The sequence below is a fragment of the Pagrus major genome, chromosome 5, assembly GCF_040436345.1.
Source record: "Pagrus major chromosome 5, Pma_NU_1.0".
In the NCBI taxonomy this organism is placed as follows: domain Eukaryota; kingdom Metazoa; phylum Chordata; class Actinopteri; order Spariformes; family Sparidae; genus Pagrus; species Pagrus major.
This window is the reverse complement of record NC_133219.1, coordinates 32,165,046-32,309,224: the sequence shown is the minus strand read 5'-3', so window position 1 is coordinate 32,309,224 and position 144,179 is coordinate 32,165,046. Positions and strand designations below refer to the sequence as shown.

The following is a 144,179-nucleotide window of genomic DNA, read 5'->3' as shown; positions in this document are numbered from 1 at the left end:
CTCCTTTTAACCATGGTGAATTGAGAAATATTACTCATGCAGTGTTGTATTTGTGCCATGTGTCAGGGACCAAACAGAAAAGGCTCAAGAACCAAAGGTGTAACTGTCAAAAAAAAATTAATTTATTTGTAACTCAATTCAAAAGGAACAATTTCAAAAAGTATATTGGTACAAATACAACAAAATAGAAAAATAACTCTAAATAAGGGCCCTAATTACTTAAACTGAGGTCAACTGAAACAAACAGCAACTTAACTCAACATACCTGACCTCCTGAATGAAACAATAGGTGGGGGTTATATAGATACTGGCTAGCCAACAAATGAGACAATAGGGGGGGAACAAACAAACCATTACTTTCATAATACAGATAAACATAATGTGAACAGAGACTACAATGAAAACCTATACCTACTCAACATAAACACTCAAATCATGAAGCAAACTTAAAACTCTTAATAATCTCAAATTAAATAAATCTCAAAGAAAAGCCAGCCTCCCCTCTGGCACCTCCAAGGTGGCCTCCTCCACTTCCTGTTCCGTTTCCATAAGAGGCCATCTTGGAAGGCGCCGCCTCCTTTCCAGAGCTGGGGAGAGCTGCAAACAATAAGACACACAAGGTGAGTTTCAACTCAAACAAAAAGGAAATATTATTGAACAGCCTGCTAACCAAAATGCGTGCAGTCAAATTAATCAACAACTGTCAATAAACATGATGTATGAAAAGAAAATACTGTGTGTCATCATTTAAAATAAAAGAATAACAAAAATACTCAACTTAAAGGTGGTCACTATGTGTGGCCACCACACCATGGTCATTTCCATATCATTTCACATCCATGTTATTATGTCAGATTCTCATTATATTTATGCAACCGCAAAGCCTTACCACTGTATAAACGTAGAAAGACTTAGATAAACTTGCATACAAGATGACACACAATGCCAAGCAAACCCATTCATTCAAACATAGGAGCAAATAGACATAAACCTACAAGCACTCACATGTGCACGTTCGCACAAAGCTGGGACGTGAATAACCATCTGGCTTCTGTTTCCCTGCGCTGTGTGATTTACACGCTGAGGCAGAAGCCTGAAACTCTAGCTTGACGTTGCACAGTGTGCTGCTCCAATCAGGGCCTCCATCTTCTGTTTATGGGTCGCAGCTACCAGCTGTTAAGCACTTCCACTTGAACTGTAGTCATTTCCTGGCAAAGACGAAGGAGGCCAGCTAGTCAAAGGTTCACATTTTGACCCAAGAGGAACGAGGAATGCTCGATTCAAAGTTCAGTGGTGACAGGAGTCTCACCTAAAGCAATGATGTGAGGAAGTACAGTTAACCTTACATGAAGTATAGCATTTCAGTTTTTGGTGATCTTTCAGCAAATGTGCTGTATTAAATGTTGAACTTGCAGCTTTTTCTTCTGGTCAATGGCAAGAGGGAATCCAGTATTTCACAATGGAGAGCCAAGAGGAGGAGAAGGATAGATATATTTCCAAACTGAAATTGTTGTTTGTTCTGATGTAGTATGTGGTTGGATTATTCTCATTAAAAGTAACTATTTCTAACATCTTTTTGCCGAAATATATTTACATTTAAATGATTAATATATGGTATTCCAACGCTACTGCAAACTTAGAAATTAACAAAGTTAAATTAACTCTTCTCTGACACATTCAATTGTTTAATGTATTTACTTTTTCATCTTGGCATGATCAGTTCAACTGTTGGATAACTTATGTATATCATTTTCTGGGAAAGACTAAATTATGGTATTGAATAGGAAAGTATCACTTTCACCTGTCAATAAATGAAATAAACAGTTGTTAATTTGAACTTACTGTATGTGTATGACTCTGCTTGTGCACTTTTGCTTCATTTATTTTCTCGAAGGTAAAAACATATTGATTAAAGCTTTTCTCTATGCGTGCCAAATTAGAATCACCTTCCCCAAATTAAAAGAAACCTCTTCACGCAGCTATTTTCTTGTTTTACTCGTCACATTTACCTCTCACCGAAACCTAATTAAAGACTGGTGTGATGTTTTAAATTTTGGTCCAGAAGTAATATTGTAAATAGTGTTTTTGACAATATGAATGTTATTTTAAGGAACTTGCAGGGACGTCATTTTATAAATTACATTAACATGGTTTACTCTCCCTACCATCTGTTTCCATATGTAGGCTATTCGATGAGAGGGAAGGAAGCTTCATCTGTATGATGCAATACAGCAAAGGGAATACACAATGATAGCACAACCCTGTCTTCTATAATTAAATTTGAATAGTACTAAATTGTTTTCACAATTACGTTGTGGTGACAAAAGTAATAGCTGCCAGGATAAAGTTCAGAGGCACACCGGATTTGAAGGGAGGTGGATGGTGGGTGTACTCAGTACAGGACTTGAACTCCAGAGACCAGGTTTGCAACATGACGCCCATGTGTGGTTTTGTTTAGGCAACATAAGCACAACAATTGCACGCAACTTCAGACTTTTTTCTGAACAGCACTAAACCAGACCATGATCTGTCCCTATAATGTTTAACAAGTGTTGTCAATGCATAAACATAAGATTTTAATAATGCTGTAGTCACTAAAAATTGGACATGGTAATGCATATTTTGGCACATTGTCACTGAACATCTTATTGGTTTGTTCAATATCAAAATGTTTGCATCTTGCCAGACATTCTTTCATATTTCATAATACTTCCCCATCGGGTTAAGAGAAAACATAATTTCATAGTTTAATTCGAATCACATTTGCCATGTGCTGTGAACTAATACTAAAACAATGGTTTTTGGAGACCTGCGGATTACAAACATGCTTTTCCATGAAAACCATTAATAATTTAAGCCAATCCAACAAAACGAGCCAAACATCTTGAATGTCAAATGTTGTCTGAACACCAGCAGCTGTTCAAAAACACTGCCAAAAATAAAATACCATCCGAAGTTATGATTTAAAACATTGAATATTTAATACAAGAACAAGTCAACAAGATTAAGAATACAGACACATATTTAGGTTGGTACCAAAAATATATTTAGGTTACATTTGAATTAATTATAAGATCATTTCACAGTTTTGCTTCTCATCATGTGCACCTAAGGCTGGAATGATTTTAGCTTAGTATTTTAGTGATGAAAAACACATAAACATGCAGTATGCAACCACAGACTATCTCTCAATGTGTGTTCTGTAGGCTATCCTTCACTTTCTACACACTCCTATAAATGACATTTACACAATAGTACATATTTTAAAACGTGCTTTTCTGTGACGGCAAAAGAGTTCAGCCAATGTCTTACATTTTTAGACGCTCGGCAAGACAAACAAGATTTAGCTCCCTTTATTGTGTATGAATGTTTAAGGCAACCTGGAGCTGCAGAATGATCTCCAAAATTAGTAATATTGGTCATTGTCTTGGTGCTGTATTCTCTGCATCACATATCAATCACAGCTCTTGTTGGCTGCGTAAGAGGCGCTTCCACTTACGTCCAGCCAAAATGTGCATGATATTTCTGTTTCCCAAATAATTGCATCTGAAAAGAACCAGATACGAAGAGAGAAAGTAAAGGTGAGTGACTGATCCAGAGAAGACAGAGCGATAAAAGAAAGAGGGAAAACAGTATCTCAAAAGATCTCTGTGCATTCACATGCGGTACATGATGACGCAATGCACTGTAATGATTACTTTGTTTAGAATTCTTACATGCGCAATTCCCCTGAATGATCCTGATTGGATGGTTTTAAGATTAATAACATAAATAGGCATGATGATTAGGAATTCATTGGGTAGTGTCTGGCTCCCGGTCAGGTTTATATGCCACAGGCGATCCTCAGGAACTGAGCCAGTTGTGGATAAACCAATAACATTATGATTCTGCACGTACTGTCAAATCAATGGCAACTCCTAACCTGACCCAGCCACTCATCTTAAATTACAATTAACACTAGTCATTTATGGGGGTTCTCTGTGTTTGCTGTGAAGGAGCACTTGTGGCGTTTCAAGGTTTGTGCTGAGATATTAAAGGCATGAGGTTGACAACATAAATCTGTATAAGATTTCTAAACAGAACACAAACTAAATGGTGGCATTTTTGTCTTTCGTTCTAGACCATGCTCTAACCTGGGATGTGCACACACAAATCAGTTGCAGAGCCATCATGCTTTTGATGCTGATTAGCATGTAAATGCCCTCAAGTTGTACCAGGGCAGCTAAGCACTCTGAAATTAAAACCTTGTGTTATGCTGCAAGGATTGAAGTCTTGTGTTTCAAACAGCCATGCCATAATTGCTGTAGTCTAGCATAACAACAGGCAAACATTCAGCTGCACAAATTCTAAGCCCACACAGTAATCTTTCATTAATTCAATTCAAGATGTGTATCCTTCAGGGAGTAAAAAAAATAAGGATCCTGTGATGGATTTGTAAACTAATCAGATTGAAACATCAGCTAAACTCAAGGGGACTCATCAGGCTGTTTCTGATATTCATGTCCGTTCATGAAATGCACATGGCGGGACTTTGGTCGGCTTTTACCGGCAAACATGAAAAACGAAAACATGAGGAATATAAATGAGTTGAGCAGGAAAATGAATGGCAAGGAGGAGGCGGTCAACGCAGCACAGAAGGAGGATGCAAGCGAAGGGAAGAGAAAGAGCCAGAGAATGAGAAAGCAATGATGGTGTAAATCTCTCTGTGAGCATGTAGTCTCCTCCATAATGGAAATGGGAAAATGCATTTTCATGATTCATGGTGGGCATTTCCACTTATGGTCTGCAAATCATTAGAGCAACAGACGTCATATTTCTGTGGCCTAAATGGCAGCTGAGATGCTTGAATGCTGGAGGAGAAAAAAAAGCACAGAGACAAAAGAGTCAAATAAAGGGTGCAGGAGGAAATAGGCTGGGATGGATGGATGACGCAGAAGTGGACGCGAGCTCTGGATTTTGCCCCTTGGCTTGTCTGATTCCAGTAAATACAGCATTTTACCACAAAACCACTGGCAGCCGCAAACTGCACTGGCTTCCAAAGCCAGAGATAGGTGTATTTAAAGCTGAGGATGTGTTTGGGTTTGGTGTTGTGTGTCAGAAACAGACTTCACAACGAGAACCCTGATGAGAGCATGGATTTACTGTAGTTGGAATAATATTTGACACCAACACAGTTTTTGAGCTCTCCTTCTTTTCATGTCACAGACTGAAACTGTGCTGTGGTTACCTCCTGTGAGCCTGTCTTTCCAAGCTGCCACATCAGCACAGTATTTCATTCAGATGTCTGGCAAAATCTTAGTAACATTAGGAAACACACAAGTCATAACCACAGACATATGGATGCACACAAAAACACAGACAATCACGTACTTAATTCCAACAGATGGGCACATAGACAGACAGCGAGGGAGGGAGGAAGACGCAGGCTGAAAAAGAGGAAAAATAACATTACAGTTGGTAACATAAGGGATTCATGTGTTCAAATTCCAAATGTATCCAAATTGGTGCAAAATTAGTAGTATGTTTTTTCAACAACATGCAGAAAAAATGCTGGAAGTAAACATGGAAAAGTAAAACAAGATATTTTAAAAATCTTATAATTAAAACAATGGACAGTTTGGACAGTTTCACTTGAAGACAGATGAGCTGTTCCCATTTACCAGACTCGGGTTGAACCAAATGCTTCAACGCTCCTACTGCTGCGATGTCCAAATCCGTATTCGAATGCTTCAGGGTTTTTTTGCTGTTGTTTTTGAAGCAGAAGGAGACGTTGCATCAGCTGCACTGAAAAAAGAGGCAAAAGACTGATCTACAGTGAGAACTGGAGGTCCTCTATGGTGTTTAATTAGTTTCAAAACTTGGCACCTACGAACCAGGCAGGTGCACATGACACACGCACACAGAACAGGTGAGGAAAACCACCCATTTGTGCTCCGCATACACAAATATGACAAATGCAAGCACCCACAGGAGTGCGACAGCTCAACACTCACTCCTTTGTCAAACTGACTTTTGAGACTTTGGAGGTGGGGATGGTCTAGACGGGGGCTGATGTCTACCCTTCTGTCCTTGTCTTTCATTAGACTCAAATAAGTAAATAATGACCGTATGCTATACGCTATACCTCCCCCCCATTCCCACTGTCAAGGCTTTCTCACTAAAGTCCCAAAAATGGTATTCGGGACAGCCAGACCTTTGCTTATTTCAAAATAACGGATATATATATATATATGTTTAAATATGTAAATATTGATAAATAAATCAATGTATACATATTTACATACATTTCCAGAACAGACATCTGAACCAAAATAAACACCTCAATGTGTTTTTGACATTTTTGGACACTTTCCACTAGTCTGAAAGAAGACATGTATGACAGCAAAATATGATAAAATCTCAAAATTGACCAGTGCCTGAAAAAATGCTGTTTTCACCTGAAGTACCTACCCCTTAAAGAACCTCATAGGAAAGCATCTATCGGCCTACATGCATGAGAAGAACTCCTTTTATATATATATTTTGTAGAGTTCATTCGTGAAATGGACCATTTGTTTTGATCCCAAGGTCCTATGGGTTGAATTCAGGCCTGAGCAACTGTGAAATTGTAGTGATCAAAAACATGTCGTCATAATGGACCGTGAAGATTTAATATTTCTGCAGGATTCACAAATGCCAACAGGCTCTCTGTGCATGTTTTTTGTTATTCATTTTTTTTTTAGTATTGTGCCCTGTGCATTCAATCAAACATGGGATGTTATTGATAACCTTGTGGAAAACGATTCTTAATTTACAAGAGATCTCTGATGGGAACAAGTCAACGATCCTTTAAGGCCTGAATACCACACGCGCACACACACAGCGGGAGAAAGCAGAGTGTAACAAATGTGCTTTGTTAGCCTCTAAACATTTTGAAATATTAAGGTTAATTATAGTGCAACATCATCAGGTTTATAATAAGAATTTGCATATTTCATTAAAGCCATTTTGTTGTATACTGCAACTTACATGACACCTTCAAAAAGCTGCCTATTAAACGGACAGCCTCCATTGGTCGCCGGTTATTTGGGACAATTTGTATCTGCGTCGCTGTGGTTTAATTGAGCTGTGATTGCTCCCACAGAGAACAGAGGGGGGCGAGGTCAGAATGCTAATACGCACACTCACTGTAGCACATAAAAGGGAACATAAATCATATTTTCTTAAGACAAAACACTCACACTAGAATAACTCGCAATTAAGATGTGAATAGGGGAGTCACTTTGAGTTGACACTACCGGTTTTCATTATTTTATGAGTCACAGCCTTTCTGCCTCTACTTGTGTCTGTCTCTTGAATTGAATGAATGTCTCACATCTCTATTCACCTCCGTTGACTGTATTTTCCCATAGAGCTGACCCCTCTGCCCTCTCTCATGCCCTGACTGGTGGAGAGCTCAGCGCAGCCTGACATCACACGGTGATCCCAGCTGGTGGAAGTTTCCACTCCCTCTTCTTGAGGATGACAATTAATTGCCCTGACATCTCCTATGTGTAAAATCAAAGCCCAAGACAGCAGCAGCGAAGATAAAAGGAGCCAAGTAACAGCTGCCACGTAATTGACAAAGAAAAAAAATGCGCATTAATGTACTGAAATGCTGTCAAAGACAGAAAGTGTGACATATTTGTGCGGCACAATCATATTGTTTTTCCCTTGCTAGACCAGACGAGGGGAAGTCTTGACAAAAACGTCAGACCAAAGAATTTTAAGAGGCTTTCTCGAGCTTGCCTTTGCCAGGCGTGAACTTCTTGGACCTGCACTGTTAAGTGATGTTTAAAACCCCACTTGTGTGACAGCCTTGTCTCTGCTGTACAGCCTCAAATCTCCTCTCATCTCTCCGTCTCAACTGCTGCGTTAGAGCAGAGTGGCAACCCCGGCTCTCCTCGCTCACAGTTAAGGTCTCGCAGTTTGTCTGCCGCCAGTCCTATATATAAAAACACAGGTCTACTCCTCTTCTCTGCCTCTTGTCTCGAGAGGCCCTTCTCTCTCCGCCTCGGCTGCTTGTTCTCCGTGATTGCGATCTTCATGCCTTTGGTGGTGCCCTCCGCGTCCCGTGCTCCCCCCGTTTTTTTGGAGGGGCTCTGTCACCCACCACGCACACCGTGTCCCCGGAGGAATATTCAGGTGTCTGACTTGTTAACTGTTTCTCTCAGGGTGGTGTGTGTCAGATGGAGATAGAAACACAGGTATGGCAAAAGACACCTGCTCATGTGCAGATGTAAATTTGCTTGTTCTCAAAGTGAAGGCATTGTCGGCCGTTATCAGTCTGTCTCTGTCACACTGAAGCTGGCAGCGATGCAGACAGCCAAATCTAAACAAGTCATTCATAGCGGAATAACCACAGAGAGGAGCTTGTTTAATTCCCTCTTTAATATCTGTCTTAGCTTTCATGAGCACATCTCGAAAACATCCGCAGAGACACTGCTCCGCTGATAGCTGTATGAGGAGGCAGAGAATAGAAGCTGCAGCATCCCAGAGCAGCTTTACAACAGCACTCCTGCTAGAGGCCTGCTCAGCATGGGGTGCAGAGACGAGTACTGCAGGAACAACATCATGCTCGGAGAAGGAATCCATTCAAAAATGAGAAAGTTAATTGCTTAGAGAGAGAATAAGGCCTGCCAAAATTACACTCTGTAAGAGGCGTTTGCGAATTCTACCAGGAGTAGGTTGTGTTTAGATGTGGGTTTAAGGTTGCCTCATCATAGTTGTGTTCTGTTCTCAGGCACTGGGGTGTGTTTCATATCAAAAAATGTGGTGGGCTTCACTCACAGGTTGGCAGCGATGGTCAGCATCCTGCTAGGAGAACAGACCAATATCGAACAGCCTGGAATCAAAGCACACACAAACAGAACCAGGCAGCTGTAGACCAGCTAAGCCCCGTGCCAGCTCGTCCTCCAGAGCCCAACACAGCTAAATCTGCTCCTGCATTATGGCTTTATTCAGTATGCACTGTTAGATTCATGGCTTTTAATCTTTTTTGGAAACAAACTCCGCAAATGAGTAGACAGGGGAGCCTGGTGGGGGAAGCATCAAAATGAACCACGGGCAGTGACCGGGACCGTCCATCCAAACAGTGGTCGTCTGTTCCATTTGTTTTATTGCAATACCTACGGTTAAATTCAAATATGTCCACTTATGCAGCAATATAAGCACCAATGGACCATCTCACTCATCCTGACTCCGGTGTGAGGGAATGGGATCAACAGTGACTCCCTTTAACTTCCACTGATAGCACACAGTCATTGGTTTTATTACAGTAGATACAGTGGGAGACATTTGTAGAATTTTATCCCATTAATGGATCTGCCCCAAAAGCGTTACTGGATTTTTCCAAAAAAGATCCTTTTGGGAGTTTGACAACGGTCCAACTGAGAGATGTTTGCGGTGGTACTTGCCCGATAGCTAAATCAGTATAATCCCAGGTGTTAACTACACTACGCTACTGCTATAGCAAGGTGTCTGAAGAGCCTGCAGACATCATGATATATAAACTGCCTATTTCACAATCAGCAGTCGAAGCTGGTGTAGCAAATCACTCACTTAGGCTCATCAGAAAGTGGTATCATCTCATTTGTTGTGGTTTTTAGCCCAAATTAGTTAAGGGATTCTGGGATTAGATGAGAATGGGGATTATAAATACAACATAGGGATGCAGGAGTGTATATGTGCATGTGTGTGTGTGTGTGTGTGTGTGTGTGTGTGTGTGTGTGTGCTGTGACTCAAAGAAGTAGAGCGTTTTAATCTGTTTGTAAGCCTGTGTCTGTAATCACAGAGGAAAAAGGATGTTTCTGCGTCTGTGCATACTGTATGTTAGCGTTCGTGTGTTCGTGTACATATATACTGTATATTCGTACGTGTGTGTCTGAGTGTGTGTGATTGATCTATAACCACACAGCTCTCTCCATCACAGATGGTGCAAATATGGATGCCAGCGTGATGATTCTTCCAACCCCAGTGGGGGCCAGAATGATTGTCTGAGATCTTGGAAGAGCTGGAAGACAGAATGAGGCACAAATTAGACTTGTTAACGAAGGACAATGAGTCTGACATGCAGCTGTCTAATCTCATATCTTTGAAGCATGCAGAGAACATTCTGATGAGAGCTGCTTCTCAGATCGAGGCCAAGAACACGTTCTGTCTGAAGCAAAAGGCACTTGCCGAGCCATATCCCGTCTGAAGATCTGGCGTGACATGTCGGATATTACACAATGGGGGAAAGCACTTTATTCATTCTCCATGTACAGACCGTAAATCAGCCACTGTGTTACCGCGTCTGGTCTCAAAGGTTCCACTTATTTGACTGCGGTAGGAAGCACATACAGATCCCACTAAGAAAATCAGCGTTGATCCCCCTGGAAATGTCATTGGATTAAGAGATACCAAATTTATCGATTGCTTCCAAGCAAGAACAAAATGTGAGATTAGAGTGCTAAATCAGGATGTCTGTGATGGCAAAAAGCATCTAACAAAGAGCGTTTGTGTGTGTTTTATCTGGTCCGTTGACACATTCACATGTTGTTACTGCTGCTGCTGGATGACTTGGCCAATCTATGATAGCTGCCTGCCAAGAACTGTCCACTACCACTTAGCATTTATGGCTTGGATATAAACTCTGAGAGATAGAACCATATCTCCTACCAAAAAATAAAAAATGAAGAGGAACAACAACACACACTCAGTTTCCATTTTCCAAGCCTCTTTTTGGCTGTTTTTCTTCACTCACTGTGTAACTATGGTGCAGGACTCATATCATTGATGCAGAAATCAAATATTGTACTTAAAGAGAAACCAAAATGATGGCTGTTGATGTTACAAGATATTATACACGGTATGCAGAATCTATCATAAACATCATATAAGAGCTCATAAAGTCAGAGACTCAAGAATTGGAGTGTGGGATTTGGATTTCACTACACACTCCTTGGACTGATGTTTACTGTCTTTGGCATGAGTGGAAGCTGAACCCTGAACCTACGGTCTCCAGGGTTTTCAAGCGTTCGTGGACCAATCACAGGAGGCGTGGACGTGAGATGTTAGCGCAGTGCGCATAGCCAAAAGCACTTAATGTTATTTCTTCCCCTCATGTCAGGGATTACAAGGAGACAAGTTTAAGAGTTATAATGTTCTCTTAGATGACCTTACAAGACCAAGCCTACTGATTTTAATGTGGCTGTTCATATGAGTTATATTATTCCTCTGCTCCCTCGTAGGGGGATTCATCCCCTCTACCACTTCATAGCTGCTGTGGTTGTGGCCAGCGGTTAGACAGGCCTTGTCAACAACACTGTGGGACCGTGACTTTAATGCCTCCTCATCTGAAACAGAGCAAAAATTGCCATAAAGTATAAATTAGTGGAACTATAATAATGAATGAGGGGCATAATGAGATGCTACAAATTGCCTTTCATTGTGTTCTCCCCTTTGGATCATTAGCCGAGGTCCCACATGACACTGCAGATCAGGAAACTACATGTAACCGTCAGAGTACCAGTACCAGTCAAGCACATTTTAGGGCTCATTTGCACAGCATGTGAGGAATGTGGAGCTAAGAGCTTGCAAGTCTGGTGATTAACGCCTGGCTCTTTTTTATTCTTCACGAAAATGGATTACTTCAAAATAATCCCATTTATGGGATCATAAATATCTTGACTCTGAATTCATTCGACTTGGAGCCTTCACATGTTTGTGGCAGTCAAGTGTTATTATTTCACATCTGGAATTACTTTTTTTTTTCGAAAGAGGTGCACATGTAGGCATGCATGCACACAAACACATGTGCGCATTATTTTGATATTGCTGAAACAATAGCTATTGTTTTAGCATATGAATGGGAAACTGGGACAGTGTCTCAACCAGCCAGGTCTTTTAAAAAATGTGCAAATGGAAGCAGCAGCAGCAGCAGCGTAAGCCTCAGCCTAAACCCTTCCTTTAGACTGGGCTGAGTATCAGAGTTGACCCTATGGTCCCCAGTCACATTTAATTACCACTATGACTCAGCGAGCTGGACAGCCAGCCAGTCAGCTCGCCTGCCTGCTCGGTCCAACCTGGAGCCACAGCAGAACAGAGAGAGGACTTAGAGACCAAAGCTTTGACATTTTGAGAGATAGCAGCCGCACGGCAGTCTGGGGTTTGCACCAACTGTCTTTCTTGGCCCCGGATAGTGGGGCCTGTAATATTCAGCACATTTCCTACACGGCTAATATCTTCTGGACAGTGTCTGAGCCAGTAAAAATACTCTCATTTCCAGGCCTTGAAGCTGGTTTGCATCCAGGTCTCCTTGACAATTTATGGAAAAATAGGAGAGAAGGAAGGAGGGTAAAAGGGAATTTTCATTGCTTGCATAGACCGATGTTGTTTGACTGCCACAAAGAAAAACAGTAGCATACAGCATAAAGTGGAATAAATCATGAGACAGAGAAGAAAGAAGGGACCAAATATTTTCTTTTTACTGTTTGCACAAAATGTGCAGATTGAAAATAATGAAATGAGCAATTCACATAACAAGCAAACATATTTTCAAAATCGATTCCTTTCAAAAGAAAATGACAAACACTGGACTGAGATTAACACCATAATGGCTTAGCACTCCATTTGCCACATTCAAAATGTACTACAGGGCTAATTACAGATACCACACGTAATGTTTACACTGCACAGTCTGCATTATCGCTACAGGCTATTATCTAATTGGCCTTGCAAAGTGCAACAGTGTGAAGCAAATGCATAAATATGCACATGCACATTTAATCACACACACTCAACAATTAACACATCCCCATACCTCAATGATAGAGTAAGTTGTTTGCCAAGGAATCCTAAAACATTCACGCAAGCATGCAGGACAAACAAATAGTTAACATTGTGAAACGGTCGCAGTGTGGTTAGGTTTATGCTTGAAAATTAATTGGTTCGGTTTCGGAAAATGTCGTGTTTGGGTTAATATAAGGACGTTAGTTTCCTACATCAGTTAAGTTACGTATGTGCTTTAAAATGAGTCAACGTTGACTTTTGGTTTCAAATGAACAGTGGTCTCATAGGTTGAAAGTCCTGCGTTTGACCCAGCCATCAACCCCAACCTCCTCCCTCTGTGGACTTCGCTATTTATACACGGCACCTGACTTCCTCCTTTGCTCCCCTCATAATTACTAAAGCCACAAGAAATTGCAGCCTATCAATAAATGTAAATATGGGTAATAAGTTGCTTGCACGGATGACCTATAGGTCATTTTTTCTGGGAAGATCTGGTAGCATTCATACTGCACAGTCTGAATTATCACTATAGGCTATTGTCTGACAGGCCTTGCCAAGTGTAACAGTGCACAGATGCACAGATATGCACATTGCACATTTTTGAAACACACACACACTCAAGTACATACATGAAATGCAAACAATATGTTGGCAATACAATTTCCAATGGTTCTCATAGAAAAGATGTTTGCTATTACTAATCTACTGTACTGAACCAATGTGAACTCGTCTCAGCCTGTTTCCCAGCTTGCAGCCAAACTTGGCTCCGGTTCAACCTGCTGTGGTTTGCATTCTTGTGGAAGATTTTGGACATGATGGTGGACAGTTTGAGTTGTACCAACATTCTCTGTATATTTCCCCAAATCTCTTGGTCATCAGAAAACACTTAGGCTGAATCTGTTCAGTTGTTCTTGGACACACTTGGTCATCCCACATGAAAAGGGAAACGTATCAATGATCAATATCACGGTGTCTGCCTGTCAGCATGCGATAATCAATTATGTCTGCTGAAATATCAGTTTATGGATTCAAAGACATTCATTGGTGGTGTTCCTGTTACGCGCCTCATGATGTTTTGACATTAGAGCGCTGTTAAAGGAAACCAATCTCTTGCCTGCCTCAGGTCAAGATGGATGTGTTGAGAGCCACAGCCCAGACCAGATTCCCCATGGTCGTTGAGCAACTGGCCCGTTCTGGGCTTCGCTCCCCTCTCCCTGCCTTTTCCTTCCCCTCATCCATCCCCTCCGCTTCCCCTCCCAGGGACTATTCCACCTCGAGCTGCTGGAAATCCCCCCGTCTGTTGAAAGGCATCCTTCACTGGCACTCAGCAGCCATTTCAGACGGACATGCGATTCGGCTGAGAATGAATACGACAAGCATCTCAATCTTTCAGGCGCTGTGAAATGACTACTGACTGGTTTAGGGGAAGGAAATACTTTGACAGGGAAAATGTTTATGCCTTGACGAGTCAAGACGTGTAAGCGTGGGTCAGGGACAATATTTCAGGGGTTGAGCAGTCAAACTGTACAGGAGCGTGTTTGTCTATCTTGACAAACTGGACAAGGGTTAAACGGCATGTTTTCTATCCAAATAACTATCATGTTTGGCCACTGGACACCTATATTGTTTTAGGGACAATGAACAATGCACTGTGATGTTGTTGTGAAACTAGTGGTACAGCAGCCAAGGACCAATTACACGCTGTGAAATTATCGGCCGAATAAGTAGCATTAAGTTTTTTGCACATTTTTTTTACTATCTAATAAACTGAGCTAATGGTGTCGCAGGGTACGTTTCAAATAATTAAGACCAAATAGTGCCAAGGCATTTAATTTCTTATAAAAGAAGTTGGTTTTCTTTGTACATGATTCAGAAGTGGAACTGACTTAAGGTCTAAAAATATGACTATATTATATAATGTTATTTAAAATCCAGCCTCCCTCTTTTTTTACTAGGCTCAGTGTTATATGGCTCTAGATGCCTGTCTCCATCCTCCAGACTCAGGTTTATGATTCTAGCTTTCGTACCCCTGAGGTGTGTTTTGTCTCAGCGTCTATCCCCATTTCACTTTTTAACACTCCTTGTCAGAAAGGGGATATGTCATTTCCCTCTGTAAATCTGAGTGGAGCGTTAGCTTCCCCTGGAAACACATGTTTTACCTTTACAGACCCGATGAAGGTTATAGCCTCTCAGTCATCGTAATATCTGACATTCAAGCGCACAAGAATGCAATTTCACATGTGCAAGCTCTCACACAGACGCACACACTTACACATTTATGCGCACTCTTAGCAGCCTTGTGCCCCGGCAAGAGTGATATCAAGTGACAGTGCTACAGGCCTTAGATGGCGCCCCATAGTGAAACTGTGAAATGTTATTATTTAGTTCCTCGCCAGTGGTCTGTGACCACATGAAGGACGGCAGGGCATACAGAGGAGGGGCCTTGGGTTAAGTACAGGGTGATAAACACAGCAAAGCTCTAGCTATACAGAGTCCACCTTGCTGCAACTGGTGCACTGTATTTCAACTATGCAAAAGATTTACTTGTTTTTATTCCTCTGCTTAAAACTGCAGTAAATTACTTTACACACTCAGTCGGGTCTGATATACATCCGATGAGTTTCTTTTTCAGCTGCAAAATAATAGAATTATCAAGTTTTGTTTATTCCAACTTCACTTCCCATTATCATTTTCTCAGTGACCTCAGTGGTAATTGCTCGAATAATTTCCCATTAGCCACAAGTGTTTTGCTTGAGTTCAATGGCCTTGACTAACTGTATCTCAAGGTGGAATTTCTGTTTCGAGGACAGACTTTGGATGGATAATGTCTGTGGGAGAGCACACTGACACAATTACTTTAACCATTAAGGTTGGTATAGGCTTACACTAGACCAGTGATTAAATTAAAGCTTAGAAGAGGAGGGGCGGATGGCCCAACAGCCAATTACGCCAACTCTGAACCACTGGACCGCATTATCTAATGAGCACTTTCTCACACATTACACAACAAAGGAGGAGGTGAGATGAAGGCATGTGCTGTAAGAAACTTTGACCCCTCCCCCCCACTGCTACAATTTGTGTGAAAATATGACATTAGCTGCAACTTTCACATCCTGGCGACAACTTTTAAGCATGATTGCTTCCTGTAGTGTAGAAAACACTCCCCCCCTGCTCTCTCACACACACACCATGTGGGGGAATGTATAATTGATAGAATATGGTATTCATTAAACCTAATGGCCCCTCTTTTCAACTGCACACATGATATGGAGAGGCAAAATGGCTTCACCTGTGCCCCGCTACGCACAAGGTTCACCATAATGGAAGCAGGGCGCTAGTTACAGGAGACATTTTAAGTGCACGATTTAAACGTCTGTAACCAGATACAGTACGAGGAAACAGAGCTCTTCTAAAGAGCACAGGGAGTTGAAGTTTTAAAGGCTCAAGTAACTTTTTTACAAAAGCAAATCAACCAAACCTCTTGTTTCCTCTGTAAATCCATTTGGATAGATTTGTGGGAGAGAGATTTGATTTTCTACATGAGTATTCTTGCAAAATTACATTTAAAAATCAGTGTATACAAGCATGAGAGATGTTATTTTCTTCTAATCGGTGTTTATATTGGTATTTGTCTGTTTTCCTATAGGGTATATCAGTTTCTCTTTCTATCTGTGCAGACATATACCCATTTAAATGTGCATATGCGTTACTATATTTGAATATAAACCTCTTCAGCGTCACATTTCCACATGTGGGCTGAAGCAGAGCAGGGTGAGCGCACCACCATATCTCTTGTTATAGTTGGCAGCACAGACAATAAGTGATCATTGAGCTAATGATGTGCAAACCAGCTCATCTCCCTGTTAGTCTGCTCGCCTGACCCGGCTCAGGGCACTGCAGCTGTGAACAGAAACTGTGCCAAGACACCAGTGTTAACGTTGCTGGATGGAATAGAGGGTAGAAGCCAAAATTAACACAGCGTTCTAATATATGACACTAGTGCTCTCGAAATTAAGTAAATTATCACTGCTATAGGAGAATCGGCAGTTTTCAAGGTTGTGTTCAAAAGTAGATCAGGAAATAAAATCAGAAATGTCTCCATTTCAAAGTAATTTTCCATCATATCCAGCCATACAAGCATAATGCATGTATGCTTCTTGTACAGCTACTTGGTGTGTTAATCAATGTTAAGAGAGAGAAGTGCAATTCTACCACGGCAACTATCCACCACATACAGCGGCTGATTTCTCTCACACAGCGCCTCTATAGATGTATGATGAATGGAGTTAATTTATTCCTAATCTGTTACAGATCGAGCTGCGGAGGAATAATGAAAAGTGATCATGCGAACTAGTCCAGCCAACCACATCAGTTAACAGTGACGTCGGCAGCCTTTGTACCGCTGACAGATGTATAACACCTCGTTTGGGTTGCAGTGCACAACGCTACAAAACATGCCAGTGCACGATCAATTTTAAGATTTGGGAGAAATTCAAAGAAGGACTGATAAGAAATCATTGATCAGTCGTGTGCAACTGCAGATGATAACTGCCACGTGCTATTTGATTCATTTGGACCTGTAGAAATCAGGATGTGAAACACCATATTTGCCATGACTGAAATGTGTTAGGGTGAATGTGTCGGGGATGTGTGTGTTTTCTTATCTATTACCCTACAGCACAATTAATGATTTTCCAACCACATGACGGGGATTATACATCAGAGAGCAGACAATCTAGGATAACGCCTTATCTCATAGACACCATACAGTAAATATGTTTTCAATGAATTCTATTGGCATATTTTCATTGATCAGCTGACGACACACTATACCAATCAGAAATAGCAAATAGTCTGGGGGGAGGAATCCATACATGGGCTAAACAGACTAGAGATTCAAGATGAGGGAAAACAAGAAGTTGGGACTCATAAATGAGGACATCTACTGTTAGAGAAATAAGCAAAAAGGAACTCTTTTCCCCTGCTTGGTAGTGCTCTCATTTTGTGGTGATGTATTCAGCACAGTGATGTGATTCCAAAATCCCATCTCGTTCTTCCAGACCCTATAAAAAGCGAGTATGACGGCGGCAATACTGATGTGTGACTGTATGGCCCTGAGCGCACCGCCAGGTGAATGTCCCAGAAAAGCCAGAAAAAACGCATTTTTGCTCCGAACTGGGGATTGTGTGGCCTCTTTCCGAGAGAGAAAGAGAAAACCTACAATTTCATTCATGCCCGTGGAATTCCACACATATTTCCTTTTGGTTTAGAAAGAAAGAAAGAAAGAAAGATGAATCAGACGGCATTACGGTGCTGGAAATGAAGCGTAATGCATAATATTGACCTGTCTGGGTACTTTTTGAGAATTGAAAGTGTGCTTTACGCTATACCTTTTGTTTAGAGTGCTTCAGATTTGTTTTTAAGAAGACAAATATGCTCAAGTTGAATAGAAAGAGGCAGCATGACAATACTGGGAGTGAATCCACAACAAAAGGCTCTCTGACCTTGAGATGAGCTGCTGGCAATGTGCGTAGCGGGGCCATGAGAGAATGAGGAGGAGAGTCGTAACAATCACAGAAGCTAAAGGCATGAAATGTCCATAAGAGCGAGAGCGAGGGTTCAAATGTGAATTAATTTGTGTTTATGTGCCTGAGTGGACTGGGGGATGTAGGAGTGTTGAGGGGCTTGACTGGTATCCCTCATAAAAAAAACCAACACACCTCAATTAGTGGCACTTAGCAGGGCTCTAAAAGAACCAGCCTGAAAGCAGTTGAAGTGGTTCAAGCGAGGAGGAACTGGAAGGATAATCAAAGACATTTTGAGGCCGTGTACGCTTTAATAGCCAGGCCTAGGTTTTTTTTTTGTTAGTGGTGTGTAATGCTCGGAGTAAAGCTGGATACTGGCTCTGAAAGCTTTTTACGATGACATGGAAAGTAGACTGTAGTGTGTTCTAATAGGACACACATTACTTCTATGGCAACGGAGACACCAAATACAAAGTCGCAAAACAATACGAGAGGAATATAATTGAGATCAGGAGACGGGAAAAATGTTCCCTGAATGAAGTGTATCATCTGAAGTAAAAGACTAGTTTGTGGTCTACAGTGAGAGAGAGTTCTCCCCGAAGGAGCTTATTATCCACATATAGACACATCACTTTCCTTCAGAATGACATGGAAGATTGGGTAGATCTCACACACGCACACACACGCACACAAGAAGACTGGTTTTAAAGCAGACAAACTACTGAGAGAGTTTCCACCATGTTTGACCACCCTGCTAATCTAAGATGATGAAGTGTCGGTGGCTCTGCTGTGGGAAACACATGTGCGCGAGTATATGTGTGTATTTCTGGGTGTGTTTTGTGCGGGCTACATGTGCGTGTGTGAGTTTCTTAATCTGTTTGAATCTTTTGCTGCTTTCCTCACTGTAAATAATTGCTTGCCAAGAGAGGTTGGTTTTGGGGTGTTTTCCTTCTTTCTTTTTTGTCGGTTTAGTGACAGGGTTTAAACGGACCTCAAAGTGCTTCCGCTGGAATGTTGGATCCAGAGTTTTATTGCATCTACGGGAATGGCTGTCTGGATGTATGACCTTAAATACAACCTCTGGTGCTAGGGATCAACAGGTACTTTCCCGTTGTGTCACCAGCCACAGAAGATTTGTGTGCAGAGAAAGATCTGTTCTTGACCCAACAATTCAAGTATTTTAAAGTGGCTCAGAGTTCGTTACGGCTCGGGTCAGCATGAACTCACACCATTATTGCAAACAAAGAAAGAAATTCAAGATGCTTTGAAGACTAACTGGGTTACTGTTGCCAGCTGAGATCTCAGTCATTTCAATTTTGGTTTTGTATTTGGTGCATACTGAGACTTACACAGTTATGAGAACATTTTCATCTTAACAAATAGAATAGGAGTTCTCAAAATGAAGTCTGGGGGCCATTTTGTGTGGCCCTTGAACATGACATGAAACACATGCATTATATTTCAATACTTTCACTTTCACTTCCCAACACTACTTGGCTACTGTGTCAAACTGCAACACCCTAACAAGTTAGGAATGACAACTGTAGAAAGCTTGCTGGCATCATCAATGCTAGGGCTGTATGTCTTTGGATGATTCAGCAGTTTAAGGTGGAAGTGAGATGTAAAGCCACCACAGAAAAAGGTGCAGGAAGAGGAAGTCTTACACGTTTACACGTATCAACTCGTACTTCGTCGGACCTTGGGGGACTAATTGAACGATCTGCCTCATCTGCAAACAGGTGAATTCAGTGTTCAGGGAATTTAATGTTAAGTGGCATTATGAGACCAGTCAAAATATGACTACAAATTCATGGATTTCACTGTGCAGCCCTCAATCATTTACCCTTTTTCGACCAAGGTGGTTCAGGTGCCGGTTTGGAGGAAGTGTCTACTCTGGTTCCAGAGAGGCACCAACACTTTGCTGGTCTAGAACAAAGAACCACTTCCGTCAGGGTCTGAGGGCAGGATTATTGTGACCAAGGACCAACTAAAACCGCTTATGGATTTTTAAAAACCAGAGCTAGTGTAGCGTGTTCTGACTTATCCATGGGAGAAAAAACTAAAGATTTTCACTATGGACGCCAAATCAAAGTAACAGTGGTCTGAGGACCAGTCATGTTTGGATGCCAGTGTAGGCATGCAAAGCCAGGAACAACACTTGTCAAGAGTTAACGTAGTCCGCCATAGTTGTTTTTAGCAATGCTTGGAAATTGGAGATGTATACAGTGACTGAATAATGTGACTCTACGGTGACTCTAATGCATTTCTTCATCATCTATGGAAATAGCCTTCTGTTGATCAATGGAGGTAAGAGTTGTACCTTTTTATTCTTTGTAGCCGGTGGTTTATTCCTGTGGACGGTGATTTACTCATGCTAATTTTAGAGATCTGTAGGTTATTTAAACCTGTATATGAAACTGAACTCAGACATCACGTTAACCAGATTATGACCAACAGTTGAGTTACTCTGCACATATAAACATAACCATGCAGTCACACCTTCCTGAATTGAAATCTTCAAGTGGAGCAAGCAAGCTTCTTACGGAATTAAATCAGAGGGGAGGAATATCATTATTTTCATTAAATCAAAAGGCTTATCAAAGCGACATGCTGTAAACATAGCTTTCCCGTTGCCATTTAATCATCTAAAGTGAAGGAAATCTGATTTGTGTTTCAAATCTGATATTTCCAGCTTATTTTCCACACTGTTACGTACAAGTGAGCAGAATTAGTGTGGTGTACTGGTGCAATTCTTCTCCTGCCGCATCTACATTGGTTATTATAGGCGCTATGAAGGCGTGCATTCTTCAACAGAATAGATTTTAATCTCACTCCCTGAATCCAAACGCAGCCTGGTTTCACTTTTGTTTGACTTGTGTTTTGGGAAGAGGGCATTGGAGGGGTTGATGCTCACCTGCATTTTTTGGTATCAGATGATTAAGCTCGTATTTATTTGTTTACCACTCAAATCTTAATAACCTAGCATATTAACCAAGCAGCACAAAGACTAGAGTTTTTACCAAGGCACATTCCAACAAATGGAATTTTTATTACAACTGAAACCACATACAAAAGTGTTTCAACAGTTTAAATTGACTGGATTTGATATGCTGCTGTCTTGGCCAGGACTCCCTTGTAAAAGAGATTCTGAATCTCCATGGGAAAATTCTTGGTAAAATAAAAAAAATACAAATAAAAACTAATTGTTTACTGTGGAGAAATAAGAAAACTAGTTTAAGAGTTGCCTGTGGAATGTAAATGTTACATTTCGGCACCAAGGTGACTAAACGGTTAGCACTGTGGCCTCACAGCAAGAATGTCCTGTGTCCAAATCTCAGAGTGCAGTTTGCACGTACACCCTGTCTTCACATGGATTTCTTCCAGGTGCTGGACTGACAATCTGTTCACGATATTTCCCAGCCTTTAGCTCTATGCATGCTGGATCCGCTCCATGCCACCTGTGAACCTCAATAAGCGGGTGTAGAAAATGGATGAATGAACGATTAGTTTCTCTGCACTCCCCTGACGAAAAAGCTCCTGGAGAGAATACAGTCTGAAAATGTATTGTTTGCTTTTTTACTATTCTTAAAAGACGTCCCATTTTGTCTTTAAGTGTCTCTGGTCTGTTCGGTTTAGTGGGGCCATCAGTCTTCATCAGGAGAAGCTCTCCACTTGTTTCATTGGAAATGCTGCATACCTAATGGGCATTATTTGAAGACTAAGGGGTTACATTGCTCTAAGTGGCTGAGATAGAAATAAATGAACTGAAAACACCATTATCTGGAGGAAGAGATTAAAATGCTTATAGGCTGTTAGGCCCAAATAAAGCAGGAAAAAACACTTTATGTGACTTTATTTCTTTCTGTATGCATTTAGTAATGGTGCACATAAACTGATTATTTTCTCTGTAATCCTTACAGGATTAGAGCTCTTTTAAGACTTGACTGTTTGTGATTATACCCCACGCAGTCAGCTCTGCCTGGCTCAGCCCAGAACATGTGTTTAAACACTTCATTGAGAGTTTCCATGGTCGCCCTGGCTTCCAAGATGAGTTGCGATTCTGGCTTTTTTTTTTAATGTCCCCCAATAAAAATTCACAGTAGTCCATTTATCTCACATGCTGGTGTGTGTGATGTGTGATGTGTGGGAGGTATGTCTTTCCATTCGTCAGGCTTTGACACAATACTTTGAATCCTTCCCAGGTGAACCCAGTCAAAGTCTATGCTCAGGGGAAAGACTTGTACACCCTTTTGTAAGGGACCACACACAACATTCCCTCTGTCTCCATTTAGTTTTTTACTATCTTCTTGTGCCCACACTCCCTGAATCACCATATTCATGTTCATCGATTTGGCAATATTAACAAGACGTCTGTAATAGAAAAAAATCAAAGCCATCTAATAAAACCAGTCTAGTGATGTAAGTCTGATCAATACTGTCGAGACAGTGGGATCACAGACAGCCCTAAAACTAAACAGCTTTAATGGCGTTTGGGGAGAAATAACATCTAAGGGCACTTTGCCTTTGACATATGGGTATTATTCATGGCTATTACACAGTGTCGTCAAATCATCTTTTGAATACACTTGTAGACACACGAGAAATGAGAGCATGGAGCCTTTTCTGTTGTGCTTCAGTAGATCAGAAAGCTTTATATTCGGCATATGGATTCTCACTTACAGTCAAAGGAACAAGAAGTTAGCTTTCTGTTGTGCAATTAAAGTGACACCAAATGTATATTTATTCTTTGTCACATCTGAGATAAATAACAGGGTAAATGAGTGTGGTCGAGCGGGGGGGTGAAATAAGGAAAAATCAATAAGTCTATTATGATTCAGGGAATGAGTGTTATTTAGAGGAAGAAATGAATATAAGTCATCTACCCTCAGGGACCAACGCCAGATGAAATCATTGAGAGCCCGTTGACGCCAAGTGATATAAAAGCAGGACAAATAGCATGAACTGCCAAAGTTCATTTGTGCAGTGTATTCCTTTTTACATTATGCAAGCAAAGGAGTGGACTTGACAACATGCAACTCAGTATTCAAATCTTTACTTTTTTTTTATTTTGCCAATTTATCATTCTTATCCTGACGCCTGCTGTAGCTGAAAAAGTTGCCTGTAGAAGCACTGAGATAACCTCACTCTGCAGCCTGGTCAAGTTGACCACATGATGCTCAGTCCCTCACACAATCCACGCTACACCTATTTCAGCAGAACAGCTCATACAATGACAATAAGCTTGTTCAATTTCCCCGAACACGGAGGGTCATTCTGACTCAATTTAACTACAGTGCTACGTGGTGGCCATCTGAGGGGGCAGAAACACAGCTGAGTGGTTATGGGATTGTTTGCTATCTGTTTGCGTGGTACAAGTGAATGTGTAAAACAGGCCTTGACATTGATGCGATGATTTTGATTACCACTCTTTTCGTATATTACTATGTGATTCAGTGTAGGCCAGAGAATGATGTTAAAAAAAACGATTTTGACAAAAATGATGCGCAGTAGTCCTGCACAGCTGTTTGTCCAATCATATGAATTTTATGACAACTGCCGTAGGGCAGAAGGGACAGAGAGGAAAATTGCTGCTCACTTGTAGCATGAGCTCAATTTCTACCAGGTCACTCACTGTTCCTTCCTTCATTCATACACAAGATTATAGAAGCTGCTGGAATTTGCTTCATCGCACCGATTTGTAGCACTTTTCTTTTACAGGTCCGTCATTTCCATCGACTGTTTAAAATTTAGAAGGAGCCAATGTGAATCCCTTAAATCTGCATTCTTTCTAATCTTCCTAGACCAGAAGGGGGTGAATCCAATGGTTTTAAGTCTGATTGTATGTAAGCTTATGAGAAAATTCACCATGATTCTCACATTATTACCTCAGCAAAAACAGTTTCCTAATGAGTTTTTGGTCTTAAATGCTAGTTTCAAGTCTTCTTTAATACAGCCTATGTTTAGTTTGTAAATGATGGTCTATTAAGCGTAAATAGATGATAAAGCAGGGTATGCTCAGGGCGTAGCAAGCTTGTGATCGACATGTCGCTACTACAGCATGTCCTGGTGTTTCTCAGTCATGTCAGGCTCTGAAAAAACCCCAAGATGCTGACAGCTGTAGTGCCAAACTCGAGGCTTCAAAACAGCACTCCACAAATCAGGGGGTGACTTAACAGAGGCTTAACACTTAGTCATTTCTGAAGAATTTTCCTGGAAAGCATTATGTGATTTGGCGCTAATTATGTGTAAAAATGGAGTCAGTGTTTAATTGGTACACTTCCAATTAATTAATTCCAGATAATTGCCAGTGTAACCAAGAGAGACTCGTAGTGGGTGCACAGCAGGTCAGCTGAAAAATAAAGTTCCCACTGTTAAATCGATAATGAATGCACTTAAAAGGAGCAGTTATTCTTCTTAAAATCAACATGTGTTCATAATCTCAACACAACTCAATTCTAACTGGATCACAACTGTCGGGATTTCCCATACGATTGGTGTCAAATTACATAGATATAGTAAGTATAAGTAAATAATTAGAAAATGGAAGTATTGCCCACAGGTTTACACTGATCCACACTGGTCCTAAGGACACTATAATTACGGATAATTACAACTGTACATACTGTTGCTACCTACTGGTTTAATTTGCATAATGTTTTAATCTTTTATTATTTTGTACTTTTTTCTAAATAACACAGGAAGAAATCATTAATACATGCTCTGTATTGAAAACACAATTTGCATGTTTACTGCCGGAGTGATTTTCACAAAATGTTGACATGATAAAGGAGGATGAAAATGTTGTTGTCCATCAAGTTTGTGAGTTTCCAGGCAGTGTCTTTGGGGATTCATCTTTGAAATATCACATCTCTGTTCTCCGCATACTATACTACACCCTCAGATCCTGGCATGGGTTTGTGGTTTTAGCCTCACATTACCACAGTTCACTGTGCTTTTATCTGGAATTAGTAACTAAGCCTACCTAAGAGGTGCCCACCCGCCTACTTAAAGCACATCACACTGTACACCTTTGCTCTGTCACCATCCACCTACCCACCAAACCCACAACCATCCCAACACATTCTCAATCACTCACTCAACAGCTTAAGCACAAACAGGCTTTAAGTACACAACTGACACACACACACAAGTGTACACACGCACTTCACTCAACAGCTACATTCCAGGTGGGTGACCTAATTTAATTTTCTGCATCTAGTGGTTTGGGTCTCCTTTGTCCTTGACCCCGCTGCTGCCGGTCACCACCCCCCTGACAGGGGGCCTGCCTGCCTGGCATATTTATAACCAGGCTGGAGAGGGACAACAGCACTCACTCAAAGAGCTAAAAAAACACAGACCACGAATCTGGGCATGTGCCAGTCATTGTTCCATTTTTAATAATTACGCCAAATCAACACATACATGCAAAGATAGCCACTCTATGACGGGCTAATGGAGGAGGAGAGCAGCAGGTTAAACAGAATAAAATGCGGCAGCTGAAAAGAGAGTTTTGTGATGTTGTCGGTGCATCAAAACACATCAACCCTTCATGATTTTAGTCACATGAGTCATGCCCTCACAAGTGTCATTACATGATCAGCAAATGCATCTCTAAAAGCAAAAAATGCAAACACAATGCATCCTGACAGTGTCACTTTAATTGTTTTCGCACTGCAAACCAGGTCAGTCCAAGTTGTACAGGTTTAGGCGCTCTTGTTGATGTGATCGCATTACACCAACACTGTGAAACGCCGACATGACTAATCCTCCTACACCCCATCCCAAACTTTTGTATCTGACCATAAGGTTATAGTCATGACAGGTACTGAAGTGCACAGCATTAGCTCACACAGTGTATGCAAAATCCCTGTCATATCTGCTGCCCACACACCAAGCTGGGCCTACTGCACCTGTCAGATAACATCTGTTCATCTGTCCTCTGTCTTTCTGTGCTCTTGCTCTGTCTTTTTTTCCCTCTCAGTCGCTCTCCTTTAAGTATATCTGGATTTAATTTCCATCACTCGAACTGGAGAAAAGTCTATAACTTTCACACTGTTTTATATGCTGTCATACAAAACGCGATTCAGGCTATTAAAATATTTGCGATACACATCATGTTTGCTTTTCCCTGTTCACACGCTACTCTACACAAGTAGGGCTTTCAGTAAACTAAATAATGCAGTGTGATGTGATATGATAATTGCTCTGTTTCAACAACCTGCGTAGATGCTTGCGAAAGCGTCCAGACGTAAAATGCTGATAATTAAATCCCCACAACAGCAGGACAGGACGCCATGAAAACAACAGTTGGTTTGCAAGATTTTAAGCTGAAATGGCTCCCTTAGTCGTGACGTGCAGCGTAAAGAGCAACATAATGGCTCCTCCAAGGGACCATTTTAGAGATACTTAAAGACTTTTAACTTTGTAAAGTCTCAGTGGTACCAGAAGGATGCTAAAGCCTGGCCAGTTGCCTTTGGTTTCATCAGCCTTACCTTAGCCAGTGAAGAAAGAGATTTTCAACACTTGGGCAGAAATACATTGAAATGAAAAGAAAAACTATTGCACTATTCCATGTGTGCTTGATCTATCTTGCACAACATTCAAACAGCAGAGCCAGATATAACAAATCCATTCAGTAAGGGGAAAAAATCAGCTTTCTGAACTTTTTATACTTTTATGCTTTTACAAGTCTCCCCCATGGATATGCTGTGATACACATACAGCCCCCACTGCTGCTGAATGACTCTGCATCGCTTCAGTATTTGCACCGATGCGACATCACGCATGCCACATGTATGTATCCCACGTATGCCTGCGCCTAAAGCACGGTGACATAGTGTGACAGCACATCAGTCGGAGCCGCTCACGTACTTTGCCTTGGCCGTTAATGTACAGGCAGGCATTGAAGGCCGTCTTTGAATGTTGACCTTGTGACCCCTGACATTTAGGATTGACCCTCAGGGGGTAATACAGGAGGGAGCCAGACTAAAAAGTCAGGGGTCGGCAAAGGCGCCAGTCATGTAAGGATCTGACTTCAATGAAGACCTGCATATGTGAGTGCCTACAAAGCCAAGAGAGGCTTTTTAATATGTTTGTTTGTCTTTATTATATCTAACTGACACTGTGTAATTCCAAAGATGAACTACCCTTTAAACCTGCACCTTTTGTTAGTTTATTAGTTTTAGCATGGATACAAAAATGAGAGGCTAAAATGAGAGTATATCACCAGAAATCCATTGTGTGTGTGTCTGTGTGTGTGAAGAGAATATCCACATGCTCGCGTGTGTGTAGGTGAAAATGCGGGCGAGAGGACAGCAGGGAGGAACAGGGAGAGGCGGAAGTTAGAAGGGTCATTTGCATGATCTTTGGAAATATTGCCGTAGCCTCGGGGTTTTACTAAGAATACTGAGCTCAGAGACAACTGAGTTGTTTCCCATATTGTGTTCACTCTGCCAGGCCGAGATAAATAAATGCACTTCCATGGTGCATTAAAACAGCCATATAAGGCAGAACTCTCACAATTAGCTTCGCCTTTTCCCTTAATTAATGTTATTCAGTAACACTTCAGGATAATGACATTTAATAAGATCCACTAGTGAAGAGTCCTAATGCATAATTTGGATGGTATTAGCATAACAGATTCATTTAAATTTTTTATCATAGGGCTACATTCCTGTCTTTGGGGACTTATCTAATTGTCAGTTTTACAAATGGTGTATGAGATGATTCTATGAAAAGTAACATTTTAATATGAAATAAGTACATGTATGTTGCTGTATCATGCATTATTTGTTAATTCGTTAAACATACAGCATGCAGAACGGTTTAATAGTTCTTAGCAGTCTTCAAAAAATTATTCTGTCTGTAAATCATAATTCATTTTAATCACCAGTCTTCTCAGTTCTTACTTATTTAGAGGCACCGTGTGTAAGATTTTCACCAGCCAATAATCTTGTCCTCCAGTCAACACATACGCGCAGGGATGAATTTTTCATCCACGCTTTTGCCAATTTGCTTGTTTTTCCTTATATGCAGCTCGGTCGAGTTCATTTCTGTACAAGGGATCAGCTTGTGGTCTCCAGGTCTGGAAAGTGTAATTTTGTGCTCATTAGGTTGGTTGGATTAATGTTCTATTTCACTTGACTACTACACCGTTATTTTAACTTCCTGTCAATACTCGTTAATTATGTACAGGACATTAAAAATGTTTGGCGTCGAGGTGATACTAATGACCCTTAAAATAATAAATTAAGTTAATCATTTATGTGTTACATTCAGGATGAAAAATGGGATGAAAATGGGGCGACAGAGTTTGAATTAAATCAGTGTAAGTAACCTTGCGCACATCATCAGAACTGAAAATATTCCTACCATTTTGTCCTTTGCTACAGCGTTGATACATGGCCAGTTCAGAATCCATACATACATACATACACATGCAAGAAAGGCTTGTGAATGATTGTGATCTTTAACCGTTGCTACTTATTGAAATTTTCAGTAAATAAAGGAGAGAAAGGCTGAAAGTTTTCATATAGCTTTTGAAACTTCATTAGGATGAGTTTGTGTGTAATAGACCAAAAAATAAATAAAAACCCCTCCATTTTAATGTGTTTTTTTTCTCCATGTCTTGTTACAGACTCAACCTTCAATATTTACACCTGCGTTAATGAAAACCTGGAACACTAAATCTTGCCGTCTGCTAATCTGATCTCAGACATGCCTTCTCATTTGAAACACAATATGATGCTATCAAGAGCAGGAGTGATCATCCACCTGAAGACACATTTCCCAGTGATGATGGCTGCAAAGAAATTGTGAAACAGTGACGTGAAATATTGTCCAGAGAAGGGAAGTCTTGAATTAAGAATCAGATTAAAGTTATGGCGAGCTTCATGAATAATGCAGCCAACGTTTATTTCCCAGGAAGTCAAACTGTAAAACATAGTCCTCTCGCCAAGAGTCTCCCTGCTCTCAGTACTCTCTGCATTTCATCCATACGAGTAATGATGGATGGCATTTTAAAGTAAACTAATTAAACTTGAAAAAGAAAATGAATTGTGACAATATTTCATCCCATCAACATCATAATGGCACAAGTGTCAGACTATTTCTTGCCATCAAAAAATTAAAAGCATAAATCAAAGGTTATGGTAGGAAAAAAAGGAGATGTGGTCTGAAAGTTATTGTTTTAGCGGGATGACAAAATCATTAGAATCTAATTTATGACCCCCAGGCCAAAGACTTTTTCTATGATCTACTGTTGGCATGTCAGTGTAATATCCCTGTCATCGCGTTTGCCTCATTCATTCAATGGGCACTGTCAGGAAATACTCTCATTTCAATGGCACACTCACACTGAGTGGAATGAGCTGCTCAGGAGATGACCAAGGCCCTCTCTCTCTCCCTTCTGGCAAAGCTGGCAAATTGGTGGGCTCACATTCCACAGCAATACCCCCGAAATATAACTCATCCATTCTGTGAGGGAGGAAGCAGATAGACGTGCAGGATGTAATTCTGACTCTGATATCTGATTTCCGCATAACAAAGTCATCAGTGGTGATTAAATTCTGCCTCTGTAAAAGCGAACAAAACTCGACTCGGCTGCAGTTTTTGCGGCTCCGAACCCTTAAAGTTTACGTGACGGTGCTTTTTAATGGCAGAATTAAGTGTTATCTGCTTCATTAGTAGGAAGCACAACCCTCTGATCAACACTTTAAAGATCCCGTTTTATTGCTATTACTGTCCATTGCTGCAGCACCTCTATTCACCATCTGCCTAAACGATCCCTTTTAGAGCCTGTCTCTTTAAGATCCCCTCCCAAAAAGCCCAGTCCGCTCTGATTGGTCAGCTCTCACAGGCCTGAGCAGGCACCACCCACCGTGTTTATGCATCAGCTCTGCCAGGGATTTTCCAACCATGACCATACTGGGGCGTGGTTGAGGGCGTTGACTGTATAGTTGTGACATCACAACCTCACGGTAGTCCTGATAGGTCGTTTGAAGGCACAGTTTCTGAATACAGGCTGTGCGCATTTTTTCTGTCTGTTGATGGTTTTGATACGCTCACAGTATTTACATAGCACCTCGACCTGCTTGATAATCAAAGCAGACATGAAAACATCACTTTCTACAATATGGGACCTTTTTTAAATAGATGTTATTGAAAAATCTAATATTACAGCCGGCGAAAAAAATTGCGGCATACAAATTTTATTGCAACCCTTTGACAGAAGCTTATTTGTTTCATTATAGCCACTTTCCTTCTCTTGATTTGTTTGAAAGCAAACGAGCCTCACACTTTTTCGTGCTCTAACCAGTGTTCTGTTTGTTTCCCAGTGAAACTTTTTGGTCGCACTCATTTTGTCACATTTCCCTGTGAAATTAGCTGTCACTTCAGTTGAGGAAATCTTCGTTTCTGCATGTGTGAATACTTAATGTAACACATCAGACGTGGTGTGAAACGCTGTGTGAAAACCTGCTGTTTTCATAGCTCTTCATAGCATCCGAATGCCTGCGTACAACACTGAAAACAATCCATCCCACACATTTCACAGGCAAATAAAGACCATTGTGGGGTTTTTTTGGGTCACAGAATCAGACATACGAGCTTGGTACATGAAATGCACAGACACACAACATGTGATCCTCTGTGTAGGTCCTTATCCTCCACCACCACCTCTTCCAATCTCCCTGAAGTTGATATTTTGTAGTGGCGTCACATCTTCCCATAATCCTCCTCTGGATTGGTTGCAGCCCCTCATCTCTCAGCCCTGAAGGTCAACATGTGAGAGGCATCAGTAAAAGAAAATGACCTGCGTGGAACACACTGCAGTAACCTCCACTGGGGCTGATGGTAACCTACCTTGGATTTATAGAAGGACGTGCGGAGAGAGAAGCCTTGGTCATCACAGGCTGATAATTGATTTAAAAACACTCCTTCAAATAAAACATCTTTATAACCCGTTGCAGACCACCTTCCTTAAGATCTCTGCAACAAAGGCATTCACCTGACCGATTTAAAGATGTTGCTTTCTGGTATTCGGAGATCAAGGGTGTAGGCGGTTTATTTGCCTGCTTTTTCTTTTGTCAAAAACCACATTCTGCAGCTCATTGATTCATTCTACACGATCTGTGAGTTTCTGTTTTCTCTGAGATTCTGACTCTGCAAGTACAATGAAAGCAACCAAGACATTTTATTTTGATGGGTATTGATCGAACAAGGAGAGAGGAAAGATGCATTGCTCCCGCTTTGACAGAGACAAGGTGTTACAAATAAATATCTTTTGTGCTTTTCTGATAAATGTGCTGTAAAACAATGTGCTCATGGCTTCGTTTAAAAGATCTTTTATTCTCTGTACCCAGCATTTTCCATTATTCAATTTCACTTCCCTTCTCTGTAATTATTTCTTTTTTTTTTCTTCCTGAAGTTCTTCTTGATACGTGTCAACGCTGTCATAAATCACAAAATCCTGACCTTGAATTCAATTCCAACTTTCTAACCCATCAACGCTGTGACATTCCACAGTGTGACTGAGACTCTAAAAATGTATTCAGCTTATCAGTTATTTCTGGCACAAGCAGCCACCCCCCCTCATAACTCCCTCTCAATAAATATGGGGTTGACTAAGTTGATATGCCTCGCAGGCGTTTTAAATATTCCCCCCCAAAAATATCTATTCATAAAGCGGGGCAACATAATTGGGTGATTTATGACCTTTTCAAACCACTGGAGCGATTAACTGAAGACATCATTCAGAGCTGTCAATCAAACTGATTGTTCACATGGAAACGGAACACCATGCAGCCAATAAGGGAGCCAGCTGACTTGAGAATGATGCCTTCAAGAGCCTTTCACTGAAGTGGCCTCTTCAGTTGTTATTGTGTTGAGATAAAACTTCTTCTATCGCAGAGCTACACTTGCAGGAAGGGGAACTGCATCAAAGGCGCAGGTAAAGCTGTGCACATTCATGTTGCCGTCTCAAAGGTGTCATGGTTTTCCTTCTACCCGCTGCTGGTCACAGACCCTGGCGATGTTCAGAGCTTTAATAGTACATCTGGGAGGCTTCTTCACATAAAGCTATCATTACCTCAGATTTAATGATCAGGCGCAGTGATTTGTCTTTATTGGCCTTCATAGACATGCACACACCTGCATCTCCGGAGCCTTCCTTTGGTAATGACACCAGGAAGAACAACTTGACACTAATTGGCTCATCATGTCAAGCGTGTTCATGCATAAAGCATTTTCGTCTTCTGATGCTTAAAAAAGTGCCGGTTTTGGAAAAGGATGAGATTGGAGAGGATCGCATCCTGGATGAGACTTCATATCTTTGGCGTCGATGTGTTTTATTCGAGCCTACAAAGCGATGTCTGCTTAATCTTCACTGTGACCCACCACGGTGCTGAAAAAGCCTTTAATACCAAACATACTGGCAACACAACTATCCTCCAAGAATTCTTATTTTAATACATCAAATTCTCTTTCAACCCCAACTGTTTGTGTGTACCTCCTATTTAAAGAGTAGCCTTAAGATTCTCTTGAGTTAAATTTGACTGATTCTCATAACATCGCTCCAATTGGCTTATCAGGAGGCCTTTTCCCCCCTCCTTTGGTCCTCAGGGCTTGCTTGGCTCTCAGTCTAATTACCAGAGATAATGGAGGGTGAAGCTAAATGGCGCTGATGGGGTCCAGCAGAAGGTTATTAGGTGTCCTCATTAGTGCCCGACTGAAGTGAAAGGAGGGTTAAGGTCTTATTCTGATCCTGATGGATGGTGTTCCTCTCAATCTGTCTTTAGAGCGAAGCTAGGCGGAGGCACGGAAAGGCAGATACATAAAGAGGAGTGGTGTGTATGTGTGTGCGTGCATGGGGATGACATCCAATTTGGCACATGATGAGACACGATTCTACTTGAGTGAAGGGAGTATGTCCATTTGCAGTATGTTTAATGCAGCAAACATTCATAATGCATTGACACATTTGACAACATTTGTTTTTACATGTTCTCTATACATCCCAGTTGTACTTTTCATGAGTCATAGAGGAGGAGAAAAAAAAAAGAGTAGCACAATGATCAAAGCAATGTATTTCCGTTTTATTGTATTACTCATAGTTGCTCAGACACGTGTATATACAAATACAGATAATTTTTTGTCAAATTTTTTGTCGTTGTTTATATACTGTAAAAGAGCAGGTTGGAAATATTCCCCACTGATGGCAAAGTCGGAGCGAGGTTTAAAGGTGATGGAAAAGGGACAGCAGGTGGTGTGGTGGAGGTTACACAAGCACAAGAAGAAATGGGACAGGACAGGTGCACGAAATGAACAAGTGGCTCATCAGCAAGAGGGGGGAGCTGACGAAGAGAGGCTTTGGCCCTGCACGCACAGAACCTGGATCGATGATAGGCTTTACCCCGCTAACAATCCAGTTCAGGATTTAGGTGGAGGGGGCGCACTAATCCTTGAACTGTGCCCAGGACCAACGTCTACCGTAGGGACAAGTGATTCAGGGTTGTTAAAAAAGGGAGAGAAATTGAAGGGCCCCTGTTGTAGCCTCTTCGACGCCAGCAGCCGTTCCGTGTAAAAGCACAATGGCAGAAAGCGTCTTGTACACAGACGGGGCTGCCAGGGCAGAGGCTGTAGGGCTAAGGCATGGGAAACACTCTTCGTTGCCAAAGAGGGTTGCCGCTTCCCATTCACTGCGGCAACAGCAAATGAGACACGCACACACACAAACTCAAAGGTCTCACACATTTTTTTTTCACACTGAAAAACGTCCTCACACTGATGTATACACTCCCAAACGCCTCCTCTCAGGAGAGTAGGATGAATAGTCAGAAGAGACGGACTGCAACTACATGGGATGAATTCAGTAGATGGGTACAGAAAGAGTCATTCTTGGGAAGAAAAAAAGTTGCTTTTGAACTACAAAATGTCTGACCCTCCCCTCCCCCACTGTAACTTCACAACAATGGTTTGTGTTATGTACATTTGTCATCTGTCACTACACAGCTTAATGACATCACTCAAATGGGGATGCAAAAAACACACAACATGAAAGTGATCCGAAAATCTAACACGACTTAAAGGAAAAAAGAAAAATAAGAGCAAAAGGAAAATCTTTTTCAAACTTTTTTTGATTTTTTTTTTGTTTTCTTTTACATGTCATCAAGTTCATGCGCATGCCACATAATGAAACTGGCGAGATCCTTCCATTAAAAAGCAAACAGTCCACTCGTGGCAGATCTTGGAGCTGACCAGCATGCTTTCAAACACTGAAGGCAAAAAAGTACAAATAAGCCGTCCGTTAAAGTCCCAAGTGTTTCCTTCCAAGGCAGGATCCGTGTGTGAAGAGATGGTGAAGGTTGGTGATTGGTTTGAAAAACATGAAACCGCTGAGCCACTCGTTTTGGCTAAATGTCCAGCCTTCTGTACACTGGTGTACAGCTCCCACAGGTTTCCCCTTCATATTAGCTCAAAGTTTCATTAGGCATTGAGGATCAAAGCACACAATGCGTTGTTCGAGGACAGTACACACTCCGCAAAACCCAGAGATAATACCGTATTCATTTTTTAGAAAAGACATAAGAACCAAATTAATACTTTAATATCAAACACTATTTACATCAAGAAGTTTCCTAATAATAATAGTCATAATCATCATCATCATAACAATAATAATAATTATACAGTTTTAACAATGATGTATCTCATTTTTTTCTTTTGTCCTCCAGAAAGGTACAAAACAGATACTAACCTAACACTACATGTTTTATGGTTGACTACCTCAGGATACACAGTATCCAGTTTATAAGTTGATCCTCATTTCCCAGGTTAAGGTGTGTACAGAATAAACCATGGTAATAATAGCAATAATGACAAATAGTAGTATTGGTAACTATAAGAGAGTACAATTGAAGCTGGTTTCTGATAAAAGTCTAGTGTTAATCTGCTGACAAGCGTCCATTTTGAATCTTAGGCGGTGCTCATTCCCTGTGGTGTTCTCTTGAAAATTAGTACCTCATTAAATGGCCTCGTCTCCTATTACCCCCCATAGCTGAGCTGCTATTCCGCTGTAATAGCATTGTTACCGTAGCGCAAAAAACAAATGGCGAAAGGCAAAAGGCAGTCTTTCTGGGGGGAAAAACTGAAGAAAAAAAAAGGCAGCCATAAAAATGAAAACGGCAATAACAAAACAGTGCATGCCTTTTGAGACAGAATGATGCTGAACAATAAGTTTGTCATTGACTCCAGTGGGGGTTTTTCTTTTTCCAGTAGTGTTGCATGGATTTTTAGTTGTTTTTGTCTTGTTTTGTTAGGCACTCTAGTCACACTACCTTTCGGCTACCTCCCGTGTCTTTTTCTATCTGTTCCTGTGTGTGCGTCTCTCCCTTTAATTCTCTCCGTCTCCTTCACTCACCGGTTCTCTCAAACTGCAAGGTCATTGGTGCTTTAAAACCCCCCACGGTGGAAATCTACACCCCCCTCCCGAGACCCCCCAAGCCCTTCCACCATCTATTTTTAATACCAGAAATAACTCCCCGTGCCACAACATGGGGTCCACATGCCTGTCATTTTGAACCTCATTAAAGAGTCACTTAAACCAGTAACACTAGGAGCTGTAGGTGGAAATGCAATTGCTCCTGTGCTCCTTATCATTGCTCCATTTCTCTCTTTCTGCCAGTCTTTCCGTACCAATTGGTGCCCTATTTCTCACATTAAAAAACGACTCCGACAGGAAGTGATAATTTCTCTATCTGTCCATACTTCTCTGAAAGAAAAGACACAAGTCCCTTCGGTTTGAAAAAGAAGACACAATAGCTTTCATTATGCTAACTCACCATGCGCATCTGTGGGAGATGAAGGAAGCTGAATATCATTATAACACAGTGAATCCATTTGAATGTAAGTGCTAACATAAACCTACAGTAGCTCGACTAAATAGAGCTGCGCAATGCCTTGAATCAAATGGATAGGATCTCTGTTCACGCAGTGTGTTTTGGACTAATTGGAGCTATGCATCAGTCCCGTAAACGCTGCACTAACCGCTGCAATAAACCAGCTAACTAATATTTGATGAGCATGAATCAAAGCTGTGATTATGTTTCGAGCGACAAAGAGAAACAGTATGGCACTGTGAATGTAATTGTCTCTCCAAAGACGTCTGTTGTTCTGCGATGTGAAAGACAACATTTGGAGACACCATTGGTAAAGTAAAATAACTTAGTGTTCTAGAAAATAATAAAGCGCCCCCAATTTAGCCTTGAATCATTTCTTTTTAAACAATCAGAATGAGAGAAAGAAGCCGTAGATGTAAATGTTTAGGGGGGTGTTAATATTGACTAATGCTCAAATGGAACAGAGAGAACAATTGCTCGGTAAACATTGCTCACAATGACTGTGACTGTTGCCGTGAAATTGTGTGATCAACTTTCAAAAGATATCGATTCCTCCATCTTAATAGCAGTCCGCAAAGTGTCTGGAGAGAAAGTTTCAATTTAGTTGTTTTGTGAGTCAGAGTGAACCAAAACGCTCTGAGAGGTGTTTTATTGAGCAGACTGGGGTGCTCTACACAAAAGAGGACAAGGAAAAGTTGACTTGTGGTTCCACAGGTTTTACGCTCACTCACTCAAGCTCTGAGTAGCTTAATCCACCTATGCACACACTTTGTATTCAGGAGAGAATTGGACGCTATCTTTAAACCGGCGGGCTGAGGTACATGGCATGTACGCATTTCTCAGTGCTGTGGTTTCTAGTCTGACCTCTGCTTAAAACCATTACTCTTCTTCTCCTTCTTCATCGTTCAGCTTTAAATGCACTTCCCAGTAAAATGGATGCGCAAAAATCTACTTCTTACTACCCGGCAGAACAGAACTTGATCTATATATTTCCTGAAAGGCTTCTTGAGAGGTCTCGGGGGAACTATTTACTTGTGTATGTACAGTTCTTTCTAAGTCCTAAAATCTTCACTTTCCTACTGTGTAATGCTGCTACTGCTTCCATCTAAAAACCCTACTGCTATTGTCTGTTAGTGTATTTGACTCTCTAAGCATGTGTATGTGAATGTATGTGTGTGTGTGTGTGTGTGTGTGTGGGTAAACGTCAGTGCTGCAATGACATAAACATGATGTAAAGGGATGTCACAAAAAAGTCACGGGAAAATAAGAATCACTAAGTGTCAAAAAACGGGATTTGGCATCTTAGTTGAAGGTTTAAGAGGGGGAAACTGTCTCTCCCACTTCCAACATCAACTTTTTTTTACTCACAGACGGAGAAAGACCACTTAAATATATTTCTGAAAAAAATAGAGGGTTCCTTGAGAAGCCTGCTCTGATGCCCAATCAAGCAAACACGCTCCAACCCCAAATCCCACCCCCCACCCCCCCTTTTTCCCTGCAGCCTCGGGCAGATTCAGGCCACGCTAGGTGTAAATGCCCTCCGGGACAGAGGGAGGCGCTATAAAGTGAAGAGTGCTGGTAGGCAGACCAGCAACAAGGCCAGGAGCGGGCTTGTTTTCTGCAGGTGCGGCGCAGCATTTGTTTCGTCACTTCGGGAAGGCTCAGCCGGTTCATGGCTGGTATCGTCTGAAGGATGAGAAAGAAGAAACAAGGTGAATTGCTCTTTATGGTACAAACAGCATCAAAGGCAAAAAACAGCATTACGCAATTGATGTATTCTCATATGTTTAAGTTGCTATTGTGGTGTACAAAGCCATAAAATGGCCATATTCAGATTAATAACCATAGTGGAAATTATTGGGATGTTTGGGCTCATGTTTGATAAGTTGCAATAGTGATTTCTGAGTTGCCATATGAACTTCAGCTGCCATATCATGCTTCAAAGGTCGTCAGAAACATTTTTAATTCATCTCCCAGTTGAGCTGCCTCTTGTGTCTGTCTGGCAGTGGCATCAGTATCTGTGAGCAGCCATGTGCCCGCTGCACCATGGGAAAGTAGCTGAACCATGCACAGCAGAAGGACAGATAGACGCATTACATAACTATATATGTGTGTGTGTGTGTGTGTGTGTGTGTGTGTGTGTGTGTGTGTGTGTGTGTGTGTGTTTGTGTTTGTGTGGTAGTGGGTGGAGGGACAAGGCAACAGTAGATGACGGATGAATGTTTTAATTTCCTTCCTTTGGAGAGCACAAAGAATCATGCAAGGTGAGAGGCAGCCATTACACATGCAGGCAGGATAGCATGGTGAGGCAGATAGAAAATCAGACGGGCGGAGAGGCAGGTGGGCATCACAAATGTCTGAGGGTCTGGCCTTGATATGTCTGGTGTAGTGTTTGTTAGCCAGTTCATAATAAACTCCGAGCTCCACAGTGAGCTTATAATGCGAAATCTCTCCATTTTCATAATATAATAAATCTGTTTTCAAATAAATTTAAAATCCATTAATTTTTTATTTTTTTTTACATGACTAATGTCCTATATTTGAGTTTATTATATACATTCTCAGTGGGGCAGTCTTTGTGTTGTTTCAGAGTTTGGGTTGCGCTGATGCTAGGAATGAGACAGCAGCATGTGGGTGATGTGGAGTGTTTCAGTTCAGTGCCTGGGTTAGACTCGTGTATGAAGATATAAAAGTGCTTTACGTTGTGAGCAGAGAAAACAATCAATGCTGCGCTACAGAGCCAAACAGCAGCTCAATGAGGGGGGAAACAGAACATTAAACTTGGCCAAATGTATTGTCGATGCGCACATGTATGTCCATATATATATACACGTATCATTTAATTGATTTTCATTGCATTTTGATGTGTTATGGCAGAATGATCAACATGCAGCTGGAGGTGACGTTCTGTGTTGAATTGGTGAAAAGGTTTGTGTGATAAGCATGCACATCATATGTAATATAAACAGACACCTTCAAGAACACGATATATACAGTATATGTGATTAATTATATACACTACATGTGCAGTGTATATAACAGGGCTGTACTGAATATTTTAAAGCTTCAAAGCTTCATTAACGTTGACGTTCGAATTCTAAATCAACATTCGAATGCTGCACAAAAAGGGCGCCACACGAGTCTAGCAAGAATCTAACAGTACCATAAAGTACATTTAGTTGTATATAAAAACAGTCTAACACGGTTATAGTGAATTATTAAAGTCTTCACTAGGCTTGGGCTGATATTGGGTGTTATCAAATATCGCTATATATGACATCATATGTTACATTTTTTAAAATATCGTATATCGGAAAGCTGTTAGGGCATCTTCTGACTTTTATTTTGAAAAGAATATAAAAGATATTTGACGAGGTGGGAATAAGACCGGGCTGGCGGAGGTTAATACACGTTAATTGGCCTTAGTTTCTGAGATGAATGCAAGCTCGACAGTCTGGCAACATTTCAGGTTAAAGCAGGAGAACATGGCCGAGGGATTTGAATAAGACTACAGGTCGTCTTTGCAGTAAGAAAATAATATTGGCCCAAGACTAGTCTTTACCAAATATTATCATATTTTATATCTGCATTAGCTCTGCACTCCATCAAGATGTCATCACGTAGCACTGGCTGTAGAAATATTTCAAAGAAATTGCCAATTTGGTTGAGCTATGTTCGTTAAAGAAAATGGATTTAATAAGAAAAAAGACTAACTTATTTAATCGGGTGAATATTATGGTTAAAGGGAGGATTTTGTTCGATTGTTTTTATTACTTTTAGGGTATTTCCATCATGAAATATGGCAACAAACATTCAGAGTTTCATTTGAAAACCTTGACAGAGAACTTCAAATGTGAAAAAAAGACATTCAGTACAGCCCTAGTGCATATACAAATATATATCAACATGCAATATAGAGTATCAATACAATATGCAAGCAACAGTAACATGACAACAACACAAACAGCCTCCAGACAAACGGCATAAAAGGAAAGAGGCACAGACCAAGAGACACATGTACAGATGTATGGAGGTCATACTGAAGACAATCAAAAAAGCAGGAAGCCATACTAACCTCGTGGTTCTAATGTATTGTCTACTCTCTCGTTTACGTCAAAAACGCGGTCATGTACGCCTATAGTTTTCACACAGCTGTCTATAACAGAGAATAGGGAGAATGAGAGATCATTAGAGGTAAATGCCAAATAGGTTAGTGACATTTGAAGCCCCCCTCTCAGCCCTGCAATCAAACATCCCAAGCAACAAAGCCCATGGCAACATTCAGATGAGGTATGAAGTGACCTGGATTTCACTTGACGTGATCATCTGTCATCATCCTCATGTTTAAGAAAAAAAAAAACATTTCCTTAGCAGGTAAAGCAGTTTTGTGATAAATGAAAGTATGTTCGACAGTGGTAATTGAGTAGGAAGTGATGTAACCAGAGAAGTAGACATAAACTGTTTTGATTTTCAATCCAACTGTGTACTTCAACAAGCTTCGTTACAAAGCCTTGTGTTGCATGCAAACACTTACTTGATGGTCGGACGAAAACTTTGAGCTTCAGGCATGTTTTCCTCCCGTTCTCAGCAATGGTGGACGCTGAAAAACAGACACAAGTAAGTAGGGTTTTAATATAATGCGACATGTTGTATCACGTGTGCAGTAAACAACCCAAGAAATAGTTTCCGACTGCATTTCGCCTTCATTTTAAGGTCTTCACGATTAGATTTTTGAAATAATGAATGCAATCTCTTTTTCCTGTAGATGTCAGTTAGGTAGTTCATGTTGACTCTTAAGTGGATTTTGTAGGGTTAGTCATGGTTCTTGTGACATTATGGCCAGGAAGTATTTACAGATGTGTAAGGAAAAGTGGCGTGCTTAACTCACAGTTTAATTGTAGCATTTTAGATCTTGCAACTGGCAGCAGCTTAGTGAGGATTAAGGCATTTGCGTAATTTGTGCTTTTTGAAAACCACTCAAAAGGGGAAGAAATCGTGCTGTGCTAATACTTCACATGTATACATGCGTGTATTTCCCTGTCTGAAAGCCTTAACGCTCGTCAAGACACAAAGTTCGGATGTATGTGCTGCATGTGTGGATGGTTTGCGGTCGCTGTCAGGAAATGGATCCCTTCCTGTCAAGCCCATGGGGTGTGAATCTCTGAGCGTTAGCTACCATAGCGGTTGTATCACATGCCCTAAAAATATCTCATGCGGAGAGCGTGTGTGTCTGTGTGTGAGTGCATGCGTGTGTGTGTGTGGTTGACCACTAATGGTGTTGTGGTGAGGCACCAGGTGCTGTCTCCTGGATGGGGGTCAAACACATGTCAGATGGAGCATGGTGGGTGAATGCAGCGAGCATTCAGAAAATTGTACAGTATAGTTAAAAAATATATGCTGTTGTCTTGTGTCAGGACCTTATATCAAATGGTGAATGTTGCAAGCTTTTCCCCTGTATTGTGATATATTAATGCTATTTACTATAAACTAGTTTTCATTTCTACCCTCCCTTTCAGCTCCACAGAGACCATATTGTCTGCTGAGATGTCTTTCGGGCATCATTTTATTTCTTGTGTGGATCGTTCTGTAGCTGATGCAATGAAGCCAACCATTTCCAAAGGCTACTATTTGGGATCTGTCAACCCCTTGCTAGTGAAGCTTTACCTAACCCCTCCCCTCCCTTCCCTCTTTCCCAGCTGTGTCACCCTCTCTCCTCGTCTGTCAGCGTGGCCGTATCCATTCAATAAAACTCGACTGACTGGCATTCATTGTATTTACGGCACATGCACACAAGATACTGATTTTCAAATCCGTCGCAAAGGAGATCCATTATGCATTTTCATTTTCTTCCTTTCTTCCTGTGTTTTACATGTTTTTTTGCATGTGAAAGGTCTTGCAGTCCACACCAACAGAAGCTCCTCTCTCCCACAGAAAACACTGCTCCTGAAACGCCTCATCAGTAGTCCCGCTTTTAATTCTGTGCTTTTGTGACGTCACACTTCGTCATCATGTCACACATTTAGCTAGCTTGGCACATAAGAATCGTTTTGCACATCTGCTCTGTTGTTGTTGGCGGTGCTGGCTCAGGCATGTGTGAGCTGACCAATCAGAGAAGACTGGGTATTCGGGAGTGGGGACCTTAAAGAGACAGGAGCTAAAACAGAGCATTTCAGACAGAGGGGGAATACAGAGGTGCAGCACTGGACCATATGAAAAAAAACTGATGTGTTTTTTGAGCACTGAAGCATAAAAACCTATTCTAGTAGTAACCCAAAATAAAATTATGAACCTGAAAACGAGCACAATATGTCTCCTTTAAAGTGTTATTTTGAATAACGGTATTTCTCTGATCTCTTCCAGTCTGCAGAATGTTTTACATTCAAGAATGTCTATAAACACACTGTACACTCTGTAATCGATGTTCCAACATCTATTTTATGTTAAGGCCGAGAAAAATGCAGCAAGCTGTCTCCGCACTGTGATGCCTGATGTGTTCATTAAGAAAATCATCGACTAATAACTATGGGAAAAGGTCGGCAATGGAAATCTGTTCCTATTTCTTGCATTTTGCACGCTCTCTGCTTCTGATTAATCCAGAAATCCAGATGCCATTTTCTTTTTTTTTTATCAAATGCCTACTACACACTCTTTCCATCACTTTCATTTTGCAAAGCCTTCTCCGCAGCTCATCAAGCTCTCCCTCTGCGCCTCTCGCCTCGCGACCTTGCTGTTACCGTTTAATGCTGTCGCTTCATCAGCTGTTATCTGTTTCTTAGTCATGTGTCAGTGTGCAAGAGAGGTGGCGTGAGATCAGATGCCCTTTTTCACAGCTCAGTTCATATTCAGCAGATGCAGAGGGGGAAGAAAGTGGAAGGAACGGAGAGAGCGAGCGACAGATAGGGCCTTATTATTTCTGTGTGGAGGCAGCCGGTGACACCCTAATGAACCTTGACCACCGCCGCTCACCCACTCAGTCATATATACACACCAGTACCCACACAATTTATGCCACTCTCCTTATTGCTCCACTTCTCTTTCCCACAACTTCTTTATGCTCCCATTTCCAATGTGTGCGAACACATGCGCACGCCATCTCCAGATGTCTTATCTTCATCATTGTTGTGGGCACAAGCTGAGTCACAGCCATCGACACCAGCCACTTAGCAAAGGCAGCTGATCATGAGAGAAGTATGGCCTCGATGAAAATGGCAAAAGGCATGTGGGAGTCTCCGCCATGGTGACAGTTTGTGAAGCTGTTGCGTTGTTTATAAATTCAGCCATAACACGTTATCCCATCCTACGCGAGGAAAATCACAGACATAAGGTGCAAGAGTGAACAGGTGTCACGATTATGGTGATCAAAGTATCTCCCAGCTATTAAATATCACACAGTTACAGCGGAGTTCCTTGTTTCTGTGTTTACTTAAGCAGCTTGCAGCAATTATTAAAAAATATATATTTATGCTTTTTTATAAACACAGCTTTCACTTTGCTTCGCTAATAATGCAAAAGTCAACTAAATGAGTTCAGCTGAGCCTGGATGTGTCCGTTGTGTTGCCATGCCCGGATGAATGTGGTGTGTTGCTGTACATTCTTGACCACAAAGGAAAGATTAGGTTCTGGCTCGATATTCCTTTCTTGGTAGCAGCTCTTCGTATTCCGTGTGTTGATGAGGATCCCTCCGCCTGGGCCCAAAACCGTCCACGCCAGGGCCTGTTTATTTTGGATTAACATGCTGCTGAGGGCCAGCTTATTGTTCTTGTATGCTGTAACATCAACACCTGCTATTCTGGTTCCCATCAGGCCCACAGCCTCAACCATCAATCCATCCAGCCTGAGCGAGTGTGGCTGCTTTGAAGGACAGAGGCCCTGAAAAGATGTCCCAGAGACGAAGAGGGGGGTGCGGAAGGGGAGGACGTGGGGCGAGGTCGGGTTACTCCTCCAAGCCTTGTCCCCTGGCTGGTAATGGCTGGTCCCCTCAGTACACTGCATTATGCATCAGCATTAAGGCAAATGGAATGAAGCAGAATCCAATTACGGAAGAACAAACAGGTGGGCTCAGTGCGGCTTAGGCGCAGTATTGTTTCAATCACAGCCCAAGCCAAGCTTTATTGCAACTGTAATGTTATCTGGAAAACACATTTCCTTTGCCTTTCAATGGAAGAGTCAACGGCACATTCCAGACATGCAGACATAAAACCATGTGTCTGTGCTGATTGGAGGCTAAAAGCAAAGTTTACGCCGGCTAAATACAGTAGATAATATCACGGGGGAGATATTGATTTCTTATCCATCATTTAGCAGGCGTAATTGCTCAGCCGTAAAAAAATACTGCAGGGTGAGTCAATCATACTGCTGTAAGAGGATTTTGTTTGTTATTTCTCTTTAAACATTAAACCAGGTGTCATCTAGGGTCTTCTCATATCCTGTGAACCATCGCCAAGCTGGGCCATCTGCAGTAATGGAAAGTGCATTTACTCTACTAGTACTGTACTAAGTACTAAGTATTTCCATCTGCTTCTTTCTACTTCTACTCCACTATATTTTGGAGTTAAACTTTACTTTTGACTCCACTACATTTACTTACTTTTTAAGATTTCAGTGTTTTGAGTAAAGATGAGACTTTATTGATCCCTTGGTGAAATTCACAAGCTACCCTTCTGTACATATAGTAAAAAATAAGCCACACTTTTACCAGCTGCAACGCTTTAAACAATTTACATATAAATGAATACAAATAATAATAATTAAATAGTGTACATTATCCTGGAATGGACCCTCTGCATGCTAAGTATAATATACTTTTTATCCTTAAAGTATTGTGTCATGCCAATACTTTTTCTTCAGGGGGCAAAATGTAGGATTTTTTGTTGAAAACATTTAAAAATGTACTAAAGGTATCAACAGAATGTGAAGAAATAAGAGTTTGACATAAATAAATATGTTGGCATGCTAACCAGCTAAGCCCCATCCTCTAACAGTCCAAAACTCCTGTGCTGCTGCTCCTGTTGGTGTTTACACCACAAGCACTCCCCAAACTCCCAGTCCTGACTGTTAGCTGCATGGCTAACTGAGCTAACTAGTTAACTGCAGCTACAGCAGTTAGCAGTAATTCTGAGGATATGCTGTCCTCCTCCACCTTTAAAGTTGAAGTTTGAATTCAGGACTTTAACTTGTAACAGAGTATTTTTACACTTTGGCATTGCTACTTTCACTTTAGTAAAAGATCTGAATACTTTTTCCACCACTGGACAGTTGGCAGTACCAACACAACCACAAGGATTAATGCAATATTGCGGATTAAGAAATATGGTTGGAATGGTTTAAAATCATTGGTAGTTTCAAGTTACAAGTTCCCTCTTTTTCCGACTTGTTTGTAGTAATCAGTCAACAATCCATTGTGACTATGTGTCTCAAATGTCCGCAAATCTAAACATAATGTGACAACAAACTCAAACACTTTTTATATGAAACTATATTTTTCAGCACGGCAAAGCCTGCATGGACTCATATGCCATTGTGTGAACACGTAACATTAATAGCATCATGTTAGCATGCCTCTACTCTGCCTCAGGTCTCCAGCTGGCTTTAATAATGGTGCTCTAATCCTTTGATCCCTGCTTTTTTGTTCGGATGGGACGGGTTAAACAGAATGCCCTGTAATGTTGTGTCCAGCACTGAGCATTCCTGGCTGGCTAATTTTGCCAGTTCTCTGAAAAGAAAAGGAAAAAAACGCCACTGGCCTTGTCTTTGATTCACTGAGATTACTCATGTGGCTTAGGCTGTACAATCCCAGTCAGAGTTTAGGTCCAGGAGACCAGGAGTCTGAGTTTATATAAACGAAGAGACAGAACACATAGACACAAACTCACACTGCATTACTTTCTAGAACCTTTGTGCCATCTTCTACCCACGTCTCCATCTAGCTAATTAGACAGTTTGCAGCCAGAATACATTTCCTCTATTCTGCGTACAGAAATCACTGCTGGGATTCATTAACGTTTGTCCTTCGGTTTCAGGGTGTGGAATTGGTCAAAAGAACACAATGTTGAACTAAACAGATGGATGAAAATCCTTGAATTTAAGATGGTAGACTCACTCAAGTTTCAGACAGAGAGAGCGAGGGGAGAGAATATTTATATGACCCCTCCAGTAGGTAATATCTACTGCTGCATTGTCCAAAATAATCCCTTCAGTTCCTACAAAAACACACACATACAGTACAAACCCATATGCAATAAAAGATTGTACACGTGCGGACTCGAAATTACGAAACGTCCTTCGCAAATTGTCCTTCCCACATCGATCAATTCAAAAGCAGCATTCTTTTCTACTATAACATCTTAAAAAAGGAAAAAACATATCAAAAAATTCAATATACAGACCAGCACAAAGAAACTATCTGTATTGTGTGTGTGTTTGTATGCCTTCACAAAATGTGTCCATGGAAAGAAGATGGAAGAGGCTATCCACTGAAGGGGCCCATTAACCAGATGCTACTACAGCGAACACACAATAGGAGGGAATGGGGGAACTGCGAGCAGCAGTGAAAGAGGAGAAGGAGAGGAGGAATAGCTGCCCTTTTGCTCTTTCCTTGCATCTTTCAACCTCCGCCAAAAGTGAACCAAAGTCACTCCTCATGCCACTTGTGCCGAGGTGATGGGGTCACAAGCGACGAGGAGAAGAGTGAAAGAAAGAGGTCGTTTCCTCACACTATCTTGTAATAGTGCAATACAGTTATTTTCCTTTGCTAGTACGCCAATGTACAATGAGCGTCATAATTTCATGTGAAAGATCACATAATGATTATCTAACAAATTAGTCTGTCCTCTTAAAAATGAAAAGCGAGTGATTGAAAGTGTGAAAAACCCTCAAATTTCAATCTCATTCATGTCTTCATACTCAACTGACAATAAACATGGTGATTTATTAATCTAAGGGGGAGTTCAGCTTTTTAAAGCAGCCACACGATAATAAATCACTGTAGACAATAATGTTTCATTACTGCACTTAGTGTATCCCATACAATCACAATATTATTGTTATGGCTTTAGTATCCGCCCACTGAATAAATGAGGAAAACTGCATGAGGGGTGTTTGTGTAAATGAGTGTGTATAAAGCAGAGGGAGAATAAAAAAAGAACAAAAAGATGAACAATAACCAATTAAACATAATTACTAATGCACTGGGTTAATAATATATGTGTTAATGGCTTAATGGCCAAGGATAAAGTGTCCTTGTCTTTGTGATCGTGAATCATAATCAGCCCTTGAAGATGGCTTTTAGATGCATGAATCATACGAAGGCTGAGAGGAACCTTGTGCACTCTGAACACAGCCCTCGCCTGCCCTACTTTTCCTCTGATCTCTCTGCTTTTTGCAGCCTTTCTGTTTTCTCGTCTGTCGAAGTGATGACGACTTTATTGCCGGTCACACTCAAATAACTTGATTAGAGACTTTTCTCTCTCGCCTTGCCTTTCTCTGGGCTGTCAACAAGTGTGCCATGACTTAGCTCATGGTCTATTAATAGCCAAGTCTGGCCAATGAGCTGGCTCGCTGGTGGACTGTTTTCAGTTTATTTTTGAAAGGGGACTCCTGAAACCCCAATGAGCTTGTCACGACCAGACTTTTAACGCTTTATGTTGAAGCCAGCAGAATAAAGTGATTTGTTTCCATTTTTATGTATGTGATGCGCACTGTTGGACAAAAGAAAACATTTTAAGAAGTCACTTTGGGTTCTGGAAAACTGTGATGACCATTTTTCACATTTTTTTTGGACATTGTAGACTAAACGATTTATCAACTAGCCCTAATTTAGATGGGAGAAGAATTTAAGAAAATTCAAATAAACATGTTCATTTAAATAAATGAACATGCTGATCCACCCAACCTACCACCCCAAAGCATCAGTATTGGCGCCCTGGGAAACCCAAATTGTCTCACCAGCTGGTCCTTTTTATACGATACGTACATCAAAACAAGTCAACATAGACTAGACATAGACACAAAAACTCCTGGCTGAAAGTCCTGTGTTTGTTTGACCTATTCATCAACCCCAAATGCCACACTACTTGGATTTTCTTGCTCTCTGTACTACGGCCGATTTTATGCGTGGTGTTTTCACGGCGTGCAGTTTCATTGTTTAAAAGTTGTGTTATTTGTATGTCCCTTGTGCCCTGTATGGAAACACCTGCGTTTGTGATGCTTCATTAAGGGTTTTCATTTCACTTGTCACAAGTATATAGATGTCGTATGTCTGCTCCATGCAATCTGGAGGGCAGAAACACACAGCTGACAGGTATCTGGTGAGAGGGAGACACAGGGAGTGTTAGTTATTGTAGGTACTGTCCATGGATGGAGATGAGATTAAAAGGGGAGACAAGAAATGATGAAGTAGTAACCAGGGGAGACGGCGGTGGTGCTAGAATGTCTATCCATCTATCAGGATTAAAATAATGCATTCCAGACATCTGTGTGGCTTTCCTGTATGTCTGCTCATGCATGTGTACGCATATTGTACATGAGTGTAACCATGCAAGTGTGTATAGCTCTCTGTCACATTACTCCGTGTTGTCGGATCATTTCTGAGTGCTGATGACAGGGTCGATTTCTCATGTGAATGGATGAAAGGGGCTGAGTTATGATGGTGTCCATATGCAGGTTTCCTCCTTGTACCACAAATGGAACAGCACCGGCTCTTCATCATTATTAGCGGACTTCCCATGGCTCTAACAAAATACAGACTGCATACACTATCCCCTGTCTCTATTTCATTTGTCCATTAATGCCATTTTCCTGCTGCTGCTGCTGCTGCTCTACAATCGCTACTCTTTTCTCCTCTCAAGAGCTGCTTGAAGGAGCATGGTGCATCACAGGATTTCTGATCAATCAGAAGGTATCTTGGAGCGTCTGTTTAAGCTTTGTGTGTATGTAGCAATGAAAAGACCTTATGAGATCTTCGGTGTGAATTTCAAAAGGCGAGTTGCACGTCAGCTTGTTAGTTGTGATCAATCTTGTGTTGCATTTTGCATATTGGCCTCTGGGCATCTGCAGGGTGATTGAAGCCTCACCAGCTGGTTCTCATTTTGTAATCTAACATGGGCAGCGTCATCACCCACCCTCTGGGGCTTGTTGGTCATTTAATGTGTTCATTTGATATCAGCCACGTATTCTCATCAGGTCTTACTGTAACATCCCTCTTTTACTCGCAGCGTCAAACACAGAGATGTCTATAAATAACTCCAGCCTCAAGTGAGAAGCAGAAAGGTGTTATTGATTGAGTTTTCCAGCAGTGAGAAGCAGTACCAGTCCACTCAGATGAACAAGGCAGACAGCAAGAAAACGACATCTTCTCTGCCTTCAGTCTGGCACTGCCTGATCACACCAAGTGGTTTCCTATTTGCCACACATCTTACACGCCTAAAAACACCATAACACAACTCAGTCATCTCTCGCAGCGAGCTGCCACCGATATTGGATTTCTGCCCTTTTCCGATTAAAATCACTCAAATACAAGATCGTGGATTGTGTCCATATTAGAAAAACGTGCTCGCATCAGCATTCTGCGAGATGGGTTTCACTTAAACCGCGAATGCACCGTGAACTCCGACCCGAGAAGTGATCCAACTGTCCGCTTATCTCGTCTGTCTGTCACAGAGGCTGATACTTCCGAGCTGTAACTCACTCACTGCTAATAATATTTTGCAGAATTGCTTGCATATGTGGTATCTCCCTGAGCCTGGTAATTTTTTTTTCATTTTGAATGCATTCCTCTGTGAATTATTTCTGTCTTGTGTTGACCTGAAGAGAAAACACAGCTGCGCGTTGTCAACCAAAGGATCAGGCTCCTGACTGACTCCGGCTTTCGTCTTGTCTTCAATTACCTGAGGAGAGGCTGACACAACAGCAAAAATGAAGAATTATGACCTCCATTTGAGTAAATTCCCTCCATCCTGCTAGCGTTGATTAAGCTGTTTCTGTTGTTGAAGCAGATGACAGCAGAACCCTGTCTCCTCTCTCTAATTTTATCAGAGATGCAACAAATCAACCCTCGACCCGCATCGAACTCACAGGGCGAAAGCGCCATTAACGGGCATTTTCTCGGCAGGAATATGATTTGACAGCTTAATTTTCATCTACAAACAAGAAAGCTAATCAATCACGTCGCTGAGGGCAGATTTTTCATCCCACATTCCCTCGGGTCATTTGGCTACAGAAAGTTATTAGAGATGACGAAATGATTAATATTTTGATACTGGGTGTACGAGTTCAGGTCTCTGCTGTTCTGTATGTAGCGAAACATTCGTCTTTCTAAATGTTTACTGGAGTAAATATAATAATAATGAATATTCTTGCTTCATCAAGACAGTGCACCACTTTCTCATGAATTCCATGGATGATGTACTATTATGTCTCAAGTACCTGAGGCCATTCACAGTTAACTACTGCTAACCTGTGCCTCTTGTGTTCGTCGATAGTGACCTCTGCAGTGCAGTATAGCCAGCTTCAGCAGGTAATGATGCATACGATTTTCCGGTTTGCTACGCTACACTACGCAATCGCACAATGTACAGTAGGCAAATGGGCTACAAGGGCAAAGTCTGACCTCTGACTTTGTGCTGAACTGCAGATATCACCATATCTTCGATGTCTTTGCTATGTTGAAGCACGCTGTAGGCACTCTGCGTAGTGGATTGCCCTCACTGCCCTCCATTATTTAGACATCAGGCCTTGGGTATTTAAACATTTCGATGCACTGTAGGATGAAGATGAACATTTAATGATCCCAGTGGAGAAATTGGGTAAAATCAGGTTGTGCAACAGAGCAGGTGAGGCGGAATAGGACTTTGGGGACGTAGTTTTAAATTAAAATATTCCCATTTCAGTTAAGTCAAAAGTGATATCTTCATTTCCTTAAGCCTCACTGCACAAGTGCAAGCGCAAGTCTTAGTTCATGCGACGACTGTGGGAGATCTCATGAAGATTATGTCATATACAGCCTCTCACACTTTTGTCTATGTAGTGTATCCATGTAGTGGTACACGTAGAACAAAGTCAACTTACTCTTTGAGTCAAAAATGAACCACAAAATATTGATACAGCTGATACTGAATAGCGTTCCTAAAAATATGCAGCCCGAGCCAAGAGTTAAATTGATGTTTACTTACTCACGGCTGCACAACAGTACACACTGATAACTTCAAATTGGACAACAGTCTTTAATCTCACTGGCAACAATAATGAGACTGGATATCATCACAAGGTAGCTGGCAGTTTAACTTAAATATCTGTTTCATAGTTCAATAGGCATCCACATCTCAGAAATCAACCTGGGCACATAACATTATGATTATCATTTTAAAGAGCTAGGCAATGCCTTCACTTCATTAAGCAAGTGTAGTGTTATCAGACACCGACAAACTACAGGCTCCACACCACTGAAAATGTTCCAGCAAGACGAATTTGAGCACCGAGAGAAAATCACTGCACACCTGCCCAACACAATTGGTTGTTGCACAAACAACATGCATGTAATCCTGCGAGGCTCATCGTTCCTGGACACAGACACTGTCTTCTACTTTGGTCTGACTGTATATTGTAATTTCTGACACCAGTATCTGTAACACTGAGAGGTTATTTGTTTCAACACTGGACATTATCTCAACATTATTCAACTTTTCTGAAAATGACAGACCCCTTTGTCCTGATAATCCTAAAAGATTTCTCAAGAATAATTCAAATGCTTAACATGCATCTTTTCAGAAAAGGGGCTTCAAGTATCATATTCTTTATGTTTAAGTTGTTTTTAATATATAGTTTAGTGTGTTCTGATTGGATGTTGTGCCACCACACTTGGGCCAAAATGTGAGCAAATACTGCAGTTCAATAGGTAGTGGGGAAATTGATTTATGTTTCTACTTTATATACAGTTAAATGGTGACATCTTATTGGAAGGAGTTATTCTGAGACGACTACGGGCAAAACTTGACCAGCAGTTGGACATTGTTTGGTTTTGTTAATCAAATGAACCGTAAGCATACGGTACACGAGGGGAACAGAACTTGAAACATTTGTATCCACTGTGGCACTTAGTTTTACTCTTTTAAAAAGATTAGAGATAAAAGATTAAGATAATGGAGTCTGAGCCAGTATTTTTCACCATCATAACTTCTGAATATTTATAAAAATGGTATCTTAAGCCAAAATGTAATCCCTGAGAAAATTATAGTAATTAGGTTAGACTCTTTTGAAAGATTCCCCATTGTGATTTAATTTTGCAGCCGTTTACATATTCCTCAGTCAGAAAGTTTTTTTTTATTTATCGCTGAATTCTTAAGATTAATGGAGATTAAAAATGATGTAACCCAATGCAACCTGCAAGTTCTTGAATAATTCCACAAGGGGATGAGGAAGACTGATGCTGATGATGCTGATGATGATGATGGTAGCGATAGGAGCACCCGTTGCAGATGAATCGGCAGGTGTAGTAATGTAACCGCCCCTCTCAATCCTTCTCCTCCAGCTCAGCGTTCTGTCCACTGGATCGATTCCGTACGATCAATCAGCAGCCATCTCCCCCACTACTTACGGACATTCAGGCCGGACACAATGGTGGTGGGAAATCACATGTCAGACGACTTCATGGTAGATGACTTTAATATCCGCCACAGTAGCCAGAGAGGCTATACGCTAGAATCATTCAATAGCCAATGAAGCCGCGGGCCACTAAACCAATATGGCGTGCAACAGCAGAATGGATGTGTTCCATGGAAGCCCTGTCGGTCGCAGTGTAATTTAATCCAGCCCTTAGGACAAGCATCTCTCAAGAAATGGAAAAAAAATGTTCGAAATGGAGACTTGAGGGAGCGGATGAATTGTATAACCCTTCGCTAACCCCCATCTACGCTCCCAACTTCGGAGACTTCCATTTTTCCCTCATCTCATTTAGTATGACTGTCAATGCAAATTGGCTATAAAAGCAAGAGGAAAATCTGGTTACTCTAAAACAGACAAATGGCCAAACACCTGGTTGTTGAAAGGCCTCTGGAAAAAGATTTCAGGCTATATGTTTTGTGGACAAGCCTGAGAGAGAAAACACCTTTTCACCACGGAAACAACGGCAAGCATTAGGGAGGCGCTTTTTTTTTAAATCTCCGGTCTCTAACTCTGAAGTGTAACAAGGCAGGGAGGGAGTGAGAGCAAAAACATGTGAAGTGAATAAAGGACAAACGTCTTGGCTGGCTGTCGGGTTAACAGCTTCATAAAAAGGTGCCAATTTAGAAAACAGATCTCAGGGTGTAGAGCTCGCCTCAGCTACGCGCCTGACTCTTAAAAACGCCGTCTCTGAGAGAAGGAGAAAAACAAAAAGACACAGGGGTTTGACAGCCACCTAGAGCTGCATTAACACCGCAGGCCAAATTGTACAGATAAACAGATACAAGTATAGTATAACCAGCAGCGTTTAGCAGGAGGGGTGTTAACTGTCAAAACTGACGCCCCCTCGCTGAGAAGGAATTTATACAGGGTTTTCTCACACGTTAGCCCACGAGGTGAGCAAATCTTTCAACTTTTCCTTCAACAGCTGAAGCAATAATGCATTACGCTGCATGATATTGCACTAATACCACCCATATGAGAACATAACTGCGCTTCCTATTTTGTAATATCAGCGTATCCCTGTGACAAATGTGTTTGGAGCGAGCGCCGTAGACTGCGCCGACTGACGGTGACTCCTCCGTCTCACATGTGCGGAATAGTCGGCGGTGGGAGGACGAACTCGACTCAATTCCACTCTATCACCTTGCTTTGATAAAACCTAATTTCCCAGGGGCTTCAACTTCAGATGAACTCAGTTCCTACGCCAAGAAGCAGACAACTCAACAACTAACGGGGGCTCAATGGGAGCATAACATAATGCGGACAGGAGGGCACTCCTTTTTTGAAGCATACAGTATTGTGCAGCTGAGGTTGTGAGCTATAACTTTCAAACTGTCTCAATTTAACTCCCCCGTGAATTCCATTGCCATTTTAGGGAAGAGTTTGCAACGAGTGATGAGAGCGGCGTGAAAAGCTTGGCTGAAAGCAGAGCATGAAAGTGTCTACTCGGATCACTGTAATGCCACTCTCAAAGCTCCGTGCTGAAGTTATGAAAACATGGGTGAGGGATTTTGTGTGTGTGTGTGTGAGTATGTGTGTGTGACTCCCTCCTCCTCTCGCTCTGCTGTATTAAAAGAAAAACATTTGGTCAGGAAAGTTCCATCCAGGTCTGTAATTCACGTCAAGTTAGGTCATTTGGCTTCGTATTTTGTCTTATTCCTGTGAATGCATGTGGGGTTTTGTGCAATTGTCTCATCGGTATCACTGTTGTTCCGTGATATGTTACCGTTAGTGCACACTGCTGTGTCTAGAGATTGATGACTAATTAAAGGAAAAGCCCAAATAAATGAGACGATAAACATGACAAATGCAAATTGTTACGACCCCAGAGGTCGCATAAACGTTTCTTTTGTATGTGCTGTAATTGCCTCTGTGCTTTAATGCCCCTCTGTGTTACCTGAGTGTGTGTGTGTGTGATTGGTTGCAGGTGTGTTTGGCTAATTGAGTGAGCGTAGGTTGTCCAGGGAGCTGATTGGTTCCTGCCTCGAAAGCCAGACGTTTAAAAGGCCGGCTCTTCCCAGTTCCCGTGGGCTCTCCTCTCTCAGCCAGACTGCCAGCCTGTCTGTTTGTGTGCTAGATGTGTTTTTAAATAAAATCTTTAAAAATACTTTGCTGCTGGTGGTGCTTGGGAGATGGTCAGAGGGGAGTGTCGTTTCATTTTGTGCCAGGGTTTCCCCCAGGCCCTGTTCATAACCATTGGGGGCTCGTCCGGGATAACATTAACGAAGGAAGGGCCCTTTTCAGGAATGATTTGGGCCCAAGTGTAAACCCACCACAATGTCACCATGTATTGTTTCCTTTAAATTTGTCGCCTATGTGATTGTATGATGTGTACAAAGCAACTGGGACTCACAGATGTAGTAGTATTCTCTGCCCGGTCTGAACTCAAAGCCCAGGGAGAAGGGAGTGAAGAGCTGGAACTTCTCTGAAAACTTGAGCGGTCCGTTGGGGGAGTGCGGCCTGTTGCACTCCCAACGTTTGAAGCCCTTGGCGGTGTGGTCGCACGTGCTGTAGCCATCGTAGTTGACCATATAGAGGACGTAGCGCTCTGTCCGCTCCTCAGGCACCGTGTCTTCATAGTGAGGACAGTAGACATCCAGGTAGTCGTTTATGCACACGTCGATGTGGTAGTCCCCACGATGGAACCTGGTTGTGACACAGAGAGAAGAGAGACAGGGAAAAGATTAACTTTGTGATATTTATATCAAGTATAAGTACAGACCACCTGTTTTGTTTGATATACAAGCACTTCAAAACTTATTTTAGTATATTCTTAATAAATCTGCGTGTTGATGAATCAACATCACTTTTATTACGCTGGATGAATGTTTGTTTGAAAAGCATTCTCTGCATAAACGCTGGTTTGATCTCTTTATACTCGTTCTACGTTATGTGAAAATTTAAGAGCACTAGCGCCCTCATCTTCTGGCTTCAATAAATTTGTGTGGGCTGGTTTATCTATAAATCTGTCCTTGCTACGGATATTTACTCACACATAAGCACATCTGCTTTCCGAATGATAGCAAACTTCAGTGTTCAAGTCTGAGAAAATATGCTTAAAAGAAAACCGTTTCAGGTCTCACATTTTCTTTTACGATAAAAAAAAGAAATGAAAAAGAAGGATATACAGACGACCTCAGGCTGAGTGCAAAGTAGAAATGATCACGGGGCTACAGGATGGCCCAGACAGTAAATGTCATGATAGGAAAAATACAGAGCCGGGCTGTCTCTGAGGGCTGTGCAGCGAGGCATCTTTACAACTGCAATGATCTAGAACGAGCCACACAGGGTCAGAGGGCTTCAATACATACAGGCAGATTCATCAAAAGGCCACACAATGTCACGAGCTCGCGTCTGCACACAAACACACACACACAAACACAATTTTCTTCTCTGTTGCTTCCAAAAAACATCCCTCGACTGTGAAATTTTCACAGCTACCAAAATTAGAGAGCGGTTCCTGTGTTGTGAGTTTCTGGCTGGATCTAGGATGGTATGACCCTAACCTTGAGGGTCACAGGGGTCCTCACAGAGAAAACACTGACCACCTGTAAACTTTGCAAGGGATGCCCTCAATTTAGCGCACTTGTGCAACTTTGTGGCTCACACAGTCATTCTCAGATTGCCTCAAGTGCACACAGCAGCTGGTGCCACTGACTCATTTCGCCCATAAGCCAGGTGGCGCGGGCTTATAATTGAGAGCCAGTCTTTAATGTTGTAGGAGCACAACCTGACAAGAGTTTTGACAAAACTTTTAATTGAAAACCGCCACTGCTGTCTATAAGACAGGCTTCTCAAGCCCCAGAACGCATGAGGGGCAGAGCGTGTAACAGGCTCAAACTATTTTATCCCAAGGACTCTGGAGCCTCAGGATTAACATACTGAAGCAGTACACACGCAGCATGGTGACCCCTTTCTCTCGCCATGCAGCGCTGTGTTATTGTGCAGTCCGTGCTCTTTCCATGATGGAGAGAAGGTCGCTTGGCTCAGTTCTGTTCGGCGTCACATGGACATCTTCCAGGATCCATATTCTTCATGAATGTTGAATTTTGTAATCCTGAATGTCCATATTTTAATTTTACTGTTTTGTGTGTATGATCTTCCGAAAGAGGGATCCTCCTCTGTTGCTGCTCCTGAGGTTTCTTCTATTTTTTCACTGTTGGCAGGGGAATTTTAAGCCTTTTTCACATTTGTGACGTTGGGCTATATGAAAAAAACAATTGACTTGACTTTTCTGTTGCTCTAATGTACACAGTAGCCATTAAATCTTACAGATTTTCTACAGAAATCAACCATCCAGCAAGGGTTATTTTCCAAAAAACGATTCTTTCAGTGGGTCTAGAAATACCAGGGGATAAAACATGTTGTTTTTCTTTCATTGGCACTAAATGTCACAAACACCTTTTGATGCTGATGAAAATAATATGCTGCACAATAGTATAAAAATGTCAGCACGTCCCTCTATCTCTTTCTCATCTTCCTCCACCCACTTCTTTGCTTTCTCTGTTCAATCTATGCTCGTTATTTCAATGCAATGTCTGGGTTCTGACTCTAAAGAAAGGATTTTCTCAGATCAAATCGCTGTATATATGCACTGAAAATGCTTATCCTGCTTGGCTGCGTTTACTTCGGTCTGCAGTATGCCCAGACAAACTACACAGAATTACAATCACAATGCAAACCAGATCACTTGTTTTGAAGATCAAACCGCAAATTGAGCAGAAATCTGTTTTCTGGCGCCTTCACTCGTCACTGAATTCATGTCGGTATAATGGAATGATTAATGTAACAATCAAGCGACAAATCGAGCCACGGCCATTTCTCGTTTATGTGATCATGTGTGTCTGCTGGTTTATGCGCACGTGTGTATGTGTGTTTGTGTACATGAGCATGAGCTAGCATGAAATGTCGCTTTTTCTGTGTTTACCCATGCAGGGTAAATACCAATGTGAGGGTGTTTACAAGCAAGGCATGGAGGAGCTCATCTGTAACATCTCATTTAAAACATGTCTGTGGCGGTCCAGGAAGAGCCATGCATCTCCCTCACTGCTTTAAAATGTCACTGACTTAATGGTCACATCCTCCCATCAGCTTGTGCGTGTGTACTGTATGTGTACTGTGTGTATGTGTGAGAAGGAGAGAGAGAGACAGAGAATGAGTGTGTGGATGTTTGTGCTTGCGTGTGTGTGTGTGCGTGCGTGCGTGCGTGTGTGTGCTGTTTCAGCTGCCCTTCTCTCCCTGCCTCAGCAGTCAGAATAGTGGCTCGTGGCCCTGACTGCAAATGAAGCAGAGGATGTTTGGGTGAGCAAGCACATAAAAAGGGACAGGACAGGCATTTGTAACATGTAACACACGCACACACGCACGCACGCACACATGTGCAAGGAGCGCACGCGACCACCGCGCACCTCCACGCGCATACACGCCCACGCACATACATTAGGTATGTGTTATCAGCTCAGTGAGCTCCCTGGCACATTGGCAAAGGAACAGCAGAGAGACAGCCAGAAGCTGCTAATGGCACTGAGTGAGAAAGAGAGTGAGGGTGAGAAACAGACAGGGTGGGAGAGAGAAAGGACCTGGATCCAAAAGAGGGTGAGGTAATGCAAAAAATAAAAAAGGGGCAGGAGAGACTGAATGATGCTGATAGTACTGCCAGCCTCCCAGTGAATCTTAAGTCTTTGCGGGAGTCATTCATCCATGCATTCATCATTAAAGGAGATTCTACTAAAACTGTATGTGCATGACATGACTCTGTGTGCAGCCGGAGTTGTAAATGTTTCTCCAAGTCTATTCAGAGAGGGATTATCATCACAGAGTCCTCCGGAAAACTTCTTGTATTTTGTGGAAAGCTGTTTATTGTCCTTATAAAACCCTGTTATCAGGGGACTAATGTGGGAGTTTTAGATGCGGCCGGCGTCTTGTTTATAGCGATGGCAGCTTTAATCGGCTGCTGCTGTTCTATAAACAGTTTTCAGCAGTGAAAGGGAAGTCGTTCTTCACCACGGAACGGACACGTGTTTTTCCGCCTCTGTTGTAGGACACGCAAGTACCAAGAGGTTGCACCAATGGGATGTATATCAAGGCTGTGCTCCGGTAGAATCGCAAAGAGGGAAAATATATAGGCAGGAGAGACGCTGCGGTAATGTTAAGGTCAATAGATGAGAGTAATTGCGAAGATGCTGCGGGATCCACTAATCCAGTGGACACAAAAGAAAATGTAAATTCAAGCTGCATCAAAATTGGCTGTTTTGTGCGCGCGCGTGTCAGCGATATTATGAAGAATAATAATAGAATCTCTCAGTGTTTAATGATTACCAGTAAGTAAGATGATCGATTTTAGAATATAGTTATAGGTTTATCATAGGGTTGAGCTCATCCCTAGTATATCAGTTAAATGTACATGTAAATGCCTTTTAAACATCATTACAATATTACTAGATAAATATTATCTTTAAATGCTGAATAAATATTAATCTTAAAAATAAATAACAATACAATGACCAGTTGTTGAGCTCTGACACAATGACTCCCCCACCTGTTACACATGACAACTAGCCAATCAGAGGTGTCACTGCTGCTGCATGGGTTGGAGCACATGTAATTTTTAGATAACAAGACTGGTTATGTATTTAAATTAAAAAGACTTAAAAAGAAGTTGTTACAAAATGTATCAATTGTTTTAATTATTATAGGTTTTATTTAACAGTACTTCCAGTAATCAATCACATGTTTATCTCTATCAGTGCTCCTACGATTGGAGCTAAAAGCTGGTACAAATCACATGAGAAAATGTCCAGATGGAGTTGGCGCTGAGTCGCCCTCACTCCTCCCCAAATGCCACACGCACACGCACAGATACACACTCTCCCACCCAACCGCCACAATCACTCCATATTTTACGACACACTAATGGCAACATCTTCTCCATTCTGGTGAGAAAGGAGTAGCGGAAGAAGCGGAGAGTGGCAGCGGAGGCATGCTAGCACTAAAATAGGTAATTAAGGAGCAAAGTTGGATGGTGGGCTAATTGTCAAATGGTGATAATTGCACATCTTTGTTATGCCACAGCTGTCCCAGCGAGCGGTGGGTCAAAACACAAAGCCAGGGAAATCAGCTGGACACAGAGCGTGGGTGCATGTGTGTGTGAGTGACTGTGTGTGTGTGTGTGTGTCTGTGAGAGAGAGAGAGAGAGAGAGAGAGAGATAATCTTTATTACCAACTGATTACATTTTCACACCACCTCCTCAAGCCCTCGGGGCAGAAACTGAAGGGGCCAAGTATTGTCAGCACAAACACACACATACACACGGATACAGAGAGACACTCGCACTCGCAGACACACAGTCACAGAGGAAAGAGTGAGTTTGGGAGAGCTGGAACAGTGAAGTGAATGCAGGGTAAGGTGGCACACCACTGCAGTCGTTGATTGGCTCATTTCCATTTCAATTACACAGCCCAGTGACATTGCTGTGCATACACTCGGGCACACTCGCAGAGAGACAAACACAATACACACACAACTACACTTACGCGCACAGGCCCCCGCAAGCACGCACGCACACACACACACTGTACCCAATGAACTCCCATCAGCCACTTCTCTGAGCTGTGCACCAGTGGCTGCAGACAGAAAGCAAGAAGGACAGGGAGAGATAGCTAACCTGAGTGAAAGAGAAAGGAGGAGAGCAAGAGCTCAGCGGCAGGTAGAGGCAGAGAGCAATCCGAGTCATCTAACCAGTTGAATAAGTGAGATTCAATAGAAAGAGGAACTTTTCAATGTGCCGCTGTAGCAGCGCTTTGCTCTAAATACCACAGCTCAAAGGTGAGAGCCAGGAGGAGAGCCGGAGAGCGATTACCAACAGGATACCAGAGGATTAAAAAGATCCTGTACGAAATGTTTGGTTGTTTAGTAAGCTCTAGGAAATTCTCACTTTTCAATGCTCGTCTTCCCTTTTCTTATGTTGCTGTTTCTCCAAGACATAAAGGGCAACACATTATGAACAATACCTTGAGAGACGACGTGCACTTCTCAAGGCTAAACTTTAGGGCATCTGTGGATAAAACGGCACTGAGAGGGAGCTTGTCTTTGGTGTCACTGCAAAACTGTGATGACAACATTTTGACTTTAAGCGTGGACAATTGATGAATGCACAGTGACAAAATACCATAAAAAGGGCGAACGTTTGATGTAAAAAAAAGAGGTGCCTGAAACAATCCTGCTTCATGTTCTTTAGCTGCGCAGACTTTGACAGGAACTGTCAAGTCGGTAGCATTTACACACTGCTGACAGCTGCACGCATTATAAAGTCAAAGCTCTACCTCTGTATAAAACATCATCTTTGTTTGACTCTGCCTCTTTTTTCCTTCTGTTCTCTTTCTATTTTCCCCTTTTTCTTTTTTGCCGCACGTCTGAGTTTCTGGCTCATGACCCCAAATCATATCTATTTACATTATTTCACCTCTCCCTGTTGAAATTCATACATCTGATTTATTTTCAATTCAATATCCTCAGGCAATGTTCCGCCGTCTGATAAATCAAATCACAGTAACCTAGAAACAAAAAATGCACTGGGACCTTAAAAGGCAAACCAGTGATATCCTGTTGAGTGTGTATGTGTATGCCTATGCGGATGTGTGTGTGTGTGTGTGTGTGTGTGTGTATGTTCCTGAAGTGAGAGATCATTTGTTGATTTTGGTCCGCAGGGAAAATATGTTTAGCCAAGAGGAGATGACCTATGACTGAACCCCGACTAGAGCACACATGCAAGGGCCTCTCCGGGACCTTTCAACACATACGCCACCAATGCGCATCCCGAACACTTCTCGATATAGTTTGTGCAGTTGTCTAATTACACATGATTGGCTCGGGGTCAGAGGATGAAAGGGAGAGGAGGGCAGAAAGAAAAAACAAATTGAAAGATAAGGAGAGACAGAGGGGGGAGAGCAGAGAGACTATTGCAACTCATCAGAACTTTCATCCAGAGAGGAATTCACCTTGTTATACCGACGGCAAAGGGGTGTAATGGAGAGCGAGGAGGGGGGTGAGGAACAGGTAACTGCACCCAGTATTTCTACTCCACAATCAGCTTGACTGTAAAATTAAATTCCAGGCCACACCACCATTTCAGCAATTCTTGTTTCTGTGGGACCTTGAGGTGGAAAACATTTTTCTCTTTGTCTGAAGAGACTGGTGAGAAATGACAATGCCACCTTCTGGGGTACTAATAATACAGCTCATAATACACAACAGATTGCTTCTCTACCTGTGTACCAATCACACAAACCAGGCAGCAACAACCTTGGCTGTAACTCTCACGTCTCAAACAGATTGCATGTCAATAAAGGGGAGAGGCAGCTTTAAAGATATAATATGTAACATTTCTGACAGACTTTTGTTTGTTTTTTTTGCTTGTTTCAGTTGTGTAAACATGTAAACATATAAACATATCTGCCTCAGTCACGTTGGATGGATTTTCATCAGCAGTGGTTGGTGTTTAATAAAGAAGACAACAACTCCCATGATCTCACGCTACCTCGCGACATCATCGAACAACATCTTTTAACAGATTATTTTAACCTTCTGAAATGTTGGTAATTATATACGGTATATAACGGTAAGTATGATATGTTGCGGTTGAACCAGACGTTGAGGTCTGTAAGGACATTTTGGCATTTATTTTACAGTACGCCTTTGTTTTCTTACCAAAAAACTGACTGTGAAAAACCTGCATCATCTGCCACTTGTGTTTCCTGCCTCATCAGACTTGGTCGATTGGGGCTGCAACAAGTTATTATTTTCATTACTGGTCCAATTTGTGAGAAAGTTGATTTTTGAGTCTCATTACCAACCTGTCAAATTCTGACGCTTTGGGTTTCCCAACTCGTCAAATACTGACGCTTTGGGATCTTAGGTTAGGTCGGCCGCCTTCCCACAGCGTCAGTGTTTGACGGGTTGGGAATGCAACTCAAACACAGTAAATCTTCATGATTAATCATTTGGTCTGTAAAATGTTAAGAAATTTCCTCACAATTTCCCAGCACACAAAGTGAAGTCTTCAAATTAATTATTTTTGTTTCAAACAACAGTCCAAAACACAAAGCCTTTTCACTTACTATGACAAGACAAAGAAAAGTGGGAAAATAATTTATCAATCATCAAAATAGTTTAATTAATCATTGTAGCTCCAACTACAGTTAATAATTAGTACCGACAGGATTGGAGGAATGAAAATGAGACCCAAGTTGTAATAAATTGGAGATCTCTTTTAAGATATTGTTTCACGTCCTTGCTCTACTCTGGTTCCATTGTAGCACCTTCAATCAAATAAGACGATACTGTGAGGAAAGAAAGGCAATCCCGAAAATACAAGGTGTTGAGGTCGAAAGGCGGCTAAGGAGACAGAGAGAGAGCAGTGAAGTCAGAAGAAGAGCATGTGAGAGTGTTGCTTGTTATACGAGTTGACAGCCACATTCCAGGCTGGCTAACTGGCCGATAGGCTTACAGCACTGGGAGGGGAGATGGGGAGAGGACACGGAGACATCAGACCTATAGAGTATCACATTTTACTGGCGCTGCCTCTGGGACATGGTGGAGGGGCTGGGGTGTGTGTAATGTAGGCATATTTTAATAAATTTATGGTGTAATGGCCAAACACACACACACATGAATGTGTAGCTGCTGGTCATGGTGCATTTTATTGTGTCCATCTGCTGTAGCTTTATGGAGGGTGTACTGCAGGCTCAGAGCAGGTGGTCAGCCCAGTATAATATAGCGACTGTCAGCAGCGAGGGACACAGGGACGTACCCATGCATTCCTTCCACCTCTCTTTCTCACATCTAGTTTCATTCATCCTCCCATCTCGACCCTTTCTCCTCTACTTCCCCTGTCTGTTCCTGTCCCTCTCCCACATCTCTTCACCCTTCTGCTTTCTCACTCTTCTCACCACCGCTCCTCTCCTCACACCACCACCACGACCACCGCCGCCGTCACCGCCACCCTTGACTGTGATCTTACGATATTCATTTCTGCCATTTATGTCCATCAGCGCTCATTTTGCCCCAGGGAGACAATGAATTAAGAGCAGTGACAGACAAGTTCTTGTTCTGCTCTTGCTGCTGAGTGAAACAGCGAGATGTAGGGCTCCACTGAGTGTTTGATGTAGTCTGCATTAACATGCTGCAGCTCAAGTCCAAAACAGAGAAGAAAAAAAGAAAGACAGACAGATACTTCCTCTGAGCTCATCTACTCACTACTCTGCCAAACAACCATTTTTATGGGTGTATAACACTGATGTGTGTAGGCTATATATGTGAGTGAATGGATGAGTGTATGTGTGTGTGGGTCTGTGTATGTGTGTGTGTGTGTAAAAGGATTTCTTTATGTCTTTTCTCGTCACCAAGGGAGCTGGGGGAAAAATGACACATCCCCCAACATCCTGTCAGACCCTGGGGCCATTCTCCTGAATCATTGCTGCCCCAAACCCACTTCAATCCCTTTGTAAATACAGTACGCTCTGACATGTTTACCAGCACGCCCGTAGATGCATGTGAGCTTATGCACGGTCACACACGGGCAGTTAGTGTCAATTAATAGCCATACATCATTGAGCGTGAGACGTGTTTGCCATTAATCATAAGTCATTGTTTTATAGGGACAAGGTATTTGGCAGCTGAGACAGAACAGCAGCAATGAAACGTCTCTGAGCCGTGTAACATGTCCTCCTGATGTAAGAGAGAGAGAGGACATCCTGTACAGATAGGGACAGAGCTAAAACCTTGGTCTATTGGGAACTCTGTAACCTGCACTCAGCCCTGAATATCCAGCTAGCGGGGAATGGCTGCCACGAGGTTAGGTAAACAAAGAGAAACCCCACATGGCTGCTAAAAGTTGCCATGTGTCTGCAGCAATTAATGCTTACATAAGTGACATAACTAAACACTCTGATGGAGTGAGGTAACATGTATGCATAAACACAGGTGCAAGCAAACAAGCATGACTTGTAAACAGTACAGCATTGCATAATGTCCCTGATGCAAAATATGACTAAATAAATGAAAAGTTTCATTTGATAGCAGATGATGCAGTCGTCGGAAGAGTTGAATCAGAGCTGTTGAAATTACTCTCCAAAACAAAACAAATAATCCAGGAGAGAGAACAATAGCCTGCACACAATGTGGTGAAACTGGGACTCTGCACTTAACCCATCCTGAGGGTGCAGTGGGCAGCCGACATACAACGCCACCAAATGCACATGTTTGGATGGCGGGGGAAACCGGTGTACCCGGACTTAACCCATGCAAGCACAGGGAGAACATGCAAACTCCGCACAGAAAGGCCGTGCCCCAGCCGGAAAAGAAAACCCAGGACCTTCTTGCTGTGAGACAATAGTGCTAAACACTGCACCGCCATGCTACATTAAAAGGAGCTTCGGAACAATATACCCCTTAAACCATCTTGACGACCTCCAATCAAACGAGATGACCTCCTGATGGCTGAACTACTACCACTCACCCACAACCCTAGACTGGACTCCTCCGCTTGCACGTCCTCAGTAGTCTAAAAAAGCCAGAGAAATGGAGTGTGCATGTATTCATTAGACTCTCGTCATAGTCCCTGTATGAAGGGGCTATGAGACACATTACTCTATCCCCTACCTTCCTGCACTCAACTACTTCTACTCCACCTCCTGTGGCCCACCTGTGGGCACATTACAGAAGATTGTCAACCCACCTTTCTTCTGTTGTTTCCATGTAAGCACCCCCCTCATTCGGTCTCTCAGGACAAATGATCAGCAGATGGATGGAGGAGTGAAATGAGTAAGAAAAGCTGGCAAAAAAAAGGGCAGATATGGACGAAAAGATAAAGGAAGCATACCATGTGGGAGAGGCAGGAGAGATCCAGAGTGGGAGGAGGGAAAGAAGAAAAAAGGCGTGCACGAAGGTTTAAAAGCTGCAAAAGATGGAGGGGGGCATCAAGGGAAAGGGTGAACATGTGGGTAGAAGACATGGAAGCAAGGATGAAACGAGGAGGAAGCAATGATGAAAAGGGGACAAACATGTATGTGTCCTGTTTGTTTTCATCTCAGGGTGCCTGTGTGTTTCCTAATTGTGCTGATCATTAGGATTCGCAGCCATGTCCAGGCACATACTGATCCCCTTGCACTCTTTGTCCATACTGTGAGTGCACACGGGCAACTGCACACTGACCTTCAAGGTAGGTGCCCGTGGAGCTGTGTCAGGATGTTATAATGTCACCGCTTTCATAAAACCCTGGCCCCTTTCACAGTTCACAAACCACTGACTGTACACTACTGTACTGTACTGTACCTCTGTGTGTGTGCAGGCATAGCATAGCGTGTGTGTCATGCTTTGTGTGACGGCAGGGGATTTAGGCTGAGCCATGGGAAGCCAAATGGTAACTGTTTATATATGTGTTTATCTGCGGGATGTAATTGCTTCACCGACAGATTGTAGCTATAGTTGTGCCTGTCTATACATCACTGTTGTCATGTGGAAACCTTGTAGGTCCCCTGTTTTCTAGAGGGAGGGTTAGGGTTACACAGATTAATGTGTGCTTGCTGTCCCTTCAAGAGGGACTCTACAGAGCTTTTGGGTCTGAAAAGCAGCATATTTTCTAGTGGCCAGTGAGAACGACTCCACTGGTTCTTTTTAAATACAGCGTGATGTTCATTTTGTAAATTACGGTCCCATTTAAAGTAAACTAGAGCAGGGTTAGACAAGTCGCTGCCATTGCGTGTCCTTGGGTTCTCAGTCCGATCCAATCAGGATGTCCCATCGAGCTCGACCCTCTTATCCACATATGGACATTTTTGGCCCAAAAAAAACTAAGATGGCAATGGGCACAATGCCAAACTCAAGGCTTCAAAATGGCCCACAAAACAGGTGAAATGAATAATTGAATAGTTGTGGTAATTAATCAGCAAGTATTTTGATAATCGTTTAATTGGTTTAAGTATTTTTTTTTTAAGAAAAAGAGGAAAAAATATATCTGTTTCGAGCTTCTCACTTGTGAGTATTTTCTCGTTTCCTCCATGACAGTTTGAGCTGTAAACAAACAAGACATTTGAGGACATCATCTTGGGCTTTGGGTACATTGATGAGCATCTTTTTCCACCGCTTTTTGACATTTTATAGACCAAACAGATTAATCACCAATGAAAATGATCGTTAGTTGCAGCCCTGGTCGACAAACCAATGGGTGATGGCACAGCGGCTTCACACTTGAGTTGAATTTACCGTACTGTATTTTTTCTTCCTTACCGTACACATATTACCTTCTGTGTGGAAGTCTGGAAGTTTAATTACTGTGCAAACATATTGTAATTTGTTGTGACATTATTACAAAGATTCATTTGTGTTTGTGCACTCAGCCAGGCGTGCTGCCATTTTGTGAAACGTATCGATCTACACTATATGAAAATGTATAGCTGCTTTTAAAGAGGTGAGCAAGTGCAGCCGGGAGTCTCCCGGACGTAAACAGACTTGTTAAATGAGTTGCTCTCCATTGGTCAATACTCTGTCTCTCATATTACCAGGGTCATTCCTGGACTCCAGTCTTGATTACTCCTGGATAGCTTCACATTACTAGAGCTTGAGCGGGCCGATTTAGATAAAACCATGTTTGGAAATTCTGAGTGCTATGTCGTAGGCAAATGGACTTGCTTCAGTTTCTTGGAGACGCTTCACCTCAGTTCAGCAGAACAGGAGAAGCCTCTTGGATGAGAGGTGAGACGTCTTCAAGAAACTGAAACTGAAAAGTCCAGTTGCCTACGATATAGCCCTTAGAATTACCCTCATCAACATGTTTGGAAATGTTTAGCTTGCCATCAAACGCCCATCTCGTTGAGTTAAAACTTTATGACAAAGCTTGTTGAGATTCCTAGCACAAATGTTTTTGTCTGTTTTTGACTTTCTCACGGTTTCCACAATGATCCATATCTTCCCTCGTGTAGTTCTCCCACGCCTGTGCTCCTCGTAAAAGTTTAATATAATGGATTCAGCTTGTTCACATAATGAGATGATACGTCAACCATTCATTTTTTACACTAATTACTGTCTTAAGGCAATACAAGTGGGCTGCGCAGTGAAATGCAGTACAACATTGGCATCTTACATGAGAGGAAATCAGCCCGTGATCTTAACTCCAGCCAGCTATTTTCAGGATAGTCTAATTGACTCAGTGGAAGGCTTGAACTCTGCCAGGGTTTCTTTTTTTTGTTTTTCACTAGTATTAGAAATCTATTATTTCACTGAACTGAATGATGCTTTGAATAAACACTCGTGCCAACTGCTTTCGTTGTGTGATGACATGTTTTGTCTCATCATGTCATGTTTTGCCGTCTCTATTATCTACATCAGTCTAGACAGTTTACACCTTTCTTAGTCATAATACAGCCTTAAGAGAAAGTGTTGACACATGCATCAGATAACAGAAAAACAAGGAATATTCACTGATAGCTAACACCATGGCAGTTTTGAAACTGGGGTTTCTAAAGAGGCATATAAATACTTTAATATTAACAGTGTACAGTCGGATTACAGGCGCTGCACGGTCCTGTCTTTCCTCAAGTCAGAATACAACTTTTAAGAACAATCGAAGTGCACGACTGTCCTCCGTGTTATGACTCTGTTATTGAGCTGGAGATGTGGCAGACAGGAGATGTGGTTGGTGTGGCAGCGGAGGGGAAAATGGTGGTAATTTCCAGAGCATCTGCTGATTGTAAAAGGCAGAGTGTTTTAAGAGCAGATGGTTATGGGGAGATGATGGAAGTCCTTCATAACCAGCCTCGGCACAAGGCAACAGCAGCAATGTTTTCTAACAAGGGGCTTTTGTTTCCAGATGCACTCAGCTGCTAAACAAGCTTGTAGACATAGATGCGCATTTATGGAGGCTATTTATTAACAACTATTTTCATTATCAGTTTTTCTAAAGTGTAAAATCTCCAACATTCTCCCCCAAGGTGGTGAGAAATGCAACAAATCTTAAAAATTCAGTGAATTGTTACTTTATAATAGGAAAACACTTCTAAATATTTGTGTGCACATATTTTTCAATCTCTGTTATTGCACATGTGTGTGTATGTGTGTGTCAGAGGGAGATATATAGAGGCAGAGAGAAGAAGCGAGGCGGTCAGGAGGACAGAGCAGTAGCTTTAACTCCAGGAGGATCAACAGTGTTTTTGTCAGCGGGGGGGGCTGACACATGGGCCTCTCTGCTAATTCCTCATGCCTGTTTAAAAAGCTATATGGTCCTTTAGCTCCTACGCTGTACACGCATGTGTGTGAATGCATGTACAGAGTGTAAGTCTGTATTATTCCAGCGAGTGTGTGTGCATGAACAAAGCATTTTCCAGGACCTTCAGGGTCAGCCTCCCATGGAGAAGCTGTCAAGGTCCCAGGCAGGGGGTTAAGTGGTGTGTCGGGTAGTTGGGCTGTGTGTCTTATGGTGGGCAATGCCTGCCTTATATAGGGCGGCAAAGGTCAGTGTATAATACAGACATGACACACACACAAATGTGAATGTATACATGTACATGTCATGCATGTGCACACATAAATCCCTAAAAGTTAAACTGTATAGTTCAGGGCCAGTTTGCAGTTATCCTTGTATTGCTCTCATTATGAATGGCTTACATGACTGTAGCCTTGGTCTGGCTGTGTTGAATGTATTTATTGGGGACAGACCTTATTCAGTGTTCACGCACACATAGCCTGCATATTTGGTATATCTGGCATACAACTTGAAAAGCATAGAAAAGCCCTAATATCAACCTTGTCTAGCTACTGAAGTTGCCGTGATGGAATTTGTCGCAGTCTCACTGTACACTTGAACTCCTATTCTGTGCATTTTACAGTAGCAGGTCCAAGTCAAATTATTTTCAAAATGACAGCTGAAAATGTCACCATCGTGAATGACCTCCAAGTACAAATGTTACAGACTGAAAAAGGCTTCTTCCCCTCGCTGTGTTGTGATGCCACCTGCTTATGAATACTTTGCACGAACCGTGGAACTTTCCTTCCTCTCTCTGTTTCCTCTCTGAAGAGACTGAGTGTGTTTCTCTTTGCAAAGAGCAGCAAACAGGATCAAACCGTGCAAAGTGGGAGCAGTCAGTCCTGTCCTTGCTTTTGATCCCAACTCAGCCCCGTTTAAAAGACCCAGTTTGACGGAGCGGGAACTCTGTCAGGTTAACGGAGCTTTGTGTCACGTCAAACAAGCTAAAAGATGCTCAGTGAGCCTTTGTTCTGCTGTCCTGGAGAGCGGGCCGCGGGCGATTAATGTTACAACCACCCTGTGCGTGAGTGTGTGTGTGGGGGGGTGACCTTACTGTATGGGCATATGAATGTCTGTGCATTTGTGTTGATAGCTGTGGGTGTGTGTTAATAGTTTCTCGTGTTTGTATGTGCTTCACACCAGGCGGGGAAACACTCAAAAGTGTAAAAGATACATTCAGCAGGGCTCAGAACGTCCACGTGTCTCTCCACCAAACACATGCCCACACACACACACACACACACACAGACCCCCTTCCCAAATCATTCCTCTGATAATAGACATTTTGATTGATTCTCGCTGAACCAAAACTAGTTCTGCATTCAAACTAATTGGCCTACTTGACTTTCCCCCGTGGAGGGAAACGGGAGATGGTCTTGGCATTGAAACGAGGTCTGCAGGTCATGTCTTGGTGGGCACAAGCTACATTCTGTTCACACTTCCAACTGTGAGTGCGTGAACTTTTGAACCTGCCTCGCGGAACAGGAAATTGAAACAATAAGCTTCTGGAGAGAAAATGAAATTTCGACACAGCGACGAGATTTGTTAGACTAGCAAACGATTTGGCCCCTCTGTGCTGTTTATTTGTGCACTCTCACTGGTTTGGGCAAACAGAGAAATGTTCCCCCAGTATACCCACTGACACATACACACACTCATGCTCACAAAGGGGGTTTTATGGTAGCAAGTGGTGACACGCTGTGGACAGGTTTTGGGAGGTTTACCGACATGTGTGGTCTAAAGTTAGCGCAGTTGGAGAATGCCTTCCATCCATGCGCCCATCCATCCCTGAACATACACTCCTCCCCAGCTGTCTCCTTCATCTCATCCTCTGACCTGAGCTGGCTGTCAGGGCCTCCTGCTTCAACACAGCATACTGCACGTTCACCACATACCACGGCTGGGTACTGCAAGACCTCATAAAATAAAATTACCATCAGTCAGTATTATAAAACAGAGTCCAATTATTACTTAACGACTAAAACTAGGCCCATATGTTGCGTGGCATATGGTACATATGGTGTATTATGGCAATAATCTTTTACAGTTTTGGGCTGAATTGATTGTATATTCTTTGTTTGCAACGCTGAGATAATGTAAACTGCCTGTTCGAGTGTATTTCTCAGCCTTATCCCAGGTTTATGGCAGAGATGTTGCTCATATTTACATTTACAACAAAATAATCAGTTTGTCCGCTATTATTCCTTCCGCCTGTCCTCCATTTTGTGCCCATCTCTCTCCACCTGCTGCTCTCTCTCCACACTCTGATGCAAGTGTGTCGAAAGCCTAAACCGCCTGGTATTGATGTCCCCATCAGGACACAGCAGGGGCCCCTTCATCGCGGACACACATGCAGTTGGCTGGGTGAGATGTCCCAGTTGAGGCATTAGTCAAGTGTGTGTGTGTGTATGTGCGAGGAGATGGTCCATATCAAGTCAGCAGTGCAGGATTAGTAGGGTTGGCTGAAACCTCCCACAGGTGTTAGGGATCAATTCAAACACAAATCATTTCATACACTAATCCCCGTACACGCCCTCACCTGCGTGGTTTACAGTTTCTGACATCACACAGCTGCTAACAGATCCAGCCGTATCTCCTGCTTGTTTTTCCACCAGAAAGTCAGCCGCTTCTCAAGCAATGAGATAAAAACATGAATGCCCATAAATAACGCTGACCTTTTGTTTCTGTTTCGGGGAAACAGAAACATCAGGCAGACATTTGGGGAGTGAACGAAAAAAGGATAGATCAAGATAAGGAGAAGAAGAAAAAGATGACATGATCCAAGCCTTTTTTTTTTTTAATATATTTCTGACACGAAAAAAAAACATCATATTTCAAAGATTATCAGGGATGTGAGCAGAAGAAATATGACTATGAAAGAGCGGGAATGACACAAAAGAAGAAGAGGGGAAGGAGATTATCAAAGAATGAAAGTCATATGTCGGGATCTAATTGACCATCTCTGCAGTTCAGCACATCAGCATGGGGCGCACACAGGAGTTGGTTTAATATCAGACTCTGGTTTCCTGCTGTTTGGCTGAAATAAGCTCGTGTGAAACGCAAACTTATGGAGACGGAGAGAAAGAGAGAGAGGGAGGCAGAGAAAGGAGGCATCTGTTTAACTACAGAGAGCACTCGCATGTCTCTTTTAAGCAAATCTGACAGATGACAACGGATCAAAGTAACACCAAAAAACAATCAGTGTTCTACAAAACACTACAAAAGTAGTCGAGGCTGCGGTTAAACTCACTGGCTGATGTTACAGATGGTGTCTGAGACACACACACGCACGCACATGCAACATCACAGACACTTTCATAATTCATCAGCCCGGCTCAATATATTTCCTCATGAATGGTGAAATATTTGAAGTGGATGCATCATGAATAAACAGCGGAGGGAATGATTGGCTGGAAACGCTTTTTTATCGTGGGAAGAGAGCTGATGTTTGGGGGGGGGGGGCGACCTGGGATTTAGTGAGAGGGATTGTGGGTAATATTTCCACATGCTTCCTGGTCACAGTTGGCTGGCCTTAAATTAAACTGGCACACGGGAGGGCACGGCAACACATTCGAAACATGTATGCATGAACACAAACACACACATGAATATAACGTGCATATACTGCGCAGACAGAAATTGTGAATTTGACTTGAGCTGCTCAGATTTTCATCATCACCGTCTACACTAAACAAATACTCACATTAAAAACAAACTGATGGCCAGCCACCAAGCAGCATCCGGAGGAAAAACACGCTGAAATGCACACACTTAGGGAGCGCCGTAATATAGCAGACGTACACTCCTGAAGCCAAGCGTGCTCTTGCATAAAACATCAGCCGTTGAGCATTTTAAGTGCTTCTATTGTAATCAGGCCAAAGCCATAACAGCTCCCATAAAGGCCTGGTGAGAGTGGCTGAAGGTCCATTTAGGCGTCCAGAACAAAGAGCATCACTTGATCAATAGACAACCTCGTTAGGGCAATATGCTGTGGCGGGCACATTCTGAGGCGCAATGGGGTGGGGGGGATGATGGGAGTTGGGTGTGACAGGGGAGGGGGTGGTGTTCCGCCATTGCACTCATTGGCTTGAGCAGAAAAGCAACAGTGTGCAAAATTAATATACAGACGTGAACCAACATGCATGAGAGACTGTCCAACAATCTCTAACCAAGTGCTTTGTGCTCGTGAAAAAGTCTAATGAGGCCTGTGTGTGTGTTTTTGTGTACGCATGTGAGTGTGTGTGTGATCGAAAGCCACTAAAAGCTCTTTAGGGGCACCTTAGGGAGCTATCCTTCATGACTTATCAACGAGGCAGACAGGCAAAAGTGTGCGTACACATACTCACACAGATGCACACACTTACATGCACTTATACACACAAAGTGGATCCTTAATGAACCCCTGTCAGTTTGAAGAGAACAAAGGTTAGAGGGAAAGAAGCGAGGGAAGAGGAGTGGAGAGTGGAAAACAGAAGAATAGAGTGGAGGGGAGGGGAGGTGATGGGGAGGGAGGGGGATCCTCCCTGGGCTGTTTGGCCTTGAGATCGATCGCTTATCACTGTCACCTAATCTGTCCATCTCCCTCTCTCTCCTCTCTCTCTCTGTCTCTGTTTCTTTCTTTCCTCCTCCCTCCCTCCCTCCCTCCCTCCCTCCATCTCTCTCTGGTGCAGAAAGGTGTAGAGAAAATGAAGGGCAGACAGAGATATAGGGAGACAGAATGATGGAGTGTTCACCTCTCATGAATAGAATTAGAGAGGAGAAAGAGGGAGAGGAAGTGAGTGCGGAGATGGAGTAAAAAACAAAGGCAAATAAAGACCAGCGGAAAGTGAAGCAGAATGACAGTAAGCACCAAGTGACAGAGAAACAGAGACAGAGAGAGAAGGGATGTTGTGCAGCCTACCAATAAATCCACAGTTCATCTTTTCAGAAGCACAGCAGCACACTTCAGATACAGGAACTAAACAAAAACACGAAAGGAATTTGGTTGGAAGTATCACACAAAGCCATCCATGTCTGATCGACCCTTAGTAAGGATCACACAAGAGCGTTACCACTTATGTATTCCTAATGAGCAGCATGACCCAGAGCTGATCGGTGGTATACTGTGAATGAAATACTGATAAATATGTAACGCCAACAAGGCACAGCCAAATCAAACTGACCTAATACACAAATAATTACTTCTTTCTGAATGTCCCTACCAGCCCTGTTGTCACAGCATGAAACTGAGAAGTAAACATGGAGAAATCTAACATCGCAACAAAAAAACTAAGCATAAAGTTTCAACATATCCATGGTTTGCAGAAAACATAGATTGCTAAGATTTATTCTGGCGACTGGGTTGCCACCTCCCAGAGATGTGGACTTGAGTAATTGTGACTTGGACTAGAGTCACTTTTTTTGACGACTTGTAACTTGACTTGACAGAAAATAAATGACTTGAGACCTGGCATGGAAGTTAAAGCATCTGGACTTGACTTGAGACACGATGGCTTGAATGACTTGTCTGTGTTCATTTAAGTCTTTTGGGTCTTTTTTAGACCATCTGGCTCTCAGTATGTCACTGTTTAAAATGAGATGGGGAGGGATTTTGTTTTTGTAATTTAAGAAATTAAGAAATAAATACATTTTAAGTTTAACAAAATGATTTGTGGATTTGTCAGTTATGATACAAAAACAATTCATTCAGCCAGTTACATAAATTGGGCAATAATATGATTATAAGACAAGTTCTGACACCTTGTCTTTTCTTCTTATAAAGATTGAAAATGGCAGGTAAGACTGCAGAATCTTTGGGAGGGGAAGTGACTTGACTTGGGACTTGGGACTTGGGACTTGACTTGCCTTAACCAAGGACTCCAGTCGACTTGACTTGACACAACCTGTAACTTGACTTAACTTGCCCAGGAAAAAAAGACTTGAGACTTATTTGAGACTTGTACAAAATGACTTGCTGTCTGCCACCTTCTATGCATATATGACAATCAACCAATGTAAGGTGGTGGCAGAGGGCTGGGCTCGATCAGCAGGCGGCAGCTTAGCAGACTTGGGCAAATTCAAACCTTCCTGACAGCATTTACACGGCTGCATTTATAGGAATCTCTATATTCAGCATATATGAATGTATAAACGGCACAAAACATTTTTCCGTGTAACGACTCTCAAAATAATCTATCATGAAAGAGAACAGAAATGAAAAATGGACCTGTTGTACATGCACCTACAGTACACACAGGGGTAGCATTGGTGGCTCAGACCAAAATCTCCATCAACCCTAAAATAAAACACGGATATTCATAATATATGATGTTCTTTTTCCACCATAATCCAAAATTTAAGACCATCTAAAACTACACCTGAGCTCTCTGAACGGCCGCAGCGCAGCAGGTGAAAACCATCGCTCTGTACTTTTCTTAGCTCCCCTCCATCGCACAATTATTACACACTGCTTCCCCTTTCCTCTCTCTATCTATCTTTCCATCCTTCCTTCCTTCCTTCCTTCCTTCCTTCCTTTCCTCCCTGTTATTACCACCGCTCCTATTCCCTGCCTCCTGGCTGTCTTTTGGCAGCACACGATGGATGACAGATGAGAGGGAAGAAACAAGAGACGGAGACATCAAGGAGAGAAAGAACGGGCTGTTGTTTGGTGTTGCAGCTCGAAACATTTTACAGTAAGCTACGAGGATTTCACTGCCACTCCGCTGACATTCAAAGTACTGTAAACAGCAGTAATGACACAGCTCTGTGCGCAATTTTAAATATTCATTAGCTTTAGGAAACTTATATAATACCGTATATCACAGCAAATGTGCCAGTAACCTTGTGTGAGAGAGAGAGACACGGCGCGACAGGAAGAGGGAGGGATGTGAAGTTACCCACTGTATTTCTCAGAGGGTCGCTTTGAAACAATAGAGGACGGATGACGGTGTGAAAAAAAAGAATAAAGGACATCGAGGATGGTGTGAAAATTCCCTCTTTAGCTGCAGTGAGGCTCCACTTAGGGCTGCAATTAACCTGAACACTTAACCCCCATCAGGGAGAGACAGACAGAGGGATGGAGGGCAGAGAGAAAGAGAGAGAGAGAGAGACAGTCAAAAAAACTGAGATAAAGTTAAAATGTTCCAAATTTTCTTGAATGAATGAATGGAAACTTTTGCACACACATCATACCATTAAAGAAAGACGGCAAGAGCGGACATGAACCATCAAATGAAAAGAAGATTTCTAATGAATCGAAGGGCCAAATTACACCAACTCCGTCCACATCAAACGAGCACTTTTGTCTCGTCTCTTGAGCGCTTCTCAACACGCTGCATTAAAAAGCACCCAATGCCAAAACTGCCAAGCCCACAGCACGTCTCCACTTCAGGCACAACCGATTCCTACTCTGCGGTTGAATTTGTTATGACTCTGGCATGGTTTATTAGGATGTCTTCCTTTCACTTTTTCCGCTCTCACAGAGAGGATTTGTTACTTTTCTTTTAGTGATATCTTTTTAAATCCTCACATTGATCCAAGGCAACAAAAAAAATAAAAAATCGGAGAGTAAACTCCTCTGGCAGGGCGATAAGCAGCTGAAGTATTGCCTTAACAGCAAGAAAGGAGGCAGAGTTTCTTCCTTTTGTTTGCTTGCACTCAATTCTGTTTCTTTACGTGAAGATATAATGGTGTGACCATTAGTATTGCCAAAAATGTATGGTCGCAGAGGAGTACAGAGAGGGCTCGGACAGGAAGAAATGATAAGCAGACAGAAGACAGACACTGCATATGACACAGCCTTACACACCCTGCAAAAATGCCAGGACCACTGCTGAGAGCGAGACATTGTGATACACCTGAACAGATCGCCACATACACATTATTCTGCGTCTATTTTTCTACTCTGTTCCTCACAAGCAGACTGTCTTTCTGGCCTGAAACTCTACATATCTGTCCATATATTCCCTCTGTGGATCTCCACTTCACGCTCCGTCTTGCCACTCTATCACACTTTCTCCCTGTCATTATATCACACTTATGCATCCTCCTACTACTCTCATAATGCAAAGGCAAATGTGTATGCACGCACAGTGGGGAGCCCTCCTTGTCGTGGTTTCTAAGAGATTTGCAGGAGAAAGTGACAGAAGGCAACATTGAAGACATTTTCACACATATTATGTACAAACGCGAATGAGCTCAAAAGCATCGAGAACGTTTATTTTATTCTACTAAATTTCTGTCCTATACTGAAAGCGGCTGCTAGACGGTGCTGCGATAGGACAGACGCGCCCACGTTTAACTGCCTTCCCATGCTCCTGACCTCGTCTGGGACATCGCAATCATTAACAAACCTGCCTGACATTTTCATCCGTGGTCCTGTATATTCAGCAGTAGATTGAGCAGCATATCACCCAGCCAACATCAGGAAGGAAATTATGCCAGGCGATGTGATGTGAGTTGAAGCAACACAGCGAATACCTCGACTAAGACACTGTAATTGTAAGTTAATTACATGTAGCTACATCTAATCAAATACTGTTCCGAAGTATAATGACTTTGGGTAATTTCGTCAGATCATTAGGGAACTTTAGGTATTTTGGTTTTGTGAAACGTATACTTACCTCAGAAGGGCACGTTGCATAACTTGCTGCTTTTCATTCAAGTTATTCTGAAGTCACCAGCAAAGCGCCAAAGCATAGAGTTTAAAGGAGACCTATTATGTTTATTTTCGTTTTTTTTCCTGTCCTTTAGTGTGTTATAAAAGTTCTTGTGCATGTAAAAGATCTTGAAAGTTAAAAAAAGGGCAAAGTCTGCACCAGCAGAAGCTCCTCTCTCCCACAGAAAACACTGCTCCTGAAACGCCTCGTCTGTAGTCTCGCCTTGAATTAAGTGACTTTGTGACATCACACTACATCAGCATGTCGCACATTTGCATAATTAATGCCTAGCAGCTAGTTTGGCATGTAAGAATGTATTTAGCACAGTTGCTCTGTTGTTAAATACAGTGCTGGGTCAGGCATGTGTGAGGTCACCGATCAGAGGAGACTGAAACAGGAGGGGGAGCCCTTAAAGAGACAGGAGCTAAAACAGACCGTTTCAGACAGAGGGGGAATACAGTGATGTGTTTTGTGAGCATTAAAGCATGTAAACCTATTCCAGTATTAACCCAAAGTTAAATTATGAACCTTAAATAAGCAGAACATGTCTCCTTTAATTAATACCTGACAGTGTAGGAGAAAAAGATGTTTTCAAGTGCTCAAAACATGATCTAAAAATGATCAGTGAGCTACAAACCATCAAATATAAAGCTATAACGTATAATTATAATGCTGGAGAATCTGTAAAATTACAGCATGAATAGAAATTCAAGAGTCACTTACACTATGTGAAGGGTACTTCAAGATAATCTTGCGAGTGAAAACTGGACCATTTTCTAATCTGGGACGGATTCATGGTGTAATGAGTAAAAAGAGTAATCTGAGAGAGCTCATCGCTGTGATATATTACCAAATACCATCTGGCAGGGAGGACCACAGTTAAATGTTGACAGTAATGACAATTTAGTTCACCGGCCTTATTAAATAAAGAGCTCATTTGTGCAGACATATGGCCAATCAACTCATTGCCTGGCACTTCATCATGCACACACACACCAGCGTGCAGACACACAAAGAAAGAGACAAAAAAAGACACTAAATGCATGCACGCACAAACATGCAGATGACAAGATATCAAGATCTGCCATGACATGTTTCTCTGAAGCCACGTCCTGTTTGCCGAACATAATTCACACTTTGACACCAGAGCGGTAGGCACACTGGAAGATTGGTTAAAGATGCAGGCTGGCACATGAAGACATGCAGTTTGTGGGTTCACACACTTGTTAAAATAGCATGTATTTTCTGGTTGAGGCGTGATGTTTCTCCATCTCTTTGCTCCACCAACATATAAATCAAGCTTTTGCCCACTTTGCTACCAAGCTGAGGCAAAAGAGGGGAGTGTTATTGAAGAGAAAAAAAACATGCATATCCTGGAAGAATGCTATCACATGGGTCTAAGGCACGACAAAATAAAAAAAATATAGTAATAGGACACACACATCACTCATGCGTGCATTTTGCAATGCATTTTAGACTCTGTGGAAGCAAAAAGAGGATTATTGGTGTGGGGACTTGGAGAGAGGACAGACAGACAGACAGACAGACAGCTGGGACTATCTTTATTGGATTCCACATGGTGTCTGTCTGTCTGTCTTCCACATGCCTAGTTTGTGGGGTGTGTGCAGGTGTTGATCTGTGTAAAATGCCCATGACGCAGCTCCTGTTTTCCACACTTTCAACTGGCAGGCAGCAGAGTGAACACACACACACACACACACACACACACACACACACAGGGATGAGTGGAAGAACATGAGAGCGACAGAAGCGGGGAAGAAGGAGGGAGACAAATCTCCTTTGTGTCCTCCCAACACAACCAACTGCATCATCCATCTAATCGTTTGCCTCTTTCTGCCGTTCTATCCATCCTTAGCTTTCAGTAGCCTCCAGAAACACAATGAGATAATCTATTAGCTTGTTGTGTCTGTGACAGGAGGGGAGCAGGTTAGCACGTTCAGTGGGAAAAAAACCCACCACAAAACAAAACTCGAGTTAAGCCTTACATACTCATTTAAATCAAGCTGAAAACATCAATGATGTTGTCAGATTTCCACGCTGTACCCTCTGTTCAGGCTTACATGACTGCTTTAGCATTTCACTGAAGCCTTATCACAGCGGCTAAGAAAATCCCACATCATAGCATTGCTCAAACAAAAGGAGATGTTTCACTTAACTGGTTCAGGAAATTGGAAAGAAAGCTGGCGATGTTTTTCCTCAGCCTTCTTTGCTCATCTTAATCTAAATACTGACTCACATTCTTGTTCTCTGTTGATTCACAACAATAAAAACCTGTTCAATCCTGTTTTAACGTTCTTATGCTTGGCACCGGTGCTGGTAAACATGTTGGGGCAGAACAATAATCAATATGATAATTTATCTCAATGAAAACCGATACTATTTTTTGTGTCACTTTAAAACTCTAAGGGATCTCTTTTCTCATTCTGCTTCTTACTATGAGCAGTGGGGTCCTACATTAGGACAGAAATTCGACACACACCTGTCACCGGTTTGAACAGGTGGGGCAGTTTGGGAAAAGGTGATGTCATCTCTGTGTAATAATGAATCAGCATCTGTTGACAGGTGGACCGCAAAGTTTTTATATCAACACATACTTATTTTATCTTATGATCGTAAACGCCAACCACCATGTTACACCCTTAGACTGACAAATTGAGCAATGGACTAATCAGTGACTGTACTGGCCTTTGTATCGAAGATTAACTTTAGTGAGCGTCATCGTCAAACTAATTCGCAAATGCGTATTTGTCTGGTCCCTTCTCAAATCATTTTCAGTTTCCAAGGGATGTTACCAGCAGGTGCAGACCAAAATGTCCCTGGACATAATTAGATAATCTCACAACCAATCACCTCATGCAAGTTTGAGCATTTCTTGGTCCTTTCTCAAGCACGGAAAAAATGGCTAATGGGCACTCTTTGGTTGTAAAAAGGTGTTTTTTTTGCATTATTTCTGTAAAGACGCAGGCAACAATAGTTGATTTTAGGGATTGTGTTCCCATTGGTAGCCATTGCATTTGCAAACTGATCATGCTTAATATATATTCCTTGCTAAACATTGTCAGACAGTCAGGAAACAAATTGATATTGGATTACTTGCAGATTCTCATACCTGATAACGTACAGATAACAATTACTAAGCTTTCTTCTCCTAACACCACGACTCTATTCTTGTGTCTCCTTCTCATCGTCAAAACCGCTTATATCGCCCATCAGCATGCCATTCCACTGTTCCTTCCATCTTCCCTCTACTCATTCTTCATCTATCCAATTTTACTTCTCCCCATAACTCTTCTCTATCTGTCTCTGTTCACACCTCTTTCTCCCTTCTCCTCACCTCCCCTTTCTTCTCCCCTCTCCGTTGCTCTCAGGTGTAGTTTAGATAAGGCTAGAGGAGGGGATTAGTGAGAGCTCTCTGCCATGTTTGCCTTTGGCACAGAGGACAAAAGGACTGGGACGTTTTCACTGCTCCGCCATCTCCATTCACCTGCCTGTGCGTGGAAAACAGCCATGCAAGGACACACATACACACACACAGACTAGAACACTCACACTCACCTGTGTAATGACTGTGTCACCGTGCCCCAGTTATGAACTGAATCAGCATAATCCCTTCACACTCCATTAATCAAGAAAAGGCAGGGTGTAGTCTCACAAAAATGCACAAACACACAGAGAGAAATACAGTGCTGACACATATCCTCACCCTGTGTGGTCTGCCAATGTTAGCTGGTCCCATGGGCTGATATTACTGGTCTACTGAACCAAGTCAGACACAATAGCATGCACAGTCTACAGGTGTGTGCACGGGCGAGTGTGTGTGTGTGTGTAAGGCTATATACTTTCAAAAGAATATGATTCAAGTGACTGAGGACGCCATACCGTGCAGAGAGATTACAATATGATTGGCCTTGTTTCCACCACAGGGACTTGCAGAGCTCAGCAGGTGGTTCTCATTATTGTAATATTCGATATCTCTCAGCATTTCTCCATGATTCTCTTTTCATCTCGTTTCCTGCAGAGATGATTAGTCAGCTCGCACTTCAGCCTTTAATGAGGAAATTTGACTTTTGATCATGTGCTATAAACATCCGATAAACATAAGCACCGCCACTCGTGTCTCTATATGACTGCTGCGGGGTAGACCAGTCATGGTCACAGTGACAGTTCCCTCATAGTACCTGTCATCCATATCACTCCTCACTGTGTCTATTACAGCTCAAATGCTGCAGTTGTTCAAGCGAGTGTGTGTGCCAGCTGCTGTCTAGAGGGAACCGTGTATCTCAAAACTGTGAACTTTGTAACAGCGAAGAAAAGCAATCACGATTACAGCTTTGTGATCTTTTAAAAAATTTTCCAGCTGGCTCTCAGACACTTTATTTTATCTTGATAGATGTACTAAGTAGGTGCACACAAACAGACTACTCATGGTGGTATTATGGCAAGGTTTTATGACACCACTTCATGCAAGTAAAAGGAGGAAAAAGAGGAATCCAGAGGAAAACGACCATGGAAACTGAAGAGTTTGTCATGAGTTTTGATAACAGCTAGCGACTGAGCTTCCTGCGTCCATGAGGGTCTGCTAGGGTGAACGCATAGGCTCTGTGCAAACATTAGTCTGCTGCTTTTTTATTCCACTACATGACAACAAGCTACAGAATACATCTGCGCATGTGTGGAATGCATTCTCCAAGCGAACTCGAGAAAGTAGTCTCAACAGAACTACAACTACGCGTCTGCGGTGTCCTCAAACATCAGTGTACCTGTCTGTTTGGGAGTATAATCCAGGCCTAACATGCCCAGGATCTGCTCACATGTCTAGTTAGCAGTCAAAGTTCTCATGAGCACAGTAAGCTGTAATGTTGGCTTTGCAAGTAGGAAGTTTCAAATGTTAAGAAACTTCAGAAGCTACAACAACACTGTGGTACTGAAGAGAAAAGCTGCCAGATTATTTGTTATGATTGCTGAGTCTTCATCATTTTCAGCCCTTTTCAGTTTCCATTTCTCCTCCTACGTGTCCAAAAAAAACAACAAAACTAGTGCAGCTTGATTCTGTAGTACAAGCCAATGATGACTAATCCTTTACCAACGACAACTAGGACATCGTCTCTGTTAGCAGGTCAAGTGAATGCTGAAGCTAAATATCGATATCATGGTGAAAATGTATACTGGACTATTTCTCAAGCCAATTATGCCGTCCACATTCTTAACTATCCACTACCTGTCTATCTATCCATCGGTCCCAGCTGGGCAGAGCCTCGGGGTTGAACCGGGCGCTGGTCCAGAGCAGACTGTAATCTTGAGGCTCCCATCATCGGGGATCCGCTCGTCTGCCTGTGTGATCAGGCAGACAGAGTGCTGAGCATTTGATCAGCCTGATACCGAGCCCAGTGGGCGACGAGCCACCACGGAGACACACGACAACCAGCGAAATTTTACACACACACACACACACACACACACACGTGAACAAGAAATCGTATACATGAAAATAGACTGATCCAGTGAGTGGGCAGAAAAAATATTGAGTTAGAGAGTGAAAAACAAAGACAGAGAAAAAGAAAATAAGCAAGGGAGGAGGACGGATGTGTGTGTCTGTGTGTTTGTGTGTGTGCACCCGAGAGAAAGAGAGAGAGACCTTGTATTTCTGTTTGCTATCGGGCGAAAGTGTGTCTTGTTTTTCTAGCACCCACCTATCAGTCAGGGCCTGCAGGCAGGGAGCAGAGCAGTGTGGGTAGGAGAAGTGTCAGCTAATCTGCTGTGATTGATGTGTGAGTCCAAAACTGATGAAACTTTACTGTACACTGCAAAAGGCCTGTGCAGCATCGCACACAGAGACACGCGTGTAAACGGCGTCACACAACAGTCAGCGTCTGTTTCTGAAGGGTGCACAAAAGTGTGCATACATAATTGCACATGCACCCTGATCTACTGCACTCCCAGCTCATCTCTAAGCCTCTGTCTGCATCCTCTAAAGCCTGAGATTTCCTGCCATAGCTGAGGTTTGAGCGAGACATGCTCTCCATTTCACCTAATTGGCCGTGAAAAATGGATGACAAACATAAACAGTGACTGTCATTATCTGTGTGTGTGTGTGTTTGTGCGTTGTATGAGGAGAGGGAGGGGTTTGTGCGTGTCTGTGCATTGGCATTTATATACAGAGACTGGTAAGCATAAACAGAAGGTATTCTATTTGTTTTTAAGCCTAATTGCCGAAATAACAGTGTACTTTCAAACGGCGCCCAGATGTGGTGAGCTGGCCGGACTATTAGAACACCCACACAGAACTGAGGGAGAGGAGTGAAGTGAGGGAGAGAGAGAGAGAGAGAGAGAGAGAGAGAGGGAGAGAAATAAACAGGGGAGGAAAAAGAGAAAGCGCATTTTTTGGTCTTTTCTGTCACAAGATAGTTTTCGGGGATGAATCACCGAAAATGGGAAAAAGAAAGAAAACAAAAGATGCAGGAACATCTACCTGATCGCTCCCCTCTTTCGTCATGTCCTAAAATCTTATCCTCCATAAAATGACTCATGAGCTACAATCTCAGCCAAAACCACACACACACAACCTTTGCATGTATAAATGAGGACCACTTAAACGGTGACGTCAACTGTGTGAGAAGTGAGCAACCAGGAGTGCAAGCAAAAGTTACTTTTTTATCTTTGTTTATAATGATTCATCTGGGCAGCGCTAAAACAGTGTTTATAAAGGAAAAGATAATCACTAAAAATGCAAAAGGCTTCTACTCTGAAGCAAAGAAAAAGCAGCTTGAACAAGTGAACAATATCTTTAAATGTAACCATTTACATAATGACTCATCCCTTAAGCACTTTGCAAAATCACCAATTCGGTCGTCTGCAACACTCTGTGTTTCTTGCTAATTCGTCTCTTCCCCGGCGGATTTGAATCATAAGCAGACTTTGTGCTGGACTGTGGTCAACCGCTGTACTGCACAGATACAGTGTCCTCTGATCAAACACACACAGCCAGTGTTTATACAGTGATGCGCGGGGTGCAGGTGTTGCTATCTGAACACAATCTGTCTGGGTCAAAGAAGGATTCTGTGTTCGTGCAGTGCAAATGCAGGCAGCTTGAAGCAGGTATGTGAGAGGAGAGTGCAGTGCAAGTGGTGATTTCTTACGGTGTGAAATGAAAGAATGGTGCCGGTAGCTGTGAAACCATATTGTGAAAATTCTGAACATGGCTCTGCAAGATGCAAACTCTTAGAGCACAGCCCTGTTGTTGACAGTAGAACTGATGCTTTATGCAAAGAATGCCTTGCCTTCTAGTCTGCCATAGCACGGTGAAAGTGTGGTTGAGTTTAAGCCACAAAAACTACCATTCAAGTCAACGATTTTGGTATTGATTTTAAAAAACGTTAACTGTAAGGGTTGGGGTCGGGGTAGGGTTAGGGCTTGCGACCCTCTGGTGTTTTAAACAATGACCAACCGGTCTGAAAGATATAGGATAAGCTGCATGTTGTTTCTGTATCAGAAATGGCTAAACAAACGTATTAAGACAGCCATGCAAACTTCCTCCTACCTCCTACACCATTTACTGCCTGAAGTGTGTGTGTGTGTGTGTGTGTGTGTGTGTGTGTGTGTGTGTGTGTGTGTGTGTGTGTGTGTGTGTGTGAGAGAGAGAGAGAGAGAGAGAGAGAGAGAGCAAGAGAGAGAGAGAGAGAGAGAGAGAGAGAGAGTCTTGAGTGGTGATGCTCAGAACTGAACATTATGCAGGAATGTTTTTGTTCTCAATTAGACCAAATCCAAATTCCCACCAGTACTTACAAACACTGTCACACCACACACGGGACACACGTATATGCACACATTGAAACAGCACAGGTCCTCTCTCTTTCTTTTCCCCCCATCGCAATTAAAACTTAGAACACCAGGCAGGCACAACACAAGGAGCCAAACGCAAAGGTCCTGCAAATTTCAAAAGCCTCCCAAACAAATCTTTAGTAGCTCCCCAGAGTGAAGGGGCCTGGGTTAGGATTAGAATCCGAATCAGTAGTAAGGGACATTGACATTCTGCACAAGGTTTGCTGATGGGAAACTTTGGCAGGCTTGTTCTGTCGTGCCGGGCTGGAATTCCTGATGAGTTGATGTTTATCTTATCTGGGGGAAGATAGTAATTTCTGAAGTGTTTTACATCAATTCAACTAATTCAAACCGGTTTGGACAAACAGCAGCGCCTCATCCAATCAGACAGGGAATGCCGTCACACAAAAATCCTACGAAGCAGCCTCGCAAACTCACGCAAATACATGCCCTTAATAGCCGAAGCCTAGCAAACTGCATTCCCGCTCCGAGTTAGATGCAGAGTGAGACCGGTGGTCCTGCTGCAGGATGGGAATGAGAAGAAAGTGTCCTCCTTGTGAGTCTCTTGAGGGCCAATTAGTCAGAGGAGCCATGGTTAATGTTACACAATCCTCTTCTCTTCTTTATTTCCTTTGATGGCTCCTTTACCCACTCCTAAAAAGTTGTACAACAAAGCAGAGCAAATTGGGGAAGACAGTCATTCAGAAATTTCAGCATTTCACACACACGCGGTAATTCTTACGACGTGATCTGGATTCAGATATTGTTTTGTGGACGTCAAGCAAATGTGCATTATTTTTCTGAATGACGGTTTTGCTTGAATTAATAAACATGTATTCAGAGTATTCACACTTCCACCTCTCAAACTGTGCATATTGATACGACTGGAGAAGCTTTAATCAGAGGTCTAACACCTGATTGGTTCTCGCTGGCTTCCTTCCTGCTCTCTGCCGACATTCTTTCCTGGTGCAACAACAGTAATTACCAGAGACCTCTACCTCGCCCTAGGGACAGAGAGGAGAGCATATGCTATCACCCACACACACACACAAACACACGCACACACTCAGTTATACTGTCCAATGGGTGTTCACCATCTCTAGCTCCCTGGCCACTGAATGACAGCCTAGCTAATTAGAATCTGATTTACCCATTTAATGAAAAAAGGAATAATTAGATAGCTAGATAATAGCCAGGAGACATTTATTCTGTATGCGTTTAGAGTCATGGAGTCACCCTGTGTATGTGTGTGTGTGTGTGTGTGTGTGTGTGTGTGTGTGTGTGTGTGTGTGTGTGTGTTGTGTGTGTGTGTGTGTGTGTGTGTGTGTGAGCGAGTGACCTAGGGGGAAAGAGTTTTGAAATGGGATGCCTGATTGCACCGCCCATCTAACTGCTCTCTAAATGAAATTACTGTTCATTAGATACACATATGTAAACGCTCACACTCATAAGCGCTGCCTCCCACTCAGATACAGACACACACACACACACACACACACATAGCGTAGTACAGTGTACTCATAAAACTTGCAGAGCGCCATCTGAACGTGGAACTGTTTCCCATCATAGAGCACTTCCACTGCTGTCTCGCTGTGTAACAATGACAAGATGTCCTCTTCTATTGTCCCTTTTTTCCCACTTTATTCTCATTTCCACTTCAAATTGGTCAAATCTGTCAGATTGTGATTGAACGCAGGCTAATTTGATTTAGCCGTCGGGAATTCATTTTGTCTTCCTGTTCGAACTGCTTCCACGGAGGTTGCAGGCTGTTTGCAGCTTTATGCTTCATGAACTGAGAGTTCTCTGCCTCCGAGATACCTACTGTGTGTGAGGTTTTTGTTATTACAAGCAGAGATTGCCTAAATCCTCAGCTGGAATTGAATACCTCTCAAGGGACTGACATCTTTTTAAGCAAAAGAAGATGGGCATTATTGTACTCAAACTCAGTCGGGAATGGTGGATTGAATGAAGGCAGTGTGGATAAGAGTGGACTAGGCAACATATGAAACATAACTGTCACAGTCGATAGTTAAATTGTTAATCCTGACTGGATTTAAAATTATGTGTGTAGTCTTAAAGGATTATACTAAACTCTGTGTTTAAAGCAGTTACAAGGACAGTTAGAACCTTTAGAGGGAAGGATGTGATTAAAAAAATCTTCAAGAACTGTTTTGAAGCATCCAAGTTTTTTTTTTTTTCTCCTTCCCTTATCAAAATAACAGCTCATAAGAGTCATCCAATAAGCAAAGCACGTTGGTTATTGGATGGACTTGGTGTTTGGTGTTTGCCTGCTTGAAGCAAACTTCAACATCCAAGATTCAAGAGTCAGCTGCCAAAAAGCATTACATTCACGAGCTGTGCTGTAAAATCGATTCTGGAGAGAAAACATACATGATGTGAAAAGGATAATGAGTTTGGTGGATTTCTTGCATGGTAAAAATTCTAGTTTGGGAGTAGAATCTTAATTCTTGGATATCAGTTTCCGACTGAGGAAATCTACCTGAGAGAATTTCAAAAAAGTCTCACAAGTCTTACATTCGGGTATTGTGTTGCTCATAAGTTTAAAAAAAAAAATGTAGTCTACATTGTAAAATCTCTGGCTGTGACTTGAACTATACATGATTTGTATAATTGTCTTAAAACATGCAAACTCAACCATTGAAAGTGATAAAAAGCCATGTGCAATGTATGACATTTGCGTAGATAAGCAAATAAATGCAAAATATTTAAAAAATCTGCACACAGATGGACTGAGAGCCGCCTGCCCCTTGTCCTTGAACATGATGCTTAGCTAAATACTCTTAATGGGCAGCTTCCAGGTGTGAGTAGGCGTATGTGTCTAATCCTTTCTCCCTATGCAACCCCTCCCTGGCCTTTTGCTGTACATACTAATGTGAACCAGTGAACCCACTAGCTCAAATAAGAGGTATGATTTGAAATTAAATTTCAATGAGAAGGTCAAAAGTATTTGGGATGTAAAATGAGTTGAAACATTCTTTCACCCTTCTGGCTCCAAACGCTCCATATGGCGTAAACAAACACAAAGAAGGGCGTTTGGTAATGAGATGGCTTTGTTACAGTTTCTCAAGTTGCGGGGCATTAGAGGACTCTTTCTCTTTCAGGGCCACACACAGCTTAACATAAGAGACTATAACTAATGTGTGAACGTGTGGGGATGAGAAGCGATGTGTCACACCGGCAGCCTCAAAGAAACACGGAAGTTTGCTGTACTGTGCGCCGCTAAGTAGCTTAGGTTCATGTCTGTTGCCAGATTAGTCACCTGTTATGTTGAAATTGCGTCAAACAGAATCACTATGCCACACTGTGGCTTCTGCTTTTTTGTTTATATTCAGCCTCTGCATTGTGAAGAGAGCTCTGGACAGCGGGTTAAAAGAGCAACACAAGTCTACTAGCCTGAAGTGTAATGCCAAAAAAGCTTTGTTCCCATCCAAAACCTTCCAAAGGGCCACTTTCTATGCTGGAAGTTTGAGTAAGCTGCTCTTGTGGCAGAAATGCCCGCCCATCCTCAGAGAGTTGATGGAGCATTCACCTTATGCCTCATTGAGCTGACTCACTGTAGCATTGCAGAGGATACAGCATATGGGAGGAAATAAATAAACAAATGCCCCAAGTGTCCTCTCTCCATCTTGGCTCTGTGTCGGCTCGCAGCCGGGGGCTGTTTCCCCCTCCCTTCACTCAGCTCTGGTGAGAGCAGCCCCGAGCAGCTACTGGGCCCTGTGTTGTGTGGATCCATCATGGTTCATCATCATGCTGGATCAACCACCATCCTGATGCCTCAAGAGCCACGTGCCTCACACAGAAATCTGTCACACGCGCTTTCTACTCTCACTGTCTTCTTTTCCCTCACACCTCTATACACACCTGGTCAAACAATGCTTTCCTTCTTTGCCATGCCCTCCAGCAACTTTGGTCTGCCTGTCAGGAAACTGTCTCACACTTCCAAGACAGCACGACAACACCTTGGAAATATCCAAATACCCACAATGGAAGTGGTAAGCCAGCTGGAAGACAGGTTGATACTTTGTTACATGGCAGGACAGGTAGATAGACGGTTATGTCCTCGGGGCCACTGATTAGGTGACTTACTGCTGGCGGGGATTGCAGCATGCACGTATGAGATCATATATCTTCCCATCAGGAGTCCTTCCTCGTTCCTGCGCACCCTTCAAAAATATGTTATCATGACGCGAGTACAAGGACAATTTGTGTGGGAGTAGAAATAAAATTCTCTTCGTGGGTGTGCATGCGTGTGAGTGTACACGAGCGAGGCCTGCCTTGCGTGTATCAACAAATGTTTCTGCATGCGAGTGCAAGCACAATGTCTGAAACTCGCCCAGGGCAACATGCTGGCTCGGAGTCACAGCACTGAGAGGGAAAGAACGATAGAGTGATTGGCATGAGGGTGTTTACGGTAAACAAGAACAAGGGCTGGCAGGCCGGCTGGCTATTACACAGGAATGCACCCTCATCTCTTCTTCATTCTTCTTTTGCGTGTGTCTTTTGGCTATCCACCCTTCGACACACCAAGACAGCGGCGCAATGTCACTTTGACATATGTGAATCATCCGCTTGGTGACCACGACATTGTGTGGCAGCATGTTAAATATGCGGTATGTGTTTAATTAGTGGGAAAGGAGTGTTAGCCAAGTAAGTTGACTTTTTGCTGTATCATGTCTGTCTACAGCAAAATAGTATTTGATTAAACTGATCTGTACATTGTTTAAAGCGGTATTTCACCCCCAAAATCCAAAATACATATTTTTTTCCTGTAGTGCTATTTATCCACCAAGATTTTTGGGGCGCGAGATGCCAAGTTTTGTAGATATCGGCTTTAGAGGTGTCAGCTTTCATGTCAATATGACAGAACTAGATGGCACTAGTTATTATTATGATCCATAGATGCTCGTGACAACGCAGGATGCTAACGTTAATGCCGAGAGAAGAGAGAGTAGAAGTACTGTAATGAAGTATTTGTACTTCGTTACCTCTGCCATAAGCCAAGTGCCATCTAGTTCTGTCATATTAAAGAGAAGGCAGGCATCTCTACAGCTGATACCTGCATAACAGATTAGCAGCAGTACAGGTAAGAGAAAATATTTGTTTAGATTTGTGGGTGAATTGTCTCTTTAAGCCAAAGGACCTGGCCCTGAAGTAGAAAGCCTTGAGAAGGTATAGTACCTGGTATGTTATGTAGGTATATTCTAGGTGTGGGTGTCTCAGTGAGGTATCCATAGTTTCATGAACTCTGCCAAGCACACTGTGCATGAAGGTTTGTTAATAAATCTCTTACTGATATGTCGTGTCTTTTTCTACAGCTGACAAACAGGTTGTACCGCTGTCATCTGTAATCATTATCTCCTCCTCTCTGACAACTGGCCCTCGATCAAACAAACTCATAAACGCATTTATGTATACATTGCGTTTACACACACACACACACACACACACACACACACACACACACACACCTGGTGGCTGCCTTTCATTCGGCTCCTCAAATCCATCTGCCAAGTCACTTTTTTTCCCCCTCCATCTGTGTGCAGGTGGAGATGTTAATTATCTTAAGTCAAGGGTGGCACCACCAAGTCAATTTTGAGATACGATCTAATCTCTTCTTCTTTGATCTCCTTCCTGTCTGACTTCTGTTCAACGCCAACCGAAACTTACCATCTTTATCAACACATGACATACTGTTTTTAAGCGACTTGGGGGCGTCATTGATATAAAGTGGTATTTATAGTGAGCTGTATTTGCCATGTAATTTTTGACTGTCTGTAATTCTTCCAAAAACCGTCCTGTGTGTTTATTAACTGCTGTTTACTGTATGTTTCTGATCCTATTATCTATTGTTCCTGCAGGAAACAGTCCTCTACTTATGTACACTATCCCCTCATGCTGGATGAGATGAATACTTAAACACACAGAGCGATTACACATAAGCTTACTCATATATACAGATGGTTTTTCCTCTGATCTTGGAGTTCATCGTGTCCCAGAGGAGTTCCCTCGCCCACAGTTTGTATTACAGGAACTGCTTTTGCAACAAAAGCCAAAACTTACACGTCTGCATGTACATATTGCATATAGTGCAAATAAAAAGGCATGCGAGTTGAACAAAAATGCAGACATATGCACATGCACGCACAGCCATTTATCCTCATTTTCCTTGCTGGACACCATGCATGGAAAATCGATGGGAAGACGAACAGAACTTTATGTGGCTGATCATGGTTGTTGTGGAGTGAAGCCACAGCTGTGCGATGGCTGGTTTCACTGTCACAACCAATGTGTGTGCCTGTGTGTGGTGCATATCAGGAAAAAGCACAGACGAAGGAAGAAAATCTGAAAAGAGTAACCAGGGCAGCCTTGCATTGTTCTGTCTTTTCTGAATCTATTCCTATTTCCATTTCCTCCCTCTTCATCTCATCCCTCCAACCTCCTTTCTCTACTCTACCTCTTTGCAACTTCTTTCCCATCCAACCCCTCCACCTCTGCTGACATCACCTTGGGGGTTTCTAACTGGATTGTATCGCGCTGGATCATCAGCTGACATTTTTTGCTCTCCTTCCACCCCAATCCTCACCTCCACCCTTTTCTCATCGCCCCTTCGTCCCAAAATGTCTGTTCTGGGTTACTGTCTGGCCTACATTCCTTTGCTCTGCCTCAGCCCTCACATCATCCCAAGACAGGTCCAACTCCTTTCTCATAGCAGGGTGTGTCCTGGTTTCCATCACTTTTCTCCCCCCCCCCTTTCTATATACTATCCACTTCCAGTCCTCTGCTTCTCTTCCCCTCATCCCATCTTCTCCTATAGCCAGGCCTTCTAAGAAGTACTAAATCCCTGTTGTCTCTTTTCTGGTCCATAGAGAACCACAGTACCCGTCTCCTAATCAAAGTGTATTTTGTCCTCGTCCTCAGTCTTTTAAAGGAAATCAAACAAAGAGAGAAGAAATGCATAGCTGGTCCTGGTTGCTAGGAGACCCTGTGTCCACGCTTCAAGCAGCTATTCACAAGCTTTTATTTACTCCTCTCTCTCTGCTCCCTCTCCCTCTTTTCTTCCTCTCAGTGTCTCGCTCTGATTCACTGTACCTGTGTATTGTCCTTTTACTTAATCTCTGACTCAAACAGAGGGCCAAAACAAAGAGATGATTTTGGATAAAGGCGAGCCAGTAAAAAGGGAAGGGTTGTTTCTTCTATTGTGCAGAAAGATGGAGAGAAACTTGAAGAGGAGGAAAAGAAAGCCACACCATTGATTTTTCTCCCCTCTCTACCCATCTGCTGCTTTTTGTCACACAAGAGGGCAGTTGTAAAATCACAAGGCCCAAAAAAATCTCTTTCTTTCTTATTCTCCACTCTTACTCCCCAAAAACTTGTTCCTCTTGCATGTTTCCCTCTTTTTCTCCACTTTACGATATCAGTATCCCTTTGCTCTACCAGATTTCTATCCTCATCTGTCTCCACTCTCCTCCCCTCCAGTCACCCATCGCCCCTCCCTCCCTGTATATTTTTCTGTCTGACAGCAGCGCCGGGGGCCTGGGCCTGGGTTGAAAAGAGGAGTGGCAGCCATTAGCCAAGCACCTCTAGTTTGCTAGAGGGTGAGAGGATGAAGGAGGAAAAGAGGAAGAGGAGGAGGATGCTGTGTGGCTGATCCAAGATGATCTCAGTTGCATGCTTCCTCCTCTGGTCTGTTCAGTCTCGTTTTGTCCTTCCTCTGCACGCTCCTAATGGCTTCCTAATGACAGCTTGCAGGCACCACACACCCGGCCATTTATAACCATCTAGACAGGGAGACTGTGTGTGTGTGTGTGTGTGTGTGTGTGTGTGTGTGTGTGTGTGTGTGTGTGTGTGTGTGTGTGTGTGTGTGTGTGTGTGTGTGTGTGTGTGTGTGTGTGTGTGTGTGTGTGTGTGTGTGGAGTGTTTAGAAGACGGTGGGGGACATTAAAAAGCAGATGCACCTCATCTGCAACACACACATGCTGTTAGCCATCAGCCTGTTTAAACAACAGTAGCCTGAGGCAACTCTACGTGAACCTGGAGGTGACATAAAGAGTTGTAGTATCTTACTAGGAGTCGTTCTAGCCACATGTTGTGTGAAAACCACCATTAGCAAAGGCTAGTTCTGTCTAAATACCTGCAGGCTACTTTTCCATGCAATGCACAATCTGGCTCTATCTCTCTCTTGCCTTCTCCACAGACAACTCCCACAGAGGTGCAAGCAAAGCAACAACTTGGCACCAAACTGTCAGATTTTTCACTGCTGGTTGTTAAAGTAAATGTTGACCTGTGTAATTAAGCAAGAAGTGTGAAACAGCTCCCACTTTAGCTCTCTGCGTAAATCCACAGTTTAGTGAAGACGTAGGTTTGTATGGTTCTGTTAGAGGATACAGGCTCTGCTGTCCCGGGTTTTAACTGTATTAATCCATTAGCATGCTAAAGATTTAAGTCACCGCCCAGTGGTAAGACAAGACAACACACCAAACACTTATTATCGACATATGGATTACATAACTTCCAGAGAAGAGCCGCGCCACGGGAAGTGTAGTGTTTTCATTAGGAAATGGACTAGAGGAAGCTCAGGAAGTGGAGGCAGTCATCAACGTATCAGCAACAACAGCAGTGTATGTCAAGTAAGAACCACAGAGATGAAAGGAGCGCTGAGAGAGTCAGTAATAGCCTAATTGAAAGCTGACGAGGGTGTACAACTTGAGTACTGTGAATAAATATACACAATGTTTCACTGATACCTCTTTACCAGCAAATTTTGAACCGTTTGGAGCATTTTCGACGTAAAGTATATAGCTCCATGTGAGCTGGTCGAGCCGCCATCCCAAAGCATTGGGAATTCTTACAAATTGGACCTTTAACTTCAAAATAAAAAATAGAATTAACATGTACAACCCTAACCTAAGAAACAGGCATGCATACTCAGACAAACACACAGAAATGGAGCGCTATATTAACATCTTACCTGCATGGCGTATGTGAGACAAGGGAGATCTTATCTGTGTCTGAAAATCATTAACTACAGTTCTCCTGGGCTGAAAGGGAAATCCCCCAGCAGATAAAGAGTGTGTGTACGTGTGTGTGTTCACATGTGTGTATTGGGGTTGTGGGTGTGGGATCAAATCAACACCTTCTCACAGGCTGATGTCTCTGATGTCTCGGCATGTGTTGAAAAGGTACAACACCCTAGTCTGACAAACTGTGACCACACACACATAACCAGACACACCAGTAATGAGAGTAGGATTTAAGGGGGTGTTGAACCCAAGATCAGTTCAGGGTTTATTTGTTTAAGGCCTCAAATGTACAGGTTGTTTATATTCTAATATCCATAGTCCTGATACATGGGATTGTCTTACCTCCTGACCTTCCATATAGCTGCCTATCAGCCGGTTCTTACTTCCAGCAAATTAATCTCTCAATTTTCTCCTGAGATTACAAAACACAGAGTTGCCATTGAAAGCGCATCCTCAGCTGTTAGCAGAGCCGGTAGCAGCCATATGATCACAGTGTTGACAGGTCTCCATGACCTCATCCATTTAAGTCAATTTTCGGCTCAGAGGCAAAAAAAAAAAGAAAGAAAGGAGGGAGTGAGTGAACAGAAGTATTGAAAAAAATGAAGAAAAGGCTAGGATGATAAATGGGGTGACAGAGAAAAGGTAAGGAGAGTCAGGGAGATACAAGGAGAGAGATTCAGGGGGGAAAAAAACGCAGGAGGGAACAAAGGTGAGAGAGAATGAAGAAGAGAAGAAGAGAGTGAGACAGAGAGGAAGAAAAGAGAGCACCTGGCAGCCAGTCACAATGCAAATACACTTCAAAGCATTGCTGCAAAAAGGCAGGATCAGTTAGCGGATGCTGCAGAGAGACGGGGTTCTCGGAGGTGACTTGGAAAACTTAACCTGCATCTTAAAAACACATGCAAATGCTCCTGTGCACCTGAACAAGCCGCAGAGTAGAGAGAAAAAGAAGAAGTGAATGAGAGTAAGTGCAGGTGTGCCCATGCTGTGTGTGCATGATGAAGCTGTGAGGGTTCAAGCAAGGCGAATCGAATCGGACATATGGATCGAGGATGATATTGTTATTATACTGTGGACGTTTGACAAACACCATCTTATTGCTCTCTTTAAAGTTGTGTCAGCTTCTCACGCTGCCTGTCTAATCAGCCGCTTCTCCTTCGGTTCTAATTCACTTAACACGGCCGAGATGAGAAAAAAAGAGCTGATGGGCGAGATAATGGAGCTGACTCGCAACCTGTCTGACAGTGTGTATATGAGGCGCACGCACGCACACAAACGCACACACACACATTATCATGCACATTGGTTCAAACATGCGCACGCACTCATGCTCATATCTCCATGCACACACACAGATGTGCGCATACACAAGACAGAGATCAGGGTGGAGTGGATAATGAAACAGCTTCTGACCCTGTTCACTTATGATCCTCTGTCCATTACCCAAATGGACACCACTCTCTCCTATTGATCACAGCCCCTTCTCTTTCACTTCTCCGTTGCTCTTGTCGTTTTTCATCTCGTTACCTCTCTGCTCATCTGCATCGCTCCGCTGATGGTTTCTGTGGCCGTTGATGGGACAATAAATCAGAGGCCGCGCCTAGCGATTATCACCACGGAGACCAACTGAGCACACACTCCTCGACCCTGAAAACCCTGAATGTCCTCATTGGGAATGATACGCACCTCCTCAGACATGCACAATGGGTGTCCAATGGGAGGGTGTCCTCTAGCTCAAGTCTACCTTTTAGTGTGAATATGTGGTAGACAGTGTGTGTGTGTGTGTGTGTGTGAGTTATGAGTTACGAGAGCAGTAATGGAATCCCTTCCCTGATGTGAGGCGCTCTGCCCATTCGAAGTCCCGTCAATCGTGAAAATGTCAGCCATGATGTAGAGGGGCTGGAGCAGGTTTATGACATCATCAGTGTGCTGCCACGGCAGAGATATGGCACAGAGAGCCCCCGACAGTCTGATCAATCCACAAGGTCTCAAGTCGTGCAAACAGTCACAAAATGCTGGAACAGGACGCGCTCCTAAGTGCTTCATTCTTTCCCAAACAGAGTGAGACACTTCAGATAGCGACGCAGCATGGAGAGTGGTTTGAACTCAATCAAAAAGGTACACACTGAAAGCCAAACAGGAAGCCCTGTGAGCGTGTTGTGGGTGAGACACAAGGACACTGGATATGGGCATTTTAGCCTGGTATTTAGTCTGTGGCAGGGGCTTTGCTACTCGTCTGTGCCACTTTTGGTGCCAATCCAAGCAAACTAGCAAGGCTGCAATCAGAACAGGACAATCACAGGGGATTAATACTAGCATACACCCTTCACCACATGTGCACATTAAGGTACTTAAAAATATGCAAGTGTATACACAAGCGTGTGCATATACACACTTGGGCGTACACACCAAAGGAAGCCCGCAGATGTACACAGTGGGCACGGTGACCTCGAGCCTAGCTGCTGATTTCTAAACATATGGTTGTCTCCATTATGCCCGTGGTAATGCGAGAGGCTGAGCTTGTGGAAATGATGTTTTTCTACCTTTCAGGGCACTAATGTAAATAAATGCTCTCACAAAGAGGCTTCACACCCACAGTGTGCATTTGAATTCAACAACTTAAGAAAGCATCTTGGCTACAGAAGTGATGGTGGTTCCTATTCAAAGCCCCCGCCACGATCGCTGTTTACCAAATTCCTCAGGTTTTATAACGTCCACGCTGCCATTAGAACCAAAGATGAGGGTCAAACATCTTTTCATAACGGTAGAATGAACACAAATGTAGCTATACATAAGTTTATTAATGTGTAGATGTTAACTTTCACAAGAATGTAACCTACTTGGAAAGTAGATTTTCATAACAGGGATGCAACAGAACACCGAAGGCCTCAGAGGAACCACAGGTGGAGAAACGGAGAGATGTAAAAGAGCAGAAACGAGAAAGAAAGCAGAGACGGGAAGAAAAAAAAGGGACGAAAAGAGAGCTCGAATGAGCAGGACAGAGAGGAGGAGTAAAACGAGCGCTATGTGGATAGTGGTAAATGATAGGGTACAACTAAATGAGGGTATGTAATTTGGGGTGTTTAGTAATTACACTGGTTTGACAGAGCCATGTCAAACCATCCCTTTGTTGATCCCCCACTGCTCAGCTGCCTGTTTTTTCTGCCAGCATTCTCATGTTTTCCACATTTAGCTCCTCTTACTCTTTTTTCCCCCTCTCTCACTCCCTCCTGCTTGCTATGGCTTTAAAACGCTCCAATCCGCTCACCAGGCATCAGTCAAAAAAGTTTTACCAGCTGTATATGCCGTCGACCGCCCTCTTCATTTGACAAGCTTGAAATATAGAGGAAAATGTTAATATATGTTTTCTAGTCACTGGCCAGGTCTATGAAATTCATTTATATCAGCGGATGCCTTGCCAAGAAGTTGACGGCAGGTGCGTGTGATCTTGCGGTGATTTATTTCATCCCAAAAAAGCATATTATTCTGAAGTGTGAATGTGCTGATGTGTGCGTCTAAAAGAGGAAGGGACATAAAGAAAGAGAGAGAGCCAGTGTTTGTGTGTTTATTTCAGACAGGACTCGAGATCCTTTGCGTCCAAGAACATGCTCCTTCCTAAAGCTCGAGCACCGACTGTGTCATCGAGGGTCTTGGTTGGAAAGTTTCAAAAAAAAAAGGAAACTTTTCTCTCAAACATCAATATCCACATGCTGAGTTGATAAAATCCACATTAGTGAGGCAGGAAACCGGCAATAAAACCCAACACATGGAAACAGTCAGGCTCCTGTGATTTCGCAGTAGTATACGGGCTCTCCAATGAATATAAACTATGATATACTATGATGAAAGACTAAACAGAGAATAAAGTAGGGTATAGAGGGATAAAGAAATAAAGAAAGGAGAAATATTGTGTGAATGTGTGTGTCTGATCATATTGGATACGGTAACAGCTGATATTGCTGTGAAAATACAAAACTCTGCCCGTCTCCATTGACGACTCTTTCCAATTTTGCTTCCTCGTGAATGGTAAACACATTTAGGTTAATTTGGCCCTGAAACCAAAGGACAGATCATAATGAGTCCCTGCAGCAATCTGGAACCCAAGTAACCACACACATACACACACACAGGTAGAATAGGACTGAAAGGGTGTTGAAACGAACATAAAGCCGGCATTACTTTAACCACTCTAAAACCCTGTGAGAGCCGTTCTTCTCAATCCACCCCCTTATTACATTACATGACCACAGATTTTTAACAACTGCACACCCAAGCATATAAACACATATCCAGACGAAGTCCACACGCAAAAATCACATGCACCATGCCGCTTCCCAGTTCTATGTGACCGCCCCGGGCCCCTGACAGTGTTTGAACCCTGACCTTGTCACATTCGAGTGGGTCCGGGGGGCGTGGAGGGGGGTTCTAGGGGTTTTTACATGGAGGAGGTCGCAGAGGGCTCGGTCCTCAGACAAAAGCCCCGGTTGTGGCGGGTGTCTGCGGGTCGAGGTGGGTCACGGGTCGACCCCGCACCCTAACCCTCTTTCTGTGTCTTGCCTTCTTCTCTTCCTCTCTTCCATCCATCTCTCTTTTCAATGGAGAGGAAGATCCGAGAGGAACAATGGACTTCTTCTGCCCCCACTATCATCCCAACAGTGGGGATGCATACTGAACAGGGGCCATAGCGAGCCAAGGGGTTCCTCTCACTTTTTCATGCTTTCACCTCCCTTTTCCCATTTAAAATCCATCTCCTCCTCCTTCCCACGATACCCTCAATCTGCCTCCGCTTGGTGCGATCTGAAACAAACTAACCAGCGTTGTTTTTCTTTCTAAAAGCATCACCTGCTTTAAATGTGTTCTGATGAAATAAACAGCACAGGGTCAGATAGTAAATCTGTGTCGTCAGCTACCTGCCTCTGCATCATTTCCTACCACTTCCCCCACCTTTCATTCATTCTCTTGCCTTCTTTTTTTTTCTCCAGCCTGCCTATCCAGTGGGCCTCAGAGGCCTCTCTCCAGCTGGCACTACAAGCTGACCTTTGCCACAACAAAACAGCTAGAACGCTCTCCTCCTCCGTGCACGCAAACACACAAAGACATGTGGACCTACTACTACGAATGCAGTGGGAATGCTAGCAGGAACACGAAAGAGGCCATGCTGGAATACAAAATGACAGCCTTGTTCCTCTTTCAGCTGGGGGCTTAACTAAAGAGTTGCCCCTGTTCTTCCCTCAGCCCTCCATTTTGTGCCTGTCTGACCCCTCTGGTCCTTCTAGTTGCACCTTAGCAAGGGGCTCACAGTGAAAAGTGGCAGCCAGTCCGGGTCCAAATGTGATTAATTTGCTGCATTCACCAGGGGTTGTTCTTCACACACAATAGAAATGGACTGTCTAGGAGTCCATTAAAAAGCCTCACAAGCCAGAGGGCCCCCATCCCAGGCACTTGGCAACGACCAGGAGGTCACACACTGCAGTCAAGAAGTTTTTTAGGGTGTGTGTGTGTGTGTGTGAGAAAGAGAGCGAGTGAGCATACACTGCGGGGTGTGCATGTGTGTGCACGTTAAAGTTTCTTTAACCAGAGAAGTGATATTTTGATAGCCTGGCATGTCACAATATCTGACAATAATTCAGCGTAACAAGAGGTGCTTCCACTGTGTGATGGGAGCACATTAAAGGGAATTCCTGAGGTAATCAATCATGAAAGGCGATTAATGCGGCAGCCATCGAAAGCCTCTACCATATTTGGAGAAAAGTCAAAGAAAGTGCTTGTTAAGCTGCATTTTTTAATATTTGTGCCGTGCATTTTTTTTGTTGGCCCGCACGCGATCGGAGCTCCTGCTCAGTTGGAGATGATCATCTCCCTTCTTGAAAGCACCGCATTTAATGCCAATTTCATCCTAGCGAGAACGTGCTGAGGAGTAAATTCACGCTAAAATAGAAAGTTCGGTTCAGATAACAGAAGAATGATCACAACACAGGATTTCCCCCGAGGCGCCAAGAAACTGCACAGAGAGTTGATACGCACTGTTTTTTAATACACTGCAAATATTCCCTTGCATTTGTTTTCACGCCCTGCTCTGCTTATCAAGCGTCTCTCTGTCTCTGTTTCCTCTCTCTCTCCCCCTCTCTCACCCACTCAGTCTCATTTGCTGAAACAACACTGAGTGCTGAAACAATGTCATAATTAGTCCTGATTGATGTAGCATATTAAGCTGCAAACAATTAGCATACAGTATATTGCTACTCTGGCCATCTGAGAATGACTGATGTGACTGACCCGCACTAAGCACGAGCTCAATAATACAGAGAGAAAGAGAGAGAGAGAGAGAGAGAGACCATTGCACACACAGAGGGGAGAGAGAAATTGCATCTCTTCATAAGCAGGGCCACAGATTCAAGTGCATTATTTTGGAAACTTTTTTTGTTCTGTTATTTCTCTCGCAAACAAATCAATTCAATTTGTGAGTTGGAAGTTGAAAGCTCTCATGAGTAATTTTAACAGTGTATTGAATACTAAATAAGAGTGTGTGTTTTTTTTTTTTTCCTCAGTATGCCAGAGAGGTAATGTCATTCTTTCTCTTCCCTTCTGTTCAGGCTTCAAATGGTGACTGGAGGGAGAAAAAAGCCTCAGATTTCAAGCATGATGTTCGGAGTTCATTAAGTACTTACTGTATGATGTGCATGCAGAAAGAAAACACCGGGATTTAGGAGACAAAGATGAAGAGATTAGGGGCAACAAGGTGTATTTCAACTCTAACCAGGCATGTTTAATATTTCTTATTGTTCTCCCACGGCTAAGCGCGGTCTATCATTATGCGTCGAGAATACTCTTTTCAGGCAGAGGAAAAGGGAAAAGCCAGCCTATTGTAAAGTTGTCCATCAAAGCTGAAAGTTTACACCTAGGCTGTATAACAAAGCAGAAAAGATTACAGGGTGTATATGTTCGGCTACTGAAAGGCACTCAGCAGATCAGTGAAAACGCACCATGTAGGCAAGGAGGCAGAAATGACATACAGCTTACATTTACTCGCACGCTGTTTTAGTTCAAAGCTGAGCAGTGCGAGACGTATTGTTTGCATTTCTGCCTGTTTGAATGCCCATGTGTGAGCATGATTGTGCTTGTCAGTGCATTCACGTGTGCACATATGTGCGCACAGGAAGCCGCCTGCCTGTGTCCGACGGGCCACATGAGCCGTGCTAGCGCCACTGAAGGGGGTCAATTATCCGGCTTTGTTCTTAGCATGGGACATCATCTTATCCCTGCACAAAGCGCAGACCGAGACAGGGCCTCTGAAACCACTGCGACCAATTGTTCTCTCACTGTCGGACAAATGGGAGGCAGGGGTTCATGCGTGGGAGGGGTTTAAGGCGTTCATGCTGAGGGCCTTTACATTTTCTCTCCAGCAGAGTAGATTTACAACAACACACAAACTTTTTTGATCCTAAAAATATGCACAAGAACACCACTTATTCCCTGATTTACTTATCTAACTCCCTTCCCTGTTTCCCTTGCACTCTATTTCTACTCACTCTTCTTCATCTCTCTCCAGAGCAACACAAGACCTTGTGCAGCTACTACGGGGTCTCTAGAGCTCGCAAATCCCTGTGAGGGCTCCCATGGCAGCTACAAGCCCAGCCTAGGGCTCTCTACCTGGGGCTCTGTGCTTTGGATGTTTCCCTTGGGGACCTTGGAGACATGGGGGAGGCAGGCTGGAGGGATAAACACACATTTAATACTACTGGGAGGATTTAAGAGGCGAGAGTAAGGGAGGTTGTGAAAGCAGATGAAGTCAGAGAATAACTGAGTCAGAAAAGTGGGAGAAAGGCGCGAGGATGAGAAAAAGGATAAGTGAAGTAGATGCTAGCAAAGTAGTGCTCTCTCTGTGATCAAAGCACGTAGCCATTTCCCCCGGGGATGGGGTAGGTATGACTGGGCAGGTTTCCCAAATGCAAATTAAAGCAGAGATACAGAGAGCGAGTGAATAAGGTGGCTTTCTTCAAGAGAACAATGGCTCACCTAGAACACCCAACAAGTTTGTTTCTACATTTTTTCCCCCTTTACTTCTCGCTCACCTTTGAAGTTTAAAGAGCAGTTCTGCCTGTTTCCAGTTTCGGGTACAGCAGAAGACGAGCAGGACTGACACCTCCGAGCATTTTATGCACTATATGTATTGTATGCATGGGTGGATTGCCGTTTCTGGTTCTGCGATACGTCTGGCATTTGTGAGAACGCTGACTTTGCTTACATGCTTGAGTGTATGCAGCTTGTGTGTGTGTGTGTGTGTGTGTGTGTGTGTGTCTGTGAAGCACCGTGCTGTTGAAAGAATGCTAGCACAAAGCCACAGGGGATGGAGGGCACTCCTCATCTCCCGCCAACACAAAAGGTCAATCTCCTCAATATTAACTCTGGTTCAGGTCACCACGCTGATTACGCTACAATAACCATTTTACACACTGCATCTGTGGTCCCCCCTCCACCCCCACACACCCCACATACGCACACGTCTCGCCCTGCCCGTCCTCACACGTCCGATTGGAATTAAAACCCGACCCCAAGAGAGAGTCCTGTCGGCGCCCCATGCAGACGCACATAAACACGTTCTCACACAATCGCTCGCAATCACGATCCTTTATAACGGTCTTAGCGCAGAACCCAGAGCCCTCGGAGACCTCTTGCTCCCCATGCTCCGCCACACAGTGGAAATATAAGTTGATATGGTAGAAAGTGTGAAAATGCACACACACATGCTACGACACACATACACAGAGAGACTGCAGGAGGCACGAATGCAATACACCATTAGGGCTCGAGGAATGTTGTGGGTGTACATCTGGGACTTGACCTAACCTCCAGCCACGGCCTGATCTCAGCATATCTTCACACGACACCAGATTGGAGGTAGATTAGGCTAAGACCTGACCCCCTTCACCTCTCTCAGTCCCCAATTCCCTGAAAACAAAAACGACTTATTTTCCCTCACCAAACTTCTGCAAGTGTGTGGAGTAAGTCATACCGATCATCTGGATCATGATGAATTACGGCGCGGGAGATGTGGTGCAAAACGGTTTTGAATTCATCACTTCGACTGCTTCTGAAATGCAGTCTCTGCTTTACCACACATGTAAACTATTTGACACAAGGTAAACTGTCTAGGTGATAGTAAATCATGTCATGGATTCTTGGCAAACCTGTTGAAGGAGCAAGCTTCAGCAGGCTTCAAAGAGACCAGTAATGGGCATGTGTGAGTGTTTCAAACACACCCCCACCCTTCCCTCATGTCAATAATTACAGAGATGAAATGGACTAATTTTCTTGCAAATTTGCGGTATTCTGATTGCTGCCACGTTGGGTAGAAAAGCACCGGAATTAAATAAATCCATTAAGACTGTGAGGAATGCAAAAAAGGGAAAAGAGACAGGGGAACAAATGCGACGAGGGTAAATATATAAATAAAGGAAATGAAAAGAGCAGAAGTCATCGCGAGTGAATTAATTTTGGCTCAGCAGTGCTGTTGTATTAAATGACACCTAGTGAAACGTGTGGCTAAAGCTGTCATCTCCGGCGCCTCCTTTCTACACTGAATCATCCTAATCCTGTCTAATGCTGCGCTGCTAAATGTCCGTCTTCGCTGCCTACAATGTCTTATATTAGCCTAGTGTTGTGTTAAATTATGTGGCTGAGCTTTTCCTCCCATTGTGGCACCAGAGAAAGGGAATGCAGCAGCGTGGATACAAATAGAACGTGATTGTGTTTAATACTGTTATACCCCCATGGTCATAAGGTGTCCTTGTGAGTAACAAGGGGAAGCTTGTACTTAGATTCTATCTATCTTTAGAGATCTATCTAAGTGCATTTGTCTTTAGTCTTCACGTCTAGACAACAAAATCTCATTCTGAAAACGCTCAGTTAAGTGTTATAAGTGACAATTCATTTGGCATTTCCCTAGAAAATATTTTCAAATTACACATTTCGGATGGGAATAAAACAGGAGCGACTATGTTTCCGTCTTTTCCACACACACTGATAAGCACAGACAGACTCCTCGATTGACTTTAACGCTAAAAACTCCACCCGAAGCGTCTTCATTACCATCACTGCTGATTCAGAGTCTAACAGTTGAGCTGGCAGATAAATCAGCGTTAATTGTGAGTCTGGCTGCTCCTATAGCCACGTTGGCCACCACCAAGCAACAGTTAGTGGATAAATCACATTTACCGCTAAGAGATGCCTCACACTCGCCTTTTACCCGGAGCTGAAAAATGAGTTCCAGGTAGAAAGGGGAGTCGTGACGGATCTCCTCCCTGGTCTCATATCTGCTCCTACTGTGATCTGGGCCATCCGTGGGTGAGGGATGAGACTTTGGAAGCACGGGAGAAACACTTTGTCATCTCTGACGATGAGAAGGAGGAACTGTCAGGTATAATCAGCAGGGCGACAGGGGTGAAAGCGTAGAGGGGCACAATTTGAGGATGAATGAAAGGAGGCTGGCATCCCTCTTGTTAACACAAATTATTAATCCCGCTCTGTTGGCTGCAGAGTTTAGAGTAAAACAAGAGGGAAAGCAATAATTCATCTGTCACAATCCCTTTTGGGAATTTTTGAACAAATTGCCCACTGGGCGCAATCACATTGTCTGTTGTCTGACACAGTTTCTGCACATTACTGGGATTGATATTCGTTCTTGTGGCTGTGACCTCTACATGATCACATTAAGCAAATACATGGGTCAAGTCTTAATAGCAATCAGTTGCATAGAGAACGCATTATACAAAAACAGCGGACAGAACTCTGCACATGACTAATAGTCCTCTGCATGTTTGACTAACCTTCTTATTTTCCAATCAAATGAGTTGCTGTGCAGGTCATCGTCGAGGGCAGCCGGAAGGGAGTCGAACATCCAAGATGAACTTGTTTGTTTTAGGAAACGATAAAGAAGTTCCCATGCAATATGCATCCGTTTAATTAGCTGCAGTACAGGCTCGAATGTAAACCAGCGGACCTTCTTTACTCCTTTTAAATCATTAAGGCCTGTTTGATGGCTAAATAGAGCCTTAAGTGCTTTATCTACCCATTTTCCATGAGGAATATGTGTAAATAATCTCTGCCAATAAACGAGCTGTAGCTATAGCCCACAGACAGCGTAAGCAGTGAACAAAAGGGGAAGAGGATCATTTTAAGCAATCAATTACATTGTTTGATTCCAACAGAGGCGGTGTGAGCCAGGAAGCCCCGGGGCAGACCACAATATGATTCATAGCGGTACAAAAAATAGAACCCACACAGCATCACCACCACTGAAGAAAACACAATGGAAGTGACATTATAGGCATTCCTTTATCTCGGATTGATCACACTGATACACCAATGTAAACAAGATAAACATAAGCAAGACCGCACAGAAACCAGTGTTCACCGTGTTGGATTGTCGTTTTTGAATTCATCGAGCGTCACAGGCATCCATTTCTGTTTTACATACATAATATTCAAATACGTTCTCAATTATGCTGCCTTCCCTCTTTAATCCCTCATGTCTCTTGCTCTCCCGCTCAGACAAACACTCACAACCACACACACTTACACACGCTACACAAACCTTGTGTTCTGACCACCAGGGAAAGAATGCTTTATCGTAGAAGATAAGGACTGAGTAAAGACCTTTATTAGCTTATAAACAGCTGTAGTGTTGTAATTTCTCTGTGACTATACCTCTCTACCCTGAAGCAAAAAGACACACATAGATAATCAAGCTTATACACTCACACGTGCTCACACACGCATGTTTTTCTGTGCTCTTGTCTCTAACCTGTCTACAGAACAGGAGCTGTTGACCCTTTCATTAAAGGAAGAGCTCACCCGCCAACTAACTGAATTTGCAAAGCAATTCCAAGTTGGACCTCATTTTGCTGTTGCAAAGCACAATTTCTCGATTTCTATTGATTGGGGAAGATTGACGAGAAGAGCAGGACTGCAGAACAAAGTTTTCACCTTTCTGTCAGGCTCGAGGCCTTAAAGAGAGTGCAGCACGGTCTTTGTGTGTAATATGTGAGAGAGAAAGAGAGGGATCTTTTTTATCTCTTTTCCACTCTCTGACCTCCAGATGGAATCAGGGAGCTGTTGTGAAGCACAGTGCCCAGAGAGGGCAGAGGTACCTGGGCTACCTTTTCACCGCGTGGACCCTACGACCAGAGTCCCCATGCAGGAATGAAAGAGGAGAGACAGATGAAAGCAGCAAAGAGGGGATGACTCCCGTGATCCCCTCCTGTCTTCTCCGTCACCCACCCGGAGGAAAATTTAATAAAGTCCACATACCAAGAGCCACACAAGAGAGAGAGGAGAATACATGAAAGGAAAGATGGAGAGATGGAGCGATGGAGAGAGGAAGAGATGGAGGGGTGGCAGTGATGACTGACCCCTCTCCCACGGTGTCATCTCTGACCTTCAGAATAGCCAGAGAGCATTGAACCCCAGGAGGAAGGATGAAACACAGTGGCCACACACATACCTATAAACACACACACACAAACAAGGCTGACACAAAAATAGAGCTTGTGCACCAACACACACACCACTGACACAAGCACACTCCTTCACACACAAGTATGCACACCTTTATTTAAGTTCAGCATCAATTTCTGCAAAATTGGGCTGCAGATTATATGCCAATTTCAAAATTGGTTTTGAAAAATATGACTGTGGTTCGGCAGAGAAGGAGCTCTTTTCATAAAGGTACAAGAAAGCAAGAGTCATGGGATCAGCAACAGACTGAAATCTACACACACACACACACACACACACACAAAGTCTGGTCTAAGTGACCTTGAGGGAGGATTTGGTGAGTGTGTGAGGAGGGAGTGCTGAGTGAGACAAAGTGGGCCATGTTGGCATCATTGGCCACTCAGACGGCGACACACACCCACACGTGCACAGAGCAAACAGTGTTAGCTGCGGTAACATTAATGTGTCCTCTTTCATAGATGATTACTCCCAGCAGGAGAGGGGGCATCTCTTTAATGACAGTCTTTCACACCCAAACACTCCCACCAGACAGGAGGGAGGGAATGAGGGGAGGAAGGAAAGCGAGAGCCTAAAATGGATAGGGAGAGGGAAGGCATGAGGAAGTGAGGGAGGAGGGAAGAAAAAGTGGAAGGGCAAATGAGATCAGGTGAAAAAAGTAAGACTTAAAATAAATGTCAGGGGAGATGTAACAGAAAAAGTGAAAAGGTGAAGGTGGGATTAGTTTTGGAGAAAGAAAAGAGTAAATAATGTAGAAAAGGTGAGGAGTGCAACAGATGTGTAAGATGTGTATAAGGTTGTCTATGTGTTTGTGTGTGTGTGTGTGCACAAGAAGGCTACATGTTTGTCAAGTGCCAGCCAACAGATGGTGTCTAATCTAAGGAGGGTAGCACCCCTCCTCAGGGCACAGCAGGAGCTAAGGACCCCAAGTGGTGCTCACACAGTCATCAACCACCAATGGACTCACAAAAGAACAACACACACACACACACACACGACTCATGCACTCAAACATGAAAAAAAAACAGATTTTTGCACATTTAAGTGTTTAAAGGTCTTGGGGAGTACTGCTGCATATATAGTGATATCACATGGTGGTTAAGTTGCATTGTGGGTAATGTAGGCACCAGGTTATTTGCAGTAGTACTCCCCAAAACCTATAAACACAATTTAATGTGTGAAATCAATTCAGTATTCAATAAAATATGATTGCTTAGACAGGCCAAATAAAGGATTAGTACACCCAAAACACAAGAAAAATCACGTTTTCCTGTTTAATACAGTGGAGGTGAATTGAATTGAATTTCTATGTGATGCTCACAGCATTGGAAAAAAAAACGTATAAAGAAATTCAGCAGTAACATGTCTTTCCACAGCACATGCCCCACTTACTCTGGATAACCCACAAAACACAATGTCAACAATTCTCCATTGGAGCTACTATGTACCAGAGAAATAGTGCCTATGAGAAGTGTCAGAAATCTCAGAAAAGGATACCACAAAACAACTCAAATAAAAACTCAACGCTCATACTTCGTAAGAAAATGTGTCTTTTTTTGTAATTTGGGTGAACTGACCCCTAAAGTTTGAGGTTAATTCACTTTCCCACTAAGTTAATTTCAGGGTGAATTTTCCTTGGTATTATATCACTAAAAACATTTTGTCATCAAACGGCTGTCACATCCAATCTATCACAAAATTAGGTATTTTCGCAGTTACTTTTATCCAGGGTAAATTACGATGAATGAGCAGGTGAGGGTGCAACATGAAGAGCACTCAGCACTAAACACTGGCTGTCAAATGTGTGACTTCTCCTCTATGGCACCGTCTCTCTAACCACAAGGCCACCCTGTCTGCCCTTGTGAAATAACAGCGAATGCAGTAGCAGCATACATTTCATTCATTTTGGTTGAATACAGTCCTAAAGTGACTTAACCTAAACCACGGATGCATGCTCAGACACATATGCACACATCCCCCCGCAGCATAATGTCTATGTGGCTTTGCATGGTGTCTGACTGGTGTTGCCCCCAGTGCTGATGCTGCTGTGACAGCTGTCTGAATCAGCAAGATCCAACATTGACTGACTGACTTACTGGGGAAGGTACAGCCAAGCGGGAGCTGAGGGTGAAGGTGTAAGCGCGTGTCTTTTTGTCTGTGTTTGTACATACGCACGGCTGCTCGGGCTGTGGGTGTGCGCGGCCATAATCTGTGATGTGTGTGTGCATGGAATGTGAAAATGAACGAGAGAAAAAAAGGTGGAGAAAATGAGAGAAGGACTAGGGAGGCATGTGGGATGAATTAGGCATTTCTGTTTAAAAAATGGAGGTCTTGAAGGCCTGATGAAAACCTTGGCGTGAACAAAGAGGAACTGTTAGTCACACCGGCCCCCCTTGGGCCGCCCCGTCCTGTGACAAGCGGTTGAATCAGAGGCCATTTACGCAGTAATACACAGAAATAATAGTGTCTCCAATCAGCAGCTATTCTAATAGGCCTAAATTACTCAGCAACACCACCCAGTCAATTTTGAAGTTATTTTTCCTTGAGCCAAATGTCTGATGGGAACCTATTGTATTTTTTGTCATGAATATCCAAAGACCTCTGCAGAAATTGCAATAGCACAATGGAGCTAGGGGGACTGTTCCCTCAGCAGTCGGCTGTGATGAGCTGAGATGTGTGTATTTAATTGTGTGTCCTGTACACGGTGTATCTATCATGGGTTGTTGCTCTGGAAAATAGATGTTATAACAAAATAATTCATGGAAGAAAATACACACATCGCATGCTGTAACACAAAGTAAAGGTGACTCAATGAACAGAAAGGTGAATCAGGTCCTCGTCGCTTCAAAGGGTCCATTCCTCAGAGATATGGGTCATTCTATCTTTTTTTTTTTCCTTTACTGCCTTCCACCGGTGCCTTTTTTAAATTCAGTCCATATAACCGAGCACTTTACACTATTAAACCCTCCCTCACCCCGCCCCCACGGCAGCTCCCAGTGTCTGATCTAGAGACACAGGTCATTTGTCATCAAAGAGGGGAGCTCGAGGAAACAGCAAGCCCAGCATGGGAGCTCCACACTGGGCCCTGACAGCTCTCAATGCTGCTCTACAAAATCGCTGAATATAGCCAAGCAGTCAAGTAGAGAGACAGGGATGGAGAAGTGGTGTCAGTGTGTTTCCGACTGCATGTCAGTGTGAGTGTGCGTGTATGTGTGCTCTGGCTTACATGTGCTCGCCTGTTTGTGTTTTCTCTCAGGACGAAGCTCGACTGGGGACAAAGAGAAGGTTAAAGCGGAGAGGACTGCAGATAGAGTCAGCTCTGCATATATAGTGTAACCTACAAGTGCAGGCCATTGACTGTATGGACGGAGCTTGCGGGTCTGAAAAGGGAATCCAGCACAGCAGTGCTTTAAACCTGCATTATTTCTAATGGCCAGCAGGTTGCAAAAAAGAAATCTGATTGCATGTAAGCTTATGAGAAAATGACCCTATTTCCCATTTGATTTATTAACTCAGTAAACAGTTTCCCAATGAGTTTATGATGTCAATTTGCTAGTTTTGAATTATCTTCAATACATCATGATGTTCATTTTGTAATTTAGAGTAACACAGACGATAAAGCAGGGAATGATTTGAGGCGTGGTTACCTTGTGATCTACCAACTCAATGTTATTTATTTACATAGCACCTTTCATACAAAGATGCAGCCTGAAGATAAATCAGTCAAATAAACTTAAATAAATACAAAATAATGTAAAAAATAATTATTAAAACACAGGCTATAACATTTCTCCAAATTAACACAGCGTTTCCTCGATTTCTCGATATCATCTGCAGCTCCACCCTCTCGCAATGGCCATAATGCCAAACTCATGGCTTGAGTACGGTAGTCAATAAACCAATCGACTGAAATACACATACACCCACGTACAATATCCACACAGAAAACAGAATTATAATGGTTAAAATGCATGTTTGCTCTCTCTGACCTGATATGACCCTCATTACTTACACACACACACACCCAACACACCCACATACATGCATTCAAACTCTCACTTCAAGCCATCCAGAGCAGGAGGAGGATGAGGAGGAGGCAAAAGGTCACTGTGAATGCATTCTCTACCTCTTAACTTTTTCACCTTTATGCATTACATCTTAGCTTCAATGAGAGGGGAGTCGGCGAGGAAAGAAGGTGGGAGAAGAGAGTGGACAGACTAGAAGAGGAGGTGGAGGAAAGACACGGGGACGAGCCGAGCAAACGACAGACAGAGGAAACAGGTAAAAGGACAAAGAACAACAGGACGCTGGCTAAAGAATAGCCGACCCCCGCTGCGACACTGTTATAGTGTACGCTTGTATTTTATCCCAGTGTACATGCAGATACTGTATTGATTTGGGCTGCGAGGGGTAGGCGATGGCAGAGGGGTATTAAATAAAAGAAAGGGGGGGAAGAAAGGATGAGAAAATCAATTCTCCCTGCTTTAATGGCAGACAGCCCTTGGAAAAAATGGAGAGAAAAAGAAACAGTGGAAGGAGAGGGAGGAGGAGAAGAAATAAAATAGAGGAGTGTCGGTCAGCAAGCCAAACCGGTTCATTTGAGCCAGGCAGTTTATGGTATATCTCCTTTCTCTGCACACTTGCCTCAGCCCACACTCCTCGCTCTTTTTGTCGCTGGATGCTCTGGTCAGCACATTCAGCCTCTTTGTCTGCAGAACCTTCACCTTTTCCTTCTGTTGTCAATAACTGTATTGCTAGCAAGGGTGGGTGGAAAGGCACTGAGCCACACTTGAACGCACACACACACACACACACAGGGAGAAAACACACAACAGCACACGGACACAGACAAAATGCACAATACAGCTCACACTCGCCAGGCTAAATCAGGTTGGAAGCCAGAAGAATACTCGTTTTCTACGTGTGTTTGTGTGTGTGTGTGTGTGTGGATGTACAGTAGAGTCTGTGTGTGTGCCTGACTTAATAACATTGCGTGCCAAGAATCACCCAGAGAGATCCTTTTTTTGAGGGCCCAGCACGTGACCCAGCCTACCACAGCCTACATCGACAGCGTAAGCCAGACATCGACCACTTATCTACCGGCCGCCACCCTCCTCCTCCTCCTCACTCCACCCTCCACCCTCCACCCTCCACCCAAACCCCATCAACGACACGGGACCAGGCAAGCGTGAGAGAAGGGCTGGCGATAGACACGAAATGTGGCACGAAATGCAGAAACGGAGCCCCTCAGACACACAGAGCGGAGCACACAGACGTCTCAGCCTTGCAGCCGAGCCTACAGTGTGGTTAACTTCTGGCATGCCATGCAGGACCAGTGGCAGCTGTTCTTAAGAGAGAGACGCCATGACTGGATGCAAAGAAATCTTCCTGGTATCGAAGCAGGCGAGAGGACGATTTCACTTACGCCTAACACTTCAAAATAGCACGCGTACCTATAAAACTAAAATACCGTTTGTGCATGAAAACACAGTGCGATCTTAATTCATACGAAGTGTGAAATGAAAAGTATTTGCATGTTGTGCGACTCTTTGACAGGACAAATATTCTATATGGTGTAATTTTTATGATGCTTTTCAGCCCGATTTTTAAAATTAAATTTTTAAATCACTTTGACATGCAATATCCTCTATCCAGATGGCTAATATAATAACAGGAAAATTACATCTTTATGTCCGCGGGTGGGTTTGGATAACCTTTAAATCTGCAGTATGCGGGTGATCTCCTGCTACTCTGAAACACGTCCCCCTGACCTTCCAATTAGAGCTCACTACCCAACAGCGGCAACACACTAAATCTTCCCCAGGCTGCAGGTTTGGACACCGGTATAAAACAGCCTGCTATAAAATCATTACTGGGCTGTAAAACACTGGAAAAATTCACAATTAAAAGACCGGCAGAGACACAGAGAAAACAAAGCCCGAAGAAGAGGAATTAAACTGGAAGTAAAACATTGGCACGGCGGACACAATAACATACAATTCCACTGGGTGATCAGCATGTACAAAAGTAATGGTTTCTCTATGGGTTTCAAGGGCGACAATAGAAGAAATGAAATTACCACTGCGATTCCAACAACTCAAACTCTAACGATGGAGGTGTTTATACATAAATCCATATGATAAGCTGTAGCAGTCAAATAATAACACATCAATCATAAATCCTTCCCTCAAATGCTGCATCTGTATCCTGTGTGAGCAAATAAACATATGGCTGATCGGAGCTTTGCTGCGTGACATTTAATTAATTGGCTGTTTACGTCAAAAACTGCACATTAAAATAACACATGCTCAGACAAATGTATCAAAAGAGGCAGTCGCTCATCCTCTGTCAGCCATGTGGGCATTTAAACCAAATGCCATCCGTGGGCATTTGCAGTGGCATTTCCTGATGAGTCTTTTCCTTGATGGTGCACTAATTAGGGCTGGAAAATGATGAGGTTTCACTCATGACAGTGTTGCAAAGGGAGAGATAAATTTCGACGGCATCGCTGCTGTCTATAAAAACACAAAGCCATGTAGAATAACTGCACAGTTACATGTAAATATGCAAAAAGCGAACCATTAGTGAGGCAGTTAATGGTAGAATAGGATGATAACACATCTAACTGCTGTACAATCTAATTAGAGACACCCTAATAAGCCATTATATCATATTAATGACATTAACTGGGGCCTGGGAGTGCGATGATGAGGGCTCGTGTCAGACGCGTGTTAAAGGTCACGAGGAAATGATTAATCGGATGCAGTCCCATCAGATCCGAGTCAGAAATCGTCAACTCGAATTAAAAGTGAAACTGTAGTGCTTTATGCGCTGAGTCTGCACATGGATCTGAGACGGTCCCAGTCCACTGTGGGAGGAGGATTCCCTCAATTAACTTCACAGTGAGACAGAGAGGGGTCTAATCCATACCTGCTAGTGCCAATAGCATTCCAACACTGGCACGCTGAGCCAAGCAGTAAATAAATAAGCATACGAGCTCAACTAGGCAGACCGGCCAATTCACATGTCCTACTGCGGGATGACCAAGAGTGAAATCCACAGGAGGGCTGCTTGTGTTGTTTCCACATACCAGAGCAGCAGCGTTGTTTACTTAATATCGTAGTGTTGATTATTAAAGTTTCCTTTAATTAAAATTCTTCTCTCTCATTTGGGATATCTTAAAACAAATTATTCGCATATAAAAAGAATAATTGCACTAAAAAAAAAAAAGGCAGTCTGGTCCTCGCAGTTTCTCTGTTAATAAGATAAAGGCGAGTCTCTTAAGAATTTAAACACTTGAAAAGATAAAAACAGTCATTCCAGAGGAGTAGTGCAAAAACAGCTCAGTGCAGCATTTAGCCTGTAGGAAGAGAACAATAAAACAAATCAATGGTGAGCTTGTAAATGCTGCTATTTTAGTTTGAAAAGAAGAGACTGGCTTGGAAATAACTAGATAAAACCAGGATTAACAGGCCCTCTATCACTTATCGATCCACATTTATTACTTTTAAATGTGGGTAATTGGGGGGGAGTTTGGTGCAATCTCTGTCTGCATCTTTATAGAATGGCTCCAGTAGGTGTATGGGCCTTAAGTGCACTCGTAAATTGTCTTTATGAGTTTCTGAGACATATCGCTGCTAATGTTTCCACTCGACGGCTTTATGGCCACATTGTAGCGACTCTGGTGAGAGATACTTTCTAATATATTGCAAAAGTGATGTTGACAAAAAAAATATATGGCTTGGATCTAAAGCTTTCGTTTAAGTGATAACGACGTGTTTGGCACCGCAGCAGAAGTGAGCGAGTGCTTGTTTTAGGAAATAGAAGAGAGTCGAAGAAGAATTTCAATTCCAGCGAAAATTAATCGGCCGCTATTTGTTCATTTATTTGCAGTGGAGGAATGTGACAAAGTACATTTACTCAAGTACTGTGCCCAATTTGCCTGAGTATTTCCATTTTGTACAGTTTCATACGTCTACTCCACTACATCTAAGAAGATATTGTACTTTTTACTCCACTTCATGTTTTGTCTCCAAACATGTTGATTTTGAATAAGATTTCTTCTGATAAACTGCAGGACTGAGTGTTCCCTGATGTGTTGAGATAAGATAAATCAGCTATTCACAAACCCTCTTGGATCAGCTGGAAAATGCAGCTTGTCACAAAACTGGATACAGGGCTACCTTTCTCAGAGATAAAAATGGTCCTCACAGGACAGTGACGCTGTTATTACAGATGATATTATAGAATACATTAGTAGTAGTAGTAGTAGTTTCATTAGCCTACGTTTCTACAGCAGTAAAATGCAACAAACACATTAATGCTGCAGTAATGTTAATCCAAAAACATCGGATCTAACAAGTGATGGAATGTGCCCAAGTACATCTACTCAAGTAATGTACTTAAGGAGGCAAATATTGTCCTTTTAACTCTCTACATTTAATGATAACTTCAGTTACTAGTTACTTTTGCAGATTACTTGCTGCATTAGAGCCTAAAGAGTGAAGTTTGAAGATTATTTATTTTATCCAGTCGAATTTTACTTGAAGTGGAGTATTTTCAGTGTGGTATTTGGTTTGTGCTTTTGTCCGCCATTCTTTACTTGTGACCAGGCATGGTCAGTATATTTGCATACATGTAAAAACCTGATGTAATCGAGCGAATCAGTTGAGATTAGAGGGCAAAATGCTGAAGTAATAAGACGAATCAGGAAACGACCATAAAAAGAACAGCATGTAATACTGCTGTGATACTGTGTGTGTGTGTGTGTGTGTGTGTGTGTGTGCACACTGTGTACAACTCCCTGCATTATTCTCCAGATGTTCTCTTTCACAGCTCCGTAAAAGACTACCGGCATTCAGCCGCCTTTCTATTTTCCGTCATCCCCATTCCTCCGACTCACACCATCCGATCCCTCCATCAAAGCGGGCCACTTTGCCAAACATGATCCCTGCCTGTTGTGTGTTGGTTTGGTTTCGAGAAGCGGATTAAACAGTTCCCACCAACCCTCTGATGTGGACCTTATCTCAGGTTTCTCTTGACACTGGCAGCGCTGCGGTGTTATTAGAAGCTAAGGGGCTTTGTTATGGAACACAAAAGGCAGAGCTAGGCAGTAGTTAGTAAGGCTTTGTTAAGGGTCAGAGAGGTGTTAAATAGACTACACCTGGGGCTGTGTTAACACCTTCACCTGAGACATTCAAACTTCCATGGAAGGTTGTTCCATTCAATTGAAGGAGCTCACAGAGAGGAGTGGATCGGAGATGAGAGAAGGCGGAAAAAATCATTTCAGACAGAAAATATCCAACCATATAAATATCGAGCTCTGGGAATAAAATAGTTTAAGTAAAGATGAAGATGTGCAGTGAAGGGTTAATGAAAATAAAACGTGGAACAAGACAGCACTTTTATTTCCAAGGGTGGAGTACTCTTATTTTCAAAAGGTCGTCTCACTCAATTCCTCAATGGAGGGCCTCTCTATACTATTGGAACAGAGCCAATCAGGGATCTTCTCTGGAGGTTGCTGTTTATTGATCATTGTATCGCATGGTTGTAATGTGATGTCAATGCCTCTCTTACCTGCCTGAGCAAGCAGGTAGTGAATAAAACTACAAATCATGGTTGCAGATAACAGAACAGTCGTGATTTCTCCTCCCCAATTATTTAAAAAAGGACAAAAGTATGTGTATTCACTCCAGAATCAAATTCAATTTGATTTCAAAAAATTTATTTGCCCACAGAGGAGCCCCAGAGTAACTTCGGGGGAGAAACAGACCACATTCTGGGCCGGCTCAGCGTCAGGCCTTGTTACTCTGGATCCCCATCTCCTCTCCCTCCCACCTTCTTTCATCCCCCTCTTATCCCCCTCTTATCCCCCCCTCTCTTCTCCCCCTCTCAGACCAGTCTGGCTGGCCTACACACGCGATCCTCACGCTAGCTGGGCCTAAGCCCCGTAAAGGCTAACACAAGCTCAGTGTAAAAACTCCTATAGGGGCCCACCTCCATCCCTCTATCCCCCTCACTACCCCACCAATCCCCCTCTTCCCTCCTTGTGCTGCCTGACTACACTTTCGCTTCGCATTACTTCTGCTATTCTAACTTTTCCACTTCTGAGCACTATCAATTATGCACTAGAATAACAGTGGGGCCAGGCTTGGCAGCAGGACATAAAGGCCGATTATGAGTGTGAATAATTCAGCCATCTTCGTGCCATGTTCCTCTTACCAGTGATACAGGCAGGATGGCTTTGCTGCTAATGTACGACGGCAGACGCAGTCTGACCTGGCCCTAATGTAAGGACAGCTCTCTTCATTCCAGAGAAAGATGAGGATGGAGAGCTGGGGAGGACATAAAAAGTGTGGCTCGACTGCATTATTAAAGCAGCTGTGAACCTGATGTCACTCAAAGATTGACGTGTCTGACACTGTTGCAGACGTGGCTGCTGACACCTGTCAGTCTGTTAACAAGAAATCTGGTAATCCAGGGCCGATCATTAAACAAAGTCATCTAGATATTTATGTGATTCATCAACAACTTCTGAAAAGCACAAACAAGTTAAAAACTAAAAGAATATTTTAAAAAGAGCAGACAAAGAAATCAAACTCGCACCAGCCATCACAGATGTTTGTGGTTAAGGTCATACAAACCAGACGAGCAGACAACCTTCAACCACCTTCATGTTCGCTACATGTCTACCTTGATTTCATTTTTCATGAATTGCGTGCAAAGGTTTGCAAGTGCTACTCTTCTTAGAGATCACAAACAGTAATGAATATTTCATCACTCCACCCAAAGCTAAGCACGCACTCTAATCCAATACGAGGAATGTGATGCATCTCTTTTCCCACAGGCTAATAATCTACTTCAACTCTGTACCTCGTAAAAAGTAATACCACTGAACTGTCTGCAATTTGTGGGCCTTTCCATGAACATAATGAGAAAAGGGCAAGTTTCAAAGTTTCAAATCCATTAAATTTGACTGAGGAGAAATATGTGTTAAAGGTGCAGTACGTTGGTTTGGGGAAGATATTTGAACCAGAAGAGAAAAATCTTTGATGGATTTTTTTATGCCTAAACAAACTAAGTAAACAAACTCTTCGTTTCATGACTGAATAAACTGAATAAACAAACTGACCTTAGAGGGCAACACAGTTTTATACTGGTTGTACTTTGTTTATATTTGGCGGACCCTGCCACCTTTCTAGCTTCAAACAGTGTTCTGGGGACCTGATTTGTGTTTTTTTTTATTTATTTATTTTTTTTCAGTTTGTTTATTCAGTTATGAAAAAAATACATATTTTTGAGTTTGTATTATTACCTCATTAATATTCTAAAATTAAAATTTGATAATAACTAAGCTACATACTGTCCCTTTAAAAACTATCTATTGAAAGAAAAAAATATCTGAAATTATATATATATATATATATATATATATATATATATATATATATACACACACATATACACGTGGTGGAAATAAATTGATACAATTTAGAAAAGTATGAAATTATTTCAGGGCTTTTATATTGTATTGCAATTTTATTGTAAGATGTTATCTTGTCAACCACTTTAAATAAACAATAAAAAAATGTAAAAAGTAAAAGCAAAACATTTTTTAAAAAATAGCAAAGCAAAAAAAAAAAGAATTTTTCTACAATTATTCAACAGCAGCTGCTACTTCTTACAATCAATTTTTCTTTTTTTAGTTGTTTACTATTAAATTTGTTGCGTAGTTATGGTAAATCAATGCGATTAAAGTTTGTTTTTAATCTTAACAATTCACAATAACTATTTTTAAATTGTGTCTTGTGGCAAAATGCTCATTATGAAAGTGATTTTTTTTTTTTTCTCAAAATGTCTAAAAAATGTCCAAGGCACGTTAACCTAAAAGCAGCCAGGCAAACAATGTGTCGCTCCTGGAAAAAAAAAAAAAAAAGCCCCTTCCCTCCCTGTTATTTGTGCTTCCGTTTGCTTCGTACGCACTAATCCCGGCTGGAATGTCTCCGGTCGTGGAGTCCAGCGGCTCCGAGGAACAGAACAGCAGGTGAAACTGAACTCCCTGAGGACTTGTCCCGCCTCACAGCTACTCCAGTAGTTCTACTGTACAGTTCAAGCAGACCCTCTGTTACACAAGAGCCCAAATGTGCCGGAAAATGGTTATTTTGTGGAATTTACCGAAAAAAATTTAACCATAAAATAAATAAATCGAAAACATTAACTTTTCCAGTGTAATATCGAAACAAAGCATTATTCTTAGATGTCTGTTTTTGTTGTTCCTGTTGTAACTGATCCCTGCCTGGTGAATTATGGGCAGATTATTACAGATTATAGATTATTTGCCTGCCTATCCAATTATCCTTGCTGAGTAGCTTTAATCACTGTTGCCTAATTAATGCAATTTTTGACTGTCAAAATTTCAAATCAAACACTGATTCAAGCCTTGCTGCCATTTTTACCTCTTTGTGTCTGCAGCGTGCTACATTTTTCTTGGTTTGGCCGCCATGTTTCCTGACACACACACACACACATTGTAGCTCTGTCTCTCTGTGTTGGGAGTTGAGTTGAAATGGGGAGGGGGTTAGGGTGGTGCATGTTTTTAAAAAAACATTAAAAGAGAACAAAAGCAGAAAGAAAAACAGGAGGAAAAAGAGAGTGTAGCGACTGTCAGTCATGTGCTGCAGCCACAACACTGAGCCTAATGCTGACAGTGGGCATGCTGGGTCACCTCAGCAGGACCCCTTGAGCCAAGTACAAGGGCAGTCCAGTTAAAGATTTGGTCATCCTCAATGCAGGAGAGAGGAAGGGAGGGGAAGAGAGGACAATATGGCACGATGAGCAAAAGAGCGGGAGGAAACCGACTGGCCTATATTCCAGGGATACTTGGCGGGATAGGAGACAGAGGGCATGAACTGGGTGGGGGATTAGGAAAAAGGAGGGAGTTGTATCGGAAAAGACCTGATGTTGGTCAAAACCACAGATGTTGCAGCTTTTCACCTCCTGAACAAGCCCAGAACCAAACCGCAATCGTGAAACCGTCATCGTCACCCCGCCATTTACGAGGCAAGGTGATGACTGTCTCAAGGTGATGTTTTGGCTTTCAAAGATCAACAGTGAGATTAAGGACTTAAAAAACTTTTGTATGCATGACTATGCTGGCAAAAAGAAAAAACACACACTCCTTAGGATGTAACCATAGGCAGCGCTCATCACCTCTGTTTATCCGAAGGGCTTAGGCCACTTTGGGGACTCCCCTTAAGTCTCACTTATCTCATTAGACCCTTAAAACTGATTAATATGAATGCCAGCAGAGGCCAGCTCAAGGCTTTCTTAGGAAAGGAGGGAAGGAGGAAAAGAGGAGAGGAGGATGAGGGTGGGGGGATCTTAGAGGAAGGGGGTTTTTGTGTCTCCGGACAATGAGCTGATGGCTTTTTAAGCCTCTCAGTGGCTCTGGGTTAATACCCCGGGCTGCAGTCATGGGATAGGCCGCGGTTCAAAGGCTGCTGCACTCTAAGGCTCGCTGCTCGCTGATTTAGAGGAAGAAAATAAACAAGCAGAATAAATACCACATCTCCTGCAACTTGAACCTCACTCAAGAAATAATGAACTGCCTTTCCAGCCCAGAGTGGTGTATGTGTGTGTGTATGTGTGTGTTTGTCAGTCTGCGTTCTTTAGGGTGTCACATTTGGTTATGTGGGATAATGTTTGGAGTAAGCCAGACCAGTCAAAGCTGGGCTCAGATGAGAGGAAGGGGTGAAGATGGGATTTATCACACATTCCCGGGATCAATCGTTTTCCCTTCGGGGTAAGTAGAAATAAAAACACACTCAGTACAGTTTCACACAGGAATACCAGCAACCGCACATAAACAAAGACTGACGTGCACACGCACACCAACACACAATGCAACTTCACAAAATGGGAAAACTATCAAGCGGCTCTCAGAGGAGCAGGCTCAGAGAATTGGGTCAAGAATAGTGCTGTGCTCTGCTATAGTCAAGGGTGTGTGTTTGTGCTGCTTCATTAAAGCGGGCCTCCGTGCCGAGGTCGGCTCAGGATAATCGCGCACGCACACACACATTCACAAATAACTACGTGCATGTCTTTGCGCACGGGTTGCCAGCAAACAGGCGGACATGGATACCCAAAAACACAAAACACTCGCTCTGTCCAAACATCAAACCCAGATTCAACTGTAGCTGTCAGATTCAGTTCTGTGTTATACATTTTTAAACATGATTTAATATCTGTTTGATTCCAGACTCTTCTCAGAGCTAAGATCAGACAGGCATCTGTTGCCTCATAAAAGGCCTGGAGCCAGGAGAGTAGATGTGGAAAAAAGATCGTTTCATGCCAAAGTAGTATTCGTTGAAGTTCACTTACACTAATTTTGAATTTGGATGAGGCTTTTTTTTTTAATATACAGTATGAAAGATCGTAAAATTATATTTAATTTTTCCATTTCGTTCCATTCAAAATCCCATTTAGCCTTATGAGATATCTACCGTTTGAGTTAAAATCATAATATTCCACATTATTCATCGCAGTGACAGCAACGCATCATTTCATGACCTTCACCTGCAAAGTAGCTCTACTTCTGAGGACGAAAACAGCTCATTCTTGTTGCACCAATTTGTCTCCACAGCAGATATATAGCATTTTGGAATGAAACCCTCCATTAAGCCGCTACATTACACACACCCCGGCGTTCCGACTGTGATGCATGCGTTTCGGTGGAAAATGCACTTTCAAGGGCACAGTGTGCAGTGTGTCACAGTAGTTAAGAGCAATATGCAACTTAGTAGCACAGCGCCAACCCCCAAGTAAACACAGCCCTGTGTGTGGGAGTCTTCGGTGTCAGAGGAAACAAAGCAGGGGTCTAAACCTGAGCAGGCTTAATCCTTTCCTTGTAGAAAATAGCCCCGGTGTCACTAAACCCGGACCGCAAAGACGACACCTCCTCAGGGTGAAGACCCAGAGTCCATCCCCTGGAGAACCACCACCAACCAACCAACCAACCAAGCAACCACGGGAGGCAGACGGAGGGCCAGCCAGCCACATGCATCTTTAAACCCTGGCAAGGACAAACAAGGAGGGGAGGGGAGGGGAGGGGGGCTGATGAGCTGGATGGCATGGAGGGAGGCAGATGAGAGAGAGAGGATGGATAAGGCTAGTTGGAAATGAGGGAAGCTGCCACCTCTTCCTCTCCACACACTGTGTCACCCCTGGCTGCTACATGCCTCTCCCTCCTCGTGTCTGGCGCTGGCGTTATACTCCTCCTCTCCTGCCTTTTTTCTGTCCGAAAGCGTACTACATCTTCAGCTGTGTGCTCTCCCTTTCCCCTCGCCATTCACACCATTCTCCCTCACTCCTCTCCTTTGCCCTCCCTTTTTTTTTTTTTTTTTCTCTCTCTCCCTCCATTTAAGCGCATGCATTACTTTCAGCCCTGGCTATGTGGAGTGGACAGAGAGAGCAGAACAATGGCCGCCTTTCAGTCTCACGACCCAGCATTGGGGGGGCATTGGCTGCTAGTATTTTTTTCTCTACTGTCAATTCAAAACAGGCTAATGCAGCTAGCTTATTATTGGCACGTCTCGCCGCAAAACGGTAGACTGAACAAAGTGAAAGCGGCATTGTTTAATTGTTTGTTTGTTTGTACTTATGTGAGTGGAAAATTGTGGCAGGGGTGGGAGTTTTTACAAAGAGGTGTTCATAATAAAAACACGGCCCGGGGATCAATTAGTCCTCTCACCCGAACTCACCTTTTCATGGCCGCGCCAACGCAAACATAGAAAAAGGCCAAATGAAAACAGGAGAAGGCGCGTAAGCCATCCAAGAATACTAACCACATACAGGTGAGGAGGTGATAACACCATCTCTGGCTAAAAGTAGCACTCTATGACGTCTAAAATTTCTATTTGGGGATATAAACGTCTGGAAATAAACCAAGGCGATTGTCTCAGCAGACCACACAATTGTACAGCCCCTCTGTGTGTTTCTCAGTCTGCGAAGACGAATTACCTCATGAGTCATTTACAACTGGCTGCAACCCGTCAATTAGGTCTTTATTCACAAGCTGGAGATGTGTTCTCTTCTGGGATCTATTCTCCACACTGCTGCCCAGCTAGAAAAACATCCATCCACTCCCCCGCAGCCCCCCAAGTTAAATAAGGAAAACGGCAGTGTAAGGTCCGAAGCCAGTCTACCATGAAAGGAATTATCTGTGGAAAATGTGTCTGGCAAAAACCGAACAGTCTCAATCGTTCCCGTCACATTTTCCAGTTGAACATTGACCGGTGACAGAAAGAGAAAAAAGACGTTTTTTTGTAACCCATCAGTCGTTTTGGCCTTTTATATGCTGGTGTAGTTCCTGTAAATACAATATGAGTTTGACAGTAAATGGGTTTAATGAGGTCAAATCAACCAAAGCAGAGAGAGCTGGTTTAAATCAAGCAATTGTGTGTGTCGCTTTCATTCACAACTGTACACTTGACATGCTTTAGGCTGAGAGCAGAGGACACAAGAGGCTATCAGACCTCTCTCAGTAGCGCCCCTTTCTGGTCAGGGGTGATAGATCAACCGAGCGTTACTACAGTAACAGCTGCTTGTAAGCCTCCATCTTACAGAGGAGCTGAAGAAGGATATGGTAGCGCCATTTTCAGCCACGAACAAGGACTTAAAATACATAGCGAGATGCCTTGACTGTAGTTTTGACCCTTTTTGGACCTACAGCAATCCTGTATTCATGTTTCCTCCTTTCTGGGGTCTTATAAGGAAACATAAGCCTTTTCTGAGAACAGCACAATAGATTTTTCTCTTTCTCTGTCTCCTATGTTCATACTAACAATAATTCTGCTCAGGTGTTCACAGTAAAAATACAACTTTGGACTGCCAGATCTTTTCCCACAGCTCCGCTGGGGTGGCACAAAGTAACTCTAGGAAAAATAAAGAAACAGTTCAGGAGAAAAAAAAAACTTTCCACAACTTTGAAATTTGGAGTGAAACTGAGACAGTGGGAGCAGAGATAGAGAAAAAATCTGCCCCTTAACAAACAAACACATGCATGTAGTAGAAAAGCAACCAACTAGCAACAAAGGCAAACATTATTTTTATCATTCTCGCATCAAGCTTTGCACATGCGGCTGTTGCATAAGCTGGTTAATACTTTATTGTTTCCAAGTAGAGCCATACAGAGCATTCCCCTGAAAGCCACGGGTTGAATGGGGGCGAAAAGACAGATCGCTCAGCTGATAGCAGTGTTTCAGCACTCCGTCTGACCTTGGAGCGATTACTCTGAAAACAAAAACCTGGACATTAAAATCTGATTCCCCGAGCAAAGGAGGGTAGCATGCGACTGAACCGAAGCTGCCATTCAATAGTGTACATGGCTGTCGGTATAATAAGATATCCCATCTGCTCCTAACGAGTAAACTGACGGCAATACTTTCATAGACCTTAAAGGACAACACAATTTCATACTGTTTTACTTTGCCTATATTTGACGGACCCTGCCACCTTTCCTAAAACTGCATAGTGCCCCTTTAAGGCTCCAATTCAACACTGTTAACCTTGGTCAGGCTAAGTAATATTTATCTAATCATGAGCAAACTTAAGATTTCTCATTTAGTGTTCCGGTAAATAAGTCTCCAAAATGAAGGTCAAAACACAATATCAGTTGGTCAAAAGTTGGCACAATCATATTTAAAAAAAAAATGTTTTTTTTTTCTTACAAAAATTAACATCAGGGCTGCACAATTAATCAAAATAGTATTTGCAAGATGGCCAAGTGCAATATCCAAATTGCAGAGACTGTGTAAAATGTGTGACAAACAGCATTGTAATGTGGTACTGTAGTGCTCCAGATGCCCCAGCCTACAAATCTGGTTCTCCAGATGTAAGAAGCCACATTATTTTAGTGCACAGACCCCAATAAAGGTGGCATCATCATGATTTGAATAGTTTTTTCCACTGAAAATGAAAATTGTGACGCCAAAACGATCATCCCACTAATTGTAAATCATATCCCAATGGCAATATCTGTCAAAATAATTGCAATATGATTGTTTTACCATATCCTGCAGTCCAACAAAATAATGACGTGCCACTTTTGCGGAAAAAAAATCTAATTTTAAAAAATCAATTAAGTGTAAATATCAATGTCTCAATATAAATCCAATTTACAATATATATACAAATTTATAGAAATAATACATGTTTGGAATGTCTTTTTCTATCCAGTTGTAGGCCGCCTTTACTTCAGTAGGATTAGCATATCCAAGACTACAGCCTGACCACCAGGCACCCCCGGTGACAGGGCTGCTTCTGTCCGCCGCATAGCAAGTCCACAAGGGTCACGGCCAAGAGTCCTCCCCCTCTTCCACCGCGCACTGAAGAACAGCTGCTCTGCCAAGCACATTGACTAAGCATTGACTACTGCCTGCTGGGCTCATTTTCTAGTTAATAGGAAAAAAAAATCTAATTTAAATGGAAAGTGCATTTACAGGTCTGGTGAGAAAACAAGGAGTGCCATTTAAAACCTAGCAGAATTATTACAATCGCACTACAGCATCATTACAGTTTTGCTGGTTGCCCGTCAGGTCTTGTGTTTATTTTGCTATCCTCTTGCCCCGCTCTCTCTTTGTGTCTCCCACACTCGCTGTCCCTGCAGCTCGGTCGGTGCTCGCGCCTGCCAATGCCACAGGCATAAAAGAATGACAGAGCGAGGGGTCATTAACGAGAACTAATCAGCCCTCAGACTGAGAGACGGAGGGAGAGGAGGAGAGCTAGAGCAGTGGAGAGAGTAAAACACAGCTCCGAGCGAGTCAGTCGAAAAATGATAAGGGGGACAGGAGGGCGAACACGGGGTCAAAAACAACCTACTTTAGCAGCCAAAGGTATATAAACTTGATTTTTATAATTACATATTGTTGTAAATATAAGTTCATATTGTTGTAAAAGGCAGATGGGAGTATGGACTACCTTCCTTTGTTAGTGTACAGTCAGCATTTGCACTCACATGCATACAAGCACAGATTGACGAGACGTTTATTCATGTCCCACTGGTCTGTGACAGGTAATGAGAAGTCCAAGAGAGAAATATGTAATTATTCTGACATCTAGAAGTCTGAAGGAGAGGAAACAAGCCCTATATGACCCCACGGCTCATTTGGTACATTGCATGCACATGCACACACCCCGCATGCGCTCTCAAACACCAAAACATGCACAAAGACGAAGCCAGACACGACTTGCAACAAAGGAAAGTTGTCTTTGACACCGGCAACACAACCGCTGTACACAAGCTTCCAGTTACAGTGCAGGAATAAAAAATGTAAAAACTACAACACAGAGCAGCACGTTAGAAAAACGCTTTCCAGGCTGTTTGCTCAGCTACAAATTATGCAGCAAAATACAAATCACCTTGAGCAATTTGCATGACCACAACCGCATCAAACTGTTTATGTTAATAACACCCTCCACTTCAAGGAGAGTTCTAGTTACTAGTTTGTCATTCACAGGCCAACTTTCTGCTTCGTTATTCCTCGCCGTGTGTGTGTGTGACCTCTCCCTGAGCTCCTCTCTGAGTGTGCCTGACCTCTGCGCGTCTTTCTCCACCATCAACCGTGGAGGGACTCCCGAAATATCTAATTGTATTCATTCATTTTCTGCGCCCGGCAAGGAGAGACCGAGAGAGAGAGAGAGAGAGAGGGGGTGAGGGAAGGAGGGAGAGAGAGAGAGAAAGCAGAGCGCCGAGAGGCAGCACAGGAGAAAGGCGAGGAGGGATATGGGGAAGAAGAAAGGGCAGAGGGGGGAGAAAGAAAGGAAGGAAAGGGCCGTCTCTTCGGCATTCCAGCTGAGACATCATTAGAGCCGCTGTCTGTCCCCTCATTAGAATAAATACTCACAAGCAAAGACGGTCAGCGAGATAGCAGAGGGTCAAATCGACCGAGAGAAACGTCCCTCTATTTTAAGTTATTTCAAACTGAAGGAACTCTCCGAGGACGGACAAAAACCTCAAGATTTACTACAAGTACCCTCAAAATAACTTTCTGGTGGGCAAAATGCTAAACATGTATGAGAAAAGTAGGAAAATCTGAACCAAAAATGGAGAACCTAATGAGAAAGTGTGCCTGCGTTGAAGAGAGACGGGGGGAGAGGTAAACAAAACAGAAGATTTTTCTGAAAAATACAACACTTAGCAAGTTTCTGGCCTCATGCTGGAGTTGTGATACACAACGGTGGACTGAAGCCAACAACACAGCATGGAAATCCCCTCAGCCCCTGACCCAGACACCAACAACACAAACACCCAGCAGAAACGACCGTGCCACCGCCAACACAAATTAGGACACACTAAAGCAAATATAAAATTCCACACTAAGCCACCTTATAATTCTGACCGCTGGAGAAGCCAAATAGAAGAAATTCTAACATTTTTGCAGACAAAAGGTTGTGTTTTAAACACAAAAAGTCCTTATCTGAGATTGCCCATTCATTACTGCTGCTTGTCCAAGCTGTGAACGTGTCTACACCAGTGTGTTTTGTCTACCAGTGAATCAAACAACCCGTAAGAGGTGACTCCTTCGAGCCCCTTGGCTTATTTTTGTCTGCGTCTAGTTCACACTTTCTCCAATCATTTTGCAATAAATGTCACATGAAATGAGGCAATCTTCTGGTCACTTTTTGAGTAAATATTTTCAGTTTTAAACCTCAAATTAATCGCAGTTGGACAACCCCCCCATTAAAGAAAAAAAGAGGAAACACGTGTCAAAGTTTGTAAGTAAAACAGTTTTTCGTTGGTATTTCCATGTGGAGGTTTTCATTTCTTTCTGTGTATTTCAGGTGATTAAGTGAGTAAGCAGAGCGTAACGTATTGCACACGCTGATCCAACTTGGGCACAATGAATTAAGAGCCAAACAGATTTTGTGACAAAACCAAACTCCAACTACAGCTTTAGTGTGATGGATTATGTAGCTGAGGGTAATTTTGGAGACTGTGGAAGGCGCAGTTTCATACGGTGCAAAAATGAATGGCAACAAATGGCTTTTTTTTTCTGGAGGTAGTAAAACGAGCCCTGAACGGCTGCGTTCAGACAACAAGGAGGGACGTAAAGGAGTCAAACTAGACCCAAAAACATTGGAATAATCCTTTAAGTTGCCTCCTATCATTACTCATGACAAATGACGTTATTAGTATTAATTAATTTCCATTATTAAGTAACATGTGAGCTCAGATGTGCCTGGTTGTGGTCATGGGGCGTTCACACAGTAAATTCTAGGAGCAGCCGTGCTTTCGGTGTGACTGTGAAGCCTCAGAACAAAGGCAGACGCGGGCAAGTTGCGTTACAGTGCCACACCAGCTTTCTACAGTAATGCATGAAGAAAGGGACTCGATATTTATTAACTGAGTCATCAATAAGACAAGTTTGCTATCTCTCCCTCTCCCCGTCTCCGCTCTGCTGTTATGTTACCTTTCTGGCTTCCTGCCTCAGCCCTGCAGGGGTGAGAGTCAAACAAACTCTATTTAGAGTAAGTAGAACGGAGTGACTGGTGTTAGCAGCATTAGAGTCTCGCTGAAAAAACCTGTTTCCTTTCCTCGGGCAAGTCAGAGCTTCAGAAAACGGATGAGGCTCAGGAAACTATCTATTTCTCTGATTTTACTTTGGGACGCACAGAGAGTAAAAAGGCACAACATGCATGCAGCCAAGTGGAACACAAAGTCCTGGTTTTCTCTCCCTCTCTGTTTCACCGTGAGTGTGTCAGATCACAGATTAACAGTAGTTTTGCTTAAATGTCCCTTTTTTTTTTTTTTCTCCAACTTTTCTTTCTTCACTCAAACTGAGAAAACTTGTCAGCACATCTGGAAGATATCAAGTTAACCGAGCGGCGAGACAAGTCAAAACTTTTTTTTTGTTGAAAGAGAAAATGTACTGTCTAATGAAAGTACGTCTATCAACAGCAGGAATCAAGATTTCGACTCAAAATTGTGTTTGCCTCCGTTGAAGAAAGCGGTCCATAAATAAACAGCCGGGGTAGAGACCTGAACCACAACAGTCATGGTCTACGGTATATCAGGCCGAGAATCTACGCACCCCGCTAGACTGGCCCCGGCTTCAGGAGAGGGCTTACAGTCAGCCCTGCGTTTGTACCCCTGACCACTAATTGCTTCAAGCAATAAATCATGTTTTCCCCAAACTTCAAACTGAATATAAATAGTTGTGCAACAAATTCACTGTATGCTATTAATGGATTTGTGCGCACTTGGAGGGTAAGCTGAGGATTTTATTCAACAAATACTAAGTGCCGTTGGCAGTTGAGTGAAAGATCTCTGTAAACTCCAGCAGCAGTGTTTGGACTTAATAAGCCCGGGACAAGGCAGTACAGTCTAACTCCATGAGGGACTTTTAGTGGGAAATGCTGTCTCGACAAACACCGAACGCTGAGGTGGACTCTCGGAGCAGAGAGGAGGATTGTTCAACATCTGAGAAACTTTTATTTTAACTTTGCTGTCCTGCTCCAGTGTGGCCCAACTGAGTCAGCAGCACATAAAACCCCTCGCTTCACTGCTGAGTCTCACGTTGGACACACACTTGTTTTCTTATTAATGTAAATGTAAAGTGAAACGCTTTTTAGTCCTAAAACATTTGACAATATTTAAATTAACTTTTTTTTTTTTTTTTCAAGAAGAAGAAGAAGAAGAAGAAGTGAGGTCAGGACGTGATTTGTGCCTCTGGATAATAAAATGGACAAAAAAAACAATAAGTAAAGTTTCATTTGGGGACATTTTGTCAATTTTAGAAAGAGGAGGCTGCTGCTGAGTTCAAGTTTTCAAAAGTTTCGAATGGGACAGTCCAAACTGCACAGCCATCTCTACACTTCATGGAATAAAAACCATTTTACAGTTTTATATAATCACGCTACTTACGATTTTATTCTCTTGGATTTATTTAAACATTCTCTACGGTTTAATTTTAGCAAGTAAATCTATTATTCCTTCGCTTCACATCTGAAACCTTCTAAACCAAGTTTCATTTGAATTTTTTTTTAGACTTTTACAATAAAGTGCTTAATTCAAATGTCAGTGATCCAACATTGTAATGCTGCACCAAAAAAAAAAAAAAAAACCTTATTGAACATCATTTTTGCTCAACTTCTCCAGGAAGCATTTGCTCACATAAAAGGTGATTCAAGAACTATTTTGGAGATTAATAGTAAGTGAGCTCTGAGAAGCCGCGAGCTCTTAAAAAATCACCATAATATTCTGGTGCTTCAGCCCACTGTGTGTCTTTTGTTGCTCAAAACTGCGTTTGTCATTTTTCTGTCATTTGTCTGCCGTGGTGCCTTTATAATATTCATGAAGCTTGACTTAATGCACTTTCAGATGTGCTGAGGCCGTTGTGTGCCCATACATTTCATCGTGGCAACTGTGCTGAATTTCATAAAGGAGCTGTTTAATGTTGACTGATTCTTTGAGCTCTCGCTGCCTACGTTTAGTATCGCTGGTTAGTTATGAAGCCACACATGAAAAAAAAATGCTATTCCTGACACAGAATCACGTACAGTAGGAGTCCTTCTCACAGTTTGGCCTTAGTGCCTCCAACCTAAGTTTTCCAATGACCTTACACATACTGAATAAGTAAATGGATATGGAAATGGATCTGACGGACTTTGTTCTTATTTTCTGGTGTTTAGCCTGGTTGAGACCAGTTACATTCTGGTGTTAATGGGTCCAGTGGGGTCCAGCCTGAGTGCGCCCGGACAGAGGAACAACACAAGATAATGCTCCAGGTTTTACACGTTGTCCACCTGAATAATTCACAGTGAATTATCTGATCCTGACAATATTGACCGCGGGTAAAGAGCTACAACACCAGACGATGGACGTTGCGTCCAGGCCTTATGATTACGCACGGTTTTTATCTCTACTTTCCCGGGAGGACGCGCTGTTAATGAGCAGCCACGTACTGGAAAATAAGACACAGAAGCCTTTTACACTCCTGTCCCTATCCTCAGCTATAGCCTGTACCTACAGCTACTGGCATTATGCCCTCACTGCGGAGAATAAACACCGATGTGGTCCAGCAAGCCTGCGAACCCCGCGGTTTCATGCGGACGCGAGGAGACGGAACATCGCCGACCCTCCGCGGTAAACCTGCCCGGTGTGGAGGCCACTTACTTGGCGTTGGTCCGGTTCCAGAAGACGGCGTAGCGGTCGGCCACCACTTTGGAACTGGGCTCCTGGCTAAATACACACATCAACAGCACCAGGCAGAGGAAGATGACCATTTCCATTTGCAGCATCACTACAGCGAAACTTCGGCACGTATTCCTCTTCAAGCGGTCGGGTCAGTCAGACGAGTTGCACGGGCGCTTCTACCGGGACAGGTGACGACGGGTCTCGTTCACATGTGGCCGTGTGTGTCTGGCGCAGTTTGTGAATGCTGGACAAACACAAATGCGCACACCATGGAGAATGGCGAGGACGTGACCATTCGAGGGGACACTTGAGATGACACTTGTTCAGGTTGACGGGGATTTGAAGTTACGAAGAAGAAAAAAAAACCCAACCAACGCGTCGCGGTGCTTTCTTTCTCTCTGATGCAGGGCGACGGTCCGGATGAATCACAGGCTTTATGTCATGCAGGATGTCAGCTCGGACAAATCCGTGGCGGGGCTGACTAAATGTTTCTCCCACTAATGCACAAACAGTGCGATCGACACGCGCGCAGGCACACACTCAAATGCGCAGCAACAACAGGCGGTGTTCTTCTGTTGGTGTGATAGTGTTCCCCTTATGCCGGGAGCTACTGGATGCAGCCAGTGTCAGGGCAGATGACAACTGCTCAACACTTCTTCTTACTCCAAACCCAAAGCGCAGGGGGGATCAGTCGGTCCGAGATGTGATGGAGAAAAGAGAGAGAGAGAGGCTCAGTGTGTCCAATGACGCCGTGTGGCGCACGTCAGATGTCCATGTTCTCCAGGCAACTTTTTAAAGCCATACAGTCAATCAGTCACCGGCTGGCAGATGGATGGTAATGTCAGACTCGGTGTTTCGTCTCCAGGGTAATGTTATCCTTCCTCTGCGATTTGCCGGGGGTGTCACGGCCGAGGCGGGGAGGAGTCCTTCTCGGTGTGGGGGAGAGGACGGACAGCGGTGTGTTTTCTCATGCGCTTCTCTCCGCGGAGACGCTTCTTGTTTATGTCCGCATCCCAAAGTGTCCTCCTCATATATAAGCCATCGTGCGACGCGCAGGAATGAAAAAAATCTCGCGCTCTCCCATGTGCATGGCGTGTTTAGTTAGTCTCCCCCTTTTTTTTTCTCTCTTGTGTTTGGGTTCAGAAAAGCCGGGACGCGCAGGAAGGTGAGGGCAAAGGCAGGCAGCTCCAGACGCCGAATGAGAGAGTGGGTTTGGTTACGGCGGAGCGGGGGATAGTCCCATTGGTTTGAAATGATTTGAATGGGCGTCGCTCGAACAAAGCCAAGCCCCTCCCCCCGCCTAAAAGCGAGCTAATTCAATTAGGAAGAGGTAAAGCTGGAAGGGGACGGGGGGAAGAGGTGCGCAGGACAGGGACCGCTTTTAGATACTCTGTCAGATCCGAGCGATAAAGTGCGCACGACGCGGTTTAATTACATGCAAACGGACGCAGCGGAGCAAAGAAGACTGGGACTCCAGTTACTCTCTCTCCATTCAACTCAATTCAAACTGCTTTTTTTTTTCTAATAACAGGAAAAGAAGCCGTTTATGAGGTTTTATAACCCAATTAATATTATTTTATTACATCTAGATATTAGATCAGAAGTGAGTTTATGATAAAGAAACACGGAAAATGTTCACAGATAATGTCCATAATTATTTTTTTTTTATCCCAACTGCTGATTAAAAAGATTTTTCGTTCATATCTAATTTTTGATTTAAGGAATTGAACCCAAAGGTCACATCTCTCCCACAGAGAGGAGGAGGAGGAGGAGGAGGAGGAGGAGAGGGGGCTGCTGCCTCACAACCTCTCCATGATGGTGTCACGCCAAGCGGTGGTGGCTATGCGGGGCTCCCGGGGGTTAGTTGTGACAGGGGCAGCCTGTTGCGGGGAGCAGACGGACGGGTGGGTTCAAGGCGCCGCTCCAGCGCCCAGACGCCCCGCAGTGGCGATCGTGCGGGACAGCTGACTCAGCCGGGGCTGGAGGGGGCGGGGGGGGGGACAAATCCAAGTTCTAGCGCGCCTTTGGGGAACCGCGTCTGTCGTCGCCCGAAATCACACAAGTGCTCACAAGGAGGATTTATGAAACTTTAGAAAACAAGCAGCAGGCCTTAATTCAGGTGGGAAATGCCGAACGAAAATAAATGTAACATGAATTCATACGGATACAATGTGCAGGACGTCTGGGGTGGATTTATAGCGACCTCATGGCGCTTTTAACTTTTTTTTTTCTGCATTTCAGTTTGGTGGAAAAATCCTTGAATTTTATTTTATTATATATTTATTTTCTACTCTAAACCAACCCCCCTTTTTTTTAACTTTGATATAACCGATATGTTTTTAAAAAGTGATGTGAACTTGTGTATAACGTTTTGGTTGCAGTTTGCAAGACTAATAAGCAGAAAGAAGTGTGAGTTGTTTAAAACCTAATACAGAAAACTGATCAAATTAATTTAATTTTGTTGCAACATGTTGTGTGTTCTGTTTGTGTTAAACATAGATATAAAAAATGATATTCAGGATAACAATTTTAAATAAATGAGAAGATACAGACATGAAATCTTAAATTAAAATCTGACAAGGTAAAAATCGAGGAAACCGATTACCTTCAAAAAGTAAAGTAGACTTTTAATAATAATTTTATGTTGTTAGAATTTTTTTAGCTCATACAACTTAAATTGAATAGCCTACTTTACTTTGCAATTCTGAGGTAATTGGTTTCCTAACTTTTTTAAAGTAAAGTAAACTTTTAAACTCAACATTTGTGATGTTTCCAGAGAGGTAAGCAAAGATTTCTTGGTGAGTTTATCTCTTATTTTTTCTTTAATTTATCTGTCGGCCAACGTATAAAAGGTAAAAAATAAAAAACAAATACAAGAAAGACTTTGAATGTTACGCCAATATTACGCCCCTTGTAAGGTCAAGAAAATCAGATGCAGTTAGTCAAAAAAAATGCCTACTGTGTGTGTGTGTGTGTGTGTGTGTGTGTGTGTGTGTGTGTGTGTGTGTGTGTGTGTGCAACAGGTGCTGCTGTTTGCCTCAAGGATACAGGAGGAGGAGGCAGAGAGGGGAAAAAAGGAGAGGGAAGACAGAAAGAGGGAGGAAAGGGTGAGAGGGCAGCTAATATTTTAAGATAATCCTCTTGACCTCTTCCCGTGGACTATTGTAAACTTCACTTACAGCTATCAACGCACGTACACACACAGAAGGGCACTCATGCGCACAACCACCACATCCACAAATGTTGTCACGCACACACTCACTTTCTCAAGCATTTTTTGCGATGCACTCACACACACACACACACACACACACACTAAGTGAGGACACTATCAACTACCAGGGGAGGAGGGGTGGGGAGGTCAGCTCAGAGGTCAGTGAACATGGCTGTTTTCACACCCACTTTACAGCCGTGACTGCATTCCTCTCCTGCTGCGTCCCGTCTCTCTCTCTCTCAGACACACACACATGCACACTCACATTCAAAAAAACACACTTGATAACAAGCATATATGACTGACTGACTGACTGGTGCACTCAGCGTACACCCCCAGCTGTTTCCATTTTCTCTGGCATAGAAACAGAGCTTTTTCCTCCCCATCCCCTTCTTAACCCTGCTGTCACTATCATAGTGGGCTGCGTTGATTACTTCTCGTGCGGGCCCATTTTCCTCCCTCGGCCCCCATCCGCATGCTGCCGGCGGTGCGGTGCAAAGATGGCTTGAACTCTATTTTCAAAAAGGCGGGTTTATTTTTTACATTTGATTGATTAGGGATGAGGAAAACAACACTAACACGGGCTATCAGTGATCAGATGATGTGTTTTTTTGTTGTTGTTTTAAAAAAAGGGATGCAAATTCGACAGACTCTTGCGCTGCCATGCTCACATCTCGTACACTTTTGTTATCCTCCCTCATTAATTGGATACATTCACACACATGTTTTTATTTCACAATGTTAACAAACTACAAACTAAATAAATATTCTTTTTTTTTATAAACAAGCTGTTCTTAGAGGAAAATAAGGTCCCCAGAACACTGTTTGAAGCTAGAAAGGTGGCAGGGTCCGCCAAATATAAACAAAGTAAAACAGTATGAAATTGTGTTGTCCTTTAAGGTCAGCTTGTTTATTCGGTTTATTCAGTCATGAAAACAAAGAAAGCTTGTTTATTTAGTTTGTTTAGGCATGCAGAAAAAAATCACTCAATGAAGATCTTTCTCTTCTGATTACAATTTCTTCCCCAAAACTACACAATGCACCTTTAACTCTGAGGTCCAGGTCAATTTTGCTCACGATGCCTTTTTGATACAGAATAACTGGATTCATCACAAGCTCCAATTTGATATATAGAAGTCATTCTGGCTGAAATGACAAGTGTCTGGCTCCAAGCCTGAGATTTTCCTCCTCTCACACACGGTAATCTGTACGCTCACACAGCCAGGGGTCACAGCAGGGTGAGATAGGAAATCTGGCTGGCTGTCTGTCTGGGTGGTTCGTACCTATTTTTTGTAGTGTTACTGTTCTTCTGCCATCAGGACAATTAGAGGCTGCATCATAACAGTGACTCATTAAAAAGATGTGAGAATGTGGCTCGGCGTGCCTGGTGTCAACATGACAGGTCAGGCGTGCCAACAGGCAATTACGGACATGAAAAGCAAAAAAAGATCCTTTGAACGAGTACTCTTGGAAATATCTGTCAATTAGAGGTGTGTCTGACAGCGGAAAACACCAGTCACACTGTTTGGCGTTAATTAAAACTGTGTATACAAACACGGCACCTTTTTTTTTTGTATTGAGATCTATTGGATCTATTAGAAGTGAATCCCTGAATCAGTCAGCGACATCAAAAGAAATGTAAAACCCAACCGCTGAGTGCAGACAAAATGGCACCACTTTGCTTTTAACGTCGTAAAATATAAAAAGGAAACATTAAATCTGCTCTCAAGACACCTTTAAAATCATCCTCCCTCATCATCAAATCTCTATAAAGTATCCCTATAGTTTTACAGGACATTAGGACGGAAAGTATTGCATACGTTCCCTAATGTTATGTCTGCTTACCGAGAGCAGCGTTGGGATCTAGCAAGCGTACTGGAGATGATCTTCTCAGACAAATCTCATTGATATACAGCTCACACATCCATAAATATGATGCTCTCTCACAAGCCCAGGCAATGGGATCGTTGTCAGTTAGAATTACTGAGAGCACTGTGCATGCATTGTGCCCTGTAACCCCATTCACGCTATCTCATGCTGCAAACTGCGAACTTCAGATTAGGCTGGGTTACATACGAGGAGGAAATAGGATTTCACCTCTTCTTCTTCTTCTTTTGGCCATTTCAGAAGATAAACATCATAATTCTCCAGTAGGCGAGAGCCCCACAAAGAATCAAATAGTAAGCACTTGGTATCTGTGTCTTCATTCGACTGACAAACAATTTAATGCCACATCTAACACCTGAAATCACACGTTCATCAGTCAGCATCAGTGTACCACTCTGTATCCTGTGTGTTCATAAACTTGACACAAACCTTTCTCATTACATCTGAGCTCATGGAGAACATTACCTCCCTCTCTCTGTCTCGCTCCCTCGCTCTCTCTCTTAATTCTCCGCCACCTCCCTCTTTAGGATGCATATTAGATTAAAGATTTTATTGTCACACTCAATGCACTTAGAGCGCTGGCAAACTAAATCACAGGGAGACAGCATGTCATAGAAGAGACACCTTGGGTTGACTAAGTCATGACGAGCCAGCACAAATCGATGAGAGGGACTAATCGGATGTATCTGCTGGGACGGGCCCTGCCCTGAATCCAAATGATGGACACCAGATGGGGACTGATGTTGCCATTAGTACACCATCAGCACGGTAGACAAAGTGATGTAAGGACAAGGGCTTCCTATTCAATGAGGAATCAGGTTTTCAATACGGACAGCCAAGGTCTTTCTATTCATGGGGGGAAAGCGGGGAATCTACAGTGGTGACGGTTGCCAGTGTTTGTGTGGGAATAAAAGAGTTTGTGTACGTCTGCTTGTGGTCAGACTTATGAGGACCACATGTACTCACAGGGACAGGAAGATGAGGAAAATGTTGCCAATCCTCAAAGGACTGTGGAGAATTTGAAAAAGACCTTATATCTTAAAAAAGAAAATTGTCCAAACTCATGAATGTAAAGAGAATGATTCATCCTCTCTCTGGTTTGCTTAGGTTCAGGCAACTAAAACTACTTGGATAAAGTTTGGGAAAAGCCACGGTCATGGTTAAAAGAGGACTGCTTGGAGTGCAAACTGCAGTCATTAGTGTCAAAGTTACACATTTTGAATAGAGAAACAACCAACGCTGCCATTTTCCCGGTGAGGATGATCTCCGTTTAGACAAAAGTTTAAATCAGTATAACTGTTAAAGTTCACTGTGTAGATTTGGAGGATTACAACAAGGGTTTAAAGGTTAAAGGAATAGTAATAAGACACTCTGGGAAATAAGCCAAGTCTGTAGGTAGTCAAGTCAAGTCGAGTCAAGTCAAGTCAAAGTTTATTATAGCCCAATATCACAAGGCTGCCTGAAAGGGCTGTACATATAATAAACACAGAACATGAGCAACATTAGCAAAACACAAAAACGTACATATATATATATATATATGCATATACAGTATATATGGGTCTTAAATACATTTAAAGATGAGTCATGGTTGTTTGTTTTCACGATAATGAAAACATTTCTTACCATGATAAAAATTAGCATTGAGTTCAATCTTTACCCCCTCACACTTTTACAGTTTGAAATTACAAAATAGCTGAGAGCAGTTACACATATTATCTTTGTACAAATGCTGGAACAAAGTAGCTCCAGTAGAAGCAGCTGCAGCTTTTCCTTTGTGTGTAATTAAAACTGAGAAAATGTAAAATAAATTATAATTTGTTTGTAATATTTGTCTCTGTGGCTAAACAGCTGTGGATTCAATTTAATATGTTAAAGTTACTGAACTTGTTCTCAGGCTCAGTTAACTTTATAATTTGGTTTAACAAAAAAGACTTCAAATGAAATCAGTTTTATTTACATGGCCCAAAATCACAATTATATTGCCTCAGTGGGCTTTTTACAATCCTTACAGTGATCGACTTCCTTTGTCCTTAGACCCTCAATTCAAGTAAGGAAAAACTTCCCAGTTTTCCAAATAAAAAATAAATAAAAAACCCTTGTAGCAGGGGGGAGAAATGTAATAAACCTCAGCAAGAGCCACTCAGGAGGGATCTTCTCTCGGGATGGACAGATGTGCAATGGATGATGCGTGTACAGAACAGAACAACGAAATCAGAGAGTATACAAATTTAATTGCCAGAATAGATTACATGAAATATAAACTAATAATGTGAATCCAGGAGGACGACTGAGCGGGCCGAGGCATCACCAAGTGGTGTCCGAGTCACACAACGTCCTCTCCACCATGGTGACCCGGAAGAGGACAGGCCACACAAGATTGGTAAAAATTATATATGTGTGTATATCAGAATGCCTTAAGATTTATAACGATAAAACAACCGGATACAACCTGTGAGTTAATGAGCGAGGTGCTGGAAGGTGTATTGTGTTACCTTTGGATTTAGATGATTTAGATGACTTGATTTTGAAAGTTCCCTCCAAAATTCAAGGCAGCAGTTGAACTTACATTTTTAAGTTGAAAAAAAACCCCAAACTAATCATTTGCAGTGTGGAGGTGGTGATGATGGTGATGAGACTATTGCCTGCAGCAATAACAAGACAGGAGGCAACACACCTTTCAACACCTCTAAACATCACTGACTGACATGTTGTATCTTGTTTGTTTAATCCTTCAAAGTACAGAAGTGTAAAAATTACCACAATGACACATTGTGGTTTTTATGTGGCATTATGTGCCTGTTTATTTGTTGACTGGAAGGGCTGTGGATTTTGTTACTGTATTTTGAGTCTTTGTGCTATGCTAAGCTAAGCTAAGCTCAGCTAACAAACTGCTGGCATATTTACCGCACAGACATGAGAGTGGTATCCATCACATCATCTAAGTCTTTGCAAGACAGTGAATAAGTGCATTTACCAAAATATTGATCTCGTTAAGGAATTCCCCCTTTCAGTCCCCCAAATTGTACAGAATTTCTTTGCCCTCAACGTTTAAGGTCCTCCCAAGTATAGAGAGCGAGAGTGCATGCGTGTAATGTATGTGGGAGCCTCCGTGAACACACATACCACATATCTTTGTATTTAAGATCAATCATGTATGTCTCAGAGAGAGTTTTGCTTTTAAAGTCTTGAGTCTTATCTGGTATCTCAAAATAAATATTCCAGAAAGCAGTTTTACTTTCTTGGATGAATGAGAATGTCTGCACAGGCGTGTTTCTCCAGGGCTTTGGGACATACCATCAGCAGATAAAGAATTAATAAGAACATTCTTCATTCTTCAGCGGGACGTTATCGGCCGGCGCTGGTGTGAAAACAGCTGTTTTATGTCTGACCTACACCCAGTTTTTCAGCAGCCTTACAGTAAAGCTGTCCACTTTTTCCTCCTCCGTTCACAGTTAAATGAACGAAGGCTCGCGCACACACACAGACACACACGGACACAAAAACCACAAACAGCCCCCTGCCCCTGTAGTATAAATGTTTATTTGGCCTGCAACGAGGCGGTTTGTTTCCTCATGTTTGATGCATTATATTGTACGATATTTCACACAATGCGCTAATGACATCAGCTCCAGCTGTGTGTGTTGCTAACAATATATATAAGTCTGTGTGTACACACTATGTATATGCACTCTTCTCCGTGTGTGTGCTTAAAATGTACCATTAACTCCAACAGTATTGAGCCATTTCTTCTTGTTGTTGTTTAAAACCAAACTCTTTCCCTTTATTAACCTTAAGTGCATTACCTCCAGTGGGCAAATACAGGGTTAATGATAAAGAGTGCATTGCTTGGTGGAATTTTATCCTTAGATCTAATTCAGAGAAGTCTAACTTATCCTCATTATAGGGACCTGTAGAGGAGCAAATGACAAATCACAGTATGTGATAATAAAGGTGACACTGTGAAAATCCCTTGGCTGGGATCCATCTCATCATTATGAGAGCATTATGAATGGATGTAATAAAAGTGAATTAAGACAGGACACCGCTGATATAGATATTATGAGCACATTGTCCCTTGCCTAATGTGAATGGTGCTTCAGCTGGCTTCTGCAATAAGGGCCCCAATTTGGAGAGGCCTATCCTCAACTCAGAGTAATACTTACATGCAATCATTACCAAAAAAGCTGGGAGGAGAGAGGGTGGGCATCTATCGAGTCCTCTTTTGTAGTCTCTCTGCTCTTTCATTATAGCAATGAATGTAAAAAAGCCTTTGATATCCCTGGCTACAGTGTGCAACGCAGCAGTCATTCGGCTCTATGGGGCCTCACGTCTCTCTTTGAAGTCCCAGGAAGAAATTGATGTTCCACTGTCCCTTTATGACTCTTCTGTCGAAAGGAAATATAGATTCATAGGCCCAGGACAAAGCTAATAGCCAGACTTGTTCAAAGCAAAGGAGCAAAATAATAGTGCAGTGTGTCAGTTAGAGCCAAAGAACATTAATCTCTTATTAATACCAGTTGATTCTCTTTTCAAACTGTACTTTCTTGCGCTTCTGTCTTTCCGTCTCTCTCGTTCTCCGGAGGGCGTTGCTCTGTGGAGAAGGCCACCATTGAAGAGCTCAGCTATACATCACTGATGAGGGTACAATGGCATTAGTGTATGCTTAGCCTGCTAATTCTCACCGCCATTATGGAAAGTTTTCTAATCGGGCCATTTGTAATTCCACACATAAAAGATAAGCTGAGATCCAAGCTTGCGAGAGGGCTTATGACGCTGATCAAATTAAGATCACTTTCTCCCAACAGGAATACCTGATAATGAGAAATACAATTGCTATAGAGAGTATCACTGACAGGCTATTGACAAAGAGATTCCCCCTACGGTATTTGTTATGCACATTGCGTATGCAAGAATGTAGCTACAGGCCATCTATTTTTCATATACAGCGTATTTCCTTTCCAGAGGCCTAATGACAAACATCAAACTTAGACAAAATGGTGTCATTTTATGTGTATTTATATGAATCTTGACCCCATTGTGTCAGTCATTCCTGACCGAGTGTATGAACGTAAGAATGTTTCATATCCCCCTGACGCCACACTAATCCTCCCTCTCCAGATATCACTCAGTCACTGAGATAGAGCATTTCCTTCTCATGTTCTTAATTTGTCTTTTTTTTAATGGAAGGAATGAAGGACACATAAGAGCTCGGGGTAAACTCACAGGAAACACGCATGCACACGCGCACACAAAGCCATCACGATGACACGCAGTGCGGATTCATGTTGGAATGCTTGTGCACACCTAAACACATGTAGAAAGAAGAAGGGCCTCGCATTCTCACATGCATAATCATAGACGGAGAAAATACAGCCTCTGGAAATTATGGGGTGGAAACCTTCGGGATGTGCATTTCCCTCAGAGAAAATGTTTAGTGTAATCACATCTGATGGGAAAGTGAGAAACCACATTAAGTGTTGTTGGCACTCTGTTTGGAATAATGAAGATACAGCATTATGAGCAAATATGACTCCATTCAGCTCATATACGTCATACTTATATAACAAAATACATACAGAGCTCTGTCTCTCGCTGTCATTTACGGATTTCTCTTTTGGGAGCGCTGCCCGCCACACCTGTGTTGTGATGTCACCAACTTTCTCCTCAGTTCTTTATGAAATATGATGTCATCATTCAGCGCCCTGTCCGATGATACGATCCAGGGAAATGTGAGGTCACTCCACTTTTTCCCAAATGTAACATCAATCACGATGGCTTCCAGAGAGCCAAAGTGCAGTCCAAGGCAGGGCTGTGCTCGGGGTGGATCAGCACCTCCTAAAAGCAAGGATCAGGAAAATAATGTCACCGCCATTTTGATTTAATGATAGCGTAGGCCTTATATTACTGCAGTGTGACAGCTTAATTACAATGATTAGTACCAGTGGAACATATGTACAGTGTTTGTTGTCCTCAAGCTTCATGGCAGCAAATACCGAGCGAGCATCTCACACAATCACTGAAAAACATCTGTTCAAAATGTGAAGCATTTAAGGGTCAGTCTACAGAATTACAAAAAACATTGTCTCACTTAGCTCTAATGGCGGTGGTTGGTACAGTTGTGGTGTCTACGGCACTGAAAATTCCTTTAAAATACTTTTTACCGAAGAAATAGGACCTATGAAAAGTTAGGGAGGTCTGTCGATTAACCAGAGTGTCAAGGACATTGTCTCTGCAAAGGCACGCAGCTGTTGAATTTTTTAAATCTAATTTTTCAATGTGGTGATCAACACAAATTTGTATTCACCTCCACTGTGTCAGGCTGGCAGCAGAAAATCTCAGTGGCTTAAAACCTGGGTTAATAAAACCAAAGTCAACAGCATGGTTAGACACTACTAGAGGCAGTGGTGGAAAGTAAACAAGTGTATTTAATCAAGCACAGTTTAAGGTACTTATACTTTACTTGAGTATTTCCATTATCTGCAACTTTATACTGCTTCGAATATTGTGCATTTTACTCCACTACATTTATTTGACAACATTAGTAGTAGTAACTTTGCAGATTTAGTCTAATAATACAAAATAAAGTCAACAAATAAATTAAGATGTCATATTATAGACTAAAGGGTAACTAAAGGGTAATTAAAGTGTGTTTACAGGTACATAGATAAAAGTATTTTAATGCCTTTTTGTGGCTCCAGTGGACTGCTTTTTTAAAACCGAGTTGGCACATTACCCACAATGCAACTTAGCCACCGAGTGATATCACTGGGGACAGTTTATCAGACTGCAACTTCCTCTGGATTGGGGGAGTTTTCCAAGGATATCCTAAGATAAAACTCTACTGATTGCTGACGGGAAACTACACAAAGTAGTTTAACCACTTTTACCAGCTCCTACATGAATGCGTCAATAATTATTATCAAATAATATAATACAAAATATTCTGAAATATGCCATTATTCATAATGAGCACTTGTAGTTTTGGCACCTTGCCTACCATGTCTACACTGTGGTATTATGACTTTTACTAAAGCACAAGATCTGAATGCTTTTTCCACCTCCGACTAGAGAAGTAAGTGAGATGATGTGGTTTTTGTTATTTGTGTGAATCGAGAAGTGCTGTTGATTTTGGATGGTTTTCAATACTATTTTGGATATCTGACAATTTAAGAATTTTTCACATGAATCCCAACCAAATGATGAGTAAGACTCTCAAAACAACATTCACATTACAAAACCCAATCATCCCAGTGTGATAAGTATCAGTATTACACATCCACCCACCAAACCCTCACACCTGCTGGCCAGCAGGCTAGCAGAACACAGAGGCGCCCTCTGAACCGACATGTTTGACTAATACCAACTTGTCAGCACTATGTATCCCTGCAGCTCAGGATATTGGAGCAATTACCTTCATACAGCACCCCCGAGGAGCGCAGGGGTCGTCGGAGCCCGATTCATCTGTAGGACGCAGTCAAACAGGCCTAACAGCACCAACGCTGACTTGTTAGGGAACAAGGTGCCTGTCATAATTAGCAATGACATTTGCTGACAGAGAGGCCAAGCAGGCCCGGCCTCCACTGAGATGTTTTAGCATCAAGAAATGGAGAGAGAGAGATCTATCAGATAGAGAGAGGTTTTTCACACGCCTCTCCAATGGATTCTGTTGCCTAAGGGGCCGTAGTGCCAATCAG

General features: G+C 42.6%; 1 protein-coding gene across 1 annotated transcript; it reads right to left on the bottom strand.

Annotated features, from left to right (window-relative positions):
• Window positions 1-37,742: 37,742 nt before the first annotated feature.
• efna5b (ephrin-A5b) lies at window positions 37,743-132,030 on the bottom strand. Its single transcript, XM_073466891.1, has 5 exons — window positions 131,361-132,030; window positions 55,218-55,510; window positions 40,743-40,808; window positions 40,284-40,364; window positions 37,743-37,894 (listed from the first exon to the last, which is right to left on the bottom strand). Exons 1-5 carry the CDS (start codon window positions 131,483-131,485, stop codon window positions 37,767-37,769), a joined length of 693 nt encoding a protein of 230 aa, XP_073322992.1. The 5' UTR covers window positions 131,486-132,030; the 3' UTR covers window positions 37,743-37,766.
• Window positions 132,031-144,179: the final 12,149 nt, after the last annotated feature.

What these genes read in the sequence shown, in the direction of transcription:
- efna5b (XM_073466891.1), bottom strand. Translation starts at nt 131,485, where the DNA reads ATGCTGCAAATGGAAATGGTCATCTTCCTCTGCCTGGTGCTGTTGATG. An exon ending in TGGAACCGGACCAACGCCAA is followed by an intron (nt 55,511 to 131,360) that starts GTAAGTGGCCTC and finishes TGTCACAACCAG; the next exon opens with GTTCCATCGTGGGGACTACC. An exon ending in CAATACATTAGAACCACGAG is followed by an intron (nt 37,895 to 40,283) that starts GTTAGTATGGCT and finishes CTCATCCTTCAG; the next exon opens with ACGATACCAGCCATGAACCG.